General features: G+C 45.1%; 3 protein-coding genes across 6 annotated transcripts; 1 reads left to right on the forward strand and 2 right to left on the reverse strand.

Moving 5' to 3' along the window:
• Positions 1-1,828: 1,828 nt before the first annotated feature.
• Positions 1,829-4,190, forward strand: LOC115315901 (pupal cuticle protein G1A-like). The gene is made up of 3 exons (XM_040218616.3): positions 1,829-1,869; positions 2,928-3,978; positions 4,069-4,190. Coding segments are annotated over exons 1-3 (1,062 nt in total). The 5' UTR covers positions 1,829-1,860; the 3' UTR covers positions 4,071-4,190.
• A 16,030-nt stretch (positions 4,191-20,220) lies between these two features.
• On the reverse strand, positions 20,221-22,605 carry LOC115325433 (pupal cuticle protein G1A-like). Of its 2 annotated transcripts, XM_040218615.3 has the most exons (4): positions 22,561-22,605; positions 21,067-21,504; positions 20,430-20,868; positions 20,249-20,339 (listed from the first exon to the last, which is right to left on the reverse strand). In XM_040218615.3, coding segments are annotated over exons 1-4 (888 nt in total). In that variant the 5' UTR covers positions 22,570-22,605; the 3' UTR covers positions 20,249-20,337. The 2 variants fall into 2 exon arrangements, with proteins under 2 accessions (XP_040359855.1, XP_040074549.1); XM_040503921.1 differs by having other exon boundaries at positions 20,221-20,339; positions 20,430-21,504.
• A 20,219-nt stretch (positions 22,606-42,824) lies between these two features.
• On the reverse strand, positions 42,825-103,149 carry LOC115315903 (RNA-binding protein 14-like). Of its 3 annotated transcripts, none has more exons than XM_040218614.1 (4): positions 86,570-86,604; positions 84,806-85,624; positions 56,680-57,208; positions 42,825-42,835 (listed from the first exon to the last, which is right to left on the reverse strand). In XM_040218614.1, coding segments are annotated over exons 1-4 (1,359 nt in total). In that variant the 5' UTR covers positions 86,579-86,604; the 3' UTR covers positions 42,825-42,833. The 3 variants fall into 3 exon arrangements, with proteins under 3 accessions (XP_040074548.1, XP_040074547.1, XP_040074546.1); XM_040218613.3 differs by lacking the exons at positions 42,825-42,835; positions 84,806-85,624; positions 86,570-86,604 and adding exons at positions 56,461-56,587; positions 101,277-102,060; positions 103,105-103,149 and having other exon boundaries at positions 56,680-57,243; XM_040218612.1 differs by lacking the exon at positions 42,825-42,835 and adding an exon at positions 56,461-56,587.
• Between the last annotated feature and the right edge of the window lie 41,030 nt (positions 103,150-144,179).

The raw sequence follows: 144,179 nt of genomic DNA on the forward strand, positions 1-144,179 counted from the left end.
ACAGACGACTCGAAATTTTACGAGGGGCTTGATAGCCGTGTGGTACAACTTACTAAAATAGCTAATGTACGTTTTACTGAAAACAAAAAAGAATAATCCGGGTTTTCTTTTCCCTACTGTAAAAACTCGGTGTTTTCTTTATGTGGTCTTTGATACGTACTTTAGCTATTTAAAAAGTTGTACCACACGGCTATCAAGCCCCTCGTAAAATTTCTGACCGTCTTTTCGACTGTAGGGCGCTGTACGTCGAAAGGAAGTTTAGGGGTGTATTAGTATATGGGACAAAGGGGTGTAACGATACACCCTTTTACACCATTTGTTTTAATCTGCATAGTATATTCATTTCCTCGCTAACCCTGTATACATTGTTGTAAGCAACAAGTACTAATGACGATTTTAATTAGAAATAAATATGCTTAACCAACGCCTCTATGCACGTTTTACTATGCAACAGCGCTCCTAAAGCTCGTGAAAAACGAAGCGTCTTCGCAAAGCACGGAATGGGGCACGGTAGCGCCACCTAGCTGCAGCTAAACAAAGACAAAATAAAAGCAATGCAGAACACATAAGCGTTTGGTCAACTCTTTCAAAACTATTCTGGCTTCAGTGGTGCCTCGAAGCAATGGTGGCTACCAACGTGAGATGCGATACCCAGGTTCATATGAGCGGACTTCTAAGCAAAATAGTTGAGGTGATCATAAAATACATGAACTGCAGCGACACCAATGCCGCACGGTTTGCAGCATCTTTCACATTCACTCTTGTATTGGCAACAATACAGGGGTTTCAGCAGCTTCTGGAGGTCAGAATCAGTCTAAATGGCTGAGCCAACTCTGTTAATGTGCCCACCAAACAGAAGAAACTGGATCCGAAGAAAAGGGTGAATTGAAACAGAGATGACGCAAACGAAGCTGACTATTCTGCTATTCTTAATGACCGTGGCGTTAATCTTGTCAGAGAAGAATACAGAACGAAAGTCTATTCCATAGCTGCAACAAGCCCCTTGAAAGCTGGTTAGATGCAAATAAAACCAACTGAGCATGAAAGGCTTTCCTGCGCATTTTGAGCTATCAGAGAAACCAGGATCACTACTGGAATTAGTACGCAGTGATACCAGCCATTTACAGAACGATTGCCCTTGCCAATACCTCTATCGCCTGCCTTTCAAAAATATGCGTGGCTGCCGTCGCTGCCGCCTGCGAAGCAGAGGGCGGCGACGGACACCACAACCACCCTTGCTTACCCCGCACCACCATAAAGAAGCCACGTGGTCCTTTTGCCAGTTCCTTTCGTGTATTGTATTTCTGATTGACAAGCCTAGTGAAACTTATATAGGATGCATCGTCTAAATATATAGAACCTGTCTCATTATGCCCTTCTCAAAAACGGATAATCTAGAGCGGCGTTGAATCTGTGGGGGCACCGTACAACCAATTCGATTAAGAAACCTAGTTTAAATACTAGAAGAGGATCCCCAAGGTTGCAGAGAGGCGCATCGCTCGTGGCAAAATCCGGGTAGAGAAATAACAGCGCAGAGCACACTTAACAAAACTCTTTCATTACTAGAGGCGTCGGGTCAAGTATTGAGTGTACGCGGTATTTTTCAAGCCAGTTATTTCTAGTATGCAGATCCGCGTCAAAGGGTGTACGTGATTGACATACCTTAATACCTTTCCTCACGGGTACAATCAGTTTATACGAAATACAAGTTGCATGCTTTCTTTCTTATGGGCTTTTTCTTTTCTTTTTGTGCCTTCTCTTTGGATGTCGATCACGTACTCGTTCAATCCTGTGGTGTATAAAAGCTCCAGATTCCCCATCGAAGTTCGCAGTTGAAATCCCCTTCTGTAAACCTACATTATGACTGGAGTGAGTGCATCATTTTTAAATTACTTGACCTTAAACTCGTTTATTTACTTTAAGACTATTTTAATAGGATAGGGTTTTCCGCATATGATTATACTGTCTATCGCAAATAAGAACCAGCCGGCACTTGAACACGTGTTTAATTTGCTTTGTTCACGTAACTAGGCTCCATCAACTTTTACTGCAGATACAGAATGTTTATTCTTTTTTTTTTTCAAATTGAGGTCGTTTGGCCAGACATTCGTTGGCCTGGGTTTAAATAAGGTTTTTATATTTCTCTTACGACGGTTAAGCGCTCAGTTGATGGTGGTCTCTTTCACTACGGCTTTTTGTGTCGAGCGCAATGAGCTATCACTACAATAGCTTAAATTTTAGCTGAGAGAATATATTTTTTCTTTATTTAAAGGATCTTGAAGCGAACGCAATAAAAAATTTACATCATTGAGGTTCTAATGGCAACCAGTTTTAATTAAGCACGATTTTTTTCTGAAATATCTAACTGAACATTTTTATTAAGACCACATATGTCCTAATATGTTGTTAATCCCGCAACGTATGTCTTATCTTAATCCCGCAACATAAGTCGCAGACAATTTTGCTGCGAAATAGCACTCTGTCGCGCCTGCCTATAAAATAAGTTGATAAAGAGTTTTGCAATAACAACATAGGTCTAACTTGCAAAAGCAGTCTTATGGAGATGACTGCTTGCTCGCAAACACTAGTGGCATACATTTTACACGTTTTAAACTGATACAATAATCGGTTAAAAGATACGGCTCGATGCAAAGTGCAAGCTTGACTAAACGCCTCAGTAAGACGTTTTTTAAAAGAAAAATATACACTAATTTGACCACAAACCAGATTTGAGATTTCGAGCTACATTCTATTTCTGGATCTACTTTGATTACTGTCATTTTGATTGAATCCTAACTGGAAAATTCCCATCGACCAAACTTTAAACGAAACAAAACTGTTTACTTAGCTGGCACCATGTTGCATCATCAGAATAAAGTAGAAAATTTCCAGTTAAATAAAATGTGCACTAATGTTTATTTATGCAGTTCCGTGCTTGTCTTCTCCTGGCTCTGGCCAGCAGCGCCATCGCTGGCTACGTCCAGGGCGGTCTTGGCTACGGCCACGGCCTCGGTTACTCTGGTCTCGGCTACTCTAGCCTCGGCTACTCTGGCCTTGGCTACTCCGGCCTTGGCTACTCCGGCCTTGGCTACGGCCATGGTCTTGGCTACGGCCACGTTGTTGGTCTTGGGAATGGCTACGGCTACTCTGGTCTGACCGGCTACAGTGTTGCAGCCCCAGCTAGCTACGCTGTTGCTGCCCCAGCCGTGAGGCGCACTGTGGCCACTTCCTACCACGCCGCTCCAGCCGTTGCCACCTACGCCGCTGTTCCAGCAGTCGCCTCCTACCGCGCCGCTCCAGTTGCCACCTATGCGGCTGCTCCAGCTGTCACCAAGGTCGCTACCTACCAGACTGCTCCAGCTTTCGCCAGCTATGCTGCTGCCCCAGTTGCCACTTACGCTGCTGCTCCAGCTGTGACTAGGGTGTCCACCGTCCACGCTGCTCCAGCTGTCGCCACTTATGCCGCTGCTCCAGTTGCCACCTATGCCGCTGCTCCAGCTGTCACCAAGGTCGCCACCTACCAGACTGCTCCAGCTTTCGCCAGCTATGCTGCTGCCCCGGTTGCCAGCTACGCTGCTGCTCCAGCCGTGACTAGGGTGTCGACCATCCACGCTGCCCCAGCTGTCGCCACTTATGCCGCTGCTCCAGCTGTCACCAAGGTCGCTACCTACCAGACTGCTCCAGCTTTCGCCAGCTATGCTGCTGCTCCAGTTGCCGCCTACGCCGCTGCTCCAGCCGTGACTAGGGTATCCACCGTCCACGCTGCTCCAGCTGTCGCCAGCTACCAGACCTACCACGCCGCTCCAGCTCTGGCTTCCTACGCCCACGCTGCCCCAGTCTACGGATATGGCGTTGGTTCCCTCGGCTACGGCGCCGGCCACTTCGGTTACGGACACGGGCTCGGCAGCTATGGTCTGAACTACGGGTACGGTCTTGGCACTTATGGTGACTACACCACCCTCCTCCGCAAGAAGAAGTGTAAGTTTATGCAGATATCTTTTCATAACCTGATTGCTTTTATTGAGCATAGATTCCTGATGTTTGAATGTATTATCCCCTATTTTACAGAAACTCCGCAAAGAAGAGCTACCATCCTAGACGTCATCCACTAGGAATCTATGAAGAAGAGGACTGTTCGCTGCCAACTTTTGCTGTCGTAAAGAGAGAAATAAAAATAATGAAACTTGTCACTTTCCCATTTTTCTTTCAAGCGTCATATTGACCCATTTTAGAATAACACCTTAATGACACGACCTGAGATATAAAGGCAGGGGTTTCTAAATCCCTAACCTGCACTTAATGAGAATGTGCTAACCATACTAGATTGTTTGAAACGGGAACAACTAAATGCGGCAGGCAAGCGTTTCTTCCTTGAATTCGCAGTTTAGGCGTTCGATTGCGTTCAAACAAATAGTAAATAATACCTCGATATTTTCCAAAATACCGTTTCGAAACCACCACTACAATTGTGAGGTATTCGGTTTGACTCTGCTGTTGGGTACAGTAGGCAACGCTGGTTACAAAAGTTGCTGTCATTACTATGTCGACCATAGCAGAATTGTTCAAAATTTGATACGGAGACATGGGCGGGATTGGTAGAGACAGTGATATTCATTCCTCGTTCATTTGATGATCCTGGACCCCCAAATTGTGCGGAAAACCTTCTCTTCCAAGTTTGTTTCGTTTGGTAGCTTGTGTTGTCACAGATGGAAAAGGTTCGACGAGCGTAAACTAAGAACAAAGGTATAATCGGTAAACTTGTGCCAGAAACAAAAGCAAGAACAAACGTTGAGAAAGTAGCAGCATTGTCGACGGCGGCAGCAGCGAGAGACACAGCGTCGGCGGGACAGCTGGCTGGCGCAAGAGTGAATGAATCGGCAAAACGACGCTCGACCCCTTATCTTTTACAGTCGGTATCTCGGAGATTCGACCTACAATGTTCGGGAGTGCGCAAGGGCGAGACTGACTAAGCAAGGTCCTTCCGGCCTCCTTAGATTTTACACTCGGAGTAAGAATAAACACGAAACATCTAGATGCACGGAAAAGCGCTTCTGCTCGGTCAAGCACGCGGCAGTATATTGTGTACAAACACTGAGTGCATGTGCTAATGCGAATACCGTAATTGATGAAGCCGGCAGTTCTCGCCAATTATGATATTTGCTTTTTTTTGTACAGGTTGATGAAGCGGCATAATATTTGAGGCCGATTTTAGAATTGCATTACGTGTAAATCGTTTTTTTCATCTAAATAGATGCACTTAAGGTCATCCATTTTATTGGTGTTCGTCTTGTCGTGAGGAAATACGATCACACCTAGCACTTTTAAACATCATCACACTGCACCTAATACAGTCAAACTCAAATTTGATTCCCACCTAAATTACTGTCATTTAGTGTGAATAAATTCCACTTCTATAAATTTTCAAAAATGCTCCCATTACAGTGACGAATGCTAAGAAATATAGAAAACGTTTCGTATAACCCCCTTTTCAAAGATTTTGTATAGTGTACATTTATGGCATCTATGGTTATTGTTTAAGTTAGGGCTATAAGCTCAAACTGTTAAATCACGAGCATTTTATTGTTCAATTGGCATGTTTACGTAAAAAACTGTTTTATATCCCACACGCAGCACCCATATTTGTAACATTTATTCGTGCAAAACAAGTTACGGTGAAGAAATAATAAAACATAAACTTCCATAATTGATGATTAAAAAATTTAATTATACGATCTCAGAAAAACGAAACTTGAGGTTATTTATTTTTGATGCGATTATGTTTATATGAAAATTACAAGGTTTACATTTTTTTAATTTATTGTCAGTATTTTAGTTCTTTAATTGCGACCAATATTTATTCTTTTCAAATGTGTTGCACACTGATGTTTTTAATGGTTGCTTTTGAACCAGAGTGTTTCTGCGCAAGGTACGAAGCGTACTGTATTTTTTTGTTTTTTTACTGCACAATTTCTAGGGAGAAGGGGACTCGTCATGTTGATTTTTCAACTCTTTTTCCCCAACCTTTTCTATCGCTTTGACGAGAAAAAAAGGTAGTATTAGTTTGACAGGGTTTGTCTAAATGAATGCCGTCTCCGCCATTTTCTTACTTTTTTTTTTAAATTTATCCTATTCCGATTGGAAGTTGCGCTTTATTGTATTGTTATTCGCTACATAATGTGTCTCAATAACTAGGTTACCTTTCAATGGTTCCACCATACGCCTCCGAGATATTCATTGTTTTTACTGACCATGCATTAGTGGCATTTTATACCGGCGCAAAGGGTATCCCGCGAGAACGAGAATGTTTTAATATCTAAACCAGGGGTGGCCAAACCGCGGCTCGCGAGCGGCTCTTTGCTGGTCCAAGTGTGGCTCGCGGATCCCTCGTAAGGAACCCCCCCCCCCCCCCCCCCCTCAACCAGCCCCTTTCTGCGTTTCCCCAGGAAAAAAAAAGAAAGGATTTCAGAATAAAGCATGGCTCGCGGTTTAGCGGCCTTGTCCCCCATACGTACAGTCGTACAGCCTGCGTCCCCATTCGTACAGTCAGACTCTGAACAAAGTTTTACCTTATTTCTAACTTGTCGAAACTCATTACGCAAATCATTGTTATTAGGAGACCTCCGGCACCGTTTCCAAAGAAGGTCCTTTTCTTTAATTAGTTTAAGAATATAAGAGCTGAGCCATTGATGGTTAGGTTTACGTCTGCTTAGAATTACAGTTCTTTTTGCTGATTCGGTAAAGTTTTTAAAAGCCTCTACAAACCTTGGATACACGTTGGTAGTGTTAACTGAACCCAGAAATCCTTTCCAATCATACGAGGCAACCAATTTGTCAAATAAAACAATATCAATAATCTGGGCTTGTCGTGAAGCTCCCCATTCAGGTTTGAAAGCTAAATTATCTGTTAGTCGACATGCCACGAAGTAGTGATCGGCTAACTTTTCGAGAATTACAGCAGATTCCACTTGAGCATTCGGTGTTCGTATGGAAATGTGGTCAATGCATGAAGAGACTAATTTGGTTCCTAAGATCTCTTCTCGTGTTGGGGCCGAAATAACACATTCCAAACCAGAATTTGATAAGATGTTTAAGTAGTCACATACAATAGGGTTCGTTGTGTTTAATATGTCGATGTTAAAGTCGCCTACCAAACAAAGGTATTGTATAGAGGAGAAATTGCAAAGTGTTGATTCAAGCTCATCAAGAAACAGTCGAGCACTTTCCGCAGGAGGCCTATAAAAACAAAGAAGAGAAATTGAGAAATTCGAATTATCAAGTTTTAGGGGAAGGACCTCACTGTGAGAAAAAGTTAAATCGAGGTGAGAGACTTGCCATATTTGATGGACATAAGCCGCAATCCCCCCGCCACTGCGTTTCGATCGTGTGGAAAAAAAGGTATTGTGATCTGAAAGGGTGTATTGACACAGCATGAACTCCGGAATATTGATTTCTGTAAAAATAAACGCATCGACATGAAACATTATGTTTCGAACTATTATTCGAAAATTATCCCAGTATTTGCGGAGGCTTCTTATGTTCACGTGCAAACATATAAAAGTGCTCTCCTTTCTTTGGTCGAGCGAAGTGTGAAAGTCCAAGAAGTTACTATACTGCGCAAATGTAGCTGCCAGGGTTTAAACCATTTTTTCAATATTCCCTACGGAGGCAATCCGTAGGACAGTTGTGCTGTCGCTTTTTTTTGCATAGATTTGCCTGTTTTTCGTCCAAATGTTCTTGTACTGCTTCTCCTTTCCTTTCATCCTCGCCTTCCAGAAAAGCTCACGGTTAGACCGAGAGAGGTTTTCGTTGAAAAATATTTTAGGTGCCAGTCCGGCGTGGCTGAGTTCCCTCAGTCGCCCACGGCAACCCATCCATTGTTCCTTTAGGGAAACCGACGCAAAGCTGACCAAAATTAATGTAGCAGTGCCAGGTTTGTCTGTTTTCTTAGGGGGTAGACGCCGAGTGGAGAGAACATCAGATGGTTGAAATTGGGAGAGGCCGATCTTCGAGGCAAGGTCACACAGAACCACACTCAAGTTTTCTTTTGGAGTGGAGGGCAGGCGCTGAATTTCCATATTAGACAAACGCTGTTGTTGGTCGAGCTCATTGATTTCTGTCTGAAGCAGGCGGATGGAATTAGCCTGCTCCTTCACCGTGTTCCGAAGTGTCCCGACTTCGGCCTCCATGTTCTTTGTCAGTTGTTTTTGAGCTGTGAGTTCTGTCACCACGGAGTCATACTTGTCGTTAAGGAATGTAACTGATTTCTCAACAGCGTCAACGGTAGTCCGCAGCCATTCCACTGTGGGTCTCAAGGCCAGGGCCCGTTTGCTCGAACCACTAACCGCGGCTAAAGTTCGCCGCAGTACCTAGGAAAGGGATTTCGAGATCACGTGACTGGCTCGGTAGGGATGCGGGGAAACATGGCGGTGCCCCAGTGAGTGAGCGCCGCTCGCTTTGGAACTAATATGTCGTTGTGGTTGCAATATCGGGCGCGTTAGTCAGCAACGAATGGTGCAGAAGGCTTTCACTTTGCTTTACCTCACTTAAGCCGCAAAGCATGGGCAATGACATCGCCGCATTTTTAAGATAGTGTTTCGAATCTGGGCACTCCTAAGCCTAAATGAACGCGATGATTGCCGGCATAGCAACGTCTTTGAAAAGCGGATTGTTGATAGCAAACAAAAGCAGACGGCGTCCCAACAGACCTTTTTTTCTAAATTATCCAAGCACCGAGGTGCATGCTACGACTGTAGTTGCACGCGTCGGACGTGCTGGCGTCTGCAGTAGTAACCGTTCTAAAGCAAAAAACATAAAACAAATTTTGCCTTGCACGCGCGTTCGTTAAAACCTTATTATGATTTTTTACTTCAAATCTTTTATAAGAGGAAGGCCAGCGCGCATGAACCGTAGAATCACACTTCCAGCGTTCTCCTCGCGATGCTTGGATAATTAAGAAAAAAGTATGTTGGGACGCCGTCTGCTTTTGTGTGCTATCAACAATCCGCTTTCCAAAGACGTTGTCATGCCGACAATTATCGCGTTCATTTAGGCTTAGGAGTGCCAAGAAATGAAACACTATCTAAAAAATGCGGCGATGTCATTGCCCATGCTTTGCGGTTTAAGTGAGGTAAGGCAAAGCGAAAGCCTCCTGCACCATTCGTTGCTGACTAACGCGCCCGATATTGCAGCTACAACGACATATTAGCTCCAAAGCGAGCGGCGCTCACTCACTGGGGCACCGCCATGTTTCCCCGCATCCCTACCGAGCCCCAGTCACGTGATCGCAAAATCCCTCTCCTAGGTACTGCGGCTAACTTTAGCCGCGGTTAGTGGTTCGAGCAAACGGGCCCAGGAGAGCGTCGACTTTTGCTGGCAGCGTAAGAAGAGTGTCAACACTTTCTTTCAAAGAAATTAGCATATCCAGCTTTTGGTTGACAGAGGCTAGCTGCGCCGAGAAAGCGAGGGGGTCGTCTTGAGAGACAGCGTCCGCAGCCCCTGCGCCCGAGCGACTGTCACCACTGCGACATCTCTTACATCTCCACTTCTCTCGTTTTGAGGCACCCATCGCCGTGAAGGTAGCGTCGGCGATACCAGCACACTGGCCCAAATGAAGGACGCTATGACATTCCACACACTTCATATGTCTTCCATCCGTCGGCACGGACACATCACACACACCACAGGCGGGAGGCGGGGACATCTTGTAGTGTCGAGTTCTCAGGCAGCAGCAAAGAGGACGACGACAAAAGTGCCGGAATAATAGAAGTACGGGCTTACCGGAAGCAGCCTGGTAGAGGTGACACCACACTGCACATAAACACAGAAGGGCGTCTCCGGGGACGACTCAGAAGTGTTCGGTGGAAATGAGAAGGATCTTTCAGGCTCAGTCGCTCAGAGGCAGACAGAAGCGCACACTTGGCTGGGACTCAAACGGTGATTGACAGAGGCGATCTAGTAGAACAGCCACAGCTCAGCTATCTCTGCCAGTGGCGTCATAGATCCTGCGATTCCATTTACAGCGCAGATGGTTTGCGCAGATTGAACAGGAACCATTTTCAGCACACCGCGAAGAATGACGTTCTAGTTGAGCTGGCGTACAGCGAGTGTAGCGAGAGCCTGGAACGGTGATATCGCCGAGGCCTGACCTGGATCCGTGGCCAAAAAGACTGTACTGACCTGGTCTTGGGTGGGGACCGTTCTTGCGAAGTTCTCTGGTCCTTAACCTGGGCCTCCGGTCGGTTACCGATTGTAGACGGGCGCTAAATTATTTGATTTTCGTTAAAAATATGGAAAGCATTCGGAGAAACCGACTGCTCTCGGGACTTCTTCTTCTTCTAATTCTCAATAATAATAATAATAATAATAATAATAATAATAATAATAATAATAATAATAATGTTTATTTTTCCGTCAAAACACACACGACGGAGGGAGACCGAGGAAAAAAGCTGTATCATGCAGCTTGACGGGCCCTCGGCCCCCCCCTCGTTATACATGGCAGCAGTGGTACAAGTAATCCAAAAAGAAAACCAAGAGAAAAGATAACAATTTCAGAGATAAGAACAGGACAATATTACAAAAAAGGTGTGACTATATAAAAGGCAAACAAAATCAAAGCACATGCAAGCAAAGCATTATACAATTCAGCAAAAATTTAGGTTATGAAACATGACAACTAAGCAATCACACTTGGAAAAGAAAAAAATGCTCGGAGATTTTTTACAGATGTTGTCGGAAGGTCAGTTGTCGGAAGGTCAATGTTGTGAGTAACAAGAAAATTAAGCAGTCGAGGAAGTGCATATTTTAACATTTGTTCACCGTAGTTAGTTTTGCAAATAGGGAGCGTCCAAATTTCCGTGTTTCGAGTAGGATATGTTGCTACTCTTAGCGAGAAAAACTCCAATTCACTAAGGGCATGAAGATTTGTTTGTACTTCGGATTTATAGGTCATGCATAAACGATATTTATATAATCTATTTACAGGCATCAAATTTAAACGTTTAAAGAGAGGTTCGCTAGGGTGATCGTATGACACGTTACAAATACTTCGCAATATTTTCTTTTGTATCACAAGTATTTTGTTTAAATTTGTATTCGTAGTAGTACCTCAGACTAAGAAGGAGTAATGGATCTGGGAGAGAAATAATGCATTATAAATAATTAATTTTACATTTGTGGGCAGAATATGGCGATGACGATACATTAAGCCTGCGACTCGTGACAATTTTACCGAAATATAATTTACGTCTTCATCCCAACTCATTCGATCCGTGAATATAACGCCAAGTGTCTTAAAACTAGATAGAATCTCTATTTTGGTTCCATTTAAAACAATATCACTAGTTATATAATCATTCTTACTTTTTGGGCGAAATAAAATTGCTTTTGCTTTGTTATAATTTATTTTTAAAGCATTACATTGACTCCAGGTAGCGAGGTCTTTCAACGTTTGATTTGCCTTTATTGCTAGTTCCTGACAGCAGTTACCGGTAAAAAATAAACTTGTATCATCAGCGTAAATTACGAATTTAACGCTTTTATTAATATTGATAATATCGTTAACATATAAATTAAAAAGGAAGGGACCTAATATGCGTCCTTGTGGAACGCCAGATAGAATGGGTTTAATATCAGATGAATAACCATTTATATGAACATACTGTTTACGATGTGCAAGATAAGATGTTATGAGAGTTGATGCATGTCCACGAAATCCATACATTTGTAATTTTTTTTAGTAGCAGACTGTGATTTAAGTGATCGAATGCTTTGCTGAAATCAATAAAAATACCAAGAGTAATTTTTTTTCTTCAAAGCTTTTCAAGATGTATTCTTTTTGCTCCAGAAGTGCCAATTCTGTGGAACGGTGTTTGCGAAACCCAAACTGTGATGGAGTGATTAAACCGTGTTTATCTGCGAAATGTACCATACGCGAAAGTAGAATTTTTTCGAGGCCTTTTGAAAACACTGATAAAATTGAGATTGGCCTGTAGTTACCTATATCATTCTTGTTACCTTTTTTATAGAGAACGCTAACTTTCACAATCTGCATTTTTTGGGGAAATACTCTATTGTACAAGCACAAATTAAAGATATACGTCAAACAGGGCGATATGAGATCTAAAACGTATTTTATTGGACCTATTTGTAAGTCGTCAGCGTCACAGCTGCTAGTGATAAAAATGCTTGTGTCACCTCTTTATCAGTTACTGGCTGAAGAAAGATAGAGCTACTACTTCTGTGTTCGATATACGCGCAAGCATTTGTATGGGGATCATCTCTTGATAGGTTTACAAAATAATCATTGAAAGCATTTGCTAGTGCTTGATCCGTTAGGTCCGTATCATTCAGGCGTATTTTTTGGATATGTTTTATGTTATGTGAACGATTTAGAACATTGGTAAGCTTTTTCCATGTGACGTCTGTCCTCATTGATGATGATATAAAGTAGTTACTAAAGTACCTTGCTCTAGCTGTTTTTAGTTCCTTTGTAAGTCTATTTCGATATGATTTGAAAACTTTAAGGTTTTCAGGCTCCCTTGTTTCCACAAACTTTTTATACAAAACATTTTTTCTATTAATTTTAATAAGAAGCTCTGGTGTTACCCATGGTTTACGATTTCTTTTGGTCAATCTTACAGATTTATAAGGAAAGCACACTTTATATAGTAGCTGAAATTTGTTTAAGAACAAATTATATGCTTCGTCAGCGTTCATTTCATTATAGACTTCGTTCCAACCTAGTTCCGAGATTTTAGTCCTAAATTCACGAAGGTTATACTCAGTAATATTCTGAAAGGATCCTCGAAATCTGTTCCTAGTAGTTTTAGATATTTCCTTTTTGACACACAAAAAGATACCTAGATGATCACTTATATCTGTACTAATTATCCCCGATTTTACGCAGGGTAATTCAGAACTTGTTATAAACAAATCGAGCAAAGTTGATAATTCTGCCGTAATTCTGGTAGGTGAGGCAATGACATTCGTACAACCACTACTGTTAATCAGTACTTCTAATTGCCTTTTATTTGGGGTGTCTTGAAGCATATTTAGATTAAAATCACCCCCCAGAATAATATTATATCTGTTTTCTGTTGCGAACCTAAAATATGTTTCTAGAAAAGCAAAAAAAGACGTCAAACTCCCGTCCGGTGGCCTATAAAACACAGAGATAAGATTTTTGTTCAAAAGCAGGGATAGCACTTCATAGTCTTTATTAATGTTTCAGTAGAGTAGATTGTTGGGCTAGTTGGTTTTGGAATTTGAAATACATTTTAGCGCTCAAAAAACAGGGACAAAGAGGCGAGAAACAGACAGCACAGTGCGCTACTAACAACTGATTTTATTACGTGAAACGACACTTTTATACCATCCGAGTTTCTGATTTTGCTCCACCACTAGCCAACCCTGTTTTTTGAGCGCTAAAATGTATTCCAAATACTTTATTAATGATCGAGTATTCTTCTAAAACCTCACCACACATATCTCTAAGCATTAACGACACGCCTCCTCCGCGCCCAGTTGTTCTGGGCGCGGAGGAGGCGTGTCGTTACATTGGCAGTTCAAAAACATCACTGTCGTCTGAATACCATGTTTCTGAAAACATAATAACACCGAACCAAAAACAAAATTCATTAAAAAATAAAGCAAGCTCTTCAATTTTGTTCTGGGCTGAACGAGTGTTTAAGTGGACACATTTGAATGACTTACTATACTCATTCCCGAGATAGGATTGTAATTCAAAGGCCAAAAAATAATTCAGCTCTGGCATAATTTTTATGGAAGTAGTCATGAAAAAATACAAAACAAAAAAACAGTAACATTATTGAGTTCAAATGCTGCAAGTTCATCTCGCTCTTGATAAGAATGGCCTGATCACCGTCGGTTCGTCTCACGAAAATTTTACCGTTTCGGTGCGACGTGTAGCGGTAATCATTTTGCTTTGCCCATTCTGTTGTTTTCCAGAGCAGAGCACGGCTTTGGGTAGTCAAGTTCTCAAGAATGTATGTGTCTTCTCCTGTGCGATTTAGTTTCTTCCGTTGATTGAACCACTGTTCACGGGTGTCCTGTCTTGCAAAGCGAACGATAATTCCGGGTACTTTGTCTTGTCGCGCCGGTAGCCTGTGCAAGGCAACAACCTCAATCTCGGAAAGTACCGGCACGTCCAGTTTTATAGCGACCTGGTTTAACTTTTCAAGAAGGTTCTCGTGCTCAGACACTGGAATTCCGTGTATCTCAAGGTTCATTTTCCTACTTTGCCATTCGAGTGCGTTCAAGTCCTGGGCAATATGTTGAACGTTTATTTCTTTGTCACGGTTTTCTATGTTTGTCACCCTTTTTTTTAGATCTTTTATGTCGGTGTCATGTTGACGCATATGTTGGAGTACCTCGTCGTATTTCGCCGACATCATGCTCACAGACAGTTCGATGGCAGAAACAGTTGCCTTTAGTGACATGAGCGACTCCAGTTTTTCATGAATTCCAGCGCGTATAGCGGTCACATCGCTGTCATCCGATTTCTGTTTGCCGCTCTGACTGCTCCTTGACTTAGCTGTTCTGCATGTCGGGCAGCGCCATGCAGTTCGCCATGTTTCACCTTTCGATTTGTAAGTTGATGCAGAGACACTTGAACAGGCTCCCAAATGGTATAAATAATTACATTCCACACATGTCACAGAATATTTCCTTTCATCAATTGGTTCGTCGCAACATACGCAAGACGCCATTACAAAATAATTCCAGAGTTCCCCGGAAGAAATTCAATATTCCAGATAATGACAAAAAAAATTAAACAATACAGTTGGAAGCAAGCAAGGCAGCGGCAGCAGCAGCAGCAACAACAGTAAGTACAAATCAAAAGCAGAAGTTCAATTACTAACCTGCAGAAAATTTACAAGTTGTTTAGCTGCTGACCGTATGCCACCGCCGCTGCTGCCAAGTGAAGTCGCCGAAGAAGAGATGCCGTCCTTTTGTGGGCTTTCGCTGGTGGTAACGATGCTGGTGGACCAATCAGCTGGACTGTCCTTGTCTGCAGTGGCGCCGCGGATGATAGCGATGCGCGTGCTGGCTTGAAAACGTGACGGTGCGGTGAAAAGTGCTCCCGCACAGGTGATGCTCACTTGATCTTGCTGACGGGCCAGCCAACGTTCTGCAGAAAATTTACAAGCTGTTTAGCTGCTGACCGTATGCCACCGCCGCTGCTGCCAAGTGATTGCAGATTATGTACTAACATAATCTGCAAAAACGTAATGCAGTATTTATGTGGCTTTAAATTTAAAAAGCGAGAGATATAGCCATATTGACGATAACGCGGTTGCCATAAATGGAGTGTGCACATACGCTTCTTTACAATTTCATTAATATTAAAAGGCGTAAAAATGCTACGGGGTGGTTAGGAGAAGACAAACTGACAGTACATAGGTGGACGGTAGTTTTGATGGGAAAATTCCTAATACATTTTCGTACGACCGACCCGAAAATTCCCATGGGCCGGAGTGATCGAGAGGCGCCACCCTGAAACATGCTTCACAGTGCCTGTTTCAACAGCCGCCGCGCAGCGCCTCCGTCTACGTGACGTAAAGGAAGCAACCGCAGCCACTTTTTAAACAGATCAGCCTACAACCTTGGCGGCAGCATGATATAGGAGGTAGGGCGCGGCAGCACCTGAACCTGCGCCGCCTGTGAGCGCCAATAGATCCGCCGCCGTGGAGGGCCGCACAATGCACAATACATAAATAAATAAATAAAAATGTTGAAAAAAAAAATGCTTACGTGTAGGAATGTTAATGCATGCCTACCGCTGCCGAACTCGATTGTTCCGATGAAGAGACAAGTGGGCTACGCTGATGCAAATCGCTTATTGACACGCATTTTTCATATAATGATTAACTTTGCTCGTGCGTGGAACACGTGTACTTTGCGCCGCGATTGCGAAAACATGTGCTTCGAGACCCGTGACCGTGTGAAGGGGATTCCAGAGGCGGTGAATGACCTGAAGGCATTCGCCGAACCCGGAGGTGTGGTCATGTTCCGCTGGGAATCCGAAAAAGGAGCGACTCCGTTCGGATCGCGTGCTCCATCACGAATCTGGTGTACTTTTTCCGGCGCGCTCCTAAACGACCAGGAGAATTCGCCATAGGCTTCCTAGATAATATTCCTGACAGTTTAAACAACATAGTGAAGTGAACCAACAACCTCATAAGGTTAAACAACATAGCGAATGAAAGTGACTTGGGTTGGTAGAAATCCATGAGAAGGCAGAAAGAATAAAACGTGCTTGAGATAAATCGTCATAGTAACTCCATAGTGTACACAATCTTCAAACAATTTGATGTTAATATTCAAATTCTAGTATATAATGTTCATAAATAAGAGTAAAAACAGTCTGTAACACTATACTTTCGGGGTACACCCGAACGTGATGTTCCAATTGTCTGAAAGAAAGACCCCACACAAACGATTTGCTGTCTCAATAAACATTTTTAGCCTTGCTGTAAATTTTACTAATATTATGATAGCTTCAAGATTTTGTAAGAGCTTATTTCATGAGGTACAGTCATGGCTCGTTAATATGCACCCCGTTAATTTGGATAACCCGGTATATGAACACCATTCTCAGGTGAAAACTGGAAAAATGCATGCGTTTCTGTCTCGTTATTATGGGCAAATCCCATTATGGATGACTTTTCAGGGGAACTGAGGTGTCCATATTAATGAGACATCACTGTAGCACCAGATGTTTTAATAACAACTGAAGATAGGAGATCACGTGGTTTGCTGCCATTAAGGCGAGAGCAAGGGCGCGAAAGATCAATATCAGTTTGGTCTGTAGATGAGTAGCACTTTTGAAACCGAACTTGGTGCAGTTTCACTGTAAGATGTTGGTCCAGGAAACTAGTGATACTTTTCTGAATTAAAGATTCGAGCAGCTTGCAGCAACAATGAGCGCAGTTATGACGCCCTTTCTGCACTGGTTGGTTGAAAAGGAAACGGAGTATAGTCGGCGGGAATTCGCCTTCTCATTGCACCTTGTCACTCAGCAAGCTGCGAGGAGCGAAGGATAATAGAGTTTTAGAAAAGTCACTTAAGACTGCGTACGTGTAGGAATGCTTTCGCGTTTCTACACGCAACGCATTCCTACAAACAGCGCGCCACATCTTCCTTTTTCACACGGCGCTCTGGTGGTCACATCACGCTCCCCCACTGCGCATGCGCGGCGCCCGCCGCCGGCTCCATGGCTTCCGTGACGATGCATTTGTGTTGCTGTGCTTTTCTTTGTGTTTTATTTCTGAGACGCGCCCGCTTTTCAGCCAGTGGGAATTTATGTGCCGTTTCGCGCAGCCAATGGGAATTGAGGTGCCGTTTTTCCTGCTACAGACGGAATTTAGGTGTCGTATTTCGCTGCTACAGACAACACCGGCTTCGCTCCTTGGGGCAGTTAAAGGGATAGTCCACTGGTTTTTTCATTGTCTCCGATTTGCTTGAAATTTTGCTAAACTAACCAACAAATATCGTGAAAATAGTATCCCAAATATTTGGTCAAAATATTGTTTTTTTGCAAAGTTATTGAATTTACAGTTTTGGTCCTCACCGTGTTTTTCAAGCTCGAAGTCTCTACTGGCAACAGTGAAAAAGTGACGTCAGTGGAAGGCAGGGGTTCACTGTTTGGGCTGTAGATTTTGTTTTAAACTGATTCGAAGCAGTTTCATGGTGTCAAATGAATGCTTGGGAAGCTCGCTGCAGTACCCGCGCTCCAGCACGGAGCAAATGATTGACATATTCTATTTTTTGGCTGCTTGCTCGACTGGCAAGTCTGCCTGCCACTGACGTCACGGCACTGAAAAGTGCGCGAATATTTGAATGTTGGTTTTTGGATCATTTTCATTTGCCGATTTCACAATACCTATTATTAATTTCGCGATTCTAAATAGCATACCGGAGAGAGTAGGGGCCGGGGAGTCAGAAAATATAGTTAGTTAAGGTAGCTAAAAAAATCGGTGGAGTACCCCTTTAATGCTCTCATTAGTAGGGGCCCTTAACGCTCTGGGAACATCTGTTCAGCGCACCCAAACCGTTGGAGTTCTTTATTTAAAGCTCTCTCACAATAAAACAAGGATTATAACTTTTCTATTTTGTTATTCTAATTACTTTACCGAAAGAGAGCTTGCTGCTTTGTAGAGAAAGAATGTGTTACGCGAACGGCACATGTGAGTGAAGCGTTTGGAAAAAGCTCTGCATCTCGTAAATAATTCAACACGAGCTCTGCAAAGTGTAGCCGTGCTGCAAGAGTTATCGGTGCAAAACCCTTCAAATCTGGTTTACAAGGTTACAAGGTTTACATTAATTACAAGGTTTACATTAAAAAATGTAAACCTTTTAATTTCCATATAAACATAATCGCATCAAAAAGAAATAACCTCAAATTTTGTTTTTCTGAGACTGTATAATCAAATTTTTTAATCATCAAGTCTGGAAGTTTACGTTTTATTATTTCTTCTCCGTAACTTGTTTTCCACAAATAAATGTTACAAATATCGGTGCTATGTATGATATATATGCAAGTTTTTAAGATAAACAAGCCAATTGAACAATAAAGTACGTATGATTAAACAGTTTCAGCTTATAGCCCTAGCTTAAACGATACGAATACATGTCATCAGTGGCGTACCAACTTGTTCTCGATCAGGGGGGGGGGGGAAACCAGATCGCCCCCCCCCCCCCAGGACCGGGGGGCGGTGCCCTTGGTATCCCGTGGGAGCCGCCGGCCAGTGTTTATCGTGCCCAGTGGTATTGGCTGTTTCAAAGCAGGGCAAAACACGTGTCTTGCCCCCCCCCCCCCCCTTCCCCCCCCCCCGGGTTGGTAGGCCCATGCATGTCATAAATGTGCAGTATACAAAATCTTTGAAAAGGAGGAGCTCAAGGGTGGTTATATGAAACGCTTTCTACATTTCTTAGCATTTCCTACTGTAATGGGTGGATTCTTGAAAATTCCTAAAAAAGTGGAATTTCTTCACATTAAATGACAGTAATTTAGGTGCGAATGAAATATAAGTTTGAGTGTAATAGGTTAAGTGTGATGATGTTTATAGGTTAATCATACGATGCCGGATGTAATCGTATTTCCTCACGACAAGACGAACACCAATAGATTGGATGACCTTAAGTGCATTGATTTAAATTAAAAAAAAACGACTTACGCGCAGTGTAATTATATTCTAAAGTCGACCTAAAATATTATGCCGCTTCATCAACCTGTACCAAAAAAGAGCAAATATCATAATTGGCGAGAACTGCCGGCTTCATCAATTACGGTATTCGCATTCGCAGATGCACTAAGTGTTTGTACACAATATACTGCCGCGTGCTTGACCGAGCAGAAGCGCTTTTCCGTGCATCTAGATGTTTCGTGTTTATTCTTACTCCGAGTGTAAAAGCTAGGGAGACCGGAAAGACCTTGCCTAGTCAGTCTCGCCCTTGCGCACTCCCGAACATTGTAGGTCGAATCTTCAAGATACCGAGTTTAAAAGATAAGGGGTCAGGCGTCGTTTTGCCGATTAATTCACTCTTGCGCCAGGCAGCTGTCCCGCCGTCGACGCTCGCTGCTGCTTTCTCAACGTTTGTTCTTGCTTTTGTTTCTGGCACAAGTTTACCGATTAAACCTTTATTCTTAGTTTACGCTCGTCGAACCTTTTCCATCTGTGACAACACAAGCTACCAAACCAAACAAACTTGGAAGAGAAGGTTTTCCGCACTATTTCGGGGTCCAGGTTAGTCAAATCAGTGAGGAATGAATATCACTGTTTCTACCAATCACGCCCATGTCTCCGTGTTCGATTTTGAACGATTCTGCTATGGCCGACATTGTAATGAAATAAAAGCAAGTTTTGTAACCAGCGTTGTCTACTGTACCCAACAGCAGACTCGAACCCAATACCTCACAATCGTAGTAGTGGTTTCGGAACGGTATTTTGGAAATTATTGAGGTATTATCTGCTATTTGCTTGAACGCAATCGACGCCTAAACTGCAAATTCAACGAGGAAATGGTTGCCTGCCGCATTTGGTTGCTCCGGTTTCATACGATCTAGCATGAGTAGCGCATTCTCATTCAGTGCAGGTTAGGGATTTAGAAATCCCTGCGTTTTTATCCCAGGTCGTGTCATTAAGGTGTTATTCTAAAATGGGGCAATACGACACTCGAAAGAAAAATGAGAAAGGGAGAAGTTTCATTTTTTTTTTATTTCTCTCTTTACGACAGCAAAAGTTGGCAGTGAACAGTCCACTTCTTCATAGATTCCTGGTGGATCACGTCTAGGATGGTAGCTCTTTGCGGAGTTTCTGTAAAAGAGGGGGTAATACATTCAAACATCAGGAATCTATGCTCAATAAAATAAATCAGGTTATGAAAACATATGTGCATAAACTTACACTTCTTCTTGCGGAGGAGGGTGGTGTAGTCACCATAGGTGCCAAGACCGTACCCGTAGTTCAGACCATAGCTGCCGAGCCCGTGTCCGTAACCGAAGTGGCCGGCGCCGTAGCCGAGGGAACCAACGCCATATCCGTAGACTGGGGCAGCGTGGGCGTAGGAAGCCAGAGCTGGAGCGGCGTGGTAGGTCTGGTAGCTGGCGACAGCTGGAGCAGCGTGGACGGTGGACACCCTAGTCACGGCTGGAGCAGCAGCGTAGGTGGCAACTGGGGCAGCAGCATAGCTGGCGAAAGCTGGAGCAGTCTGGTAGGTAGCGACCTTGGTGACAGCTGGAGCAGCGGCATAGGTGGCAACTGGAGCAGTGGCATAAGTGGCGACAGCTGGAGCAGCGTGGACGGTGGACACCCTAGTCACGGCTGGAGCAGCAGCGTAGGTGGCAATTGGGGCAGCAGCATAGCTGGCGAAAGCTGGAGCAGCCTGGTAGGTAGCGACCTTCGTTACAGCTGGAGCAGCGGCATAGGTGGCAACTGGAGCAGCGGCATAAGTGGCGACAGCTGGAGCAGCGTGGACGGTGGACACCCTAGTCACGGCTGGAGCAGCAGCGTGGGCGGCAACTGGTGCAGCAGCATAGCTGGCGAAAGCTGGAGCAGTCTGGTAGGTAGCGACCTTGGTAACAGCTGGAGCAGCCGCATAGGTTGCAACTGGAGCGGCGTGGTAGGAGGCGACAGCTGGAGCGGCGGCGTAGGTGGCAACGGCTGGAGCGGCGTGGTAGGAAGTGGCCACAGTGCGGCTCACGGCTGGGGCAGCAACAGCGTAGCTAGCTGGGGCTGCAACACTGTAGCCGGTCAGACCAGAGTAGCCGTAGCCGTTCCCAAGACCAACAACGTGGCCGTAGCCAAGTCCATGGCCGTAGCCAAGGCCGGAGTAGCCAAGGCCGGAGTAGCCAAGGCCAGAGTAGCCAAGGCCAGAGTAGCCGAGGCCAGAGTAGCCGAGGCCGTGGCCGTAGCCAAGACCGCCCTGGACGTAGCCAGCGATGGCTCTGCTGGCCAGGGCCAGGAGAAGACAAGCACGGAACTGCACAAATAAACATTAGTGCACATTTTATTTAACTGGATATTTTCTACTTTATACTGATGATGCAACATGGTGCCAGCTAAGTAAACAGTTTTGTTTCGTTTAAAATTCGGTCGATGCAAATTTTCCAGTTAGGATTCAATCAAAATGACAGTAATTAACGTAGATCCAGAAATAGAATGTAGCTTGAAATTTCAAATCTGGTTTGTGGTCAAATTAGTATATATTTCTCTTCTATAAAACGCTTTATCGGGGTGTTTGGTCAAGCTTGCACTGAACTTTCTCAGACTCATAAAATAACAAAGTGTCCCACTTTGCATCGAGCCGTATCTTTTAACCGATTAATGTATCAGTTTAAAACGTGTAAAATGTATGCCACTAGTGCTTGCGAGCAAGTGGTCATCTCCATCAGACTGCGTTTGCAAGTTGGACCTATGTTGTGATAGTAAAAAGTTTTATCAACTTATTTTATAGGCAGGCGCGACAGAGTGCTATTCTACAGCAAATATGTCTGCGACATATGTTACGGGAATTTTTGTCTTAATAAAAATATTCAGTTAGATATTTCATAAAAAATCAGGCTTAAATGAAACAGGTTGCCATTAGGACCTCAATGATGTAAATTTTTGATTGCGTTTGCTTCAAGATCGTTTAAATAGAGAAGAAATATATTCTCTCAGCTAAATTTTAAGTTATTGGATTGACAACTCAATGCGCTCCACACAAAAAGCCGTAGTGAAAGAGACCGCCATCAACTGAGAGCTCAACCGTCGTAAGAGAAATATAAAAAAACCTTTTTAAACCCAGGCCAACAAATGCCTAACCAAACGACCGCAATTTGAAAAAAAAAAAATAAAATAAACATTCTATATCTGCAGTAAAAGTTGATGGAGCCTAGTTACGTGAAGCAATCAAATTAAACACGTTTTCAAGTGCCGACTGGTTCTTATTTGCGATAGACAGTATAATCATATGCGGAAAAACCTAACCTATTAAAATAGTTTTAAAGTAGATAAACGAGTTTAAGGTCAAGTATTTTCAAAATGGTGCACTCACTCCGGTCATGGTGTAGGTTTACAGAAGAGGATTTCAACTGCGAACTTGGATTGAAAATCTGGAGCTTTTATACACCACAGGATTGAACGAGAACGTGATCTACATCCAAAGAGAAAACGCAAAAAGAAAAAAAAAAAAAGAAAAAAAAATGCCCGAAAGAAAGAAAACATGCAACTTGTATTTCGTATAAACTGATTGTACCCGTGAGGAAAGGTATTAAGGTATCTCAATCACGTACACCCTTTGACGCGGATCTGCATACTAGGAATAACTGGCTTGAAAAATACCGCGTACACTCAATACTTGACCCGACGCCTCTTGTAACGAAAGAGTTTTGCTAAGTGTGCTTTGCGCTGTTATTTCGCTACCCGGATTTTGCCACGCGCGATGCGCCTTTCTGCAACCTTGAGGGTCCTCTTCTAGTATTTAAACTAGGTTTCTTAATTGAATTGGCTGTACGGTGCCCCCAGAGATTCAACGCCGCTGCAGTGTATACGTTTTTGAGAAGGGACTAATGAGAAAGGTTCTAATTATTTAGACGATGCATCCTATATAAGTTTCACTAGGCTTGTCAATCAGAAATGCAATACACGAAAGGAACTGGCCAAAGGACCACGTGGCTTCTTTACGGTGGTACGGGGTAAGCAAAAGTGGCTGTAGTGTCCGTCACCGCCGTCTGCTTTGCAGGCGGCAGCGACGACAGGCACGCATATTTTTGAAAGGCAGGCGATAGATGTATTGAAAAGGGCAATCGTTCTGTAAATGGCGGGTATCACTGCGCACTAATTCCAGTAGAGACGCTGGTTTCTCTGATAGCTCAAAATGCGCAGGAAAGCCTTTCATGCTCAGTAGGTTTTATTTGCATCTAACCAGCTTTCAAGGGGCTTGTTGCAGCTATGGAGTGGGGCTTTCGTTCTGTATTTGTGTCTGACAAGATTAACGCCACGGTCATTAAGAATAGCAGAATAGTCAGCTTCGTTTGCGTCATCTCTGTTTCAATTCACCCTTTTCTTCGGATCCAGTTTCTTCTGTTTGGTGGGCACATTAACAGAGTTGGCTCAGCCATTTAGGCTGATTCTGACCTCCAGAAGCTGCTCAAGCCCCTGTGTTGTTGCTAATACATGGGTGAGTGTGGAAGATGCTGCAAACAGCGCGGCATTGGTGTCACTGCAATTCACGTATCTTATTATCACCTCAACTATTTTGCTTAGAAGTCCGCTCATTTCAACCTGGGTATCGCATCTCACGTCGGTAGCCACCGTTGCTTCGAGGCACCACTGAAGCAGAATAGATTTGAAAGAGTTGACCAAACGTTTATGCGTTCTGCATTGCTTTTACTATGTCTTTGTTTAGCTGCAGCTAGGTGGCGCAACCGTGCCCCATTCCGTGCCTTGCGGAGATGCTTCGTTTTTCACGAGCTTCAGGAGCGCTGTTGGGTAGTACAACGTGCATAGAGGCGTTGCTTGAGCATATTTATTTCTAATTAAAAGCATCATTAGTATTTGTTGCTTACTACGATGTCTACAGGGTTAGCGGGGAAATAAATATACTATGATTGGTATCTGAGACTCTGAGTGACAACCGTTTTAGTGCCTTAAGACCCCAGTTTCATCTAGAGCTGTTAAGCTGTTATACTCTTTCTTTAACACCATTTTACGGAGAGGTTCGTGGCTGATTTTACTTCTTCTTTTCATCCGGTTTGGCACGATTTGGCCATTTGCATTTTGCGCCATGTAGCTCTTAATAATCATCATCATCACCACCATCAACCGTCTTTGTTTTTAATTCTTTTTTTACTTCGCTGGTGTTGCTTCCCAGTTCATCTTTCACATGCTGAATAATCAGTTGTAATTTTTGCTGGGTGGTTTCATTTGAAATCGAACACGCTTGTTGGGGTAGGTCTTTTGATTTGTTTTAAAAAAGATCGATGTAACTGCCCTATTTCTGTAAAGAACAAAACCGTTTTTCAAATTATTTTAAAAATATATTTCGCTTCAAACAAAATTATTAAGTGGAGCAGGCTGATAATCTGTTTTTTACTCCGTGATTTTGCCTTTCAGTTTTGTACTCTGGTATGAATACGGACATTATACAAGACTCACAGTAATTATTTGTGTGCTTGTATGTTATTTCGACGATTTTGTCGTTTAAAAAATACTTTTGCATTTTTGTTTAGTGAGGTAAAAAAGGCCAAACATCGTCTCTTTGACAATCCGGTGGCATCTTCACAGCCTTGTAAGTTGTAACTCACGAGTTATTATAATTGTCACTTACCAAATACTTATGCGGGTGTATTCCTTCCTATACATGGGCTATCGATGGGCATAGGCGTGTTTATTTTATTTTCACGGAATGTTTTATGCAAAAATTTTAAACATCGTCGAAAAGGAGATTAACCGATATTTTGAACCCACTTTATTGAAAAACATCATTTTTTTTTATTTCATCCAGTTTTTTATTATTGCTTCCGATCACATGAAATTCCCATTGCATTTTTGTGATTTTCCACTTTTTTGTTGTATTTTCCCTAGAAATGATCGAAATCGCTCCCATGTTCTCGGAACTGCAAAACGCAGTTTCCGCAGGTCGGCTTCGTTGCAAAGAATATAGGGCTTATTTTTGTGTTAAAATGCAGCGGGAAAATTTATTGTGATTGAGAACACTTGGGCTTGGCTACATATTGAATTTCCTTAACTTTGTAATGATGGCGTCTGACATTCCTTAGTCCGATCGTTAGCGGTGCAGCGGTTGTTCCTTTATACGGCCAGGGCACAAAGGGCGGAGGAAACGGAACGAGCTCTTCATATAGCCAGACCGGGGTCATATATCTGTTTGTGATGTACACAGCTTGTAAGGCACGTACAGCGCGCCAGGCCCCTCGCGCTATAAGCTAGCTTCGTTACAGCCGGGAAGCACCCGGCACAGGCCGCAAATCCATGATGTGTCTTGTCGCGTGCGATCAAATAACCATGTAAGTGCCTGTTCTTTATTTTCAGTGTGCATATTAAAAGTATGTAATATCACATGCCCCTCTTTAAGGAAGGAAAAGAAGTTTACAGAAAAAAAGAGGGAATACAGACTGCGTTTACATGAAGCGGAGACAATGTTTTACAGAACACAAACACCAATTGACGTTAAATAGTGACTTGTGGTAATTAAGGCTGATATATTTAGGATGCACTTGTAAAACAATATGTTTCTGTGCTTTAAATAGTCCAGTTCATGGGCAACACAATATGCAATGTTTGAACTTTTCGACAACGGCATCGGCCTGCTACTGCGAAGACGAGGGAGCACGGGGGCGAGCTGAAATTTCGGTGCAGCAGCGGTCGGATGCAGCCTTGGATACTGCCGAGAAGATCAAGCGGGTGGAAAGTCGAGACGGACAGTACGAAAGCCGGAACCAAAGGAAGCGAGCGTTAAACCGGAGACGGTGGTCCTTCTTTTTGAGCGAGTGTGTGGAGTTAAAATAAAAGTGTTGGCTTTTGTTCAAAGACTGATCGATATCTCTGAACGCCAAGGAGCGACGATTCCAACATGCACCTAACGATTTTATTTTAGGTGGCTACGGTAGATTCGCTTTGGCCATGCACACATTGCTTTGGTTGGGGAAGAAATAAATATTTGACTATTTTCTCCTTCAAAATGAAGCGCGCCCTGTCACGGTAGACTTTGTACAGCGGCATAAACAGCATCGGCGGATGTCTCTTTTATATTTCCGAAGACTGTACACCTCGTGCTAATGTCACCTTAGGTTCCGCCCGGGCCTTACTCGCGAAGTGTGCACCACATATTTGAGGAGCGTAATCCTTTGCGAGCACTTACTGAGGCCCATTCTCCTTTTTAGTGCTTCCTGAATGTATTGATTTCTTTCTGCGGTGAGTCGAAAAGCACAACGCTTCAGTGTGATTCTACGAGATATCGAACCAGCAGGTCCACTCAACATTTTTAATTTGTCTGGTTTTTATACCTTAAGGCGCTCCTATCTTCATCTGCCGGCACACCTGAAGAAACGAACGAGACATATCTTCACGAAGGAGAGATAATGTCCTCATCTGCAAGCACACTTGAAGAAACCGACAAGACATTTCTTCAGGAAGAAGAAGCAGTGAGTGACCTCACCAGGTACGTCAAACTTTCCAAAGTTTCTCCGTTGAAGCCAACATCTTCCATTCGGAAACGGTTCAAGAAATCTTGTGGAGAGAGAAAACAGGCGGGGATTGAAAAGGAAGTGTTGTCAAAAATACGCTCAAGTTTAAGTATCGCCTATGGAAGCACCAGTACCCCTGGACAGACAGAGGAGGAATTTGGCGTATGCACTGGTTGGCTAAGGAATTTTAAACAAGCTCATGAGGCTTCAACATCCTACCAAGAGCGTCTTCGTCTCTTAACCTTCCTTCCACCTGAACTACCTAAGAAACGACTTCAGGAGGCAGTTCCAGCTGTCACAAAATACATGGTAGGGAAGTCTCTAAATTGTCGCGAGAAGAACGGGGTGTAGTCAGTTTCGGATCTCTACTTGAGGTCAAGATTGAGCTGGTCACATGTGCAGGTTGCACTGGATTACTTCACAAGAGATGAACTGGGATGCTCGCGGCAGAGCAAGAGAGAGTATGTCTCGAAGAGATTTATGACACGTTCAGAACCTCGCAGTTCAATTGGTTTGTCAAAGTTCTACACTTTGCGCACAAAATGGGTACTGCACGCCCCTCAACAAGAAGTATGCGTCTGCACCTATCGCGCCAATACCAACATGTGTGTTTCCGCACTCGAAAACACAATGGGTAGCGAGAAACCAATAGAAAGCCTGAAAGCGCTTTCCTTTGCAGCTCGCCGTTCACAAAATGTTTCTTGGGTCAAAGTGAGCGCTGCCTAATGGGTGACGGCGTTACCGTGGATAGTTTGGGAGTGACATCGAAAATGAGGTCACATTTGCTTTGGGGAAACGTGGCTACCTAATGAAAAAGACAGTGTCCCCAACCACCTTTATGAAAGAGCTCGGCAAATAAGTGACCAAATGGATTTTCCATGATTATGTACGTCGCACTCAAGCCACTGAGTCGAAGGAAACTGAACAGAGAGCAAGCATTGTTCTGCATTTTGATTTTGCAGAGAATTGGACAGTTCTCCTCCCGAATGAAGCACAGTTCTACCATTGGCACAAAAAGCAAGTTTCTATCTTTACCTGTGTCGTCACGACAAGAAAGTCAACTAAGAGTTTTCCGTTACTAGCGATGACTTGCATCATGATTCAGCGCATGCCTTTCATGCCATAGGAAAAGTGCACGAGCTCTTGGAGGAAACATCGCCCGTCTACACGCACGTAACGTACGTTAGCGGTGGTGCAGCGAGCCATTTTAAGAACAGGTTTCAGTTGTATGAGGTGTGCCGTGCCAACTATATATCCGCCAAATGGCTGTTCTCTGCCACAGGGCATGGGAAGAACGCTTGTGACGGAGTGGGTGGGGTCATCAAGCATCACGCTTCTCTGCACAACTTGAGGTCAGGAAACACCGACCTCATCCATTCCGCACCTGAAGTGATTGCTCAGCTGACAGACACGCTGAAGAACGTGTCACTGCCTGTTGCAGCCGTCGAGCAGTTTCGTATACGGACGGGTGGAAAACTTTGACACGTGTACCAGGCATACAATTGTGGCATGTGTGAATCTGCAAAGAACATGAGCGGTGCGGTCATGTCCTCCTTGTGGCGGGAACTGCTGCAACCGAGCTCACTGGAATTAAACCTTTTTAAATCTGATTATAGCGAATGTGCCATCTGGACATTGGTTCGAACTCGCAAGGCAGCCAGGAAGGCCAACAACAATTTAATTTTATGTCTGCCCGTTCTAAGTGACAGAAGCATCGCTGACTGGATTAAATGGAACAACTGCTCCTATTTTATAACGTTATCATACTGTATTAGCATTAGGGCCTAGGGAACAGTCGCACTCACAGTTCAGTTGCATGCACTCATTTGCGACGTCCTGCTTCGGGTTCTTCGTTGGTGTGGGCGTGTTTTACCGACGACTGAGTTTAGAAAGCCGGACTTTATCCTACAAGACTCGGTTGTAAAAGTTTGCGCACTTATATGAAAAATAAATAAAGAATCATCTCCCAAAAACGGGACATGATTCTTTATTGGGACAAAAAGACGGGACGGCAGAAGTAGACCTTAAAATCGGGACTGTTCAAGCCCAAACGGGATGTCTTGCCACCCTAGTTCTTGTGATTTTTTTAATTTTTTTCAACGAAACCCTTTGACGTCCGTATCAAGGAGCCGTCCTACGAACGAAAATTGCGTGCTGTGGCGAGGTGCTTTAAGCCTTACAAGCTGTGAATAGCACCCCGGTCTTGCTACATAAAGAGCTCGCCCCGTTTTCTCCGCCCTTTGTGCCTGACTACACATTGGACAATAGAACAGACGCTGTACCGCTCACGATCGGACTAAGGAATGTCAGATGCCATCATTAGAACATTAAGAAAATACAATATGTAGCCAAGCACGAGTGTTCTCAATCGAAATAAATTTACCCGCGGCATTTTAACACAAAAATAAGCTGTATAGTTTTTGCAGAAGAGCCGACCTGCGGAAACTGTGTTAGGCCGTTCCGAGAACGTGGGAGCAATTTCGATCACTTCTAAAAAAGATTAAAAAAAGGGAAAATTGCATTAAGCCAATTGAAAGTTTATATGATCGGCAGCAATAATAAAAAAATTGAACGAAATAGAAGATGGCGTTTTTCATTAAAGTGGGTTCAAAATATCGGTTAATCACATTTTCGAGGATGTTTCAAATTTTGATATAAAACATTCCGAGAAAATAAAATAAACTAAGCCTATGCCCTTCGATAGCCCATGTATAGGATTACACCCGCACAGTATTTGGTAAGTGACAATTATAATAACTCGTGAGTTACAACTTACAAGGCTCTGAAGATGCCACAGGATTGTTTAAGAGGCAATGTTGGACTTCCTTTCCTCGGTGAACAAAAACAGAAATGTATTTTTCTTTAAACGAAAAATATAGTCGGAATTACATACAAGCACAAAAAAAATACTGCGAGTTTTGTATGGTTCCCACATTCATACCAGAGCACAGAACTGGGTAAAAAAATCACGGAGTTAAAGACAGATTTTGACCCTGCTCCACTTAATATTTTCTTTTCTGAAGCGAAACATAAAAAAAAAAGTTGAAAAGCGGTTTTGTTCTTCGCAGAAATGGGGAAATTACATATATATATCTTTAAAATCGAAAGACCCACCCCGAGAAGCGTGTTCGATTTCAAATAAAACCACCCCGCTTTGTTTGGTGTCAATTAAGTTTGTTTTTCTAAGTAAGCTTTTTTTTTTTTTTTTTTTACAGAGATGTTTAAACTTACATTGATCGTCACACTGGAGCACTGGAGTGGGGTTACTTGACGTAAGGGTCGTGAAAGCAGCGCTTTCTTTGCTGCATCCAAGTAAAATATTCTCGGAAAACGCCTCCAGGTTAAAACAAAAGGTATGGTAACATTTGGATGAGGTATATATATATATTTTAGTAAGCAGTTTACAAAGGTTTGAAGGGGACATTGTTGTTGCCTAATGGCACATTCACATTTGCTGAGAATGCTCTCGCCGCCGACCAGATTTACTCAACAGAAAAAAAACAACGCCAGTCACGTGGCTCCGGTCTGTCGAGGATACGACGAGACGTGGCGCTGCAGCATTCTACTTCCACAATTATGAAGGTACTTCCTGCTCGCACGCATAGTTAATATATTTGTGCTGAGTCGTATGTGCTTCACTAACAAAGAAAATATGTGTGAAGGGTGCGTTAGAACTGTCTATAGTACAGGAGGAAAGGCGACAGGTGTCCAATGACAGCGTATCTTGTAGGATTCTCATTGCAATCTATATTAGCTATATCTATATTTGCTTACAGCCCCCAGTGCCAAGAAAATGGCCAACATACTCTTGGAACTATCGTTTAAGAGTGCAGGAATAAACCAACCGGGGGGAGGGGGGGGGGGGGGGGACAAAACGCAATACAGTGTGTACGTTCTGCTCATGCCTAACTCTGCACTGATTTTATTCTCCATATATGTATTGTATACATACACTGCCTTTCTGGATGAGATGCTTTTCGAAATGGGCTGGATGATTTAGTATCGATGCCTATTTTTGCCGACACAACAAGACACCGCCATTTGCACCAGTCTACGATTCTGGCGACTCGGCAAGGTTGTCATCTCAGCAGATACGATTTTCCCGTGTGTTCTGGTTAGCTGCAGTAGAGTGTAAAGGCTTTCCTCGCGTCAAGACCGGTCCCGAACCGATAAATTTGTCTCGCGGCCAAACATTATGCCCGGGCCCAGTGCCAGTGGCAAGTGGGATCGGTATGCACCACCGCATATTGACACTGTCTTGGCCTCATTCAATGTTCTCCAACCTCTTTATGCTCCGTTTTGCCGTACTATGGACCTGCAACGGATGCTAGAAGTTATCATAGTCAGTAGACGCCCCGTGCGTACCAGGTGACTCCATGCTTCCCACGTCGCTCCGCCCACCCGGTAGATCACGTAACACACTGCGAGCCATGAATTCGCTCTAGTGGCTTGTGGCGTTCGCTTTTGTGCGTCATAAGGTGGGACGAAGTATAGAATTTGTGTAGCCTCTTCAGCCGTCCTATCATTTAAGCCCGAGGGGTACTTTTCGTGTTCATATGGTGCAGACATACACTCGGCATTAAAAAGTTAGCACAGGTGGCCGACAGATGGACTGGGTCAATAGCCATACGCGGTGCTGTGGTGCCGCAAAGAAAATGGGAGTGAGGGTAGTGGAGTCTATAGACCTAAAGCCAAACGGGCCCAACCTTTTTTTTTTGCGTGCTTCTTTTTTGTTGTGTTACCTTTTCTCCAGTTGGGCAATCGCTTGTTTGTGATACTCTTTTTAATGCTGACTCCACGGAGAGCTGTGCTGCTGTAATTGTTTACATCTTGCCAGAAAACACACTATGCAATGAAAAATGATTATGAGTCACCTTTCCGACTGCACTGCACGTTAGACACTTTGTAGTCATTTAAATAGGAAAGCAATAAGCATTAAAAAAGAAGAAGAAAGATGCTGCTGGGGATTTGTGTAATGAAGTAATATATTTGCCCGTATTTCTGGCAAAGGTTGCACTTTCAAAATATTGAAGCATACCAAGGTTGCAATGTTAATTTTGTTAGTTTCTCTTCCAGATGTGGCGGATGAGCCATAACGTCCATTTAACATTGTACCAGATGAACTAGTAAAGATGTACTATGTATAGTAATAAGGTGGTGAACTGGGCCAGTTGGTTGACGTTATACATGATGGGGAAAACAGCTCTGAAAACACGGACTACGAAGAGGAAAACACGACAGGACAATACTTACTCGAAACTGAAGAATTTTAATAAAGGAAACAAAGACAGAAAAAATATGCACAGTATCTTAGAAGAATACGCACAAACAAGGGACCACTCTCACCAACCGTGAAGCGTGTCAATAAACTACCCGTTCACAATATGACTCATTTTTTGCCACAGGAAAGAAATCTCTTGGGCTGAGAGCGCCAATGACGGTTCACTAAAACATGAATGACCATGACACGAAATGTGGAAGGCCTCAATGATCTCTCTCGTCACCCTATCCTTGTGCGCGCCCAGAACGGTGACTCTGCCAAAGTCATTCGGACATTTGCACTGTCTGCAATGAATGGGCAAAAGCCCCCCAACCGTGGTTCCGAGCGAATATGAATGTTCTCGTAATCTATCATTCAGACATCTTCCTGTTAGCCCCACGTAGCACCTGTTACATGACAAAGGTATCTTATATACCACACACAAAACACAAACAAAAAAAGTATTTTTTTTTTTTTTTTTTTTTTGCGCCTTGGTGCACTTCGCGCTTGAACAACCAACTACCCCCGCATCAATCCTGGAACATATATGTCCTATTTTCTGGGGCGCCGAAAACACTACCGGTATTCCATATCTGCCATCTACTTGTTTCAGGTTATGGGAAACGCGGTGGAGGTAGGAGACTACTACCACACGCTTCTTTTCCCTTTCCGGCCTCGTCCTCTCAACCCCTTTAGCTTTCTTAAGAAGTGAACTGGCTACTTCCGCCAAGAGTGTCAACGGGAACCCCGACTCCTTCAATCTACCAATTTGTTTTCTATAACCTTTGGTCACCTTGTGGGAACATGATTTTTTGAGGGCCGACCCAAGGCATGACACCGCTAGGACCTCTTAAGGGACACCACCCCCCCCCCCCCCCCCCCTCCCCCAATTTTTTTTTACTTCTTTGTCTGGCGATTCATTACGGTGTGGGAATGCTACCCAAGTAATATTTTGCTACCTAGTCACGTGTTTTCTTAATAAAGCCAGAAAACGCAACTGCTCGAAACTGAAACCGAAACTCCCGCACCGCACGGAGAAGTAGAGAGGATAGAGTGAATGGCGGAAGTATCGTGGCTACACCCGACCATGCGGTTTTTTTTTTCTCCGCACGTAGCAGACGAAACGCGTTCGTCCGCCGTGCGATTACTTTGCAGTTATGTTTGTTCCGCCCGCTGTTCTGTACTTCAAGATGAGTTGTTTTGTACATTTAAGTGTTAAGAATTAGTAGTGAGTGCCCGAGTGCCGTGGTGAATTCCCTTGATCGGCTCCGAAAACAGTATTCCCATGATGTTGCGCGAAGAGTTGCCTCACATATCCTGTATCTCAAAGTGGCATTGTGCGGCAGAGTTCACAAGTTTTTGAAAGATCAACGGGTCGGGATCAATGGCTGGCTGGAATTTCTGCGGAACAGTTACGCGAAGCTCGGAAAGCGGACGTTACTCGATTTATATGGTCCTTGCATTTTGTGGAAAGTGACTACATTGAGTTCGCTGGTGTCAAAAATGGAATCCCATACCATTTAGTTCAGTAACGTATCGTCCACAAACATTTTTTTTCAGTGATGATTGTAAAGAAAGAAATGTAAACATCTCAAAAGACATGACAAAAAAAAAGTAGTCCCGCACCATGGATTAAGCCCGTACCCCCTGCGTATGAAGCGGACGTCTTTCCACTGACCTACTGAAGGAACTCTATAATCCATAGTAATGCAGCGGTAGACTGTATGTCGGAAGTTTGCTGCCGATTTCCCTTCAATGCACGCACTCCCGGCTTGAAGTCGGGCAGCATCATGCATAGGCCACATTTGCACCTCGTAAAGAAACCGTACGCGTGCGTATTCAACTCGAAGTACGCACTTCGTGCTCGACATTTGAGCGAGCGATTTCTTCAGCCACGAGAAGGAACGACGGCTCGGCCACGTCTTCGTGCAATCGGCTTGCTGGTCGTGCGTGTCATACGGGATGAATATCAGTTCTTTTGATCGGTCCAAAATTTCTTTTCCGAAGGAAGATAGAATTCGCCGGTACCGTGAACGACAGTTCTGAAGTAGAAGTTTAACGCCCGTCGTCCGCTGCCATCCGCTAGTCTCACGATACGCGAAACGACGCCATGTTGAGAATTATGCAGTGAACGCACAGAATGCTTCCGATTGTCTGTGCTACCTTTTTCTTCAATCAACGTATTTTCAGCTTTTTGGAAGCCACAAAAAAATGGGTTTCATATGTTTTTCTATGTTTAATATTAACTGTGTGCCTTCAATGACCCACGACTTTGATTAAATTTGGTGGTCACGTCGAAACCTTAGAAAAGGGCCCGTGACCAGGGAAAAGAGAGTGAGCGCGACTCAAACAAGCCAGTTCTCGATCGGCTGTTCTCGGGCGGAAAGAAACCGAATTTCGAGCCGCAAATTTTGTTCTGAGTAGTTGGGCTTTCATATGTCACGTACAACTAAAACCCTCGGCGAGCATAAATACCCTGTCAGTGTCACTTTAACCACCTTAGAGTGGCAAGGTTTAAAATGTAGTATCGCCTTTTTGGAGCGCGGGCAAAACGACCAACATATCTAGTCTTATCACCCGGGTGCATCGTCAAATCAAGGAACTGCAGAGCCCCTTCCTTTGGCTCTTCTCACGTAAACCTCTTGCCCCCACCACACTTCTCAAATGCGTCTAAAACGAAACGCCGCGTATCGTCTTCTTCTGCTCCCTCATACAATACGATACTAGATTTTATATCTCCCCACTCGAAGGTGGTTAAAAGGTCCATAGCTGTGTCATGCCTTTGGTCGGCCCTCAAAATATCATGTTCGCACAAAATGACCGAAGGTTTTAGAAAACAAATTGGTAGATTAAAGGAGTCGGGGTTAAAGTTGACACTCTTGGCGGAAGTAGCCAGCTCATTTCTTAAGAAAGGTGAGGGGGTGGAGAAGACGAGGCCGGAAAGGTAAAAGATGTGTGTGGTAGTGGTCCCCCACCTCCACCGCGTTTCCCATAACCTGAAACAAGTAGGTGGCAGATAAGGAGTACCGTTAGTGTTTTCGGCGCCCCAAAAATAGGCCAGATATGATCCAGGACTGGTGTGGGGTGGATGGTCGTTCCATCGCGAAGTGCCCCAAGACGCACAGAAAGCCTTTCGTCACTTGTGTTTCGTGTGTGGTATATAAGATACCTTTGTCATGTAACAGGTGCTACGTGGGGCCAACAGGAAGAGGTCTGAATGATAGATTACGAGAACATTAAATATCCGCTCGGAGCCACGGTTGGGGGGCTTTCGCCCATTCATTGCAGAGAGTGCAATTGTCGGCCTGACTTTGGCAGAGTCACCGTTTTGGGCGCGCACAAGGATGGGTTACGAGAGAGATCACTGAGGCCTTCCACATTTCGTGTCATGGTCATTCATGTGTTAGTGAACCGTCATTGGCGCTGTCAGCCAAAGAGATTTCCTTCCTGCGTCAAAAAAATGAGTCAGTGTGAACGGGTAGTTTATTGACACGCTTCGCGGTTGGTGAGAGTGGTCCCTTGTTTGCGTGGAATCTTCTAAGATACTGTGCATATATTTTTCTGTTTGTGTTTCCTGTATTAAAGTTCTTCAGTTGCGAGTACAGCATTGTCCTGTCGTGTTTGTTCCTCTTCGTAGTCCGTGTTTTCTGAGCTGTTTTCCCCATCAGGTATACAATGTCAAGCCTTGCAGTCTGAAAACATCTCTCCACAAGAAACTGAAAACCAATATAATAAGGTGCGTTGTTGGGCTAATTGGTTTATCAGAGTTAAACATATAAAAATGTCACGAACAAGCACAATCACTAAAAAAATTAACATGGCTTGCATTTACCGATACACTGCAGACTGTTTTCAGATAAGATCGAAGAACCAAGTCCGGTCGCCATTTTTAATTTTGACAAAAATATTTTGCTGGCTCCATGCCCAGAAAAACAAAACCAATCCTCGTTCTAAAAAAAAAGTCTTTGTAAAAAAAAAATAAATTGTCTTTGTAAAAAAAAAAAAAAAAGTGTAAGCACCGTCTCGTGCACGTTTTGCATATCGCGCGATGTTGGCAGTTCGGATAACTTCCCCCCAGAAACCGTTCTGGCTGCGGGTTTAGAAATATCTACTGACAAATTATGCATAGGAATTATTGACAAAAAGTAATAATCACCGACTATTAGGGTCGCTGTTTTGAGAAACAAAATCGGAAATACGGCACATTCGCAATAACGCTCTGGATTAAAGATTTGTTTTCTTCATATCTTTAAAAGCTAAGGTCTTCAAACTTTGCCAGTGTGTTTCTCTGTATATAGTTCATCTGTGAATGAAATATTCTCACGGGTGGTCACAAAAAAAAAATAGGAAGGAGAAAAGTTTAATGGGGCGAACTTGTGCCCAAAACAAAGGGTTAAAAGAGCAGGTGAGCCACGATGTCGGCGAAGAGGCAGAATCACGGTGCTAGCGTAACACTGATTGCGGCTTGCCACGCGGAGTCCCTTTTGTACACGCGTGAGCTTTTGGAACAATCGGCGTAGAAGGTTCGGCACGTAGAACTTTCTAACCTCGACCCAGCATCACAATTCTCGAATTGACCAGAACATCGCGTCACAGCGTGAACAAAAATGTGCACCCGCGGCCAGGCATCTAACCTTTGGCTTTTCGCGTGGAAGGCTTTGCAAGCGCGATAACCGCTAGGCCACGAGCGCGCTGCGCGCTTGGTCAGCTGCACACCCGGTAATATCGTTGTCCTGGTTAGCTGGAGAAATTTACAAGAATTGCTCACAATATGGCCATTTAACAAAATATGCATTATTTTGAAAGTCTTTGAAATGATAGGCCATCTTTAATATTCTTTAAACTCTCCGAAATTAATGTTTTAATATGTACTAACATAAACTGCAAAAACATAATGCAGTATTTGTGTGGCTTTGAAGTTATAAAGCTAGAAATATGGCCAAATTGACGCTAACGCGGTTGCCATAAATGGAGCGTGCACATACCCAATCCTCACAATATCCTTAATATTAAAAAGCGTAAAAATGCTACGGGGTGGTCAGGGAAAAAAAAACTGGCAGTACAGAGGTGTACGGAAGTTTTGAAGAGAAAATTCCTAATACATTTTCGTACAACCGACAAGAAAATACCCATAGGGCGGAGCGATCGAGAGGGGCCAATCTGAAACATGCTTTGCAGTGCCTGTTTCAACAGTCGGCGTGCAGCGCCTCTTTCTACGTGACGTAAAGGAAGCAACCGGAGCCACTTTTCAAACAGATCAGCCTACAACCTTGGCGGCAGCATGATATAGGAGGTAAGGCGCGGCAGAACCTGAGCCTGTGTTACCTGTGAGCGCCAATAGGTCCGCCGCCGTGGAGGGTAGCACAACGCAAAATAAATAAATAAATGAAGATACTGCAAAAAATGCTTACGTGTAGGAATGGCAAAGCATTCCTACCGCTGCCGAACTCGAGTGTTCTGATTGTTCTGTCCGAGGAGTTCCCCAGGCAGCCTCAGGCAGTGCCAGGCGACGACAGGGATCGCAAACTGACTCCAGGCAGGAACATCAGGAGACGGGAGGTCTTTCACGATTAACTCTGTTTATTACCGACATACAGAAGTATCTACATCGTCCGAGAGCACCTTTTGGGACCCCTCGTTTTCTCTCTTTATGGGGTCGCTGTAGGTGCTCCCGCGGTTGGCAGCCAATGATGGCCGAACGGATAACCGACGTGAGGTCCAGGCCCCGCCCCCACTCATCACCTCGAGCACGCAGGCGAGAGTTATTCGTGAGAGACCCTCCCGTCTCCTGGTGTTCCTGCCTGGAGTCAGTTTGCGATCCCTGTCCTCGCCTGGCCCTGCCTGAGGCTGCCTGAGGAACTCCTCGGTCACAACGCGATGAAGAGGCAAGGGGGCTACGCCGATGCAAATCGCTTAGCGACACGCATTTTTCATATAATGATTAAGTCCGCTCGTGCGTGAAACATGTGTGGTTTGCGCCACGATTGCGAAAACATGTGCTTCGAGATCCGGGACTGCGTGAAGGGGATTCCAGAGACGGTGAATGACCTGAAGGCATTCGCCGAACCCGGAGGTGTGGTCATGTTCCACTGGGGATCCGAACGCGGAGCGATTCCGTTCGCATCGCGTGCTCCATCACGGATCTGGTGTAATGATCCCGGCGCGATCCCAAACGCCCTGTAGAATTCGCCACAAGCTTCCCAGGTAATATGCCTGACAGTTTAAACAACATAGTGAAGTGAACCAAAAACCTCATAATGTTAAGCAACATAGCGAATGAAAGTGACTTGTGTTGGTAGAAATCCATGCGATGGCAGAAAGAATAAAACGTACTTGAGATAAATCGTCATAGTACTCCATAGTGTACACAATCTTCAAACAATTTGATGTTAATATTCAAATTCTAGTATATAATGTTCATAAAGAAGAGTAAAAGCAGTCGGTAACACCATACTTTCGGGGTATACCGGAATGTGATGTTCCACTTGTTTGAAAGAAAGACCCCACACAAACGACCTGCTGTCTTAATAAACATATTTAGCCATGCTGTGAATTTTACTACTTTTATGATAGCTTCAAGATTTTGTAAGAGCTTATTTCATGAGGTACTGTCATATCTTGTTAATGTGCACCCCGTTAATTTGGATACCCCTCATGAACACCATTCTCAGGTCAAAACTGGGAAAATGCATGCATTTTTGTCTAGTTACTGTGGACAAATCCCATTATGGACGTGGTTTGCTGCCATTAAGGCGAGTTTGGTCTGTAGATGCGTAGCACTTATGAAACCGAACTGGGTACAATTCACTATAAGATACTGATCCAGAAAACTAGGGATACATTTCTGAATTAAAGATTCGAGCAGCTTGCAGCACTTGGCGTTATCAACATTGAACTATAGTTGGAAAGCTGCTGGTTTCTGAAGGTTACACACGTAGATTGTTTTTTAATCGTTCCTTTAAAGTGTCTCGGTAAGTCGGCATCAAACAGTGATGTATTAAAGATAAACGTAAGTATTTTGCTACTTATTTAGCAGAAGGATTCAATAACGATAATCCTAGCGGCTGAAGTTTTATTTTCAGTATGATCGAAAGTTATAAGATCACTGGGTAGTATAATTTTAGCCTTCTTAGACATAATAGGAATGGCCACTGTTTGGTCCTTCCGTATCCGTCGTCGTGTTTCAGCCAAACCAATTTTTAGTCTATGTGTTTGTAATAATAGATTCCTTCACGCAGTCAGCGCCATGCAGTGGTAACGTTTAAAAACTATGAGTTTTCGCTGCGGCTGTCCACCTTCAGCTGCCATTGGCATGTCCACGATGTTCCAGTAGTTTTGTTTCTTCGGCTGCGTCTCTAATGTATTCCGTGTGACTTTCACTCCGACCGCACCGACACTTCAATTTATGGCAGGCAATCGTGCAGCCGCAAAGGTGCACCCTCGCGCACTACTCATCGACTTTGTGCATTTTCTATCAGCGGCTCAACCAATCAGTAAATGCGTCGCAATGCTGCGCCCTTTTCTCTGTGCATGACTGGTCACGCCGATGACAGCAAACGCACAGAGACAACGAGCGCCGTTATGACGCCCGTTTGGCACCGCTTGGTTGGAAGGGAAACGGAGTATAGTCGGCGGGAATTCGCCTTCTCATTGCACCTTGTCACTCAGCAAGCTGCGAGGAGCGAAGGATAATAGAGTTTTAGAAAAGTCACTTAAGACTGCTTACGTGTAGGAATGCTTTCGCATTTCTACACGCAACACATTCCTACAAACAGCGCGCCACCTCTTCCTTTTTCACACGGCGCTCTGGCGGTCACATCACGCTCCCCCACTGCGCAGGCGCGGCGCCCGCCGCCGGCTCCCGGGCTTCCGTGACGATGCATTTGCGTTGCTGTGCTTTTTTTTGTGTTTTATTTCTGAGACGCATCCGCTTTTCAGCCAGTGGGAATTTATGTGCCGTTTCGTGTAGCCAATGGGAATTCAGGTGCCGTATTTCTCCGCTACAGACGGAATTTAGGTGTCGTTTTTCGCTGTTAGAGACTACACCGGCTTCGCCCCATGAGACAGTTAATGCTCGCATTAATAGCGGGCCTTAAAGCTCCGGGAACAGCTGTTCGGCGTACCCAATACGTTGGGGTCCTTTATTTAAGGCTCTCTCACAATAAAACAAGGATTATAACTTTTCTATTTTGTTATTCTAATCACATTACCGAAAGAGAGCTTGCTGCTTTGTAGAGAATGAATGTGTTACGCGAACGGCACATGTGAGTGAAGCGTTTGGAAAAAGTTCTGCATCTCGTAAATAATTCAACACGAGCTCTGCAAACTATAGCGGTGCTGCAGGAGTGATCGGTGCAAAATTCTTCAAATCTGGCGTTCCGAGACCGCTCCTGATTTCTGCCTGTGATGTGCTATAACGACAATGTTGCCTGGGTCCTAGATGTGGAGAATAGTATTCTTGTTTTACGTGTCTCCGCCTTGCTTTTACGGGGTTTGAGCGCATATACTCACGGAAAATTATTATTGCTTCAAAACGCCACGAGGGCAGTAATTTTTTTTTTATCATTTACGCACGAAAAATTTGCAATGGTTTTTTTTTGTATTGTTTAGACGTTAAAACCATTCTCGTTCCGCAGGTTTAAAGCGCCATTAATGCGTGGTCAGTAAAAAGAATGAATATCTCAGAGGCGTATGGTGGAACCATTAAAAGGTGACCGAGTTATTGAGACATATTATGTAGCGAATAACAATACAATACAGCGCAACTTCAAATCAGATATAATAAATTAAAAAAAAGAAGAAAAAGGCGGAGACGGCACTAGACGACGACAAACCCGGCTAAACTAATACTACATTTTCCTCCTCGTCAAAACGATAGAAAAGGTCGGGGAAAGAAAGTAAAAAAATCAATATGACGAGCTTTTTCCTCCCTAGAAATTGTGCAGTAAAAGAACACGAAGGAATACAGTACGCTTCGTACCCTGCGCAGAAACACTCTGGTTAAAAACTACAATTAAAAACATCAGTGTGCAACAGATTTGAAGAGAAAAAATATATTGGGCGCAATTAAACAACTAAAATGGTGACAATAAATTCAAGAAATGTAATCCTCGTAATTTTTGGATAAACATAATGGCATAAAAAAGGAATAACTTAAATTTCTTTTTTCTAAGGTCGTATATCGTTTTTCTGAGATCGTATAATTAAATTTTTTAATCATCAATTCTGGAAGTTTACGTTTTATTATTTCTTCACCGTAACTTGTTTTGCACGAATAAACCTTACAAATATGGGTGCAGCGTGCGGGATATATGACAAGTTTTTGGTAAACATGCCAACTGAACAATAAAATGCGCATGATTTAACAGTTTGAGCTTATAGCCCTAGCTTAAACGATAAGCATACCTGTCATAAATGTACACAATACGAAATATTTCAAAAGATGGAGCTCAAGGGTGGTTATACGAAACGTTTTCAATATTTCTTAGCATTTCTTACTGTAATGGGTGCATTTCTGAAAATTCCTAAAATTATAATTTATTCACGCTAAATGACAGTACTTTAGGTGCGAATCAAATATAAGTTTTACTGTTATTGGTTAAGTGTGATGATGTATATAGGTTAATCATACGATGCCGGATGTGATCGTATTTCCTCACGACAAGACGAACACCAATAGATTGACTGATCTTAAGTGCAGTGATATAGATTTAAAAAAAAAAAAACGATTTACACGCAGTGCAATTATATTCTAAAATCGGCCTAAAATATTGTGCGGCTTCATCAATTTGTACAAAAGAAGCAACTATCGTAATTGGCGAGAACTGCCGGGTTCATCAATTACGGTATTCGCATTAGCAGATTCACTAAGTGTTTGTACACAATATACTGCCGCGTGCTTGGCCGAGCACAAGCGCTTCTCCGTGCATCTAGATGTTTCGTGTTTATTTTTACTCCGAGTGTAAAATCTAAGCAGGCCGGAAGGACCTTGCTTAGTCAGTCTCGCCCTTGCGCACTCCCGAACATTGTAGGTCGAATCTCCCAGATACCGAGTGTAAAAAATAAGAGGTCGAGCGTCATTTTGCCGATTAATTCACTCTTGCACCAGCCAGCTGTCCCGCCGACGCAGCGTCTCTCGCTGCTGCTTTCTCAACGTTTGTTTTTGCTTTTGTTTCTGGCACAGGTTCACAGATTAAACCTTTATTCTTAGTTTACGCTCGTCGAACCTTTCCATCTGTGACAACGCAAGCTACCAAACCAAACAAACTTGGAAGAGAAGGTTTTCCGCACTAATTGGGGGTGCAGGATCGTCAAATGAGCGAGGAATGAATATCACTGTTTCTACCAATCACGCCCATGTCTCCGTGTCAAAGTTTGCACAATTCTGTTACGGTCGACATAAGTAACTTTTGTAACCAGCGTTGCCTGCTGTACCCAACAGCAGAGTCGAACCGAATATCTCAGAGTCGTAGTAGCGGTTTCGGAACGGTATTTTGGAAAATATCGAGGTATTATTTGCTCTTTGCTTGAACGCAATTGAACGCCTAAACTCCAAACTCAAGGAGGAAATGGTTGCCTGCCGCATTTAGTTGTTTCGGTTTCATACGATCTAGCATGAGTAGCGCATTCTCATTCAGTGCAGGTTAGGGATTTAGAAATCCCTGCCTCTATATTCCTGGTCGTGTCATTAAGGTGTTATTCTAAAATGGGGCAATACGACGCTTGAAAGAAAAATAGAAAAGGGACACGTTTCATTCTTTATATTTCTCTCTTTACAACAGCTAAAAGTTGGCAGCGAACAGTCCTCTTCTTTATAGATTCCTAGTTGATGACGCCTGGGATGGTAGCTCTTCATTGCGGAGTTTCTGTAAAATAGGGGGTAATACATTCAAACATCAGAAATCTATGCTCAATAAAAGCAATCAGGTTATGAAAACATATCTGCAGAAACTTACACTTCTTCTTGCGGAGGAGGGTGGTGTAGTCACCATAGGTGCCAAGACCGTACCCGTAGTTCAAACCATAGCTGCCGAGCCCGTGTCCGTAACCGAAGTGGCCGGCGCCGTAGCCGAGGGAACCAACGCCATACCCGTAGGCTGGGGCAGCGTGGGCGTAGGAAGCCAGAGCTGGAGCGGCGTGGTAGGTCTGGTAGCTGGCGACGGCTGGAGCGGCGTGGACGGTGGATACCTTAGTCACGGCTGGAGCAGCGGCATAGGTGGCAAGTGGAGCAGCAGCATAGCTGGCGAAAGCTGGAGCAGTCTGGTAGGTAGCGACCTTGGTGACAACTGGAGCAGCGGCATAGGTGGCAACTGGAGCAGCGGCATAAGTGGCGACAGCTGGGGCAGCGTGGACGGTGGACACCCTAGTCACGGCTGGAGCAGCAGCGTAGGTGGCAACTGGGGCAGCAGCATAGCTGGCGAAAGCTGGAGCAGTCTGGTAGGTAGCGACCTTGGTGACAGCTGGAGCAGCGGCATAAGTGGCGACAGCTGGAGCAGCGTGGACGGTGGACACCCTAGTCACGGCTGGAGCAGCAGCGTAGGTGGCAATTGGGGCTGCAGCATAGCTGGCGAAAGCTGGAGCAGTCTGGTAGGTAGCGACCTTGGTAACAGCTGGAGCAGCCGCATAGGTGGCAACTGGAGCGGCGTGGTAGGAGGCGACAGCTGGAGCAGCGGCGTAGGTGGCAACGGCTGGAGCGGCGTGGTAGGAAGTGGCCACAGTGCGGCTTACGGCTGGGGCAGCAACAGCGTAGCTAGCTGGGGCTGCAACACTGTAGCCGGTCAGACCAGAGTAGCCGTAGCGATTCCCAAGACCAACAACGTGGCCGTAGCCAAGACCATGGCCGTAGCCTAGGCCAGAGTAGCCAAGGCCGGAGTAGCCAAGGCCAGAGTAGCCGAGGCTAGAGTAGCCGAGGCCAGAGTACCCGAGGCCGTGGCCGTAGCCAAGACCGCCCTGGACGTAGCCAGCGATGGCGCTGCTGGCCAGAGCCAGGAGAAGACAAGCACGGAACTGCATAAATAAACATTAGTGCACATTTTATTTAACTGGAGATTTTCTACTTTATACTGATGATGCAACATGGCGCCAGCTAAGTAAAGAGTTTTGTTTCGTTTAAAGTTTGGTCGATGCGAATTTTCCAGTTAGGATTCAATGAAAAGGACAGTAATGAACGTAGATCCAGAAATAGAATGTAGCTCGAAATTTCAAATCTGGTTTGTTGTCTAATTAGTATATATTTCTCTTCTATAAAACATTTATTGGGGCGTTTAGTCATGCTTGCACTAAACTGTCTCAGACTCATAAAAGAACAAAGTGTCCCGCTTTGAATCAAGCCGTATCTTTTAACCGATTAATGTATCAGTGTAAAATGTGTAAAATGTATGCCACTAGTGTTTGCGAGCAAGCGGTCATCTCCATCAGACTGCGTTTGAAAGTTAGACCTATGTTGTGATTGCAAAACTTTTTATCAACTTATTTTATAGGCAGGCGCGACAGAGTGCTATTTTACAGCAAATATGTCTGCGACATAAGTTGCGGGATTTTTTGTTTTATGTTCAGTTAGATATTTCATAAAAAATCAGGCTTAAATGAAACAGGTTGCCATTAGGACCTCAATGATGTAAATTTTTGATTGCGTTCGCTTCAAGATCCTTTAAATAAAGAAAATATATATTCTCTCAGCTAAATTTTAAGTTATTGTATTGATAACTCAATGCGCTTCACACAAAAAGCCGTAGTGAAAGAGACCGCCATGAATTGAGGGCTCAACCGTCGTTACAGAAATAAAAAAACCTTATTTAAACCCAGGCCAACGCATGTCTGGCCAAACGACCGCAATTTGGAAAAAAAAATAAAATAAACATTCCATATCTGCAATAAAAGTTGATGGAGCCTAGTTACGTGAAGCAAGCAAATTAAACACGTTTTCAAGTGCCGACTGGTTCTTATTTGCGATAGACACCATAATCATATGGGGAAAAACTTAACCTATTAAAATAGTTTTAAAGTAGATAAACGAGTTTAAGGTCAAGTATTTTCAAAATGATGCACTCACTCCAGTCATAATGTAGGTTTACAGAAGAGGAGTTCAACTGCGAACTTGGATGGAAAATCTGGAGCTTTTATACACCAGAGGATTGAAAGAGTACGTGATCTACATCCAAAGAGAAATCACAAAAAGAAGAAAAAAGCCCATACAAAAGAAAACATGACTTGTATTTCGTATAAACTGATTGTACCCGTGAGGAAAGGTATTAAGGTATCTCAATCACGTACACCCTTTGAGGCGGATCTGCATACTGGGAATAATTGGCTTGAAAAATACCGCGTACAATCAATACTTTTGTAGGTTTAGAAAGAGTTATTTACGTAAAGACAGAAAGACAGACTCTTACTAAACCTACATCATTACCAACGCGCTCACTAGCAAGTGTAATGAATACTTGACCCGACGTCTCTAGTAATGAAAGAGTTTTGTTAAGTGTGCTTTGCGCTGTGATTTCTCTACCCGGATTTTTCCACGCGCGATGCGCCTTTCTGCAACCTTTGGGATTCTCTTCTATTATTTAAACTTGGTTTTTTTAATTGAATTAGTCGTACATTGCCCCACAGAACCAACGCCGCTATAGATTATCCGTTTTTGAGAAGGGCCTATTGAGACAGGTTGTAATTATTTAGCCAATGCCTCCTATATAAGTTTCACTATGCCTGTCAATCAGAAATGTAATACACGAAAGTAACTAGCAAAAAGACAACGTGGCTTCTTCATGGTAGGGTGGGGTAAGCAAGGGTGGCTGTGGTGAAGGCAACTTACTGGTTTCCAGGCGGCAGCGACGACAGGCACGTATATTGTTTTAAAGGGAAGCGATAGATGTATTGACAAGGGCAATCGTTCTGTAAATGGCTTATATCACTGCGCACAAATTCCAGTAAAGATGCTGGTGTCTCTGATAGCTCAAAATGCGAAGGAAAGCCTTTCGTGCTCAGAAGGTTTTATTTGCATCTAACCAGCTTTCAAGGGGCTTGTTGTAGCTATGTAATAGACTTTCGTTCTGTATTCGTTTCTGACAAGATTAACATCAAGGTCATTAAGAATAGCTCAATAGTCAGCTTCGTTTGCGTCATCTCTGTATCGATTCACTCTTTTCTTCGGATCCAGTTTCTTCTGTTTGGTGGGCACATTAACAGAGTTGGCTCAGCCATTTAGACTGATTCTGACCTCAAGCTGCTGAAGCCCCTGTATTGTTGCTAATACAAAGGTGAATGTAGAAGATGCTGCAACAGCGCGGCATTGGTGTAGCTGGAATGCATGTATTTTATGATCACCTCAACTATTTTTGCTTAGAAGTCCGCTTATTTTAACCTGGGGATATCATCTTACATTTGTAGCCACCATTGCTTTGAGGCACCGCTGAGGCCAAATAGATGTGAAAGAGTTGACCAAACGCTTATGTGTTCTGCATTGCTTTTACTTTGTCTTTGCTTAGCTGCAGCTAGGTGGCACAACCGTGCCCCATTCCGTGCTTTGCGGAGATGCTTCGTTTATCATGAGCTTTAGGAGCGCTGTTGCATTGTAAAACGCGGATACAAGCGTTCGTTAAGCATATTTATTTCTAATTAAAATCATCATTAGTACTTGTTGCTTACAACGATGTATATACGGTTAACGGGGAAAGAACTATACTATGGTTGCTATCTCAGACACTGAGTGACGACCGTCTTAGTGCCTTAAGACTCCAGTTTCAACTAGTGATGTTAAGCTTTTAGACTCTTTTTCTAACACCATTTTGCGGAGAGGTTCGTGCCAGATTTTACCCCTTCTGTTCATCCGGTTTGTCGCGATTTGGCCGTAGTTGCATTTTGCGCCATATAGTCTTTAATAGTCATGATCATCACCACCATTAACCGTCTTTGTTTTTAACTCCTTTTTTACTTCGGTGGTGTAGCTTCCCAGCTCATCTTCCACATGCTGGATAGTCACAGTCGTAATTCTGGCTGGGTGGTTTCATTTGAAAGCGAACACGCTTGTCGGGGTGGGTCTTTTGATTTGTTTAATAAAAAAAGCTATGTAACTGCCCCATTTCCGTAAAGAACAAACTGCTTTTCAAATTTTTTTAAAAATATATTTCGCTTCACACAAAAATATTAAGTGGAGCAGGCTGAAATACTGTTTTTTACTCCGTGATTTTTCTATCCAGTTCTGTACGTTGGTATGAATACGTAAACCATACATGCTTGTATGTTATTCGGACAATTTGTCGTTTAAAGAAAAATACTTTTGTATTTTTGCTTAGTGAGGTAAAAACTGCCAAACATCGTCTCTTTGACAATCCGGTGACATCTTCAGAGCCTTGTAAGCTGTAACTCACGAGTTATTATAATTGTCACTTGCCAAATACTATGCGGGTTTAGTCCTATACATGGGCTATCGATGGGCACAGGTTTAGTTTATTTCATTTTCACGGAGTGTTTTATTTAAAATTTGAAACATCACCGAAAAGGAGATTAACCGATATTTTGAACCCACTTTATTGAAAAACGCCATTTTTTATTTCGTTCAATTTTTTAATATTGCTCCCGATCTCATGAAATTTCCATTGGATTGATGTGATTTTCCCCTTTTTTGTTGTATTTTCCCTAGAAATGATCAAAATCGCTCCCACGTTCTCGGAACGGCAAAACGCAGTTTCCGCAGGTCGGCTTCGTTGCAAAGACTTTACGGCTTAGTTTTGTGTTAAAATGCAGCGGGAAAATTTATTGTGATTGAGAACACTTGTGCTGGGCTACATATTGTATTTTCTTAGCTTTGTAATGATGGCATCTGACATTCCTTTGTCCGATCGTTAGCGGTGCAGCGGTTGTTTTATTATCCGGCCAGGCACAAAGGGCGGAGGAAACGGAATGAGCTCTTCATGGTAGCCAGACCGGGGTCATATATCTGTTTGTGATATACACAGCTTGTAAGGCACGTACAGCGCGCCAGGCCCCTCGCGCTATAAGCTAGCTTCGTTACACCCAGGAAGCACCCGGCACAGGCCGCTAATCCATGATGTGTATTGTCGCGTGCGATCAAATAACCATGTAAGTGCCTGTTCTTTATTTTCAGTGTGTATATTAAAAGTATGTAATATCACATGCCCCTCTTTAAGGAAAGAAAAGAAGTTTACAGAAAAAAAAAGTTAATACAGACTGCGTTTACATGAAGCGGAGACAATTTTTTACAGAACACAAACACCAATGGACGATAAATAGTCACTTTTGATAATTAAAGCTGATATATTTAGGATGCACTTGTAAAAAAATATGTTTCTGTGCTTTAAATAGTCCAGTTCATGGGCAACACAATATGCAATGTTTGAACTTTTTGACAACGGCATCGGCCTGCTACTGCGAAGACGATGGAGCACGGGGGCGAGCTGAAATTTGTACAGCAGCGGTCGGATGCAGCCTTGGATGCAGCCGAGAAGGTCAACAGCGTAGAAAGTCGAGACGGACAGGACGAAAGCGGAACCAAAGCAAGCGGGCGTTGAACCGGATACGGTGGTCCTTCTTTTTGAGCGAGTGTGTGGAGTTAAAAATAAAACTGTTGGCTTTTGTTCAAAGACTGATTGATATCTCTGAACGCGAATGTGTCTTTTATATTTCCGGAGACTGTACACCTCGTGCTAATGTCACCTTACGTTCCGCCTGGGCCTAACTCGCGAACTGTGCACCAGATATGTGAGGAGCGTAATCCTTTGCGAGCACTTACTGAGGCCCATTCTTCTTTTTAGTGCTTCCTAAATGTATCGATTTCTTTCTCCGGTGAGTCGAAAAGCACAACACTTCAGTGTGATTCCACGAGAGATCGAACCAGCAGGTCCACTCAACATTTTTAATTTGTCTGGTTTTTATGCGGAACCAAAGCAAGCGGGCGTTGAACCGGATACGGTGGTCCTTCTTTTTGAGCGAGTGTGTGGAGTTAAAAATAAAACTGTTGGCTTTTGTTCAAAGACTGATTGATATCTCTGAACGCGAATGTGTCTTTTATATTTCCGGAGACTGTACACCTCGTGCTAATGTCACCTTACGTTCCGCCTGGGCCTAACTCGCGAACTGTGCACCAGATATGTGAGGAGCGTAATCCTTTGCGAGCACTTACTGAGGCCCATTCTTCTTTTTAGTGCTTCCTAAATGTATCGATTTCTTTCTCCGGTGAGTCGAAAAGCACAACACTTCAGTGTGATTCCACGAGAGATCGAACCAGCAGGTCCACTCAACATTTTTAATTTGTCTGGTTTTTATACCTTAAGGCGCTCCTATCTTCATCTGCCGGCTCACCTGAAGAAACGAACGAGACATATCTTCTCGAAGGAGAGCTAATATCCTCATCTGCAGGCACACCTGAAGAAGCCGACGAGACACTTCTTCAGGAAGAAGGAGCAGTCAGTGACCTCATCAGGTACTACAAACTTTCCAAAGTTTCTCCGTTGAAGCCAACATCTTCCATTCGGAAACGGCTCTAAAAATCTTATGGAGAGAGAAAACAGGCAGTGATTGAAAAGGAAGTGTTGACAAAAATACGCTCAAGTTTAAGTATCGCCTATGGAAGCACCAGTACCCCTAGACAGGCAGAGGAGGAATTTGGCGTATGCACTGGTTGGCTAAGGAATTTGAAACAAGCTTATGAGGCTTCAACATCCTACCAAGAGCGTCTTCCTCTCTTAACCTTACTTCCACCTGATTTGCCTAGAAAATGACTTCAGGAGGCAGTTCCAGCTGTCACAATATAGATTCTAGGGAAGTCTCAAAAATATCGCGAGAAGAACGGGGTGTGGTCAGTTTCGGATCCCTACTCGAGGTCAAGGTTGAGCCGGTCACATGTGCAGGTTGCGCTGGACTACTTCACAAGAGATGAACTGGGATGCTCGCGGCAGAGCCCGAACAGAAAACGTTGTGTCTGTTGTCATCGACGGCAAGAGAGAGTATGTCTCGAAGAGATTTATGACACGTTCAGAAACATTTCAAGTATTCCACGAAGCTCAACCTCGCAGTTCAATTGGTCTGCCAAAGTTCTACACTTTGCGCCCAAAATGGGTACTGCACGCCCCTCAACAAGAAGTATGCGTCTGTACCTATCGTTCCAATGCCAACATGTGTGTTTCCGCACTCGAAAACACAACGGGTAGCGAGAAACCAATAGAAAGCCTGAAAGCGCTTTGCCTTTGCATCTCGCCGTTCACAAAATGTTTCTTGGGTATATGTGAGCGCTGCCCAATGGGTGACGGCGTTACCGTGGATAGTTTGGGAGTGACCGTCGAAAATGAGGTCACATTTGCTTTGTGGAAACGTGGCTAAGTAATCAAAAAGATGGTGTCCCCAACCACCTTTATGAAAGAGCTCGGCAAATGGGTGACCAAATGGATTTTCCATGACTATGTACGTCGCACTCAAGCCGCGGCTATCCATGAGTCGAAGGAAACTGAACAAAGAGCAAGCATTGTTCTGCAATTTGATTTTGCAGAGAATTGGACAGTTCTCCTCCCGAATGAAGCACAGTTCTACCATTGGCACAAAAAGCAAGTTTCTATCTTTACCTGTGTCGTCACGACAAGAAAGTCAACTAAGAGTTTTCCGTTACTAGCGATGACTAGCATCATGATTCAGCGCACGCCTTTCATGCCATAGGAAAGGTGCACGAGCTCTTGGAGGAAACATCGCCCGTCTACACGCACGTAACCTACGTTAGCGATGGTGCAGGGAGCCATTTTAAGAACAGGTTTCAGTTGTATGAGGTGTGCCGTGCCAACTATATATCCGCCAAATGGCTGTTCTCTGCCACAGGGCATGGGAAGAAAGCTTGTGACGGAGTGGGTGGGGTCATCAGGCATCACGCTTCTCTGCACAACTTGAGGGCAGGAAACACCGACCTCATCCATTCCGCACCTGAAGTGATTGCTCAGCTGACAGACACGCTGAAGAACGTGTCACTGCCTGTTGCAGCCGTCGAGCAGTTTCGTATACGGACGAGTGGAAAACTTTGCCACGTGTGCCAGGCATACAATCGTGGCATGTGTTGATCTGCATACAAGATGAGCAGTGCGGTCATGTCCTCTTGGTGGCGGGAACTGCTGCAACCGAGCTCACTATAATTAAACCTTTTTATATCTGATTATAGCGAATGTGCCATCTTGACATTGGTTCGAACTCGCAAGGCAGCCAGAAAGGCCAACAACAATTTAATTTTATGTGTGCCCGTTCTAAGCGAGAGAAGCATCGCTGACTGGATTAAATGGAACAACTGCTCCTATTTTATAACATTACCATATTGCATTAGCATTAGGGCTAGGGAACAGTCGCATTCACAGTTCAGTTGCATGCACTCATTTGCGACGTCCTGGTTCGGGTTCTTCGTTGGTGTGAGCGTGTTTTACCGACGACCTAGTTTACAAAGCAGGTCTTTATCCTACAAGGCTCGGTTGTAAGAGTTTGCGCACTTGTATGAAAAATAAATAAAGAATCATCTCCCGAAAACGGGACATAATTTTTTATTGGGACAAAAAGAAGCGGAAATAAAAATTGGGACTGTTCCAGCCCAAACGGGACGTATGGTCACCCTATGTTCTAGTGATTGTTTTAATTTTTTTCAACGAAGCCCTTTGATGTCCGTATCAAAGAGCCGTCCTGCGAACGAAAATTGCGTACTGTGGCGAAGTGCTTCAAGCCTTACAAGCGGTGTATAGCACCCCGGTCTGGCTACATAAAAAGCTCCTTCCGTTTTCTCCGCCCTTTGTGCCCTGGCTTTACGCATTGGACAATAGAACAACCGCTATACCGCTCACGATCGGACTAAGGAATGTCAGTTGCCATCATTAGAACATTAAGAAAATACAATTTGCAGCCAAGCACGAGTGTTCTCAATAAAAATAAATTTACCCGGTGCATTTTAACTCAAAATAACCAGTATGGTCTTTGCAGAGAAGCCGACCTCCAGAACCTGCGTTTGGCCGTTCCGAGAACGTGGGAGCAATTTTGATCACGTCTAACAAAGATTAAAAAAAGGGGAAATTGCATTAAGCTAATTGAAAGTTTATATGATTGGCAGAAATAATAACAAAATTGAACGAAATAAAAAGTGCTTTTTCGATAAAGTAGGTTCGAAATATCGGTTAATCTCATTTTCGAAGATAACTCAAATTTTATATAAAACATTCCATGAAAATAAAATAAACTAAGCCTATGCCCGTCGATAGCCCATGTATAGGACTGCACCCGCATAGGATTTGGTAAGTGACAATTATAATAGCTCGTGAGTTACAACTTACAAGGCTCTGAAGATGCCACCGGATTGCTTAAGAGGCGATGTTTGGACTTCTTTACTTCAGTAAACAAAAACACAAATGTATTTTTCTTAAAAAAAAAAAATCGGAATAGCATACAAGTACACAAAAATTACTGTGAGCTTTGTATGGTTTCCGCATTCATACTAGAGCACAGAACTCTGTGGAAAAATCACGGAGTAAAAAAGAGATTTTGACCCTGCTCCATTTAATATTTTCTTTTGTGAAGCGAAATATGAAAAACAAAAAAAAAAAAACGTTAAAAAGCGGATATTTTTTTTTTGCAGAAATGGAGCAATTACATATAATATAGAAATAATTATATCTTAAAACAAAATCGAAAGACCCACCCCGACAAACGTGTTCGGTTTCAAATAAAACCACCCTGCTTTGTTTGGTGTCAATTAAGTTTGTTTTCCAGGGTAAACCTTTTCTTTTTAACACTAACATAGCTCGTCACACTGGAGCACTGGAGTGGGGTTACTTGACGTAAGGGTCGTGAAAGCAGTGCTGTCTTTGCTGCATTTAAGCAAAAATATTCTTGGAAAACGCCTCCAGGTTAAAAAAAAAGGTATGGTAACATTTGGATGAGGTATCTATCTATATTTTAGTAAGCAGTTTACAAAGGTTTGAAGGGGACATTGTTGTTGCCTAATGGCACATTCAGATTCGCTGAGAATGCTCTCGCCGCCGACCACATTTACTCAACGGAAAAAGAAACAACGCCATTCACGTGGCTCCGGTCTCTCGAGAATACGAGGAGACGTGACACTGCAGCATTTTACTTTCACAAATATGAAGGTACTTTCTTCTCGTACGCATAGTTAATATGTTTGTGCTGAGTCGTATGTGCTTCACTAAAAAAAATATGTGTGAAGGGTGCGTTAGAACTGTCTATAGTACAGGAGGGAAGGCGACAGGTGTCCAATGATAGCGTATCTTGTAGCGTTCTCATTGCAATCAGCAGTTCAATGCTTCGAAATTTATATTAGCTAACAGCCCCCAGTGCCAAGAGAATGGCCAACATACTCTTGGAACTATCGTTTGAAAGTGCAGGAATAAACCAAAAACGGGGAGGGGGCGGGGGGACTAAACGCGATACAGTATGTACGTTCTGCTCATGCCTAACTCTACACTGATTTTTATTCCCCATATATGTATTTTATGCATACACTGCCTTTCTGGATCAGATGCTTTTCGAAATGGGCTGAATGATTTAGTATCGATGCCTATTTTTGCTGATACAACAAGACACCGCCATTTGCACCAGTCTCGGATACTGGCGACCCGGCAAGGTTGTGATCTCGTCAGATACAATTTCCCCGTGTGTTCTGGTTAACTGCAGTGGAGTGTAAAGGCTTTCCTCGCGCAAAGACCAGTCCCGAACCAATTTGTCTCGAGGCCAAAAATCATGGCAGAGGCAAGCGGAATCGGTATTCGGCAGCGCATATTGACACAGTCTTGGCCTCATTCAATGTTCTCCAACCTCTTTATGCTCTATTTCACCGTACGATGGACTGCAACGGATGCTATATGCTATCAAAGTCAGTCCGACGCTCCGTGTAGACCAGGCGATTTCACGCTTCCCACGTCGCTTTGCCCAGCCGGTAGGTCACGTAACACACTCCGTGCTGCGAATTGGCTCTGGTGGCTTGTGGCGTTCACTTTTGTGCGTCATAAGGTGAAACGGAGTATAGAATTTCTGTAGCCTCTTCAGTTGTTCTATTATTTAAGCCTGAGGGGTCCTTTTCGTCTTCATATGGTACAGACATACACTCGGCACTAAAAAGTTAGCACAAGTGTCCGACAGATGGTGTGGGTAAATAGCCATTCTTGGTGCTGTGGTGTCGCAAAGAAATTGAGAGTGAGGGTAGTGGAGTGTAGACCTAATGTCGAACGGGTCAAACTTTTTTTTTTGCTTGCGACTTTTTTTGTTGTGCTACCTTTTCTCCAGTTGGGCAATCGCTTGTTTGTGATACTCCTTTTCAATGTATACTGGAGTATACCGACAGACAGTATATTCATACGTAAAAAGATGTAACTTATGAGAGAAACTTTTAAAAGTAGATAAACGAGCTTCAAGGTCCAGTATTTTCAAAATGATTCGTCGGCGAGAACGAGAACATTAAAAACATTTTCGTTCTCGTGGAATACCCTTTCCGCCGGTGTAAAGTGCCACTAATGCATGGTCAGTAAAAATAATGAATATCTCGGAGGCGTATGGTGGAACCTTTTATGGATCTCCCTATGGTTCTCCGCAATCTACGGAGGAACATTGCGGAGGAACATTCCTCAGCAATGTTCCTCCGTAAACAATTCGGAGGAACATTGGAAGTTCCTCCGCAATGTACGGAGGAACTTGCGCATGGTACCTTGCGCAAGTTACCATGCGCAAGGTACGAAGCGCAAGGTACGCTTCGTACCTTGCGCAGAAACACTTTGGTTAAAAACTACGATTAAAAACATCAGTGTGCAACAGATTTGAAGAGAAAAAATATATAGGTCGCAATTAAACAACTAAAATAGTGACAGTAAATTTTAAAAAAATGTAAACCTCGTAATTTTCACATAAATATAATCGCATCAAAAAGGATTAACCTTGAATTTCGTTTTTCTAAGGTCGTATAATTAAATTTTTTTAATCATCAATTCTGGAAGTTTACGTTTTATTATTTCTTCACCGTAACTTGTTTGGCGCGAATAAATGTTACTAATATCGGTGCTGCGTGTGGGATATAAAACCGGTTTTTTAAGTAAACATACCAATTGAACAATAAACTGCGCACGATTTAACAGTTTGAGCTTATAGCCCTAGCTGAAACGATAAGCATACACGTCACAAATGTACACTATACAAAATATTTGAAACGGTTGAGCACAAGGGTGGATATATAAACGCTTTCTAAATTTCTTAGCATTTCTTACTGCAATGGGTGCATTTTTTGAAACTTCCTAAGAGTGGTATTTCTCCAGACTAAATTAGAGTAATTTAGGTGCGTATCAAATAGAAGTTTGACTGTAGTAGGTAACGTGTGTTTTCAATGCCCCCAAGCTCCAGCGCCGCGTGTAATGCCTTACTTTTTCGTACCACCATCACACGCAAGGTCACTGCTCGGAGGCATTGAAAAATAATTTTACTGTATTTAAAGCTCAAACCCCCAAGAAGAGCAACATAATTATAAGGGGTCTAGCGAAAAAAGTATGAGTGGTAAGTTTTTTGCATGCACAGTGCGAAACACGCTCATATTGGCCGAGGAACGCTTTCAGTACGATGTTGCTCCGTTGCGATCTTGGTGCAACTGGTTTTAACGACCCTTTTGAAGCTTCTGTGCTTTGAAAGGGTTCAAAATGATGATCACCATGGCAATTAACAGCGATGAGCCAATCACCTTGAGAGGTTTTGTTGTCTGTATGTTGGTATTTACTTGTGTCCGATTAGCAGGTGGGAATGCAATGATGCTACTTTCCCAGATCCGGTGACTTTAGCCCTAGCTCTAGCTCCCGAAGATTCTAGGTTGAATCTTCGGGATACTGAGTGTAAAAAATAAGGGGTCGAGCGTGGTCTTGCCGATTCATTCACTCTAGTGCCAACCATCTGTCCCGCCAACGCATCGTCGCATGCTGCTGTCGCCGTCGGCGCTCGTTACTGCTTTCTCGACGTTTGTTCTTCCTTTTGCTCCTGGCACAAGTTCACCACTTAAACATTTATTCTAAGTTTACGCTTGTCGAGCCTTTTCCATCTGCGACAATACAAGCTACCAAACATACTTGGAAGAGAAGGTTCTCCGCAGTATTTGGGGGTTCAGGATTGTTAAATGAGCAAGGAATAAATATATCTGTTTCTACCGACCACGGCCACGTTTCCGTGTCAAATTTCGAGCAATTCTGCAATGGTCGACGCAGTAATGAAAGCAACTGTTGTAACCATTCTTGACTGCTGTACCTTACAACAGAGTCGAACACAATATCTCACGATTGTAGTAGCGATTTCAGAATTCAAGAACGAAATGGTTGCCTGCCGCATTCAGATATTCCTGTTTCTTACAATCTTGTATGAGCAGCATATTTTCCTTCAGTACAGGTCAGGAATTTACAAATCACTGCCTTTATATCTCAGGTCATGTCATTAAGGTATTAGTCTAAAATGGGGCACTACGACGGTTGAAGGAAAGATGTGAAAGTGACAAGTTTCATTCGTTTTATTGTCTCTTTACGACCACAAAAGTTGGCAGCGAACAGTCCTCTTCTTCATAGATTCCTAGTGGCTGACGTCTACGATGGTAACTCTTCTTTGCGAAGTTTCTGTAAAACAGAGCGTAATACATTCAATCATCATCAGGACTCTGTGCTCAATGAAAGCAATCGGGTTATTAAATATATCTGCATGAACTTACACTTCTTCTTGCGGAGGAGGGTGGTGTAGTCACCATAGGTGCCAAGACCGTACCCGTAGTTCAGACCGTAGCTGCCGAGCCCATGTCCGTAACCAAAGTGGCCGGCACCGTAGCCGAGGGATCCAACGCCATATCCGTAGACTGGAGCAGCGTGGGCGTAGGAAGCCAGAGCTGGAGCGGCGTGGTAGGTCTGGTAGCTGGCGACGGCTGGAGCAGCGTGGTAAGTCTGGTAGCTGGCGACAGCTGGAGCAGCGTGGACGGTGGACACCCTAGTCACGGCTGGAGCAGCGGCATAGGTGGCAACTGGAGCAGCAGCATAAGTTGCGACAGCTGGGGCAGCGTGGACGGTGGACACCCTAGTCACGGCTGGAGCAGCAGCGTAGGTGGCAACTGGGGCAGCAGCATAGCTGGCGAAAGCTGGAGCAGTCTGGTAGGTGGCGACCTTGGTGACAGCTGGAGCAGCGGCATAGGTGGCAACTGGAGCAGCGGCATAAGTGGCGACCGCTGGAGCAGCGTGGACGGTGGACACCCTAGTCACGGCTGGAGCAGCAGCGTAGGTGGCGACTGGGGCAGCAGCATAGCTGGCGAAAGCTGGAGCAGTCTGGTAGGTAGCGACCTTGGTGACAGCAGGAGCAGCAGCATAGGTGGCAACTGGAGCAGCGTGGTAGGAAGCGACAGCTGGAGCAGCGGCGTAGGTGGCAACGGCTGGAGCGGCGTGGTAGGAAGTGGCCACAGTGCGGCTCACGGCTGGGGCAGCAACAGCGTAGCTAGCTGGGGCAGCAACACTGTAGCCGGTCAGACCAGAGTAGCCGTAGCCGTTCCTAAGACCAACAGCGTGGCCGTAGCCAAGACCATGGCCGTAGCCGAGGCCGGAGTAGCCAAGGCCGGAGTAGCCAAGGCCGGAGTAGCCAAGGCCGGAGTAGCCAAGGGCAGAATAGCCGAGGCCAGAGTAGCCGAGGCCAGAGTAGCCGAGGCCGTGGCCGTAGCCAAGACCGCCGTGGACGTAGCCAGCGATGGCGCTGCTGGCCAGAGCCAGGAGAAGACAAGCACGGAACTGCGTAAACAAACATTAGGGCACATTTGATATAACTGGATATTTTCTACTTCTGATGACGCAAGATGATGCCAGCTAAGTAAACAGTTTGGTTTGCTTAAATATTGGTCAATGCGAATGTTGCAGTTAGCATTCAATAAAAATAACAGTAATCAGTGTAGATCCTGAAAGAGAACGCAGCTCGAAATTTAAAATCTGATTTGTTGTCAAATGAATATATATATTTTCTAGTTTGTAATATATTTTATTGAGGAATTTTGTGAAGCTTGCACAAAATTGTCTCAGAGTCATAAAACAACAAAATATCCCACTTTGCATCAAGCCGTATCTTTTACCTGATTAATGTATCAGTGTGTAATGTGTAAAATGAATGCCACAAGAGTTTGTGAGCAAGCGGTCAACTCTATCAAACTGTCTTTGGAAGTTAAATTTTGTCGTGATTGCAAAAATCCGCATCAACTTATTTTATAGGCAAGCGCGACACACATGCTACTTTGGAGCAGATAATTCTGCGGCTTAGGTTGCGTGAACATTGGTCTTAATAAAAATGTTCGGTTAGATATATTATAGAGTACCAGACGTAAACGAAACATGTTACCATTGGAACCTTAGTGATATAAATTTTCGATTGCATTCGCTCCAAAGTCTTTCAAATGAAAAAAAAAAAAGATATTTTCTCCACTTAAGCTTAAATTCCTTAATTGAAAACTCAACGCGCACGCAAAAAGCCGTCGTGAACTAGACAGCCATCAATTGAGCGCTCAAGCGTCAACCGTCGGAAGAAAGATATAAAAGCTTTTCTTTTTAACCCAGGCCAACACTTGTGTATCCAAAAGGCAAGAATTAAAAAAAAAATATATATTTATATTATATAAATTATATAATAACGCCGGTTCAAGTGCCTACTGGTCCTTAGTTGCGATAGACAATATTTATACGCGGAAAGGCCTAACTTATGAAATATATATATATATATATATATATATATATATATATATATATATATATATATATATATATATATATATTATATATATAAAACACGGGCTCAAGGGCGTACTAGTCCTTAGCTGCGACAGACAGTATATTCATACGTAGAAGGCCTAACTTATGAGAAAAACTTTTAAAAGTAGATAGACGAGCTTCAAGGTCCAGTATTTTCAAAATGGTGCACTCACTCCAGTCATGGTGTAGATTTTCAGAAGAGGATTTCGACTGCGAACTTCGATGGGAAATCTGGAGCTTTTATACACCACAGGATTGAACGAGAACGTGATCTACATCCAATGAGAAAGCACAAAGGAAAAGACTTAAAAAAAGAAAAGCAACCGGTATTTCGTATAAACTTATTGTAACCTTGGGGAAAGGTATTAAGGTACGTTAATCACGTACACACTTTGACACAAATCAGCATACTAGGAATAACTGGCTTGAAAAATACCGCATACAATCAATACTTTACTCGACCCTTCTGAGTAATGAATGAGTTTTGTTAAATGTGCTTTGCGCTGTTATTTCTTTTTGTACCCGGATTTTGCCACGCGCGATGCGCCTTTCTGCGACCTTGAGAATCCTCTTCTAGTGTTTAAACTAGGTTTCTTAATTGAATTGGTTGTACAGTGCCCCCGAAATTCAACGCCGCTACAGATTATTCACATTTTTGAGAAGGGTCTATTAAAAAAGGTTGTAATTGTTTAGCGAATGCCTCCTATATAAATGTCACTGTGCCTGTCATTCAGGAATGTAATACATTAAAGTACCTGGCATGAATATCACGTGTCTTTTTCACGCGGGTACGGGGTAAGCAAGGGTGGCTGTGGTGAAGACGGCTCTCTGATTCGCAGGCTCCACCGACGGCAGGCAAGCATATTTTTGAAAGGCAGGCGATAGATGTATTTGGAGGAGCAGTCGTTCTGGAAGTGGCTGCTATCACTGAACACAAATGCCAGTTGTAATGCTGGTGTCTCTGACAACTCAAAATGTGCAGGAAAGCCTTTCATGATCAGTAGGTTTTATATACACCTAACCAGCTTTCATGGGGCTTGTTGAAGTTATGTTATAGGCTTTTATTCTGTACTGGTCTCCAGCAAGATAAACACTACGGTCATTAAAAATTGCGCAATATTCAGCTTCGTTTGCCTAATCTTTGTTTCGATTCACTCTTTTCTATGGATCTAGTTTCTTCTGCTTAATGGGCACATTGGCCGAGTTGGCACAGCCATTTTGACTGATTCTGACTTTTGCAAAAGCTGCTGAAGCCCCAGTATTTTGCTAATACAAGTGTGAATGTGGAGGTGTCGCTGGATGCACGGATTCATGATCACCTTAAATATATTGCTTCGAGTCCGCTCATTTGAACTTGGGTATCGCGTCTCACGTCGGTAGCCACCATTGTTTTGAGGCACCGCTGAAGCGGGATAGAGCTGAAAGAGCTGACCAGACGCTCGCATGCTGTGCAGTGATTTTACTCTGCCTTTGTTTAGCTGCATCTGGGTGGTGCAACCGTGCCCCATTCCGTGCTTTGCAGAGATTCTTTGTTTATCACGAGCTTGAGGAGCGCTGTTGCATAGTAAAACGTTCATAGAAGCGTTCGTTAAGTATATTTATTGTTAATTAAAATTAGCATGAGTACTTGTTGCTTTCATCAATAAATACAGGGTTAACGGGGTAATTATTCTACCATGGTTGGTATCTCAGACATTGAGTGATGACCGTTTTAGTTCCTTAGGACTCGAGTTTCAACTAGAGATGTTAAGCTGTTAGATACTCTTTGTCTAACACCATTTTGCGGAGAGGTTCGTGGCAGATTTTACTCTTCTGTTCTTCCGGTTCGGCGGAATTTGTCCGAATTTGCATTTTGCGTTATGAAGTTCTTAATATTCATCATCATCACCACCATCAAGCGTCTTTGTGTTTATCTCTTTTTTACTTCTTTTGTGTAGCTTTCCAACCCATCTTCCACGTGCTGGATAGCCACAGTTGTAATTCTTGCATTGTTTGGTATCAATTATGTCTCTTTTCATATGTGAAGCTTGTTTTTATAACAGAGGACTTCACACTTACATATCTCGTCACACTGGAGTAGAGTTACTTGATGTAAGGATCGCGAAAGCAGTGCTGCCGTTGCTGCATCTGAGCAAAACATTCTCGGAAAGCACCTCCAGGTTCTAAAAAAAAGGAATGGTAACGTTTGGATGAGATATATATCTATATTTCGGTAAGCAGCTTACAGAGGTCGAAGGGGACCTTATTGCTCCCTAAAGGATTATTCTTGTTCGCGGAAAATGCTCTGGCCGCCGACCAAAATCTCTCAACGGAAAAAAAGACAACGCCGTTTACGTGGCTCCGGTCTCTTGCGGATACGACGAGACTTGGCACTGCAGAATTTTAATTTAAAAAATATTAGGTTATTTTCTGCTCGCACACATAGTAAATCTTGTTGTGCTGAGTCGTATATGCTTCAATAACAACGAAATATGCGTGAAGTGTACGTTAGAATTCTCTATGGTACAGTAGAAAAAGTGACATGTGTCTAATGAAATCGTATATTGTAGCCATCCTCTTGGAATCAATAGTTCACTGCTACGCAATATGTTTTAGGTAACAGCCCACAGAGCCAAGAAAATGGCCCTAATCCTCTCGGAAGTATAATTTGAGAATGCAGGAATAAACCAACGAACAAACACTAGACAGCTTGTACTTTCTGCTCGTGCCTAATGCTGCACTAGCTCTGTTGCGCATCTCTTCACTGTCTTTCTGGATCAGATGCTTTTAGAAAATCACTGGAGGATTTAGTGTCGATGCTTATTTTTGCTGATACAACAATAGAGTGCCATTTGCACTAGTTTAGAGCTCTGGCAACTCGGCAAGGTTGTGATGTCCACAAATACAATTTCCCCGTGGGTTCTGATTACCTGCAGCAGAGTGCAAAGTATTTCCTCGCGCAAAGACCAGTCCCTCGCCGATTTGGCTCGCGGCCAAAAATCATGCACTGGCAAGCGGAATTTGCATGCACCAGCGCATATTGACACAGGCTCATCCTCGTTCAACCTTCTCAAACCTTTTTATACTCCGCTTCACCGTACGATGAACTGCAGCGGGTGCTACAAGTTATTATAGTCAATCCGACGCCCCGTGCATACCAGGCGACTTCACGCTTCCCACGTCGCTCCGCCCACCCGGTAGGTCACGTAACACACTCCATGCAGTGAATTCGTTCTGGTGGCTTGTGGCGTTCACTATCGTGCGTCATAAGGTGAAACGGAGTAGAGAATTCGTGTAGCCTCTTCAGTTGTTCTATCATTTAAGTCCGGGGGGTACTTCTCGTCTTCATATGCTGCAGACATACACTCGGCACTGAACAAATTTGCAAGAGTGACCGACAGATGGAATGGGTAAATAGCCATACGCGGTGCTGTGGTATCGCAAAGAAATTGAGAGTGAGGGTAGTAGGAGTCTAGGAGTATAAACCTAATGTAAAACCAGTCGTGTCATTTTTAATTGTTTTTTTGCGTGGAATTCACAGTTGTGTCACCTTTTCTCCAGCCGGGTAGCCGCTTGTTTGTGATACTTTTTTTTAGTGCTGACTGCACGGACAGATATGCTGCTGTAAGCGTTTCCATTCTGCCAGAAAACACACTATGCATGCGGTAGAAAACTAGTATGAGTCACTTTTCCGACGGCACCACACGTTATAGACGGTGTAGTCATTTCAATAGGAATGCAAGAGGCATTAGAAAAACGAGAAGAAATATACTGATGGGCTTTTCTGTAATAAAATAACATATTTGCCCGTATTTCTAGCAAAGTTTGCACTTTCGAAATAATGAAACATCTCGACGTTGCAATGTTAATGTGTTTTTTTTTGTGCTTTTTTTTAGATGTGGCGGATGAGCCACAAAGGCAATAAACATTGTACCAGAAGAGCCTCTGAAGAAATTCAACATAAAGCCTTGCGGTCTGAAGACATCTCTTCACTAGAAACTGGAAGAGTTTACTAAGGTACGTTGCGGGCTAGTTGGGTTATCTTAGTTAAACATATAAAATAGTCATGTAAGAAGCACTATCATTAAAAAATTAGCATGGCTCGCATTTACCGACACATTGCAACACTTGTGGCTGTGTACTGCGACTTTAGCAGATATGGATTCTGGGGAGATGCCGTGAAACTGTTGCTTCGACACTTTCGAGGGCATTTTTATTAAAAAAAAAGCTGGGACGTCATTTGTCAGTGACGCGTCAATCATGCTTCATGTAAATAAATTTCCCTTTTTGGATGACCAAACACCGAATTGATCGCAGTATATCTTGCCTCTTTGCGTATGTATATATGGCTTGGTTTTTCCGAAGTAAAAATTGTTGAAAGTTAGCGCCGGTCCTGTTTATTCGTTTCCCTGTACTTTTTTTCTCACTTTTTTATATGTTTACCTAAACTGTAAGAAAAACTGCAAACGTGTATTTATGATAAGGAAAGAGGGACATGGAAGACAAACAGACAAGGCAGGCTGTCCTTCTTTCGTTATCATAAATTAGAAACCAACACGCTCAACCATCTACGTGTATTTATGGTTTCGGCATTTGGTCTTTAAAAAATATTTCTACTGCAGTTCTTTTTATGTCATTCTCTTAACACACAATTTAGATCTGAAGCTTTTAGGGTAAAACGTTAGGTTTTTAGGTATTGTAGTGGTGAGTCAGCGATCGAATTATTGTGATTACAGAAGTGATATCTCGTAAAGAAACTGATCTGCAGGATGAGCCAAGGGGCAATCCTGCCAAACATTAAAATATCTCATATATGCTTCTGAGTATATCAGAGTATACTAATATTATATACTTTTAAGAAGCATATATTTAGGCTTCCAGATCTCCCGCAAAAATACTAGAATTAACGAACAAAGGGCGCAAACTAGCTGCTGATGATTGAATTAAGTTTAAGACGAAACCCCGATAGTGGACAAAAACGAAGGACGAACACAGCACACAGTCCCAAACAAAGCTGCATTTTATAATACATGTCCTGTGTTCGGCCTTCGGTTTTTCCCCAGTTTCGGGGTTTTTCCATAAATATTGTTCAATACTAGTATGACGCTTTAAGTTATATCTCTCAGAAGCTGAATAAGGATGCTTCATGCTGCACGAAAAAACATTGCTTTAGGAAGCATAAAAGAAATCTCCAAAGCATACTTACAGAAATCTTGTTTAAGACACCTAAAAAGACATTTTGGAGCATACCTCGAAAGTATATATTTCATGCGTCTTAAATGTATGGCGAAATCTTACTTCGAAGACTGCTAGAAGCACTCTAGAAATCGGTCCATTCAGGGCAGCAAGCTTACTTCTCGAAGTGAGGAAAAAGCATGCTTCGAGAAGTGCAGTGTCCCTAAAAGGGTGTCCAAAGAGGACAGTACAAAACGCGCGAATCCGACAAATCGTGAAAATTGAAGCGCACGCTTCTATTTTTTCGATTTGTCGGAGTCGTAAAAATTTTTGCAGGAGTCGTGAAAACTTTCACGATCACGACTTCTCTCCTCGCCTCCTCCACTTTTCTCTGACGTAGGTGCTCGTCAGATTTGACGTCACACGCCATCTGCGTCTGGCTCACCTCGCCACCGCCCTCGTGTACCGCCGTCGGCTCGGCTCGAAGGCCAAGGAGGTCCGGCTTCGGATGGATTTCGGACATTCCTGCGTCGAAGGGTGCGTTTCGGCCGCCCTGGCTCAGCTTTCTTTGTCAAACTCCACGTTCGTAGCTCGAAAAAAAAATAAATAATAAAGTGCAGTGCGCAACAGTGAGACTTTTAGTTGTATGAAAAAAAACTGAGAACTTAAGAATATATTATTTATTTGATTAAACTCCAAACCAACCAGGTTTGTTTGTCTATACGAGGCATAGAGATCATATACGAGGTACGTTAGGAACAAGAGCCGCGGGAATTCAATCCAATCCACAGAACTGCTGGAAGACGACACAACCTTGGATACCACGCGCGCTCTCCCGATCGCCTGGCTTGCCCCCTCACACTCTAATCTTCCCTTTCCCGTTTTCGGGACTTGAAAAACGGCGGAGGCCTTGAGCGATTGACCGCCAGCCAACAGAGTGTGTGAGTGGCTCTCCGGACCCACGTGATGAGCAGAGCAAGGCCGCCGTGGAGGAAGCGAGGGGGAGATTTGTCGGGAGGAAGTTTTCCCCCGGCAGGCTTTGACGGAGGGAAATTTCCCCCCGACGACCGGAAGCGGAGCGCGCCACGATTTGCCGGAGTCGTGAGTTTTGTAGTATCCTGTTTGGACAGGCCTTAAGCTGTACGCTTGGCAAACACGACGGCGAGAAATCTGGCGGCCGCGATTGGCCAACGCCACACTTGACCTTGGGGCCGGCCAATCACAGCCGCCGAATTTCTCGCCGACTTTTCCGCCAAGTGTCCAGATAAGGGCCCCAGTACAGTATACCCGAAGAGACTCGGTCTTTCGCTAAGCTAAGGAACCGACGCTATACCATTCGAAGGCACCGATCAAGCAGCACCAAAAGTGCGTCGTCACGTACGACACTCGTCGCTTTCGTGAATTTTCTAGCACCGGCTAAACCCGTCGCGGAGCATAGTGAGTGCGGGGCAATCCTTCTTTTTTTTTTGTGCATGATTGGCATGATTGGATAGCAACCACACAAAGAGAAAGAGCACCGTGACGACGCGCTTTTGAAGCTGCTTCATTGGCTTCATAGCGATGTCCGCAGTTGGACTAAGTATAACGCCTTATAGTCGGCGGGAAAGTGCCCTTTCCTTGCAGCTTTTCACCCTGCATGTTGCGAGGCGTGAAATATCCTAGAGTTTTAGAATATGGAGCCTCAATGGGCTCTGGAATCCCTCGAGCTGCTGGGGGTACCCAAATGGTCTCCTATTCTCAGACTTCCAAAGGGTCACCTATTCTAAAACTTATTAAAATCAAGTTTATAACTTGCCCCTCCCCCCCCCCCCCCCCCCCTTTTTTTTGAGGGGGTGGGGTACAATCCTTCTACCGAAAGGGGTCTTGTTGTTTTGAAATAAAATAAAATGTCACGCGAACTTTACATAGAAGTAAAGCGTCTGAAAAAAAAAAGCGCAGCGTTTTGTAGATTATTGGAGACGAGCTCTGCAAAGTGTGTATAGCTAATCTACCGTAGTGATCGGCACAAAACCTTTCCCCGCAGGGGCACCTGTGAAAGCAGGTGTTTGGAGAGTGGCGTCCCCACGGACCCCGAGCACCGCAGGGAGCGCCTGCACCTTAGGTGCTAGATGCTTGGTGAGTAGCGCCACCACGGACCCCAGCAACGTGGGCCACCATACCCGCACGCAGGGGGCGCCTACTTCTGTAGGTGCTTGGTGAGTGGCGTCACTACGAACCTCGAGCCATGTGGGTTCCCCCACCCACGTCTGGCTGTGCGTGGCGTACCCGTGTCCGGGGAAAAGGGAACCCTGGTAGTTGAGCTAAGCCCGGGGTATGGTTTGACCCTTCGGGGCCCCCCGGGCGAGGAAATACACCGCTTCGGCCCCTGCTTCTCGTAGACGGGTGTCCTAGCTTGGCCCGACCCGGATAATTCAGTCCAGTCGCCTTTCTCCACCTCTCTTTTCTATACCTTTCTGCTTCTTTTCCTCTTCCTTCTTATTTCACCTTCTTTGGCGGCAAGGGCTAACCTTGGGTGGTGACAGATGCCCTCGTCCAGATCCACACTTGGTTATAGTTTCCCGGCAGCACTGTTAGCGTAACGTCTCCAGCCAAGCCCTTCTTGTTATGGTGCGTTACCTAACCCTTTGTTGGGCTCGGTGGTGGGTGGTGCACCGCGGATTCTGAACACTCTTTGCCCTCCTATGGCGCCCCACCCCTCCAAACCCCGTTCAGGGCAAGCCTTTAAAAGGCGTTGTCTTGAACCCAAGACAATTGAAAAAGAATCTAAAGAAGAAGCCTTTACAAAGTGTTTTTGTCATTCATTCGCTGGATGAACAGAAACCAGTTGCAAAGCTCTCGCCCTTTGTCGTAGCTAAAGTTCTCGAGCACCTTGTAGGGTTCTCCTATAAGGCTAAGAAGCTCCACTGTGAAGACCTCCTTGTGGAGGTAGAAACAACTCTCTAAGAGGACCAAAATTGTGGACTTGAAAGTGTCGGTGAGCTCTCACCGTACACTTAACATCATTCGTGGTGTCCTCTCTGAGGATGACTTCCTTCATACCAGCGAGGAGGAACTTCTTGAGGGCCTTGAAGGCTCTGGTGTCGTCGCCGTCAAACGAATAATGTTTAAAAAGAATGGTGAAGAAATTCCCTCGAAGCCTGTTATTTTGACTTTCGAGAGACACACTCTACCAGAGACAATTAAAGCAGGGTACCTTAATTGCCGCATCCGCCCTTATGTCCCCAACCCACAGCGGTGCTTCCGTTGTCAGCGTTTTGGCCACGGATCACGCAGCTGTCGCGGAAGGGAGACATGTGCAAAGTGTGGAAGTCAAGGCCACGTCTCCGACATTTGCGAGGCCGTGGCCCATTGCGCTAACTGCGGTGGACCACACCCCGCTTACTACCGCAGCTGTCCTTTCTTTCAGCAAAAAAAAAAAAGTATTCTTGCCCTTAAAATCAAAGAAAATATCCCATACATAGAAGCAAAAAAAGCGTTTTTCCTTTTTGTCAAAGGGTAGTTATGCTGAGGCGGTGCGCAGGAGCCCTGCACCGCGCTCGGAGTCGAGGGCCACCCTGGTATCTCCCGAGATCTTGGCGGCCGACCTTAGGGCCCCGGCTCCCCGACCAGGGCAGGAGCAGCTTCCTCCAGCCCCTGGTGGTAGCATACAGGCTGCCCCTCCATCCAAGAACAGGCCGGCAGCAGCCGCGCCTACCCCCTCTCTTAAGTCCCCTCCTAGGGAGGAGCGAGCTTCTCGCTCCTGCTCGGTGGAGAGGGTCCCCCTACCGAAGGAGCAGCATGGTACCCATGCAGCTCCTGTGAAAGGTGTCAAGACAAGCTTGGGTGACCCCTCACCCAGTTCGTCCGTCACTCCTCCATCCGGTCGTGGCCGGGGTTTTCCCCCGCGCGTGCCAGGCCGGACCAGCTCTGTCATGCTCCATCCATCGGACACTTCCCAGGACATGGAGATACCAACTGATGCTGACAGTCAGTCTACTCCTGGGTCCGACCAGGATGGTATGGAATGGGAGACAGCTTCTCGTAAATCTAAAAAGAACCAACCTGTAGTACCACCTAAATGGTAGCCCCGATAGCTGTTGTATTGTGATCACATCTTCCACTTAGCTCGAGTTGGCTCTCCATAGTTTTATTTATTTTGCTAGCTTTTATCTCCTTATATTTACATATTTACACACTTTTTAATAGATGACAAAGTTACATTTTATGCAATGGAACTCTCGCGGTATTTTAAGAAATATTGATGATGTCAATCATTTCATGGATGAGCTTCGACCCATCGCTCTTGCCTTGCAAGAAACCCATCTTCACTCTAATTCTTTTAACATTTTAAGGCGCCATTAGGTTTTCAGGAAAGACCGTCCCGCTTCCACTCCTTCTGGTAGTGTTGCAGTATTGTGCAGAGTGGAGTCGCGTGCTCTCAAGTTCCACTCCGCACACCTCTGGAGGCTGTTGCAGTGCGTCTCCTCGTGGACCGCCTTGTAGCGCTTGTTTCTTTATACTTGCCACCAAATATTCCTTTGAATCTTCAAGAGCTGCAGGGACTTGTATGACAGCTTCCTCAACCGTTTTTAATTTTGGGTGATTTTAACGCTCATCATCCCATGTGGGGTAGTACCCGTCAGGACTCCTGGGGTGGTGTTATTGAACGTCTTTTATTGTCTTCTGGGCTGTTTCTTTTTAACGGGAAAGAACCAACTTTTTTTAGTGCGGCACACAACTCATTCACATCTATTGATCTTTCTATCGCTTCACCTTCATTACTTCCTTGCTTTTCATGGAAGGTTCTCCTTAACCCTTTTGGAAGTGATCATTATCCTATTGTTTTAGAAAGTGATGTTCCATTGCCTAATCTTTTAAAGCGTCCCCCTAGGTAGAAATTAGGCAAGGCTGACTGGACACTTTTTAATCTTCACTCCACTTTAGATTCTTTGATTCTTTTTTCTATGTCACCCGAGAACGCTACACTTCATGTTACTGAGCAGATACTAAGGGCTGCTCAGCGCTCTATTCCACAAACTTCTGGTAATGTGCCAAAAAAATGTAAACCTTGGTGGAACAAGGAGTGTGCCGCAACCCTGGCAGATCAAGACAGGGCCTGGGAAAGATTTCGTAGATATCCCACTTCGTACAACCTTGTGGAGTTCAAGCGCCGAAGAGCCAAGGCTCGTTGGACTAGGAAGCGAGCAAAACGGAAGTCTTGGATGAAGTACCTGTCTTCTCTAACTAGTTTTGTCTCTGCCAAAGAGGCCTGGGACAGATATAGGAAAGTAAATGGGGATTATAGGTGCTTTGCCATCCGAACGTTTAATGCTCCTTGTTCGTCATTAAAAGACATAGCTAACATCCTCGGAGAACATTTTTATAATTCATCCTGCTCCGCCAACTGCAGTGCTAACTTCGCACAGTTTAAAGCCCGTGCGAAGCAACAAAAGCTAGTCGTAACTGGAGGAAAGGCAGCCTCTTATAGTCGGCCATTTACGCGATATGAACTTGAGATGTCCCTTAATGTAAAAAAGCTATCTGCTCCTGGGCCCGATGGGCTTCACTATGAAATGCTTCGTAACCTGTCCACGGAATCCCTTGAAAACCTTCTTCTTTTTTTTTAATTTTTTATGGGAAAAGGCTTGTTTTCCTCAGACTTGGAGGCATGCACATATTATTCCCCTTCTAAAACCTAATAAAGATCCTTCACAGCCATCAAGTTACCGCCCAATCGCACTGGCGAGCTGCCTCGGAAAAACGTTTGAAAGGCTGATAAACAGGCGACTGGTTTATGTATTGGAACAACAGAGGGCCTTTGATAACAACCAGTGTGGATTCTGCCGAGGTCGTTCTACTCTCGATCACTTGGTACGCTTGGAAACTGTGATACGTAAGGCATTTGTAAACCGGCAGCACTGTGTCGCAGTTTTTTTCGATTTGGAGAAGGCATATGATACAGCGTGGAGACATGGGATTCTTCAAGATCTGTATGCATATAATATTCGTGGCCGTGTGCTGCAATGCATAAGAGAATATCTAACAAACAGGACTTTTCAAGTTCGTCTTGGCTCCAACCTATCCGATTCCTACGTGCAAGAAAATGGAGTCCCTCAAGGAGGAGTCTTGAGCGTGACTTTATTTGTCACGCTCCTTGTTGTTGTGATGAAGTTTTGGCGTCTTGCTCGAATGCCTGCGGTCATGTTCTGACGGAGTTTGAGCTCTCCGCGATGTCTAGTTTATTTTTGCGATCTAAAAAACTACGTTCGGTTTTCTTGCGGACGCCCGGTGTTATAACGATCATGTTGCCTGGGACATAGATGTGAAGAACAGTATTCTTGTTTACATGTCTCCCTCTTGCTTTTCAGGGAGCTGCGCGCATATGCCCCCAGAAATTTATTATTGCCTCAAAACGCTTTAATCGAATTGAATCATTTAATTTTTTTATTCTTTATGCAACAAATACCCACAGTGCTTTTTAGTTACTGGTTAGGCACTGAAAAAGGCTGCAATCAGCTCGACGAGCCGCCTCCTCCCCAGATATTAAACAATTAAAGACCACGAAGGCATACACTACGCTATGTAACACTGCGGAAATACACTCTGCTTGAACAAAATTAGAAAATATTTTAATATACAACTCATTCATACGAAAGAAAATATATACACCATAATGAAACAACTCAAGTAATGACTATAAATGCTAAACAAAATTCAACCACTGCCATTTTATTATAGTCCTATTTGCATCAGGAAATAATAACCTAAAATTTTGTTTTCTCTGTCAATTGAAGTCGTAAACTTCAATTTATAAAAGAAATGCAAAATAATGGATTTTTAATCGTTTGTTTTTCGTAACTTATACTGCACTAATACCGGCGCTACGTGTGGGATATACGACCAGTTTTCCAGATAAACATGACAATTCCACAATAAAAGGCGTATAATTTAATATTTACACGATTATATAGCCCAAACTTAAACGATATGCATACATGTTGTGAATATGCAGTATTTAATATATTTGAAACAGTAAGCAGAAGGTGGTCATATGAAACATTTTTATATTTCTTAGCATTTTGTTCTGTAATATTTGCATTTGGTAAATATTAAAGTCATATTCCCCACACGAAGTGGAAGTAATTTAGGTGCGAATAAAATAGAATGTTTTATAAAAGAATTTTGAATATGTAATGTCTGACGATCCATATATGTTAAGCCAATGCAGGACGTGATCATATTTCGGCCAAACATATTATGTGGATTCATCAACCTGTACAATAAAAATCATAGAACATAATTGGCGAGAACTGCTGGTCTCGCCAATTAAGCTATTCACATTACAAGTTGCTTATAGTTTTGTACACAATATAAGCCACCTAAGAAACTTGGAAGAACAGGTTATGGGCATTAATTGGAGGTCCAGCACCGTCAAATGAGCCACAAATAAATGTCACCATTTCTACCGATCACGACTGTACCTCCTCGTAGAATTTTGAACAATACTTCTATGGTCGACATACTAATGGCGGCACTTCTCGTAAACAGTGTTGCCTGCTGTGCCCTCCAGCAGGGACAAACACAATATTTCACGGTTGTAACAGCGATATCGGAACGGGTCTTTTGGGATAATATTGAGATGACAAATGTTTTTTTTTTTTTTATTTAGATGGAACCTAACATCTAAGCTGCAAATTCAAGGAGGAACTGGGTGCCTGCTGCATTGAGAAGCTGCTCTTGCACACAATCTAGCATGAACAGCCTATTCTCGTTTACTACATACAGGTCAGTGATTTAGAAATAACCACCTTTCTATTTCAGGACAGATCATTAAGGTTTCCATCTAAAACGGGTTCACACGATACTTGAAAAAAAGATGTGAAATTATCAAGGTTGATTATTTTTATTGCTCTTTTTGCGACAGCAAAAGTAGGCAGCGGATATGTCTCTTCTTGGTACACTCCTAGTGGCAGATGTCTACGATGGTAACTCTTCTTTGCGGCGTTTCTTTAAAATAGGGGGAAACGGGTAGGGGGAGTAATAGTTTAATCTTTGGGAATCGATTCTCAATTTAAGAATTCACGTTATGAAAATATATATTCCTAACCTTACACTTCTTCTTGCGAAGGAAGGTGGTGTAGCCCATGTAGGAGCCAAGACCGTACACTCTTAGAAAAAAAAGGTGTCGATAGTCCTCCCTAAGGGGAGGAACGGTCTTGTAACCTGTGTTCCTTAAGTAAGCGAGAAACCTTCGTCCCTGAAGCAGGGGAGCAAAGTTCCTCCGTCGCCTGCATCTCATTATGGCGGCCCTGAACCGAGCTAATCGAGCTCAATAAGGCTTAACGAGGACGCTACGTCTCTTGTACGGGACGAGAGGTGCAGCAAATAAAAACGTAACACGAGCTTTCCGCGAGCTGTGCTTATTTCCGAAGCCAGATTCCCCCCGCAGGTACAGAAACTTGCGTTTCGAAAGCAGTTACTCAGTCTTCTCGCCGTCAGCACTGCGATATTAAACAGAGACAACCGATACCCAGTTACTTCGCACACTTTACGTCTTACCTTTGCTGTTCCTCGAGTCACGATTCCTTCGTCAACCGCACATTACGGAGGAATGTCAAACCAATCCGTGAAACCAAAAGTCGCCCTCAAAAGAACAAACTCGAAGCCGCTGCGGCCGCTGTTAATCGCGTAGCGCGAAACAAAGTTAAATCGCTTGCCACCAGATGGCAGGGTCAAGAAGAGTAATCGCAAGTACATAGGCTAGGTGACGCTAGGTACCGCCCAATTCATGTTCTACAAAAAATATTTTTATTTTCTCACGGTACCATTGCGCTTCTTGATCATCAGGAACCTCTTCCATAGACAGATACATTACGCATACTACAAGCATCAAGTGAAGATACATTGAGCGGGACGGCTTTTTCGGAGGCCGATACGGGGCAGAGCAAGGCGGAAGAGTTTTACGTCTCTGACGTCATGTCCGGTTTTCGTCAAAATAGTGGTTGCCTTGGCATCTTCACTGTCTTCACGTCTTCACCTTTTCACTTCGCGTACTCCTCCGGAGTATGCTCCCAGCTCGTTCCTCCGAAGTCAACACCACTGTGGTCAACACAACTGTCATAGTTGGTAAAAGACGGCCCGTACCAGTCGTCTGCAAAGCGACGTAGATGGAAACAAATCGCCGTGGCGTTTTTGGCGGCCTTCGGAGATGCAGGAGCGAGCCGATGTTAAAAGAAGATACGTTTCAACTACGAGATCAACGAGTGTGTCAGCAAGAGACACGTAAATACCTGTGCGCACTTGAAGCGGACGCGCGCGTTTGACCGAAGTTCTTCGGGACCGATCCTTTACGATTAACACTCGACGCTGACGTGACTCGCGGCCAGGGTTGGGCAGTATCACGATACAAATGTATCGCGATAGTATTTTAGAAATACATTTCGTATCTGTATTTCTGTATCGCGATACATTTTTTTCACCAGTATCTGTATTCCTGTAACGAAATACATTTTAGATGCTTCTTTGTATCGCGATACAATCAAGATGAAATGTATTTCGTTACATTTCTTGGAAAATACTCCCCCTCCACCCCCCCCCCCCCTCAAAAAAAAAAAAAAAAAAACTCCGAACATTTTTTTTTTTTTTTCTTCTGAGGGCGCGAGGGTCAAGGAGATACTGGGGCATTGTGACTATGCTGACCAAGGTTCCTTCCGATTCTCCAAACTATTTTTCTATGCGTGCTCTTCTCTCTTCTGAGAAGTGTTGCGCAGTCGGGGACTCGAACCAGGTGGCGTGCCAGGAGTGGAGTCAGATCATCTTCTGCCACAGGTTTTTATGCAGGGATTTCTTAAGTCATTGCTTGCTGGCATCCAACGCCCGCTGCTATCCGTCTCTCTTGCTTCAGCGTACACAGTAAACCCAGCCGGCAAAGCTGAGTCACAGTCCGTTGCAGCACGAGCCTGGCGGTTGTCAACTTAGAATAGTAGGATGACTCACGTTCAACACTTATACGAATGCATCCGCGGCTGCGCCCGTAATATTGCACGGCTCAAGGGTCATGTTCACGTCATCAGTCGACGTGAACATGACCCGCTGCTCTGGTGATCCGAAACCCAGGAAGGAGACCAGACATGGCCTCGCTGTGCCAACCCAGACTTCATACACCTGCGACTCCTCTCAAGCGCGCTGTTTCTCGGAGGGCTCGCACCTGTACCGGCAATATCAGGTCGCAATCCACGAGGTCTCTGTTTGGATAATGCTAGGCGAAACTTGAGAACTGCAATTCATGCGTCGGTGACGGAGGGTCGGCAAGAAGGACCTTTACAATGGGGATGCCACCGTATGTTTTTTTCAACCGTGACAGAACACAGGACGCGTGTTCCAGAATGCTTCAAGTGGTCCACTATTCTCAAAAATTACAAATGGCACTGCCTGCACGGTCTTCAACGAGGTAACTTGCAACGAAAGTATGTTTTGTCCTTTCATATACAGCAGCGTGGTAAAGTTTAATGTTCAAGGGCACACCTACAGATAAAGAATTCCAGTTCATTAAACCATGACGTCGTGTGATCAATGTTGGCAGGGGCGTGGTGACGTTTTGATGTTGTTTAGGGTGACATAGAAATTATTTAGAGGTCGAAGCCTTTTCGCATCCCTCGTCAGACAGACAGGATGTCAGGAAAGAGACCGCGGTCAGTCCTTGGTGGAACTTTTTTTTTTTGAGCCCATTGAAGACTCCTCGTCGTCCAAAACCACTACCTTCAAGGCAAAGTGCCAAGCCTACGGGAAAGTAATTTCGGGATCAAAAACTCCCACTTCAAACTTCAAGCTTCATCTCAGTTGGCATCTCAAAGTTGAAAAATGTATTGCAGTATCAGTATTTCTGTATTTCTATTTTTGCCTCGCTAAAATGTATTCCTGTATTTGTATTTCCAAATACCTTTTGCCTCTATTTAAAATGTATTTCCGATACGTATCGCGATACATTTTTACAGATATATTTTAGTATCAGTATTTTGGCTAATATTTTAATGTATCCCAGTATTTGTATTTCGAAATACATTTTTGAGTATTCCTGCCCAACCCTGCTCGCGGCAAAGAAAGGTGGAACCGACATTGCGTAGCTCCCACGAACTCTTATAGCTTGACAGTGACGTACAGTCGTCAGAATAAAAATGCATACTAATAACAAAGTGTATAGTCGCCGAATCTTTTAATAATATCACGCGACCGTCGACCACCGGGACGGCCACCGGGACGGCGGAGAAATGCGGCGTCACGGGAGAGATTAGGCGCGTGCGCACAAAGCTCTCTCCGGTGCGAGTGTCGTCTGCTAGGCTATTCTGTTGACAGCACACAGCCCCTGTTCCTTATCTCCTGACATAGCTGACCGCCTTTAAGCAAAGATCTGAACAGCGCTTTCTGATGTGGTACCGTGATTCTGCCCAGCCGTGAAGGAAACCGCGCGTCATCTCGTTTAATTTAGTTTATTTTTATTCTTTTATTTCTTGTTTGCGTTTACTTTGTCAGCACCAAAAAAAAAAAATAATACGATCACGCGACAAGTTAAATGCAACGACGCATTAAACTATATACCGCAGCCAATGCTACGAGGCTTCAAAATCAATCCAGCGTTGTCACCCTGCCACTTGACATCGTGCTTCCCCGTGCAGTCGTGCACAACAGGAAGGCCACGTGACACACGTTTAGTGATGGACTGGCCAAGATGGCTCGTAGCGTCGGCTGCGGTGCAACACAAAGTGAAACGGAGTACAAACAATGGGCGCAAAGCGCTCCTTGGCTACGGAGCAGAGGCTGTGTGCGATCAGCGGAATAGCCTAGCAGACGACTCTCCTCGCAGAGGGCTTTCGCGCACGCGCTCAATCTCTCCCGTGACGCCGCATTTCTCCGCGGCACGGCACTGCCCGTCCCGGCGGTCGACACTCGCGTGATATTATTATAAAATTGGGCGACTGTACTTACGCGTATACATACCGCGTTGCGAAGGTAATCCATAAGGCGTCTATTTGAGCTCCATATCACAGAAAACAAGGAGATAGAATAGATGAGAGTTTCTTTTCGACGACAGCCTTCGTCACCGCTGCCTCGGAAAACAATTAGGAGATGACAAGGGGAAGAGAATTGACCTCTTAATCTAAAATGGAGGTCAGCGACCAAACTATAATACGGGAAGGGTCCACAAGGGTCACGCAGGCGCGTATTTTGTTCAGCAAGCCAGCCGGTCGTGGGCAGACGGTCTTGGCCAAGGACTGTCGGAGCAGCGCAGGCTGTGGTCGGAGGAACGCTGCGCAGAGTCTGAGTGCCTGCTGTGCCTAAATTCTGCCGAGCTCGCTCGGTCGGTGTCATCGTTGCCGTTGTAGCTCTTCCCGGGTGTTTGTGGATCCAGCGTTCGTGTTCGTCGTGACCGGTTTCGAGTATTTCCTTATTTTTTCTTGCTGCTTGAAATCGGGACCCGCGAGAAGAGCATATAGAAAAATAAATGTCCGTTGGTCGTCGCGACCAAGTAACAGAGCGACGTTGTCGGTCATGTTGATTTGATCGTAGAAAGACGGCTCCGGAGCTGTTGTCTAACAAGGCTTGTAAACAAGCCTTGTCAGAAAACCAGAGAGCCCAGATGGTCACGTCATTGCGACCCCAACAAAGCTTGTTTTAGAACTAAATGTATTTGAATTTAATAATGAATATTTTAGACAGGTTAGCGGTACCGCAATGGGCACCAAGCTGGCACCCAGTTATGCTGACATTTTTATGGGGAAGTTGGAGTTAAAATTTTTGTGCGATTACCCAGTAAAACCACTACTGTACAAAAGATTCATAGATGATATATTTTTTATCTGGACACACGGCGAGGTGGACCTGCAGGACTTTATAGTTAATTACGACGCTGTCCACCCCCTCATCCGTTTCACTCGCACTTACTCTCAAACCAACATTAACTTCTCAGACGTGAACCTTACAATGAGGAATGGGAAATTAACAACAAAGCTTTATCACAAGCCAACAGATCGGCAACATTACCTTCATTACAAGAGCGACCACCCACGTCACTGCAAGAACAGCATACCCCATAGCCAGGCACACCGTTTCAAACGCATCTGTTCAAACAAAAATGATTTTGACGCGAGCGCTCAAAACTTTAAGAACGTGTTGACACATCAGAAATATCCACCACGTGCGATTGATAATGCAATCCATCAAGCCAGAATGTTGAGCCGCAGCGATCTCCTGGAGGACCGTCCCCCGCAGAGCAACACGCAACGCAAAAATCTATGTCTCACCTATTGCACTCACTACCCTAACGTAACTAATATTTTAAGACGGCATTGCAACATGCTCGAGCAAAGTCACCGCCTAAAACGCACATTTCCCTCCCCACCGGGGGTGATCTATAGACGATCACGCAACATTCGAGACACGCTAGTAAATTCTCGGTTAAACTCTACACTGCGACACAACGAATGCAGGCCCTGTAATACACAGCGGTGTTCAATCTGCCTACAAATTCAACAGACGCAGCCAAAAGCACGTATTCGCAGTACTCAATGAAAATTAAAGGGGAACTGACATGGAACTCTTCAAACGTAGTGAGCTTGTTAGAGTGTAGAGTATGCAAAATGCAATACCGAGACAGCGTTTAGACTGCGCTTTAACAACCACATATCTCCCTCTAAAACTAACCCAGGCGTCCCTCTTTCAAAACACCTCCGTCTCCCAGAGCGTTGTTTCGATGAATTATCTCTGACATTACTGGAAACTGGATTTAGGTCAAACCGGGAGCGCGAACAGCGAGAGTCATACCTTATCTACAAATTCAATACTATAGAAAAAGGATTAAATGAGAGTCCAGGAACACTTGCATCAATAAGAGCATTAATCTAGACTACCTGTCATAGTGGTACTGTATTTTCGACTGGAATTGCACTACGTGATTATTCTATTACGACTCCTATATTGTGCATGTTATATTCTATAGAACCGTGCTGTTCCCGTGCTTTTCCCTTACACGCGTGTTTCATTAACCACATCTCGCAAACGTACCCTCTCCGCCCCCCCCCCCCCAACTCCGTACCCTCTCCTCTTTCCTTTTTTTGGCAATTGTTCGTTGGGGGCCATCAGCCAAGAAGACGTCGCCTGTTCACGGCCTATTGTAGACACTGTTGTAAGCGTTCAAGCGCACTTTTTAGTTCGCCACCCCGTAGGAGGAGCGGGCTCAGGTCAAGTTGTTTGCTAGGTAGGAACGCGTACTTTGCCTACACCTTTCTTTCTTTTTTGCCGCAGCGATATGCCCTCACTTGTAAGTCATCTCCAGATGAAGCCGAGTCTCTCGGCGAAACTGTCGATTGAACTTCTGCTGTTCGTTGTTTCTCGCCGTGAGTTTTTCACTTCGTTATATATATATAAAAACGAACATGTATTTTTGCTGGTTTTTACGTTTCCGGCAGTCACGTCACGGACGTTACTGCCCCGTATCGACCTCCGAAAAAGGTGTCCCACATTGAGCGCATACACATACATGGCACATACAAACGAAAATACAACGGCACACTAACCCGACCACTACTCCCATACTCTGCGTTTTCGTCTTTTATACTGGTCGTTTTGAACGTACGGAATTTCTCGGTGACTGCGTAAGCAATGAAAAATACTACCAGCATGTTGATCTTTTTTCTAGCAATGTCATACCTTTGAGAGTATTTTGAATGGCCCAGGGGATGAATCTCTTATTAAGATGTAAACGCTTGTTCATGCCGTAATTATTTGAAAGCCAATAAATCAAGCCGCACCGAGGCGGTTCGAAGCCATGAGTTTGTTTCCCCGCGCGGCACGTCGTAGTCGTAGCCTGTATTTCTATTGTAGTGTTTGTTTTTCTATTTGTGCTGTCGCGCACGGCGGCAATTGTCGTCTCGAATTAATCTCTGTAGAGCGGGTATTCACTCAGCTGTAAGTGATGCTTCACGGGCAGAAAAATCACTTTTCGATCAACTTGAATGCAGTCAAAGCGTGTTAAGTGTATGACGCCGTGGCGAGCTCGAAAACGTCTAGTGCTCATCCATGCGCGCCACTTGGAGGCCAGGTTCTCCAGGAACCCCCAGAGTGCAATCGGTCTCGGGGAGGAGACAACCGACAGTCACATTGGCCACTGTACGGTAGGAGTTTACTGTTCAGACCAGCGTTCAATATGACTCTCCGCACGTCGATCGATTCCACCTAATCCTCCCTCAAGTTTTCCTAACCTCTTTATGTAAAGCGGAATGTCAACCTGCGACACCCCGCCCCCTCCGATCACGGCCCGACCAGCGGCATCAATGCCCGACAGTTAAGGTCATCTCATCATGGTGTTACACCACTGATACGCGAACATACGGTAACATCGGCGATAATTCCAGTCTTCTGTTCACAACGCACAACACTGCCATCACGATGTTGCTGCTATGTTGCTGACACGCAGAAATACAGAACCACGTTGATTGCCAATTGGCACTCGGCATCGAAAAACAGAACCGAACTCAGCAGGGAAGGCACTCAGGCAGAAGGCAGCAAAACCTGCCTGTCTTGGACGCAGTTCCTGCGATTTCCATAACGTTGAAAACGTCTACACAGTTCCGCGTGGTTCCGGTACTGTAGTTCCGCGTGGGCAAGGAGGATAGTAGGGTAGTAGAGGGCATGACGCCTGCCGCGTAGTCTCCACAAACCATGCTCCCTTGACGCCTCGCCTCTTTCCATTTTTCTCCTTTCTCTCCTCGCTTATCAGGTCAACGTGACCACATCACGTTACCGTAGCTAGCCTTCGTCTAGCCTTCGATATAATAGAACCTACCGGACGGAGCGCGCGCAAGCCTGCAAGGAATTCTTCTACAATCAACCATCCATCTCACACGTGACATCTACGGTCACGTTGGCCACAACATCGTTTAAACTTTTTTTGACTAGGCTTCACCAATAATGCAACGTGCCCCCTCCTAGTACTTCTAAGTTCTAACCTCCTTGCGCGTGGGTCCCGCAATCCGGAGACGGCCATTTTACCCAGTGTACGAGCGCTGCTGGCACTGCTCCGGAACTTCGCTGTTACTAACGGCTTCGTTTGCTTATATGATAAAATCACTGATAAAAGCATTAATGCAACCAAAATGTTTTGCACGTTTGGACTGGGAGACGGAATTACAGGCGGCCTTCGCTGCCGGTGAAGCTCAACCAACTCAACAACATTCATTATTCAACGTGCGCGACGTACTCGAAAAACGAAACCGAAAGATGAGTCGGGGAGGGTGAAAGCTTTCTCCCGTTTGCCTGGAGAAGAAAGAAACGTTTCGTTACCCCCGTTTTCACGTGTCCGCTTGGGGGCGCGTCAGTAGAAGGAAGGAAGACGCGCCGTTGCTAACTCTTTCCTCCATTTTTTCTTACAGTGTATAGCTGCCGAGCCCGTGTCCATGACCGAAGTGACCGGCACCGTAGCCGAGGGAGCCAACGCCATATCCGTAGACTGGGGCAGCGTGGGCGTAGGAAGCCAGAGCTGGAGCAGCGTGGTAGGTCTAGAAGGCTACCAGACCTACCACGTCGCTCCAGCCGTCGCCAGCTACCAGTGGTAGCTGGCGACGGCTGCAGCGGCGAGGACGGTGGATACTCTAGTGACAGCTGTAGTAGCGTGGTAGGAAGTGGCCACAGTGCGGCTCACGGCTGGGGCAGTAACAGCGTAGCTTGCTGGGGCAGCAACACTGTAGCCGGTTAGACCAGAGTAGCCATATGATTAGACCACTGATCTCATAAAAGGTTAAAACACCGCAAAAAACGACGGACAGGGTAAAGAACGACACAGACCAACCCGCCCAGGCTTCAACTTTAGCAACACTGATCTCAATGAAAATTGCTGGATCGCGCTTCCCGGCTTGTTCGCTGCAGCGGGAGTGAAGCCACCGGACGGCCATCTTGCTCGGGTAGGATTTGCGGTTTTGCTAGCCTTTCGCTGCGTTCGCCGTCATTCCCCGAAGAAGTTTTTTAAGACTCTGTGTACCGTGGAGACTTGCCGTTGTGAAAACGTAGAAAATTTTGTGAAAGTGCAGTGTCACAGGAAAAAGGTACAACTCGTCGAAAGCAAGCCGGCTTGTTCGCCGGTCTGGCGGCATGTTCAAAGCTTCCTTGGCACGCCGTAGTGCCGTGTCTCTGTGTCTTCGCACGCTTGGATACCGACCAAGAATCGACGCGGTGTGAATGTGTTTTGCAAGTGCAATGTGCGTGAAGCCGTATGTGCCTCTGGATCAGCGTCTTACTTTACTCTGACGACGGTATACTTGCGGCCATCGCGGTTTCGAAACGAGCTCAATCCATCGTCTACGGAAGAGGGGGGGGGGGTAAGTTTTTTTTCGTCCTTGGACGATTTACACAATACCGTGCACAACAGCTCCTCATCACTGATCAGCGCTGGCTCATTATCAGCCTACTTAATTGCACTTGACGTTTGAGCGCGGCTTGCCTAATTGTAATTGGTCAACAGATTGCACACGACCATATCGGCCGCGCTTCAAAGATTTTCATTCTCGCCGTCTCGTACTTTTGCTTTAGAAAACCCTTCTTGTTCCACAGCGTTGCTCTATTCGTGCGCCCACGTCGTCCATTAGAGTAGATTTAGAACATAGCCATGGTTACTAGTACATAAGAGCACGTACAGATCAACCCCCCCCCCCACCCTTTATTGATAGCAACTCATCGAAACAGCAGGACGATCCGGAACTCCCTGGCGATATATATATGATGTAAAGACATCTACGCTCAACACACCTTCAGAACTTTGGTGCGGCGTCGATTCTTGATCGGTATCCAAGCGTGCGAGCCCACAAAGATGCAGCACTCGGCGTGTCAAGGAAGCCTTGATCGCGCCGCGAGACCGGCGAAACTTGCTTTCGACGAGTGGTGGCTTTTTCCTGCTGCACTACGCTTTTGTAAAATTATTTATGTGTTCACCACGGCAAGTCTCAACGGTACTCAGAGGCTTAAAAAATTCGTCAGCGAATGACGACGAACGAGTAGAAAACGTGTCTACAGCACGTTGAAAAACCGCAGCGAAACTCTAGCAAAGCCGTAAATCTCACCCGAGCAAGATGGCCGTCCGGTGGCTTGACTTGCGGGAGCGGGAAGCGCGATCCAGCAATTATCATTGAGATCAGTGGCTTAGACTTGCTATGAGGCCCAATCTTGTCCCTATAGCTAGTCTAAGCAAGTGCGCTGCCTGGGGTGTACTATGTTGTAAAGCCCTTCGTCCAGAATTTATTAAAAATACAACTTTTCAATCGACACCTTTGCCCTCAAATAAGTATTTAATAAAGTTTGCCAATTAGTTTTAATAATGAATAACTTATTTATTTACAGCGCTTTCCCAGCCACCTTTTTATCGAGACGCCTTCTTACAACAGTGATTTTTATTGCCTAGAACACTTCATTCGTTTTTGAAGCTCGGTTCCAGAAGACGAGGCACCCTGATACCTTGCGCTAGCACATTTTGAATGTTGGTAACCCATTGGCTAAGACAGGCCAACGTTGGTCAGCCTAAGCCAATCGATTACCAATGATGGTAAGCCATTGGCTAAGACAGGAGACTGTTGGCCAGACTAAGTAATCAATTACCAACATTGGTAGGCCATTGGCTAAGACAGACCAATGTTGACCAGCCTAAGTCAACCGATTACCAATGTTGGTAACCCAGTGGCTAAGACAGGCCAATGTTGGCAAGCTTAAGCCAATCGATGACTAATGTTAATAACCCATTGGCTAAGACAGGCAAATGTTGTCCAGCCTAAGCCAATCGATTGCAAATGTTGGAAACTCATTGGCTAACACAGACTAATATTGGCCAGCCTAAGCCAAATGATCACCAATTTTGGTAACCAATTGGCCAAGACAGGCCAATTTTAGCCAGCCTAAGCCAACCGATTGCCAACGTTGGTAAGCCATTGGTTGAGATTGACCACGGCTGGTTATCCTGTGCCAATCGATTGCCAACGTTGGTAAGCCATTGGCTGAGATAGGGCAATGTTGGCCAGCCTAAGCCAATCGATTGCCAACGTTGGTAAGCCATTGGCCAAGACAGGCCAATGTTGTGCAGTATGTGCCAGTGTACAACCAACAGTGGCAGTACGGTTGCCACATTGGCCCAACATTAGACCATTGTTTGGCAATTAAATACCAATGTTGGCCCAACGTCGTGTGCTGTTTGTGTGACTTTCTCGCTTTTCCCACCAAAAAAGAAGACCAGGCGCCCTCTGTGCTTCCAGAAACAAAGCTCACATCAACAAAGAAGCCCGTACAAGTGCATCTTTGGGAGGGTCATTCCATCCGGATATATATTAGCGTGACAGTGAAAGGAGGCGCGCGAGTGTTTCCAAAAATCTAAGCGTGTGTTTTGCGGTCGACACGCTAACGTTCTTGATCCCGTCTGAAAAAAAGGTCGAGTAGGATTCCTTGGACTGCTCTAACGCTTGGGCAAAGAAAACATACGGTTATTCTTGATAACGTGGCGCTTAAAACGTCATTCCCGTTGTATTGACGGCGGTTCCACGCTTGAAATTCGCGATTAGCGTGAGGTTCAGTGTAATAGTTTTTAGAGTGTATGTTGGTATTTATTTGTGTCCGGCTAGCAGGTGGGAAGGCAATGACGCTACTTTCCTAGATCCAGTGACTTTAGACCTAGCTCTAGCTCCCGAAGATTCTAGGCTGACTTTTCGAGATACTTAGTGTAAACATTAAGGGGTCGAGCGTGGTCTTGCCGATTCATTTACTCTTGCACCAGCCAGCTGTCCCGCCGACGCACCGTCGCTCGCTGCTGCCACCGTCGGCGCTCGCTGCTGCTTTCTAGACGTTTGTTATTCCTTTTGTTTCTGGCACAAGTTCACCGATTAAACATTTATACTAAGTTTATGCTCGTCAAGCCTTTTCCGTCCCCGACAATACAAGCTCCTAAACAAACATGGAACAGAACGTTCTCCGCAGTATTTGGGGGTCCAGGATTGTCGAATGAGCTAGGAATTAATATCTCAGTTTCTACCGATCACGCCTATGTCTGCGTGTCAATTTTTGAGCGATTCTGCAATGGTCGACACAGTAATGAAAGCAACTTTTGTAAGCAGTGTTGCCTGCTGTACCCTACAAGAAAGTCGAACACAATATCTCACAATTGTAGCAGCGATTTCGGAACGATATTTAAAAAAAATCACGAGGTATTATTTCCTTTTTGTTTTACCGCCATCGAACACCTAACTGCAAATTCAAAAATGAAATGGTTGCCTGACGTAGTCAGATGTTCCTGTTTGATACAATCTAGCATGGGCAGAATATTATCTTTCAGTACAGGACAGGAATTTAAACATCACTGCCTTTATATCTCACGTCATGCCATTAAGGTATTAATTTAAAATGGGGTAATACGACGATTGAAATAAAGATGTGAAACTGACGAGTTTTTCTTTTTATTGCTGTCTTTACGGCAACAAAAGTTGGCAGCGAACAGTCCTCTTCTTCATAGATTCCTAGTGGCTGACGTCTACGATGGTAACTCTTCATTGCGGAGTTTCTGTAAAACAGAGGGTAAAACATTCAATCATCAGGACTCTATGCTCAATGAAAGCAATCAGGTTATAAATATATCTGCATAAACTTACACTTCTTCTTGCGGAGGAGGGTGGTGTAGTCACCATAGGTGCCAAGACCATACCCGTAGTTCAGACCGTAGCTACCGAGCCCATGTCCGTAACCAAAGTGGCCGGCGCCGTAGCCGAGGGAACCAACGCCATACCCGTAGACTGGGGCAGCGTGGGCGTAGGAAGCCAGAGCTGGAGCGGCGTGGTAGGTCTGGTAGCTGGCGACGGCTGGAGCGGCGTGGTAAGTCTGGTAGCTGGCGACAGCTGGAGCAGCGTGGACGGTGGATACCCTAGTCACGGCTGGAGCAGCAGCGTAGGTGGCAACTGGGGCAGCAGCATAGCTGGCGAAAGCTGGAGCAGTCTGGTAGGTGGCGACCTTGGTGACAGCTGGAGCAGCGGCATAGGTGGCAACTGGAGCAGCGGCATATGTGGCGACAGCGGGGGCATCGTGGACGGTGGACACCCTAGTCACGGCTGGAGCAGCAGCGTAGGTGGCAACTGGGGCAGCAGCATAGCTGGCGAAAGCTGGAGCAGTCTGGTAAGTGGCGACCTTGGTGACAGCTGGAGCAGCGGCATAGGTGGCAACTGGAGCAGCGGCATAAGTGGCGACAGCTGGAGCAGCGTGGACGGTGGACACCCTAGTCACGGCTGGAGCAGCAGCGTAGGTGGCAACTGGGGCAGCAGCATAGCTGGCGAAAGCTGGAGCAGTCTGGTAGGTGGCGACCTTGGTGACAGCTGGAGCAGCAGCATAGGTGGCAACTGGAGCGGCGTGGTAGGAAGTGGCCACAGTGCGGCTCACGGCTGGGGCAGCGACAGCGTAGCTAGCTGGGGCAGCAACGCTGTAGCCGGTCAGACCAGAGTAGCCGTAGCCGTTCCTAAGACCAACAGCGTGGCCGTAGCCAAGACCATGGCCGTAGCCGAGGCCGGAGTACCCCAGGCCGGAGTAGCCAAGGCCGGAGTAGCCAAGGGCAGAGTAGCCGAGGCCAGAGTAGCCGAGGCCAGAGTAGCCGAGGCCAGAGTAGCCGAGGCCGTGGCCGTAGCCAAGACCGCCGTGGACGTAGCCAGCGATGGCGCTGCTGGCCAGAGCCAGGAGAAGACAAGCACGGAACTGCATAAACAAACATTAGTTCACATTTTATTTAACTGGATATTTTCTACTTAATACTGATGACACAAGATGGTGCCAGCTAAGTAAACAGTTTGTTTTGCTGAAATAGAACGTAGCTCGAAATTTCAAATCTGCTTTGTGGTCAAATGAATATAGATATTTTCTCTTCCCTAATGTATTTTATTGAGGCATTTAGACAAGCTTACCCTAAATTGTCTTAGAGCCATAAAACAACAAAGCGTCTCACTTCGCATCAAGTCGTATCTTTCACCTGATTAATGCATCAGTGTGTAATGTGTAAAATGAATGCCACAAGAGTTTGTGAGCAAGCAGTTATCAAACTGCGTTTGCAAGTTAAACGATGTTGTGATTTAAAAAATCCGTATCACCTTATTTTACAGGCAGGCGTGACACACTTCTACTTTGCAGCAAATATGTTTGCGACTTAGGTTGCGTGAATATTAGTCTTAAAAAAATGTTCAGTTAGATATATCATAAAATACGAGACTTAAACAAAATATGTTACCATTATGACCTCAGTGATATAAATTTTTGATTGCGTTCGCTTCAAAGTCCTTCAAATAAAAAAATATATATATTCTCTTAACTTAAACTTAAATTCCTGAATTGACAAGTCATTGGCACACAAAAAGCCGTAGGGAACAAGACAGCCATGAATTGCGCGTTTAACCGTCAACCATTGAAAGAGATATATAAAAGCTTTTTTTTTTTAACCCAGGGCCAAAATGTTTTGTAACCAAACGGCCTAAAAAATATATATATTTTATAGAAAAATATATATATAAAACGGGTTCAAGTGCCTGCCAGTCATTAGTTGCGACAGACAGTATATTCATACGTAAAAAAGCCTAACTTATGAGAAAAACTTTTAAAAGTAGATAAACGAGCTTCAAGGTCCAGTATTTTTGAAAATGGTGCACTCACTCCAGTCATGGTGTAGATTTTCAGAAGAGGATTTCGACTGCGAACTTTGATGGGAAGTCTGGAGCTTTTATACACCACAGGATTGAACGAGAACGTGATCTACATCCAATGAGAAAGGACAGAAGAAACGACTTAAAAAAAGAAAAACAACCGGTATTTCGTATAAACTTATTGTAACCTTGGGGAAAGGTATTAAGGTATGTTCATCACGTACCTACTTTGACACAAATCAGCATACTAGGAATAACTGGCTTGAAAAATACCGCATACGATCAATACTTTACTCGACCCTTCTGAGTAATGAATGAGTTTTGTTAAATGTGCTTTGCGCTGTTATTTCTTTTTGTACCCGGATTTTGCCACGCGCGATGCGCCTTTCTGCGACCTTGGGAATCCTCTTCTAGTGTTTAAACTAGGTTTCTTACTTGAATTGGTTGTACAGTGCCCCCGAAATTCAACGCCGCTACAGATTATTCACATTTTTGAGAAGGGTTTATTAAAACAGGTTGTACTTGTTTAGCGAATGCCTCCTATATAAATGTCACTGTGCCTGTCATTCAGGAATGTTATACACGAAAGTACCTGGCAAGAATATCCCGTGGCTTCTTCATGGTGGTGCGGGGTAAGCAAGGGTGGCTGCGGTGACCGTCACTGCCCACTGCTTTGCAGGCGGCAGTGGCGGCAGGCACGCATATTTTTGAAAGGCAGGCGTAGATGTATTTGCAAGGGCAATCGTTCTGGAACTCGCTGCTATCACTGCACACAAATGCCGGCAGTGATGCTGGTGTCTCTGATAGCTCAAAATGTGCAGGAAAGCCTTTCATGCTCAGCAGGTTTTATTTACATCTAACCAGCGTTCAAGGGGCTTGTTGAAGCTATCTAATAGATTTTCGTTCTCCATTGGTCTCGGATCGGACAAGACTAACGCCATGGTCATTAAGAAAAGCACAATAGTCAGCTTCGTTTGCGTTATCTCCATTTTAATTCACTCTTTTCTTCGGATCCAGTTTCTTCTGCTTGGTGGGCGCATTGGCAGTGTTGACACAGTCATTTTGACTGATTTTGACTTCTCCAAAAGCTGCTGAAGCCCCGGAATTGTTTACAATACAAGGGTGAATGTGGAAGCTGCTGCAAGAGTGGGGCATTTGTGTCGCTTTAGTGCATGCATTTTATGATCACCTCAACTACTTTGCTTAAGTCTGCTCATTTGAACTTGGGTATCGCGTCTCACGTTGGTAGCCGCCATTGTTTCGATGCACCGCTGAAGCGGGATAGAGCTGAAAGAGCTGACCAGACGCTTATAAGCTATGAACTGGTTTAACTCTGTCTTTGTTTAGCTGCAGCTAGGTGGCTTAACCGTGCCCCATTCCGTGCTTTGCGGAGATTCTTTGTTTATCACGAGCTTTAGGAGCGCTGTTGCATAGTAAAACGTGCATAGACGCGTTGGTTAAGCATATTTATTGTTAATTAAAATTATCAAAAGTACTTGCTGCTTACATCAATAAATGCAGGGTTAATGGGGAAATTATTCTACTATGGTTTGTATCTTAGGCACTGATTGACAACTTTTTTAGTTCCTTAGGACTCCAGTTTCAACTAGAAATGTTAAGTGTTAGATTCTCTTTGTCTAACACCATTTTGCGGAGAGGTTCGTGGCAGATTTTACTCTTCTGTTCTTCCGGCTTTGAGCGATTTGGCCGAAGTTGCATTTTGCGTTATGAAGTTCTTAATCATCATCATCACCACCATCATCAACCGTCTGTGTTCGCCTCTTCTACTTCTCTTGTGTAGCTTCCTAGCTCATCTTATGCATGCCGGATAGTCAGAGTTTTAATTCTGGCATTGTTTGGTATCAATTAAGGCTTTTTTTCCATATGTGAACCTTTTCTGTATTACTGAGACGTTCACACTAAAATATCTTGTCACACTGGAGTAAGGTTACTTGACGTAAGGGTCGCAAAAGAACGACCTGTAGGTGCTCAAAGCACCTCCGGGTTACAAAAAAAAAGTGAAAGCCGTTTACAGTGTAGAGGCTTGCAGCGACAGCATCGTCTTCCCCGCAACACGCTCCCTCGAGCCGCGGAGGAGGCTGGCACGCACCGGGGATACCCGACACCAGCTCGGGGGCCCGGTTGCGGGCCAGTCGGCCAGACCTCCGTGGTGGTAGACTAAACAACTCAAGTCGCCCCCACGGCAAGAGAGGAGAGAGGAGAGGAGTGCAGACGCCTTGCGAGCAGCGCCCGGTTAGGACGCAGGAACATTCCTCGTAGTTTTAATGTCATTATTCTTGTGTAATCTCTCAGAAAAATAAAACGAGTTCAGTAGAACATTATTTGAATCTACAACAGCTTCCTGTAACGCCGAATTAGAGCGCAGCTCTTGAGGAGGAGGAGGGAAGAATACTGAGGGGGGGTCACGTGACCTCGGAGAGGGGGAGGGGGATCACGCGACCTCAGGGGGCACGTTACCTCGGAGGGAGGGGTCACGTGACCTGGGGGGTCACGTGACCTCAGGAACAGGGGCCACGTGACCTTTGGGGTGGGGTCACGTGACCTGGGGGGGTCACGTGACCTCGGGGATTGGGCGGTCACGCGACCCCCTCCCCGAGGTCGCCGAAGGTACCTGAGGTCCTCCGGAAGGAACCCGAGGTCCTCCCGAGGTCCTCCCGAAGGAACCCGAGGTCCTCCCGATAGAACCCGAGGTCCTCCCGAGGTTCTTGGGGGGGGGGGGGGGAGGCTCGCGATTACGCCGACGCTGACGCCGACGGCGACGGCGACGCCGCTCAAGCCGGATACGGGCGCCTAAGAGCTGCTCTCTAAAAGGAATGGTAACATTTGGATGATGTATGTATCTCCTTGGAGCCATTGGTTTCCCTCCCCCGAGAAGGCGTAAGCCGCGGACGTTCCGGGCGAAGCCGAGACGGCTTCGAGCCCGGTCCCTCCGTATCGTGTCGGGGAGAGTACGTCACCACGCTGGCTTACTCTCTCGTACTCCTCCGCGCGTCTCCCCGATTTCGGGGGAACAGCGAGATCGCGGAGGAGAGACGGGCCTGCCCTCCGAGTGGACGGCCGTCTGGTTGAGGAGCCCTGGATCGGACTCCGGGAGACAGGTCGAGTCCCGGAGTACGAGCTCGTGGATGATTCGACGCTAGCGTTCCCCCTGGCTCTGACAATTGGCGTCCCCTCTATCTAGTGGACGTCCATCTGCCGAAAGCCCTGGCCCCGAACTGCTGCGACGACGGGTAGCGGCGTGAGCTCGGTCCACCGGCGATGACTCGGCTCGCATTTACCCCTTTGGCTCTCAGGTCGGCGGGCGCTGCGGGCACACTGTATACGCGGCTCGCTTGACCGCAGTGTCTTGTTGGGTACCCCTGGTACTCAATAAACGCTGTTGGATACCGGGATCATCGTTGTTGGCATGGCGTTGGCGAACCCAGCGCGGCGACCGCCCTCGCTGGTAGCCATCGGCCGCGCCGTGGGACGGGCGTAAGATTACCCTTCGAGCACCGGTCCCCAGACGTAAAGGTGCGTAATCCTCCCTCCTGGATTCCCACAACCTATATTTTAGTAAGCAGTTTACATAGGTCGAAGGGGACCTTGTTGCTGCCTAATGGCTTATTCATATTTGCGGAAAATGCTCTTTCCGCCGACCAAAATCTCTCAACGGAAAAAAAGACAACGCCGTTCACGTGGCTCCGGTCTCTTGAAATACGACGAGACATGACACTGCAGCATTTTAATTTCACTGATATAATGGTACTTTCTGCTCGCACACATAGTAAATCTGTTTTTGCTGAGTCGTATCTTCTTCAATAACAACGAAATATGTAGAAAGTGTACGTTAGAACTGTCGATGCTACAGGAGAGAAAGCGACAGGTATCCGATAAAAGCGTATTTTGTAGCCTTCCTCTTCCATTCAACAGTTCACCGCTACGCAATATATTATAGCTAACAGCCCACAGAGCCAAGAAAATGGCTATCATCCTCTCGGAAGTGTAATTTGAGAATGCAGGAATAGACCAACAAGCAAACGCGAGACAGTTTGTACTTTCTGCTGGTGCCTAATGCTGCACTAGTTTTGTTGCGCATCTCTTTATTGTCTTTCTGGATCAGATGCTTTTCGAAAATCCCTGGAGGATTTAGTGTCGATGCTTATTTTTGCTCATACAACAATACAGTGCCATCTGCACTAATTTAGAACCCTGGCGACTCGGCAAGGTTGTGATGTCAACAAATACAATTTCCCCATGTGATCTGATTGGCTGCAGCGGAGTGTTAAGGCTTTCCTCGCGCAAAGACCGGTCCCGGACCTATTTGACTTTCCATTTTCCCGGGGGGGGGGGGGGGGAGGCAGGCTGAGAATTTTTCCGGTCTCTCTCTCTCTCTCCCCCCCCCCCCCCCTGAAGCACGCTGGGATTCTATTTTTCATGTATTTTGTCAATAAAGGCAACGTGGACATTATTTTCTTTACATGCCACTACTAGAAACTCGTTACATGGGACGTAAACAGCGTCTCGGTAAGTATCGTAACCCGGGCCCGTGGGGGGGGGGGGGGGGGGGGTTGGTGCCAGCCGCCCCCAGATCTCACCAGGGGGGGGCACGAGGCCGGATGCCCCCGCGTAGTCTACACCTATGCCAGTGGCTTGTGGAATTGGTATGCACCAGCACATATTGACACAGGCTCATCCTCGTTCAGCCTTCTCAATCCTTTTTATACTCCACTTCACCGTAGGATGAACTGCAACGGATGCTACAAGTTATCATAGTCAATCCGACGCTCCGTGCATACCAGGCGACTTCACGTTTCCCACGTCGCTCCGCCTACCCGGTTGGTCACGTAACACACTCCGAGCCATGAATTCGCTCTGGTGGCTTGTGGCGTTCACTATCGTGCCCCATAAGGGGAAACGGAGTAGAGAATTTGTGTAGCCTCTTCAGTTGTTCTATCATTTAAGTCCGGGGGGTACTTCTCGTCTTTATATGCTGCAGACATACACTCGGCACTAAACAAATTTGTAAGAGTGACCGACAGATGGAGTGGGTAAATAGCCATACGCGGTGCTGTGGTGTCGCAAAGAAATTGAGAATGAGGGTAGTATAGGGGAGTCTAGACGTAATGTCAAACCAGTCGTACCGTTTTCAATTTTTTTTTGCGCGCGCGATTTCACGGTTGTGTCACCGGGTAGTCGCTTGTTTGTGATACTTTTTTTTTAGTGCTGACTTCATGGAGAGATACGCTGCTTTAAGCGTTTCCATCCTGCCAGAAAACGCACTAGGCGGTATAAAATGAGTATGAGTCACTTTTCTGACGGCACCGCACGTTATAGACGGCGTAGTCATTTAAATAAAAATAAAATAGGCATTAAAAAAAAACAAAAAAAAAAGAACAAGCAGAACGATGTTGATGGGCTTTTGTGTAATAAAATAATACATTTGCCCGTATTTCTGGAAAAGTTTGCACTTTCGAAATATTGAAACATCTGAAGATTGCAATGTTAATGTTTCTTTTTAAATGTGGCGGATGAGCCACAAAGGCAATTAACATTGTATTGGAAGAACCTATAAAGAAGTGCAATATAAAGCTTGGCAGTCTGAAGACATCTCTTCACTAGAAACTGAAAAAAATCTAATAAGGTGCGTTGCTGGGTTAGTTGGGTTATGTTAGTTAAACATATAAAACAGTCACGTAACAAGCACTATGACTAAAAAAATTAGCATGGCTCGCATTTACCGACACATTGCAAGACTTGTGGCTGTGCTCTACGATAAGGATTCTTGGCAGAAGCCGCGAAACTGTTGCTCAAAAACTTTTGGAGGCATTTTTATAAAGAAAACTGGGACGGCATGGGTCAGCGACACGTGAATTCTGCTTGATGTAAATAAATTTCAGTTTTTGAATGACCAGTCACGGATTTGATAGCAGTATATTTTGCCTCTTTGCGTATGTATAAATTATCGTATGTATGGTTTGCTTTTTCCGAGGGGGAAATAGTTGAAAGTTAGCGCCTGTGCGGTTTAATTTGTGTCCCTGTCTTTTTTTTTCCTTACTATTTTTATGTTTATCTAAACTAAAAATAAAAAAAAAATAAACTGCAAAGGTTTAGTTATGGTTTCGGTATTTGGTTTTAATATAATATTTTTACAACAGTTCTTTTTATGTAATTCTCTTGGAACAATCTGAAGCTGTTGGAGTAAAACGTTGAGTTTGTAGGTATAGAGTGGTGATTTAGCGATCAAATTATTGTAATTACAAAAGTGATATCTCGTAAAGCCACTGATCTGCAGGATGAACCAGTGAAAACTTCTGCCGAGCATTAATAGTGCTAATATATACCTTTGAGTATATCAGAGTATACTAATATTTTCTACTTTTAAGAAGCCTATAATCAGGCTTCCAGATCTCCCGCAAAAAATACCAGAATTAACGAACAAAGGGCGCAAACTAGCTGCTGATGATTGAATTAAGTTTAAGACGAAACCCCGATAATGGACAAAAATGAAGGACGAACACAGCACACAGTCCCAAACAAAGCTGCGTTTGATACTACATGCGCAGTGCTCGGCCTTCGGTTTTTCCCCAGTCTCGGGGTTTTTCCATAAATATTGTTCAATACTAGTATGACGCTTTAAGTTATATCTTTCAGAAGCTGAATAATGATGCTTCGAGCTGTACCAACACCATTGCTTTATGAAGCATAAAAAATTCTTCGAAGCATTCTTACAAAAATCTTATTTAAGACTCCTAAAAAGACGATTAGGAGCATACCTCGAAACTATATACTTCATGCGTCTTAAATGCGTGGCGAAATCTTACTTCGAAGTGTACTAGAAGCACTCTAGAAATCGGCCCCATTCAGGGCAACAAGCTAACTTCTCGAGGCGAGGAAAAAGCATGCTTTTTAGAAGTGCAGTACAGTATACCCGAAGAGACTAAGTGTTTCGCTAAGCTAAGGGAACCGAAGCTATACTATTCGACGGCGCCAATCGTGGAGCACCAACAGTGCGTCGTCACGTACGGCACTCGTCGCTTTCGTGAATTTTCTAACACCGGCTAAACCCGTCGCGGAGCGTAGTGAGTGCGAGGCAATCCTTCGTTGTTTTTTTTTTTTTTTGTGCATGATTGCCATGATTGGATAGCAACCACACAAATAGAAAGAGCACCGTGACGACGCGCTTTTGAAGCTGCTTCATTAGCTTCATAGCGATGTCCGCAGTTGGACTAAGTGCAACGCCTTATAGTCGGCGGGAAAGTGCCCTTTCCTTGCAGCTTGTCACCCCGCATGTTGCGAGGCGTGAAGTATCCTAGAGTTTTATAGAATATGAAGCCTCAATGGCTCTGGGATTCCTCGAGCTCCCCTAAGTCCCGGAGGTGGATACGGTTGGATCATTAAGAGCTGACCTATATGTGGAGTCACAAAATGTGGCGATTGAAAATGTAATAAAACAAAACTTCCAACCTGGTATTATAAATCGACGAAAAGCTTAAGGCGGAGACGTTGACGGCGCTCATTCAGGCAAAACCAGTCCGACAAATAATAAGAGCTTTATTTCCCATCAAATCGATGGTGAAAGTTGGAGTAAAAAATCTGAAAATCAGCTCGAAGAGCTTCCTCCTCCGCAGATATTATACAGTTAAAGACCACGAAGGCATACACTACGCTATGTAACACTGCGCAAATACACTCTGCTTGAACAAAATTAGAAAATATTTTAATGTAGAACTCATTCATACGGAAGAAAATATATACACCATAATGAAACAACTCAAGTAATGACTATAAATGCTAAACAAAATTCAACCACTGCAATTTTATATAGTCCTATTTCCATCAGAAAACAATAACCTCAAATTTTGCTTTTTATGTCGATTAAAGTCGTATACTTCACTTCATAACATAAATTCAAAATATTAAATTTTTTAATGCTTTGTTTCCCGTAACATTTATTGCACAAATAAAAGTTGATTATACTGATGCTCGTGTGGAATATATTGCCATTTTTACAGATATAAACATGCCATTTCAGCCATAAAATAAGTATAATTAAATAGTTTCATGCTTATATAGCCTAAGCTTAAACGATATGCATACATGTTGCGAATATGCATTATTAAATATATGTGAAACAGTGAGGAAAGTGTGGTCACATGAAACATTTTTATATTTCTTAGCCTTATTTTTTAATATTTGCATTTAGTAAATCTTAGAGTCATATTTCCCTACACTTAGTGGCGTAACAGCGATGATGATGATTATGTCATTATCACTATCATCATGCGAGGCGCGAAATTTCATTTGCCTTGGGCGCCGTCATATCTAGTTACACCACTGCCCACACGAAATGGAAATAATTAAAGTGCGAATAAAATGGAATGTTTTATAGAAGAAATTTGAATATGCAAAGTTTGACGACGTATATGCCCTTACAAAAATATCCGATCTGGACTTATATAAAAATATATGGTTATATAAAAAATTGGGCATATCTGGCCATATCAAGCACATCAGTTTATATAAGCTTTATCTAGCCAGATCTGCCCAATTTTTTATATATGCATATATTTTTTATATGGTCTGCCAAATTGGGGTGTAGACCTTTTCCGCAAGGGCGCCGCCGTCTTGAATTGTCGTCACTTCCAGTATGGGCGAAAACATTGTTTTGCCGTCGCCACGCCAATAGAAGACATTTAAGATAACCGTCACCCATTCTCGTTTTGCCTCCCCTCTATTTTTTTTACTATTTCGAGGTTGAAACGTTTCAATATTTTTTCGTCGCCCATACCGGATATGCCTACTTGGCGGTCGGGGCGAGAGTAAGCGAAAAGGTCTATATCTGCCTCCCATATCAGGGCAGATATGCCCCAATCAAATAAGGCAACCTTTATATACAGGGTGTTTTTTTTATTATTGCAGATTTGTTTTAAAAAAAAGTCATGAAAGCTACACTTATGCGGTTTGTGCGAGTGAGTTATACGCCCAGGGGGACATTATGTGGGTGGCTAATCTTCGCGATAAGTCGGCTAGTTAATAGAAATTCACTACTTAACTTTCCAATTAGTGAAAATAGACATATGGTTCCTATAAGAAACTTGTTGAGCGTCGTCCAAAATCCCTAAATCAGTCATTTTCAGGAAAAACTTTCAGCGCGTGAGAAGCGTAGTAGTGCACTAAAGTTACCACTCGTGGAGCAGGTACAAGGCTAGCGGTTTCGGTAGGGCGCTCGTGCAATTTTCCCGTCTCTCATCTAGCCCCAGCCTTGTACCTGATCCACGAGTGGTAACTTCAGCGCACTAGTGCGCTTCACACGCGCTCAAAGTCTTTCTAAAAATTACTGGTTTAGGAGTTTTGGACGACGCTCAGCAAGTTTCTAATTGAAAACATATGTCTATTTTCACTAATTAAAATTTAATTAATGAATTTTAATTAAATAGCCGACTTATCGCAAAGATTAGCAAACTACATAATGTCCCCCAGGGCGTATAACTCACTGCACAAACCGCATAAGTGTAGCTTTCACGGCTTCTCTTAAAACAAATCTGCACAAATAAAAAAATGAACATAAAAAAAAACGGTATTCATGCTTTGCAGTTGCACGTACGTCCCATCATGACGTCGAACACCGGTGTCCACCATGCTGGTGGTTGACTCTTCGACCCTTTACAGCGAGAGCAATGGTCAACTGTGCCGCGCTCGGCTGTAACAATTACCCGGTATCCCGGCGATCATTTCGTCGGCATGAACCGCGAAACGGAGTGTCCTGAGCGGCAGGAGAGGGATACGTCCGCGGATGACCGAGTTAGCGGCACGCATCTCATAGCGGCGAGCAACTGCACTTTTTTACCGTTGTTTACATTCGCGCACGCCTTTGCATCGGCTTTTGCCCATTCGTGGTGTAGACGCCCTTTACCTTTAGCTACATAACGCCGTTTCCCCGCTTCGAGCGCACCTTCGGGCTCCCGGCAGAGCACTGGCGATTGGCGCGCCGCGAGCCCGCGCCAGACAGCGATCGGTCGGCGGCGGGCCCCGTGTGCATGCAAGCTCGCCGAGTCGCCGCCGTCAGGGGATCGGTTGGTGCCGCCCGCGAGACGGTAACCTTTCCAAGGAGCGAAAGTATGTAGGCCCAAGCCGGTTAGAAAACATCATAATATAAAGCCTGAGTCAATGAGAGTTGTCCGTTATTTGATTTATCCTTATCTCAGGGTTTAGATTATGACGGTAACCTGGCGTTATTTACCAGTATTTCGCAAAATCGTAACAATCTTTCTACACGCGACTCGTTAAGCCGCTAGTAAAATTTTGAAACGCGTAATCAAGAGTCTTTGTTGTTGTTTTTTGGCGACAGGTCAAAACTTTGTCGGCGGCATATCGAAACTTCCTGCTTGTAGCGCAATCGCACCAATGCCGAAACATTCTGCACAGTTATTCTCCCGGCTCCCAGGAGATAGACACGGTCTAATTCAAAAGGTAATCTAGAGGAATACCTTTAGGAAAACGATCAATTGTCGCGAAGTAAGTTGCAGCGCACTTACGTTGACGAGACGGGACTTGGAAGGTGTAATCCGACTTAGATGTCGACACGGCCACGCAAAACCGCCACTCAAACACAAAAACGGGAAAGAACGTGTCTGTGGAGATTCAACACGATGTAGCACAAGCTACAGCATGTAGTACAAGTAGAACCGAACACTAAACGCATCACAAAATATTGTTAGGGTTCTTTGAAGAAATCGCTTGCAGAAGCAGACATCCGGAGCAGCCACGCAGGGCAATTCACACTCCAAACTAGGTCCGGGGCTAAACGCATTCCGAGATGGCCAACGGCTAATGCGTCACCCGTCAAACCACGTGACCACGTGCCTTCTACCACGCTTTCAGCTTAAAGAGAGAAGGAAAGGCCAAAACGGGAGTGCACGAACAAAAGGCTTATCCTATGGGACAACAAAAGGCTTATCTTATGGGTCACTTGAACCCAAGTTTGACAGTGCAGTGAATGCTATGTGGGGCCTTGGGCTCCAGGCAGGTGCCATGTCCTGCTTTATCACCAGCTTCTAGACTGTAGTCACGTGACCCTAACCGGAGACACGATTGGCCTAAAAGACGCATAGCGTCTACCCTGCTGTCAATACCGAGTGAACATACAGCTCTATGAAGACCAGCTTTTGAACTTCCAAAAATTTTGTCCAGCTTGAAAGTGACCCAAAACGATGTGAGTTTGAAGATACTATGTTTTACGCTGTATAACCCACATTATAATTTAAAATTAAACAATAAACGCGACTATTTTTTTGTGCACGATGTCCACAAATAAATGGATAAATAAATATGTACATATATTTTTTACCAATAAATTTAAAATTGTGTGTACACTGTGAGCTTCGCGTTTTTCAATTTCAAATTTTTTTACGAAAGAGCTACACGTAAAAGATACTACGGACAGCACATCTTCCGACTTTCAACAGACGATGAATCGCCGACGCTCGCAAACGAACGGATGCGATGCTGCGCGAACGGTTTTTGAAACATGCTAGCCTCGTTTACATGAAAGCGACTTTATCGCGTCGACTCCACTCGTTCTTCGAACGAAGCCGTCGCGGCAACGTTTACATGAATGCGCACCAAGCCCTACACGAATGTGGCGCCACGACGTGTCAAAGCTCGAAGTTATGCACTTCCGGAACCAGCCGCACCACGTTTTCCGGTGCATCGCACATGGAGGCTTTTCGACGCATTCAGTGGGCGTAAAGATCGTGCCCTCTGTCTTGGGTACTGTGGAAGAAAGTTACGAGACGGAAGAAACATCAAAACCCAAACGTTTATGGCTCCAGGCCGGTCCGCCGGGTCACTTTGGACCAGAGGCGACGTGTGTGCGCACGCTTTGAGGAAGCCTCCGCGTTTCGCCGCGCCAGACCTCGCCGATCGCGACCGGACCAACCGGACCCCGAGTCCGAAAGGCTCATGCGCAGCCAGGAACTGCACCGAGGTAGGAGCTGCTCGTTCTGCGCTACCATGCAGTGCTCTACAGTGCTCGGAGCTCTCGGTGTCGTTCGTGCTTGCGCCGAAGCCTTTGGGATCCCTTCGGACGCGCAAGTCGTAGTTCGCAAGGCTTGGACGGGGGCCGCCCTCACCGAGCAGCTATATTCCGCTTACTTATGATCGCAATAAAAGCTCGCGTTTGTTCTCGGGAAAAAATTGCGGGCGACCATACGGGACCGCTCTCCGCGTCGCCGACGAGGTTGGCCGCCGCCATGTTCTCAGCTGTTCACTCGCTCCCGCCTGCTCCCGCTGCGAGCGCCTTCCCATAATCCTCCCCGTTCCAAAATGCGATGCGACCTCCGTTTACACGGGCTGAATGAATGCGCACTCGCCTTCTCAATCCACCTCTGTCTGGCGGCTTGAATGCGATGCGCTTTCTTTGCGCATTATGCCGTTTACATGATCGCATTGAATGCGACAACTGGATTCGATGCGACTAAGTCGCATTCATGTAAACGCGGCTGCTGTGTATTGTACTTCGGTCGCAACGGCTTTGCAGCCGTTCGAAGGGAAAAGGATTCGGGACGACGAAGTCGCGTCTTGCATCTTCAGTAAGCTAACGGTTCGTGTTTACCCGCTCAATTTAGCGGGGAAACATGAGCAAAATTAGTTTTACTGCTAGATTTAGCGGGAAAATTGACGTCACGTGACATACGCACCAATTCAATTTCTCGCTAAATTTAGCGGGGCGGTTACACCGATGGCGACGCCGACACCGGTTAGCTCGGAAACGGGTGCCTAAGAGCTGCGATCTAAAATCCATGATTTGATTAACTCGCTTTCCGATCGCACTTCGTCATATTGTCACACGTCAAACATACAACCAAATTGCATTTGTCTTTCAGTCTTCAAAATGCGCAATTGATTAATTGGTCCAAATACCTGGAATAACTTCACTTTACGGATGTTAACAATAGTTAACCAATTACATGAGGCTCATGCAATATAGATCAATCAACTAGTATCTTAGCGAGTACATATGACTTGTTGCTTGCACCACCGAAACGGGCCCATATATCATCATCAGGAGCTATACACTTTTTCTACGTGGGCGCCGCCATATTTAATTCTGGAACTTCCGGTTTGCGTGAAAGCATCGCTTTCTTCTCACTTCGACAGTAGAACGTGTTAACATTTTAATTGCAACCGTCAGTCGTTCTTGTCATGACCCTTCTATACTTTTTTACTTGTTCGGGGTTGTAATCTCCTGTTGTTTTTTCGGAACGCATACTGGATAAGGGGACAACGTGGCTGGGTGCGAGGCTAAACGAAAAGGGTGTATATTGTCACGTGTATATTGCGATATATGGCCCTATTCAAGCTCTTATATGGTCACATATTGTAGTATGTGCCGACTTATATGGCGAAATATGGCCGTATTCGCTCCCATATATGGCGGAATATGGCCATTTTTGACTGCTTATATTATTATACATGGCCGTATATAAAATACATCAGGGCCATATATGACATTTTTGTACGGGTATGATCATATTTCGGCCAAACATATTATGCGGCTTCATCAACCTGTACAATAAATATCATATAACATGATTGGCGAGAACTGCTGGCCTTGCCTATTAAGCCATTCACATTACGTGTTGCTTAGAGTTTTTATACACAATATAAGCCACCTAATAAACTTGAAAGAACAGGTTATGGGCAGTAATTGGAGGTCAAGCACCGTCAAATGAGCCACAAATAAATGTAACCGTTTCTACCGATCACGTAGAATTTTGAACCATACTTCTATGATCGACATACTAAGGGCGGCACTTCTCGTAAACAGTGTTTCCTGCTGTGCCCTCCATCAGGGACGAACACAATATTTCACGGTTGTAACAGCGATATCGGAACGGGTCTTTTGGGATACTATTGTGATGACAAATGCTAGTTATTTAAATGGAACCGAACATCTAAACTTCAAATTCAAGGAGGAAATGGGTGCCTGCCGCATTGGGATGCTGCTGTTGCACACAATCTAGCATGAACAGCCTATCCCCCTTTACTACATACAGGTCACTAACTTGGAAATCACCATCTTTCTATTTCAGGAGGGATCATTAAGGTCTCCATCTAAAACAACCGTTTTAGATGGAGATCTTAATGATCCCTCCTGAAATAGAACAGAACACGACACTTAAAAAACAGATGTGAAAGTATCAAGGTTCATTCTTTTTATTGCTCTCTTGGCGACAGCAAAAGTAGGCAGCGGACATGCCTCCTCTTGGTAGACTTCTAGTGGCAGACGTCGACGATGGTAACTCTTCTTTGCGGCGTTTCTGTAAAATAGGGGGAAGGGGGGGGAGTAATGCATTTAATATTTAGGATTCCATTCTGATTTTAAGAAATCAGGTTATGAAAATATATATTCTTAAACTTACACTTCTTCTTGCGGAGGAGGGTGGTGTAGTCACCATAGGAGCCAAGACCGTACCCGTAGTTCAGACCGTAGCTGGCGAGCCCATGTCCATAGCCGAAGTGACCGGCACCGTAGCCGAGGGAGCCAACGCCATATCCGTAGACTGGGGCAGCGTGGGCGTAGGAAGCCAAAGCTGGAGCGGCGTGGTAAGTCTGGTAGCTGGCGACAGCTGGAGCAGCGTGGACGGTGGATACCCTAGTCACGGCTGGAGCAGCGGCATAGGTGGCAACTGGAGCAGCAGCATAGCTGGCGAAAGCTGGAGCAGTCTGGTAGGTAGCGACCTTGGTGACAGCTGGAGCAGCGGCATAAGTGGCAACTGGAGCAGCGGCATAAGTGGCGACAGCTGGGGCAGCGTGGACGGTGGACACCCTAGTCACGGCTGGAGCAGCAGCGTAGGTGGCAACTGGGGCAGCAGCATAGCTGGCGAAAGCTGGAGCAGTCTGGTAGGTAGCGACCTTGGTGACAGCTGGAGCAGCGGCATAGGTGGCAACTGGAGCAGCGGCATAAGTGGCGACAGCTGGAGCAGCGTGGACGGTGGACACCCTAGTCACGGCTGGAGCAGCAGCATAGGTGGCAACTGGGGCAGCAGCATAGCTGGCGAAAGCCGGAGCGGTCTGGTAGGTGGCAACCTTGGTGACAGCTGGAGCAGCCGCATAGGTGGCAACTGGAGCGGCGTGGTAGGAGGCGACAGCTGGAGCAGCGGCGTAGGTAGCAACGGCTGGAGCGGCGTGGTAGGAAGTGGCCACAGTGCGGCTCACGGCTGGGGCAGCAACAGCGTAGCTAGCTGGGGCTGCAACACTGTAGCCGGTCAAACCAGAGTAGCCGTAGCCGTTCCCAAGACCAACAACGTGGCCGTAGCCAAGACCATGGCCGTAGCCAAGGCCGGAGTAGCCAAGGCCGGAGTAGCCAAGGCCAGAGTAGCCAAGGCCAGAGTAGCCGAGGCCAGAGTAGCCGAGGCCGTGGCCGTAGCCAAGACCGCCCTGGACGAAGCCAGCGATGGCGCTGCTGGCCAGAGCCAGGAGAAGACAAGCACGGAACTGCATAAAGAAACATTAGTGCATATTTTATTTTACTGGGTATTTTATACCTTATACTGATGACGCAAAATAGTGCCGGCTAAGTAAACGGTCTGTTTTGCTTAAATATTGGCCAATGCGAATGTTCCAGTTCAAAATAACAAAAATCAGTGTGGATCCTGAAAGAGAACGTAGCTCGAAATTTCAAATCTGCTTTGTGGTCAAATGAATATATATATTTTTTTCTCTTTTCTTATATATTTTATTGCGGCAATTAGTCAAGCTTGCACTAAACTGTCTCTGTGGAGTCATAAAAAAAAAGCGTTCCACTTCGCATCAAGCCGCATCATTTAACTGATTAATGTATCAGTGCGTCATGTGTAAAATGGATGCCACAAGTGTTTGTGATCAAGTGGTCATCTCCACCAAAGTGAGTTGGCAAGTTAAACTTGTGGTGTGGTGCCAAATATAAGTATCACGTTATTTTATAGGCAGGCGCGAAACACTGCTATTTGACAGCTATTTCTGCGACATATGTTGTGGGAAGTTTGGTTTTATTAAAAAGGTTTAATTAGATATTTAATAAAATATCATATATAAACGAAACATTTTAGCATTAGAACCTCTATGATATCCATATTTGATGGCTTCGCTTTAAAGTCCTTCAAGTAAAAAAATGTATTTTCTCAACTTAGATTTAAATTCTTGAATTGGCAACTCAACACGTTCCACACAAAAAGGCGTAGTCAACAAGACCGCCATCAATTGTGCGCTCAACAGTCGAATAAGAGGTTATCAAACTTTTTTTTTTTAACCCAGGCCAAGAATGTTCTAGCCGAACGACCACAACTAAAAAAAAAAATTAAAACTTCTACTTCTGCAGTAAAAGGTAAAGTAGCCTATAGTTACTTGAAGCAAGCAAATTAAACACGTGTTCAAATGCCATCTGGTCCTTAGTTGCGATAGACACTATGAGCATAGGCGGAAAGGCAAAACCTATTACAATTACTTATAAAAGTAGGTGAACGAGTTCAATGTCAAGTATTTTCAAAATGGTGCACTTACTCCAGTCATGGTGTAAGTTTACAGAAGAGGACTTCAACTGCGAACTTGCATGCAAAATCTGGAGCTTATATACACCAAAGGATTGAACGAGTGCGTGATCTTCATCCAATGAGAAAGCGCGAAAAACAAAAGAAGCCTGAAAGAAAGAAAGCAGGCAACTCGTATTTCGCATCAGCTGATTGTAACCTTGGCCAAAGATATTCAGGTATATCAATCACGTACACATTGATGCGAATCAGCATATAAATAGCTGGTCTGCAAAATAGCGCATACAATCAAAACTTGTCTCGATGCCTCTGTTGTAATGAACGGGTTTTGTCAAGGATGCTTTAGGCTATTATTTTTCTACCCTGATTATGCCACGCACGATACGCCTTGCTGCAACCTTGAGGATCATCTTCTTGTGTCACGCAATAAGAGGAACCTCAAGAAACCTCGAGGCACCAAGTTTAAGCTAATCTGGGTTGTTTTAATTAAATGGTTGTACCGTGCCCCCCCCCAACTTGGATTTAACGCTGCTACAGATTCCTCTTTTTGTCAAGTTTGGGAATATTCCGAAGTTCATTGATAGAACTACGTGGTGAAGTTCTGACTTCTTGATCCAAGCTAGAAATAGAACAATATTTGGGTAACCAAGTGCCGGCGTTAAGTTTCTGGAGCACCGTACACTATGCGGCATTGAAAATGCGAATATGTTTGTTCTTAAAATCGAAAGTTCGTCATCAAACGTACTTGTGTTGTATGAAATACTTTCTCAGGATACTGATACCAAAGGGGTAAAATTTGCTACCTACATATATTTTTTTTCTGAATAAAATGCACTAAAGTGCCGATGTTTCGCTCGCGCGAATACTGTCGTGCAATACTCAAGCTCACAAAACTCGCTTCAAAACATTGAACCGTGAGGTTGTGTGCATTTGACCGGTGCCCATCGCAATAGGCATTTCATGTACTAGACACATATCTATTGGTTGAGCGTATAACGTGCTTTATTGGAGAAAAATATAAATCGCAAGACTTGTGCTTCTCATGTTTTATAAATGTTATTCCTCATATTTTCAAAGTGCTTTAATAATTTTTATCATCCTTCACATTATAACTCCTAAACCACTAATGAATGAATTAACGATAACTGACTAACTGTTTAAAAGTACTTAATGAGCGGTCAGCCCTACTCACAACTATAATAGTTGTTGTTGGTTGGCAATTACGCGTGCAAGAAAATATGAAAACATACCTCTGCGTGTGTATGTCTGTGTGTGACCAATGTGGATATGCGTTCAAAAACGAGCACTCGGGCCAAATTCAGATCTCGGCGTCGTTCTAACTTAAATATTGGGCAGTTTATAATTTTAAACCTATTTAAAAAAAAACAGAAAACACAAGTACCGATGGTTAAGAAAATATATGCGTTTCGTGCCGGTGCGGCTTATAGGTTCTGCACCTGGAACGCGTCTTCGACTGGTGCATATTCAGCGTTCTATCCCGCCAATAAATCGAAAGTAGTCCTAATGTGGCGCCAAATGGCGTCAGAGAGGCCGGCGTGTCAAGTTATCAGATGACGCGATCCTGGCGGTTGGGGGCTGCACGTCCCGTTTAAACGTATACGAGCGAACGCGAATGTCGCTGCCGTCACGGAGTACCACCTGCTGGCTGCTGGAGCCTCCGTGGAGAGTCAAGCTGTAGCTTGACTGTCCACAGCTCTCCGCTGCAGGCTGCCTCTCATCCACCACCGCTGCTGGGACACCGCCAGGATCGCAGCCGGCGACAACATGACACTTCTATGACGTCAAACGAAAACCTAACTTTTACGACGAGGTAAACACACCATGCAGTCGGCGACGCTTTCCAAGCAAGCCACCAAAGTGGTAACACCGAGTCCTGCAGTGGCAGAGAAGAAGAAGAAGAAGAAGAAGAAGAAGAAGAAGAAGAAGAAGAAGAAGAAGAAGAAGAAGAAGAAGAAGAAGAAGAAGAGGTTTATTTAGAAAGACATAGAGGTCGCTCCATGCAGTTTGCATTAACTAGTTTCTCTGTGCTGGGGAGGGGGAATAGGGGATGCCAAAGAAGGGCGAGAAGAGGAAATTAATAAAAACACATCAAAATAACGTAGAGCTCTATATCTGCTCCTTAAAGACGGCAAATAAGTTGGGTATCACGTAAGAAACGTAATAGGTATTTTGTCGCATCAGCCAGCTTTTCTGGGCTCTCCCACGCTTCTAAGATCTTCTGGAGTGAGAACGGTCGGGAGTCCAGCTGGGAAAGTTCTTCAGTAAGCACCTCCCTTTCCACGTCATAAATTGAGCAAGTGCATAACAGGTGTTCCAGTGACTCCACTTCTTCACATATCAAGCAGTTTGCAGAAGGTTTTTTCCCAATACAGTGGAGATATTTATATGTAAATGCAACGCCCAGCCTTATTCGGTGAAGTACTGATTCAGTCTTTCTTATAAGGTTTCTGGGCGGTCTGAACTTAAGTTCAGGATCTATATTATAAAGTCGTGGATAGTGGTGAGAAGGGCTTGCCCAGAGGGCCGCACCTATCTTTTTTCCGACCGAGAAAACCGTTGCACCAGCGTCAGTTCTTGAATATGGAACAGAAATGCTAGATATGTTGTCGTGACCGCTCTTTGCTGCTTGGTCAGCGGCCTCATTACCAGGGACGCCACAATGGCTCGGGATCCATTGGAAGTGAATCTGGTGGCCAGCCTGTTGGGCCTGTTGGCAGAGGCTGACTGCGGTGAATCTCAGCTGTTCATTTGCTCCACGTCGTAGATAGTGCTGCATGCTCTGGAGTGCAGCTTTTGAGTCAGTGAAAACGGACCATGCTCGTGGTTCGGTGCGTATTATATATTTCAAGCTTTCCCTAATGGCCACCAGCTCCGAGACAATTGATGAGGTGCGGTGGTCTAGTCTGAATTTAAGCACGACTTGTTCCATGGGTATAACTACTCCGGCAGCTGAGCTTTGATGAGTTGTTGACCCGTCAGTGTAAATGTGAGTTCTGAACCGATGGTTGATATTGATTAATGAGAGGGTCAGTTGCTTTAATAAAGTTTGTGCAGTTGACGCTTTTTTCTGTATGCCATCTATATTGAGTGATATTGTAGGGCATGTTAGTGTCCAAGGTGGAACATCCGCCAACTTTGGTGTTTCAAACTGCTTTGGTATATTTGGCTCCTGCTGTATCAAGAATTTAGCATAGCTTGAATCTTTCCTGGATGATTGTATCCGGGCAAGGTGGTGGGATTCATGCCTTGTTAGGTGGCGTAAGTGTACACGTAGTGTTTCTTTTGCACGAAGTGCTTCAATGGACAGGCACCCAGCTTCTGCTATAACACCTAAAGTCGACGTTGAGTGCGGACCACCTAAGCAAGCACGAAGAGCAGAGCCCTGTACACTTTGTAGTCGCTTCAAATTCGTGGCGCACATCCCATGAAGGACTGGCAGGCTGTACCTCAATAGACCCTCAAATAAAGCTTTGTAAAGACGCAGTGCTGATGTTACTTTCGCACCCCAAGTTGTGCCACATATAAAGCGTATGAGGTGTATAAAGCTGGTAAATTTTTTTCTAAGGTGCATAATGTGAGGCGTCCATGTCAGTCCTCGATCGATCGATATGCCTGTGGTGTTTTACATACGGAATGTCCTGGCCGGATACCTTGAGGGGGTATTTATCCATGCAACGTCTAGTAAAAGCTATGGCGGCTGATTTCGATGGAGAGATGGTCAATCCGCGATGAAGAAGATATCCATCAATCGTGCCCAATGCTTTTTGAAGACGAGCTCTAACCTGTACTCTGGTAACTCCGGAGGCCCATATGCAGATATCATCTGCATATACCGATGATCGAACTGTTTCTGGAAGTTCCACTCTGAGAGCATTAAGGTATATCATGAATAATGTCGGACTTAGTACGCCACCCTGTGTTACACCCACTGTGACATTATAAAGGGTAGTTTTTCTTGTGCCGTAGCAACAAAAAATGCCCTGTTAGTTAAGTAACTGGAGATCCACTTGTAGAGTCGCCCTCCTATTTCTAGTTCTTCTAGTGCGTCAAGTATAGCATCATGCATCACAGAGTCAAAGGCACTCTTGATGTCCAAGAATACGGCTGTGATCATTCGTCGTTGAGATTTTTCGTGTTCAACCGATGTAATTAAATCAATCACCCGTCTATTGAAGACCGGCCGCGTCGAAAGCCTGACGATTCATTTGAATATAGACCATGATGTTCGAAATGCCATTCCAATCGCGCCAAGATCATACGTTCCATGAGTTTGCCTATGCAACTTGAAAGCGCAATGGGTCGATAGGAAGGGATGGTAAGGGGTGATTTACCTGGCTTTAGTAACGGTATAACTTGAGAGACTTTCCATGATGTAGGTACCTCGTCTTCGTTCCAGGATTGGTTGAAGAGTCGAAGAAGGCATTTGATTGTACTTGGTCCGAGTCGTGCAATTGCCGAGTAGGTAACACCATCTGGTCCAGGTGAGCTTGACTGCCTACATGATGCAAGAGCAGATTCGAGTTCGTTCAGAGAGAAATCAACGTCCATGCATGACAGAGTTGACGGTGGTGTCGGCCGTGGCGTGTTCGGTGTGCTTGTGTGTGTAGACTGCGCCTGCGTAATTCGTATACAGAACTGATTCGCGGCCTCTATATCTGAACACTGCATCGATAGAGCTAGTGCCCGAAACGGATAACGTTCTTGCGGTGTTGCTCGAAGACCTCTTGATATTTGCCATATTCTCGTAGTACGTTTCCTTGGATCAAGTTCTGAGCACATTTTCCGCCAACGACGTTTTGCAAGTTTGTTCAAATGACGTTTGATTTTTTTAGTTACTCGTCGGAACTCACGTAAATCCTCGGGCCTTTTATGCTTTCTAACTCGCCTCTCAGCACGCCGGCGAATAGCCCGAAGTCGCTCATATTCGGCATTGAATGTAGTTTGGTTAATCGGTAAGGTTGTTTGCTCTCTTGATTGGTTTAATGAACGAGTGATGGCTTCTGTGAATGATGGTAAGTCCATCTCTTGGTTGCATTCCTCGGTCATTTTTTCTTGAAAGTTTGCCCAATTGATATGGCTAATCTCATGATGAGTTTTCATATTTTTAAAATTCCCAAGCCTCGTATAGGTGGGCACGTGATCACTACCTCTTGATTCAATGTCGGCAAACCATGTTGCTTGAGATGCTAGCGATGGCGAAACGAATGTGAGGTCTAGGCAGCTGCTACTTTTAAGATTCTGTATATACGTAGGGCTACCGTCATTCATTAGGCAGAGATGGTGACAGGCAGCAATATCGGCCAATCTCCTACCTCGAGGGTTGGTGTGCGTGCTGCCCCATATAGAATTATGGGCGTTAAAATCACCTGTTAAGACAAATGGCAACGGGTACTTGCTGAGAATGTCAGTGATGTAACCTTCGTCAAATTTAGCTTTCGGTGGGATGTACCCAGCAATGATGGTGAAGTTGCCCTTGCCGTCAGTGACTGTAGCCACTATGTACTCATTATCTTGATGTGGTGGAATAGCGTGATGCACGTAACTGAGGTCTGTGCGCAGGAGAAGGATGACTCTACTTGGTCCTGTAGTCCGGGTTGAAGAAAGATATTCATACCCAGAAAAACGAAAATTGTTTGGAAGCCTTGACTCGCATATGGCCATGACAGGAAATTGATGCTTCTGTGAAAATTGCCTGAGATCAGATAGACGACCCCTTAGGCCTCTCGCGTTCCACCGGAATATAGTCGCATTATTGTATCTGTCATCCATAGTGAGTGCTGTCATAATTATAATAAATGGTAATTAAGTAGTAACAGTTGAGTTAACTCAACCATTGTTGCAGGAGCGGAGTAAATGTGTCAATGAGTTGGACAATGTAGATGGCAATGGGTGAAGACACGTGTTGAAGCAGTTTACGTAAGGCCTTGATCGCAGCACAAAAGATGCTTCCGATGCCCAGCCCAGGTGGTGGTGATTCAGCTGCAGCATTCGGTTGTGGAGTGCAGGCACTCTTGACAAGGTTGGTGGCAATGTTACTTACAACCTTCCATGTAGAAGGTTGATTGTGAGCGAGGTCTTCTTGTGTCGTAGGTACTGTGTTTGGGAGATGCGGAAAGGACTCGAGGTCGTCTGTATTAAGTTGTGTACTTCTTCCTGGTTTATCGTGTGGCTTTTTGTTTGTTTTTCTTTGGGAAGGTTGCGATGCTGGGGGCGGCTCTTGAACTGGTTGTTTATGTGGCTTGTTACTCACTGGCATGCTTCCTGCTGACTTTTGACCGTGTCCGGGACCAGATGTGTTATCGGTATTGTGTTCAGAGGCATCAGCTTTTACTGCTGCCTTCGCTGTTGGATAGTCGCTTCCGTGAAGAACCCGGTAACGAACGACATCCCTTTCTTCTTGCCATCTTGGACAGCTTCTAGAAGTAGAGGGATGGTGACGTCCGCAATTGACACATGTGGGTGGTCTATCTGGACAGGATGTCGAGTCGTGCGTTTTTCCGCATTTTGTGCAAATAGACGAAGATGCACATGATGCAGCTACGTGTCCAAGGCGACCGCAAGTACGGCATTGTGTTGGCTTTTCCACGTATAAATATACTTTGTGGCGCACATAGCCTACACATACCGCATCGGGTAGAGTTGGGCATGCAAATGTTAATGCAACAGATTGTGACTTTCCCAGTCTTCGGATGCGAACGATTGATGTCTTTGAGAGTAGTGCCTCAGTTAGTTGGCTGTCGTTGATATCTACCGGTACTCCATGGATGACACCCATTGCCATGTTCTTAGAGCGGGGCTCGTATGCACTCACCGGAACCCCACAAAGGGACTTGATACGCAGTAAAGTGCTTGTTGTATCTAAATTGCGAGTGTCTACAGCAATCACATTGAGCCTTGAGTTAGGTCGAATGCTGTAAATTCCATCAGGATAGTTGGCTTTCAAGCAGTCCGAAAGCTTGATAGGGTTGAAGCTTTTGATGTTGGTGTTTTGGTCGTCTGGTGTAAATATGACGGTGAGCCCAAGAGCCTGGCAGTTGATTGCTGGTTTGGGAGAACTTGATTCTGAGTCCGTACTCTCCCTGCGTCGTTTGCGTGATTCAACCGTCTTGTACTGGTTGTCGGGATCTTGCGACTCTTCATTGGTAGAAGCATACAGTTCTTCCATATCTTCGACATCTTTTTGGTCGTCAGTTTTTTCTTTTTCAGAGAAGGTCTCAATTTCTGTGTCAGTGTCGTATTCCTCAGGTGGTAAGTACTTCATAGTAGTCGTCAAAATGTTGGGCTGCAAGTTTTGTGTGGTGTGCGTTACAGAAGTCATGTCGAATCGAGCAGGGGCGAGTATTGGTTTCGAGGTGGCATCATCGGATTCCATCAGGCCTACCGGATCGGTGCCGTCCAGAGCACCATCGGGTGGAAACCATTCGGTTTATCGAGGATACTTCCTGCAGTCGAGGTGTTGGTGATATTGCAGGAGACAGTGAGAGTGTTCTTTTGCCGCGGGGTAAGTTGCAAAACAGCAAAAACTGCCAGAAATACGAACGCAATGTCCAGGCGCCGACTAAGAGAAAGCTTCGTCCTGCAGTGGCAGAGAGGTCGCGCACCACCCGGGGAGGCCCCGCGCTGCCACTAGAAAGCCTTATTTGATGATTCGTAGTTTTCGGGTCCACACTGGTTGCTTTGATAAAAGTTTAGAAATAGGGAAGTCGACGCGTGCGGAGCACGGGCAGGGCCCAACCAGGTAGAATGAAGAGGGGAAAAAGTTCCCATGTCTGCGTTGTATAGGGCTAGAAAAAAAAAAAACTCGAGTTCTGAACACAGACGCAACGATATCATTTATTGGTACGAAGATGTGCTTTATCCTGAGCTATAAGCCGGTTATTTTTTCTTGTGAAGGCCCGCCTGCTATTTCGTTTCCAAAAATAACCCAGCACGTGTTACGTTTCTTTTCCCAATGCAAGAGGCTACGGCATGTTCCGTGAGTGAGTATACACTTACCTTCATCTTGTGGGCTTGGCGGCCCATCATCGGGCGAAAGAACTCGCGCTCCGCGCCCGGCGCGCAAAGTGCACGCGAGCCACGCTCGAGGCTTGGCAGTCCGTTCGCTGCCACGAAAAAGTAAAGGTGTGTTTTCTTAGATCTGCCTCGTTGGTCCTTCTTTCGGGTGAGCACTAGCACCGAACCCTACAATCTTTAACGATAATCCCATAATATCCACCACGAAAACAAATGCTCAGATAGGGTAAAGGCGTGTTTCTTAAATAATAATATTAACCTTTATTTTTTTAGGGGTGTCGAAAAACAACACAGGGCCTAAATAGTGGCACACCGCTCGTCATCAAGAATACATGCAGGCAACAAAAGAAGGTCGTAACTATGTACAAATAATTGAGTGGAGCCTATGTCGAAAAACAATCAGATCGCTAAAAATGTCTTCAAAAGATTGATCAAGCTTCTTAAATTCAAGTGGTATTCTTGTTAGTGGGGACGTGTCCTTCGAAGCAGAAATACAAAAAGGGTTGTGAAATCGATTTGACCGCAAGGGGGCATGAAAACAGACTATGCTTAACGAAAGTGGTGAGCCAAGGGCACCGCTTACAACGTCACGTAAAAACATAAAACCAGAGAATTGTCTTCTATCAAGCAAAGTCCAAGCTTTTTAAGTAAATGCTCATAGTTGTAGTAACAAATGTGGTCAAAATACCTGTTGTAAATTATTCCTATGAAGCGTTTTATGAACACATTCAATAGAGCATGATGCAGTGAGATTAATGCAAATCCATACAGAAGAAGCATACCCCAGCTTCGTACGCACTAGGCAACAAAATGAACGCGCAAGACAAATTGTCGGCGAAAATTTTCTCGGGAAACGAGATATCACCCTAAGGTTTCTACAAGAGGCGTTACAGATAGTTAAAACATTATCATTAAAAATTAAAGGAGCTGTGCAACGATTTTAACGTTGAAAGAATTGGCATTTTCTGCTTTTGATATTGTTCACTGTGTCACAAATGGCAGAAAACACACCTCCTTTCATCGCAATGTTGCGATTCCGCTGCATAATAGCGGGGCAAAACTTGGAATATTTCCCGACCTGCAGCCACGAGCGGCGGCCATGAGAAACAAGCGGCGTGACGTCACTTGGGTCGTTGTAAGAAAGATAGCAAGTTGTGCGAATACCTGCTCGATAAAAGGTAACTCTTTTTACAAATCTTGTCGTTCCAACATATATATAAATGCGTCAACACCCTGGTATCATCGACAACTTTTATTATACGGAGTTTTAGTGGCGCCATCTATCCTAGGTCCACAAAACCGCGAACAGCCGCCAGAAGCCGGAGGGGGAGGGGGACAGCGCCGGACGGGCAAGGACGGGTGGTCACGCGGTCGGCAGCGGATGAGTTCTCGCTGCTCGCTGATGGCTCTAAAGAGAGAACTTTTCCGGAACTCCGCGCCTACTCTAGTGACGTCACTGTGCACGTGACCCGGAAGACGATGCACGAGTTGAGAGGCGGCAAAAACCTGGATCTTTTTCATTTTTTTATGTAAAAACTAGGGTATCCAGGCAAAATCTGTTTTCTGTAGTTCACTGCAGAAGTGTCAGGCATCAACTTCCACAATTATTTAAGCAAAGCCCTGAAATTGTTGCACAGCTCCTTTAAGGACGAATAAAAAATATTCCATGATCCCGAATGACGGACAATCAGGTGATGACACTGCCTCCTAATGTGTATAGGAAAACTAAAATGCCCTTTTTAGTGAGAAACATTGTTTTTTTAGAAAAAACAGTTTTTTTTAAATCCTTTCTGGAATTTCCATTGTGTCCTCCTGAAGAAGCACGCAATCGGAGTGAGATTGTAGACGTCGAAACAGTTTGATGCCAACCGCAAACAAGAGGACTTGTTTCAAGCCCGTGTATACGTCGAAATGCCGGATGCACTCTGATATGCTTACAATTAAAATTTTAATGGGCTCAGGTTGATGGCTTGGTTGATGGCTTGACTGTGTTCGCAAAGTTAATTTCAATATCTTACAATGCGAAAATCAGATGAGCTCCTGATACCTCGACGCGATATTTCACGCAATACGGTCGCATTGAAAATGTTCCTGCACTCGGCCGTTGTATTGAATATTCGCTTGAGGAGAACTAAGTAGATCGTGAGGTGAATACTGGAGTATGCAATATGCACCTCATGATGTTCTCGTGGCAGTGTCAATGTTCTCACAAGCATGTCAATTTTATCAGATCGCTAATTATTTTGAATGATTTGCTGAGTGGCACTACAACGTCAATCGGCAATGTAGTCTTTTCAATTTCCGCAAGGAAGTGGACATCTTCTGGCGGCGTCCCCAACTCTTTCTAAATATCTTCTACTAGGCGGGTTTGTATTTGGAGCACACCGCTTCTTGAAAAATACTGCAGGAAAGCTGAAGATGCTGGGTATTACAATAAAAAAATCCCGAATGTAAATGTCTTCAAAGCGTGTTTTTCTATAGACGCTTTGCAGCAGCTGTGCATGGACGCCGCCATAACTGACCTTCAGTTTTTGTTTCCTCTTATTCTGTTTATTTCACTTCATCATTACCATAGCAGACCAGGTTATTGCCATATCAGATTCAACTGTGTCCTTTTCTAAAGCATCGGTCTTTGTAGAGGATCGTCAACTACCGTTTCAGTTGCTCGGCATCTCGGTGATACAAGAGAAGGTCAGCAATGGCGGCTGTAATTTGGCGCGTGTGTAAAGCGTCTATTGGTCGAAAACTAGAGAAGTAAATGAATAACGTTTTTATTTTCGCAATTACGGGCATCCTAATGTGCGATGTCTTACTTCTGTGCCACATAATTATCATAGAGTTATTATACTGTATGCTAGATGTCCAGGTGGCGCTAGTATGCTGACGCAAATCGGAGAAGACAGCGACCAGTCAAAAATTGACTTCAGGTGAAGCATTTCTATGGGAAAAAGTGAGTTTCATTTTCTCCCTGGGCTCAATCATAAGAGCCAATATCCCGAATAATTCGTACGTACTAGATAACTTGGAACATTTCGCAGTCAGGCCGACGAAATAATTGGTCAGTTACGGCGTTTTCCTTTAAAAATTTTATCGCATTAAAAACGGTGCTGAGACGGCTTCGTACGTGTATTTATGTGCACTGTCTGAAACTCTTCGCGCGAATACGACGTCGGCGCTTTTCAGCATGGGGGAAAAGGGGGCCAAACGAACGAAGGACATCTGGAAACCAAGAGAGACGGCAAGAACTAAGCAGTAATACTGAATCAGTAACTACCCGTGCATGTACAATCACGATCAGAAGTAATTAGAACACGGGAGCGGTGGCCCAACTGCATTGCAGTGCGATCTAGCCGCGCTCGTAGGAACTGATAGGAGGCTAAGCGCATGCGGTCATGATGGCGCCGACAGTCCCTCTCCACCGCTCCATCTATTTCTTTTACCGGCGGTGCAGATAATCCTTCGCTGCTTCTTAGATATAGCACTGCAACCGTGATGGCGCTGATAGTGTCCGACAACGTTACGAGCACGCTCCCCGCGACCGGGAACTGAGGAAACGGGTGCACTATCAGGGTCATCTGAAGCGGTTAGGTGCTGGTTCAATGACGCGGCAAACGACGCTAATGGCGTGACGCATCGCTACGTAAAAAGGTCTTTAAATCGTTCTCGAGTAGATAGCAACGCCAGCGGCAGAAAGTAACACGCAAAGTTGACGAAGACCATAAGTTCCAACCGATGAACCGTGTTTTTATTTCTATTTTTGTCAAGATAAGATACTGAAGAGCATAATAAAGAGATATTAGAGACATCTGAGAGGCGCGCGGAGCGTGCCCGCTGTCTGCTACCAGCGCCATCGGGGACGTAGCGTTGCGTCCCAGAAGCGGTAAAGAACGATTCGAACCGCCGGTAAAAGGAATAGATCAAGAGGAGCGGAGAGGCCATCGGCGCCGGCATGCACGCATGCGCGTAGTCTCCTATCAGTTCCTCGGAGCGCGGCCAGATCGCGCTGCAATGTAGTTGGGCCTAAAGTCCCTCGATAATTCTTCTACAAGTAACGGCAACCAACAGAAATGACAAAGCACATTCCACTGGAAAAACAATAGTGGCATCTAGTTCAAACCTCTGTTGGGCGCCGCCATTCGCTTCCTAAAACCTGCACCGTCACACAGTCGGCGCTTCAAAGAATGTCGCTACTTGTAGTAAGCTCTTATCTAGGGACTTTAGTTCCAACTACTTCCTTATCGTGACTGTACGATCAAAATAAATTGAAGGCCACGTAATTCTATTTCGATTTTAAATAAGTACCGCTTTATTCTTTCTGCTCTGAGAGAAGATGTTTGTTCTACATACAAAATATCACCCGCACGCTGGAAATCTTTGAGAAAAAGCGCCCGATAAAAGCTGACCGGCAGAGAAAACAATACGAAGAGACACCTTTCATAGCCCACGGACTTTATTCTTTACGTTTTGAATGTTTTTATTCGCTCATGCACGACGGGTTTATTTCCATATGGTGGCAGGATTGGCATATTACAAAATATATAAGCGTCACGGGAATGCTGGCGAGCCTTGACCACACTCTATATTCCTTTCGATTGTCATTTTGCTTTAAATCGTCGCTTGTTTTTACATACCTGCTGCGGAACACACGTTTAAATCTGAAATGTAGAGAAGTTAAACATCGTTCAGTGACGAAGAAAATGCGCTAACTAAAGCAATTACACGTTTAGAATGTTAATCACGGTACATACTATTCGTTACGACCGAAATAACCAAAGTGTTCCGTGTTATTTTCCGGCGAGGAGACAAAATGAACGCGCGTTTTTCCATAGGAATGTACAGGAGTACAGGAAAAGTAGACTGGTTGCTGTCTGCTTCAATTTGCGTCACGGAAATCGCATAGACACTAGCGGCAGTTAAACATCTAGCGTACATTATAATAGCTCTGATAATTATATGCCCCGGAAACGTAACAGTCCGCAACTGACTTTACAACTGAGTTCATTGACAGGTTTTGCCACCTTTCTAAAATTTTATGCTTTGCTGTGCTTATAGTAGTGTATCTTATATTTTCAATAAAATCTTGTGCACCGTGTTGCCCAGCGCCGACCCTGGTTTCGTCTAAGCGTCTTCAAACTATTAGGTCATAGAAAAAAAAAATCAGCCCTTTGCCTTAAGACCTCATTCTAAAGCACGACAAAAGAGTTTATGCACAGACCTGACCTCGCCACGCTTCCGTTTCCCTCCGCACAATAAGGTCCGGCTGCTGTGGTCACTATTACCCCGAAAACTGCGGGGCTGCTGAATGAACACACACACGAACTCAGACTCCCAAGACAACAGAATCTAAGCAAAAGCTAGGCTCTCCAGCAGCGCGCTACGCCTGGTTTGTCTGGAAGCCTAGATTGTGTTGGCTCAAGCTTTCGGCGAAGCATCGTCACAACCGCCCAGGATTGGCAAGGCCACCGCTTTCCGCTATCGACGGTGTGCCGGGCCATTATTCTAAACATACCGAAAAGCCCCGAACAAAACTGCTGAACACTCGCCACCTTGTTAAGTAGTCCCAAATAATGCAACTGGTTCTGCTAAAAACGGCATGAAAGACAGAAATTCTATATACTTTCATTCTCTCTTTTAAAAAAAACAAACAAGAAAAAAAAAAAAACGATATTTTTGAGGAGGCATAAATAACAGGCGTTGTCCATAGGGAGCGCGCGAGTTTAGAACGTTCCCCATGAGTTCAGATTAAAACGAAAAGGAGTCATACATTCCAGAAATGCTATTTTGCTTTATTTTCTGGTTTACGAGGAAAATGGGACGATCAGTGTCATCCGTGGTTAATTTTGTTTTATAAATTCACGAGTAAGTAGACGTGGCAAGAATACTTGGGGGAACCCCTGAAAGCTCGACGTGTTCTTTTTCCCGCTTTGTTCAGAAACCTGCGGCGACGCGACAGGAGCGCATACCTTAATCAAGGTATTACCCTGAAATTCCTGCGTCGGCATAAAAAAAACTTCCTTGAGAAAGCGTATGTTTTTCTGTCGAACACGAAATACATCGAAGCGTCCAGTTTCAAATCAGAACTATTAGCCTAACTATTTATCTTCAACATATGAAAAAGGCACTTTGTAATATTGGGTGTACAGTTCTCCTGCGGGTTTAACGACTACAATTGCAGTTCGGACTCACCGGTTAATTAATTAATTTGACGAAATATATAAATAAGGATAAGTAAAATAATATGTATCTATTTTTATTTTCTTTAGACATTATAGAGAATTTATTTGCACGAAGCCATACATGCAATCTAGGTGATAGCATCCAGAGGTTAAACAGCAGAGTGAAGTGAACCGAAAACCTGATGACCGTTCCATTACAATTCCGGTTGGCCGATGTTGCTTTATATGGGTCAAGTTCGGGATGCTCGGCTGGCGGCGCGCCAGCTTCATATTTGCCTGGAATCGTGACCGGCCTGCAATAACAATATTGCAGCGACTTGAGAGCAGTAAAAGTGAGCGCCAAAGAGTAAACGCTGTCGCCTTCTTAAAGGTTCTCAACTATCGGAAGTAAGTAAAAAGCCAAAGCATGAACCAACCAAGAGAGTCAGTTCGTGAGTCGCCCTTTCACTATTGCAGAAAGTTTTTTTTTTTGGGTCTTTGAAGGCTCCGGCACAAGCTTTACTGATAAAATAATTGGTTCCAGTTTTCTCATGCGGGCAACATTCTTTCTTTCTTTCTTTTTTGAGGGGGGGGGGGGGCAACTTTGCATTATATGTGTTATCTTTTTCTACCTCTGTAAGCCGTCTTATCGTATCCGTAATCAGGTAATGGTTTCGCACTTATTTGTTCCCACGATATACTAGATTCAAACTCCCTAGCTACTCTTAGATATTTATTACTTACGTGGACCATCATACATGTTGAAGGACATTCCTAGTCACTGAAGAGTAATGATTGGCAAAACCTATGAGCCAAACTGCCGAATTTTAAATGTGCAAATTTATGGCTTCTATGTTAGTTGACCCGTTTTGCCAGTTGGCTTATATTTAGGCGACATGTTTTCACATTCTATAAGCTAGATAATACTAAGCTTAAGATTTTCATCCTGAAAAAAATTTGGAATTCCACCCTTACATTTCCATAATATATTTAGTTGTAAGTTGTCACACACCGGATTCCTTTTTTTTTAATTTTTGGATTTCACTACACTCTAAACCTGGTCCCTCCGACTTACAGGGTCTTTCTTTAAAAACTGTACTTTCCTACAAGTCAGAGGAACGGCAGCCCTCGCGCAACCAGCCTCGGCAGCGTTGCGCGAGGACAGCGCAGCAGAGGGGTGTTGAATTATTTCTTCGCGGGATGCGTTACCGTCGGTGCCGAGACGCGCTCCGATTGCAAACCAAAATTTAAAAAAAAAAACCGTAGAAATAGTTTTTTTTTTTGAAAGCCGTAAAATACCACGCGTGCCTCCTGTCATTCTGCAATTCGATGATTTAATGTTTTTCGATGATGCCCAGCAAGATTCTCATTGAAACCATGCTCTTAAACTCAATATAAAATAATTACGTGAAAACAATTAACAACCTAATTATCCAGAACTTTAATAATTTTCCTAAATGGGCCCCTGGCCTAGGATTAAAACGAAACAAGCCTTTTTTGGTGCGATGCGTAGTTTTTGCAATATCGAATTTGTCCACCTTTCGTGAAACACCCTGCCTGTATATTTCTCATATTGTTCAGCACGATATATCGCAAAATCAAAATACCTCTAGAGAGAAGGAGGAGGAGGTGGAAAGGAGGGCACGAGGAGGAACTGGGGAGGGTATGAATGAGGAGGAGGGCATACCCTCCCCTCCATACCCTCCCCTACTCCTTCTCAAGAGCTGCACTCTAATTCGGCATTCTAGGGCGTTGTAAACGTCTTACATTTTTTTTTATTTTATTTAATAATTCAAAACATTGTTTATATAGAAGTTCTTACTGAAAAACGAGACTCTTAAATTTTTGAGTTTCGAATGTCTTCTGATAAAAGTAACCTCTCATCTCCGTTATCATTTTTCGTTTTTTTTTTTGTCTTTTTTTTTTTGTCGGAAGTCATTTTGATGTATTACTTCTCCACTCTCCCCTCCTCGAACATGACAAAAAAAAAAAAAAAAAACATACAAAACAGACAGGCAGAAATGTCGTGTTCGACCGCTCGAGCAGGCTTGAACTAAAATGGTCCGTAAAAATCGACGCCTGAACGTAGCAATCTAAACTTTTCGTCAAAGATGTATTTCACAGGTCGGGGTTTTCTTGCAAGATTACAAAACGTAGCACTTTTTTTTTGTAAAAAATAGGGCCAAGATACTTGCCAGGGTTTACGGCGGGCGGCGACGCAGGCGACACGGTGCAGTAGCGGGCTGTCTTTGTCAAGTTTCTTGGCCCGATATTTTACAGAAAGAGAGCTACGCTTTGTACTTCTACAAGCAAAAACTTACATATAAAATACACCTTAACAAAAAGTTTAGATTGCTACGTGCAGGCGTCGATTTTTGTGGACCATTTTAGATTGAGCCTGGTGACTTTGGTCACACTATATGTAATTGATAAGAATTTCAGTTCTTGAAATCCATTGAGAGGACAGCGAGAACTGTCGCCAGGTGCGGGGATTGCCTAAGCAATTTTGCGGTCCGCGTAAAGCTATCAGACGCTAGCTCTTTCGAAGAGACGGACAACTAGAGGTTTGCACGGGCCGATATTTATAAGCCCGACCCAGCCTGCGACGCCAATTTTCACTGGTCCATTGAGGCCCGCTTTATTTTCGCCGTAGCAGCTCGCTTAAGCCACACCTACACATGTTGACTACGGTGCTCAATGGTCAATGCAGTAAGCATTATATTTTTCTTCCATTATAAGTCAGACAAATCTGGGGGCCTATAGTCGGTGACAGGTTAAGAGTGAAGTGGACGCTCCTCCCACCACTGTCCCCTTTGGCAGAGGGAACACTGTAGAGTAGGCGATCTCTTCTCCATCATTCGTTCTGCCGAAGTGGAAAGAGGTGGGAGGAGCTTCCTTTTCACTCTTAACTCTTAACTGACATCAACTAAAAATATCACCCGATCGTCCTTTTTTGCGACAAAACCCGCGTATCGAAAAGTACGGGAAGATGAAGATGGCAAGCAACACTGAACAAAACCACGTGGCAAAGTTGAAAAGGAAGGGAAACGTCGCGACAGGTTCAAACTTCTAGCAAAAGACGGGAAAGTTCTAAATTACCCTCATCCGCTTTGTACAGGCGGAAAAACATGTGAAATGAAATACTGCCGGCATTTGCGGTGGTCTGCGAGAAATTGTTGAGGGAAAGCACCCCTAAGGGGAACCTCGTATTGGAGATGCACGCACTCGTTCGTGCAGATGCTGTCCTCCTGCGAGGGTGCGCAATTCGTCGGCGCGTATGTGTTCGTGTTGATAGGGAAAAGCGACAGAACGCCGGCGCCGGCGACGAAAATGGATGCCGTGCCGCTGGTGCTCCTCTGGAAGAGCATTTAGTACACACGTTCCGAACCGTGCAAACACGCATACAAACACATGATTATGCTTTCAGCATGTGGGTCTCCTTAACCGTGGTCTCTTCTTCAACCCCCCCCCCCCCCCCCCCCGTGCAAACTTCTGAAAACATTGCTGCTGCTGCTAAAAAAGAAAATATAATAATATTAACGGCCGGCTTGGGCCGCCTTGGGCCGCCCTGACCCGCCTTGTACATTTGAGTGCAAGGCCCATGCCTGGTGCGAGCCTTTCAGGAATGTAGCCGTGAAGCCCGGGCCCGGCCCGTGGGCCGGGCTGACCCTTGCCAGGGTCAGCCCGTGGGCCGGGCTGACCTGACCCCGTGGGCCGGGCTGACCCGTATTCGTGCAGACCGACAACAAAGAAAAAAAGTCCGAGAAATTGCATTCTAAGAAAGGGCCGGGGGGGGGGGGGGGGGGGGGGGCGGGCACCTTCACTCTGCTAGCTCCCGTAAAGAGATAGTGAGAAAAAAAGAGTTTTGTTTAAAAGGCTCAATATTTTTTGCACATTGAAAAAAAAGTTTGAGGAATATTGAGACGCAATTTAGTTGGAGGTAGCTGTGCCCTAGGATTCGCCCAGGGACGTAGTTAACTACGTTTTATACCTCGGCTCTCATTGGTTGGAGAGGTGACTGACGTGTGAAATGTTGGTCATAAAATTGTATCTCCGTGCCGTAATAGTATTTTAATCGACAATACTTTTTTGTTTGAGAAACAAATAGTCTAGAGAGAGAGAGAGTCATTAGTGTTTCCAAAAAATATCCCGATATTGCTTACCGCTTCGGTTTCAAACGATAACAAACATGGCTGCTCGCGTCTGCGAAGTGATCAACTAGAGCGCAGCTCGTCGAGCTCGTCTACTTTTATGAGTGCGAGTCGTTCAGCGTTCACCGAGGTGTTCAGACGAAGACCTCAACCGACCTAGTTTGCAGCAAACGACTGTCGCAAGCACGCGCCTTCGGAAACCCTGTGCGAGTGCTTGTTCTTGTAGCAGGACGGGACAAACCTTAGCGTCCCATGCCTTCGGGAGCGCCGTGCGGGTAAGTGATTGGGTTCGTGGCGGGACTGGCCAAACCCTTGCGTCCCACGTCAACTATGCCGCTTGATCTGGCTTGATTTGTTCCCTAGCGCGTGTTGGTGCTGAATAAAGAGGTTTGTTCCCGTAAAAGCGGCCCCGCTGCTTTGTGATTTGTGCAAACGTTATGATTGCAACCATCGTTTATTACCGAGAAGTTGCCTACCTACACAGGTAAGAACTTGCGAGCCATTTGGCTGGAGGCAATCGGGCGTTAGGTTGTCTACATTCCCGTCATTACGCTCGAGTTGAGCTGAGAAAACATCTTTATTTAATGCCATACGTGGCTGCTCTTGCTTTAAAACACCCGCAACGGCAAAAAAAAAAAAAAAAAAAAATACAGGAAAATATACGTACAGTTGCGCCTGGGAGCATCTGACGGCCGTTTCACATTGCAACATTGCAAAACGTCGTCAAACGCTCCAAATGGCGACCGTGCGATGGGATTATTAAAGGGTGTTCGCAACCAGCGATGGCCGTCGGGGCAAAATCCCCGGTGGTTCGCGGTCCGCGTAGTGGAAGCTGTAGAGATGATTACACAGAAACCGCACTGTACGCGGTGGCTTGTCTTGTGAAATCACCCAGTCCCCAAAGGTGTCAGGCTGGTCTGCTAGCAGGATGTCAGCGAAGTGCCTCGAAGCGAACTGCAGCGTGCTCGGGGCACTCACTGAGAACGTTCTGCGTCGTCGCAAAGGTGTTGCATGCTGTAGAGTAGCCCTGGTGCGGGCCAACTTGAAATATGCGGTAGCGCAGGGCCGGCATCTTAAGGGTGTTACACTCTAAGAAAAATAGGTAGTCATATGTGACTACCTTTGGGGTGGTAAAAGATTGTCCCAAATACAACGACCCCCAGGGTAAAAATGACGAACCCACATGTAGTCAAAAAACAGGTAGTCAAATTTGACTACCCATAGACCAAGATGACGGCCGGTTAGCGAGGCTCAAATTCCCCGGTAAGGCCTAGTGAAGAGCACGGCTTTTCGTCAGAGTGAGAGAATAGAGCGCACACGCCTATTCGACGTCTTCCAAGCGCGTTCAGACACACTAAGCATCCGTCCCCAGACACCGGTACCGTATTTATATTTTGCAAGGACGGCAGTGTGTGTGCCGGAATCGCTGCGATTGCTCCCGACTTGATCTCGCTAGAATGACTATATTTTTACCGCCGGCGGGGAGCACTAAAAAAAGCAATCGTTACGCGAGGAATGGGCATGCTAACTTTATTGAACACAACGTATGCTTGTCGTATGCGGCGATGAATCACTGGGCACCTTCGTCGACTCGACACCGACGAGAGGCGTTCAACTCGCACCAACGCTAGCGCTTTATTTTTTGCCTATCTCTTCTAGTTTTGGCCTACCTCTACTGGCGTGGTTATCCATTCGTGCGCGTGTGTGCCTGCACTTTGCAGCTCTTCGACAGAAAGTGAGAATTTAGGTGGCTGAGTGGCACAACTATTACGATTGTTATCGAACTGAGAGGCAGGGAGTTCAGTGGACTGCAGTTCAGCTGTTTGTAAATCAATAGCAACAAGACTGCTCAACACTTAGCTTGTTGAATCAAGCGGCAGCTTGCGCCACCTACGAAGTGTAGTAGTAACCAGTAAGTGACACAAAAAAACGAACATGCACCACCTCATCCCATTCCCCATACGACTACTCATATACCAATACACATACAAACCAAGATACCGAACACTGACACAGGCACGTACATGTCAGCAGCCCAACAAGGCACAAACAACTCCAACACAACACCTCCGCGACTCTCTACTCCAACCACACTACCGCCCGATTCGTATATATGCCTTGCCATATTCTGACAAAGATTAGGCAAGTCAGTACCACTGTTTACTAGATGAATTCGAAGAGTATTTGCAAGTATTATTAGTATACAAGTGCTCTGTGCATTTAAGTTGGCAGGCTAGACACCTCTCTTAATCTTGCGCTGCGAAGGGCGCGCAACATGATATAAAAGTAATCGGCTAAAGCAAAACCGCACGGCACGCTCCCGATCAGTTTCGGTTTCAGATTGCCCCAAGCTCGATCCGCGCTTGTAATAGCAGCAAAAGTTACAACAATATCTGCATTCCTAGGCAGTAATCGGCTAAAGGCGATATAATTCTTAGTCTTGTGTTCTTCAATTCATTCTTTTTTCCCTTAAATTCAGTGCTTGAGAATAGGTGACTTTATTGTAGCAACCGAGTATCCAACACAATCAACGGGTTACCGGGCAGAACGTGATGATAACCCCTACTATGGTAGCCACGTACATCAGGAGACGAGATGCCGACCTTCCCTCTATACAGTATGATACAACGGCAATCAACACACCCACAATGGAGCATGTGGCAACCAGCACAGTTCTGGGAGACCAAAGGCTACATATAATCAACAGTTACTGGTTACCTAACCAACCTACTGCACGCCTCCCGCCCCTGGACATGAAACTAGGACCCAACAGAGATAGGGACACGGTGGTAACGCTGGGAGATTTCAATTGTCAACACCCATCTTGGGGATATGCAGTCACGTCGCCACTAGGAAGAAAGTTACAGAACTTCTCAGCCAATCAAGGTATGACTCTCTTAAATGACACGACGCAGCCAACGCGCACTGGTGGACCGCACCAAACGGACACCTCTCCGGACTTAACGTTGATTCAGGGCCCACTCAGGGCGACGTGGGAGAACACAGGAGACGCGCTCGGCAGCGATCACCAAATTATAGAAATAAAAATCACTTCAAGGAAAAGAGGACGGAAAGAACGTCTCAGAACGACGAAGCTGACGGCATGGCACAAGGTCAGAGAGGAACTCCAAGGGGTGGATTGGAAGCACCTCGGATGTAAAGATTGGACAGAAGCGATCCAAGAGACGGTCAACCGTCACACCAAACACATTGCGAACACAGAAGACCACCCAACGGTCGATCAACACCTAATGACTCTAGGGACCAAGCGACGAAACCTCACAAAACGCCTCAAAAAGAGAAAGAACAACAGAACCCTTAAGGCAAGAATACTGGCCTTAACTCAGGAGAGCCAGGAATACGCGGAAAAATTGGCCAGCCAAAACTGGATGCAACTCTGCGATGACATGAACGGTCAATTACACACGGTCAGAGCCTGGCACATATTACGCGCGATCATGGGGCACCGTAAACCCAGGAACACGCTCAAGAAACTCATGCTGAGCACAGGAGCCACCGTGAAGGACCTCATAGGAGAAATCAGGGACACATTCTACCCAGACGAAACACAGACAATGGCACAGCAAATACCAACGGCAGAAACCCGCTTAGATCGAGAAGTCCAAACCGCGCAACAAAGCGAAGAGATCAAAGGGATAGACTCGGACTTCACCGATGCAGAACTACAAACTGCCTTATTCCAGCTGAAGCGCAACACGGCGCCGGGGCCGGAAAAAATAACATACGGAATGCTCAGAAACATCCCTGACAACAAGCTCGACGAGCTCCAACGACACATCAACGAGGTGTGGGCGACGGGAGAGTTACCAGAAGAATGGAAAGAAGCGCACGTAATCATGCTTCCCAAACCAGGCAAACTTCCCAACACGCCAGCAAACCTCCGACCCATATCCAAGACGTCATGCATGGGGAAACTAATGGAAAAGATGGCATTAAACAGGCTAGAATGGCACTTGGAAGCCACAAATGAGCTGGCGCACAGCCTAGTGGGGTTCAGAAAGCACGTCAGTACGCAAGACGTAGCAAAAATGATCAAAGAACAGGTGTACGACAACCCCAGCACGGTTCAACAGCGCACCATAGTTGCGGTGGACCTAAAAAGAGCCTTCGATAACGTCATGCTCGAGGCTATCCTCAGAAACCTTCGCGAAACGAACCCTGGAAATAGAATGTACAGATACGTAAAGAACTTCCTTAAGGACAGAACGGTGAGAATACTGGATCCTGAGGGTCAACCCTCTGAACCGTATCCCCTATGTAGAGGAACACCACAGGGCTCCATACTATCGCCGACGCTCTTTAATATAACAATGAAGAACCTTCCGACTAAACTCAATGCCATCCCAAATCTCCACCACGCTACATACGCGGATGGCATTTCCATCTGGTGTACGACAGGCAACCCGGGACAACAAGAAGAAACTATACAAATCGGGCTAAACATCATCCACGAACACGCAAACGCCACAGGGCTCCAGTGCTCACCAGACAAATCGGAATATGTCGTAGTCATAAACCACCCACGACAGAAAATGGCAGAGGAACAGCGTAAACTTATGAACCTCCACATAGGAGGCACGTTAATACCCCGTCGGCCAGCTATAAAAATACTAGGATTTATTTGGCAACAGGACGGCAAAAGCACGGAATGGACCGCAAAGACGGTAAAACAACTCAATCAGATCTACAACATGATAGCACGTATCACGCGCTACAATCGCGGAATGAAAGAGCACGAACTCAGGAAAATAGTTGAAGCGACGGCGTACTCCAGAGTCATGTACACTTATCCATACACACAATTAACCCAAACGCAAAAGAGGAAGGTTAAAGCAGTGCTGCGGAAATGTCACCGTCTAGAACTAGGAACGCCCAAGTACGCAGCAACTGCGCTAGTGAACGCCACAGCTATCCACAACACCCTTGAGGAAAAATCCGAAATCCAACAAGAGGCGCAGAGACACAGACAAGGGCGGAAAATCTTGAGCAGTCTTGGATACTCAACTGAGCGACTCCCAGAGATCCCCACCCCGCCACCACCGTGGGAGTCCATCCCACATCTTACAGTACGCCCCATCCCCAAACATATGCACCCAGAAGTAGACTCAGAAGGAAGAAAGAGCGGAGCGACGCATCTAAAACACCCTTGCCATGACATCTACTACACGGACGCGAGCTTCACAAACAGTAATGCCACCACCGCATCGGTGGGTCCCAAAGGCCACGTCGTCAGGCGTCATGCCAACGTCCCATCGGTGACAGCAGCCGAAATACAGGCGATCGCCGAAGCCGCAACCCTCCACTCACACACAACGAATGAGCTCACGATTAGAACGGACAGCCAGGACGCGCTCAGGGCTTACGCTAAAAACGACTTACCTGAACACATATTAGGACTCCTCACCCAATACATGACCAATCACCCCCACTTGCGCATCTACCTCGAGTGCGTACCAGGCCACCAGGTAATCGAAGGGAACGAAAGGGCGCACGCTCTGTCTCGAGATAACACAGAACCGAGCGTACCAATCGGTTGGCCGCAGGCCTACGATCCAAGAGAAGACAGAGCGGAGCAGAGAAAAAAACGAAGGACTTTCCTCAAGGAGAGGAGAGAGGAGCAACGCAACTTTCCCACTCCACTACACAGTACACCGCGCAGACAAGCCACGTTCATACGGCAAGCACAAACAAACTCACTTCCGTGTGACATGACGCTACACTACATACACAACCTCGGAGGACTGCCCAGATGTCAAGTGTGCGGAGCACAACCTCCCGATAACAGGCATACATACTGGGAGTGCCCGAGGGCACAGAACTCGCCATACATTCTTGATGAAACTCAGCTACCACTCCACATCTCCCACACGTGGGAGAGCTGGGCAGCACCGCCACAGGACCTGCAAGCTACCTTATGGAAACAACTGCAGAACCATGTCGAACATGTCCTCGGATTAACATCATGCAACAGCAACGAACATGCAAGCTAGGACGGACACTTCTCGTAACCTGACTACAAACACCATATAGAAGCGGTAAAACCAAAAAAACGCGGCTCGGACAATGAGCTGCTGTAAATAAAGTATGTTCCTTCCTTCCTTCCCTCTTTCTGCGGCTGGTGCACGCCCTGGCTCTTCCCGTGCCTCCCATTAAGCAAACTCTTTCTATACACGGCTCTGCAGAACGATGCACGCGCCAAGGACGCTCTTCTTGCGTAATGGACGTTTGCACGCGCCACCTGTGTCGACCGCGGAGTGTAATTCTTCCCTACCCTTTTTTATACCTACCTTAGGTCATCAAGCTATCCTTCAAATAAAGATATTCAATCATCAATATAAAATAAAAGACAGGCGACGTGGGTTCACGTGACGTCAATGTTCCCACTAAATTTAGCGGGGAAACTGGATTCGTGTATAGGTTACATGACATCAAATTTCCCGCTAAATTTAGCGAGGAATGCACGGACGGACGGACGGTCAAAATTACGGGATTGGGAGGGGGGGGGGGGGGGGGGGAGGTACCGTCAAAAAGTATATAATTATATATATTTGTTTCTTAAATAATAATAAAAAACACCATTTTATTATTTGGTATTTTCCATGATGTTGGACGTTCAGCATTTCAAAATCGTGGCCTTCTTGAAGAATCCGATTTATACAGCTTGAAGTTTCACACGCAATCCCCTTCCAGCGGCTGCTAATCTTCAATAAATTGTCCAGTCCTTCATTTCACACAGATACAATGTTGACAGACAAACGTAAGTGTCGGCCTAAGTGACCGTATTCGATCGTTTTTGAGGAGCCGTGTTGTGCGAGACGCCGGTCGTGCTTGGACTGGGCGGAGTTTCGCGTTCCTTCGGTAGCGGTCGATCGATAGCAGACTTGATGGAGCTTGTAAGACGAATCCCATGAGGGCTGCTTAGATCCAGACGTCCAGATAACAATTCGATTGTAGGTGATCGGTCACGCGATTTCCTTTTTCTGCAGGCCCTAGGCCGGCAGGGCGGAAGAGGAAAAAGTAAAGCCCCTTTATACGGAAAAGTAGCGACATCCTTTCAAGAATGCCGCTTTCTATCTTGGAGCAATCCCGGCGGCGCTACCGTCGACTCGCAAAAAAAAAAAAAGAAAAAGCAAAAATAAAATTAAAAAATAGATAAAGGAGCGTGCACGGGGAAGGAGGAGTTGCCCTCGAATCAAGTAACACCGAAAGTGTGACGTCACGGCTCCCATCGTCTTTCTTCGAGAATATTCTTTGCGGTTCATCCACTTGAACGCAGAGGGTGTACCCTGACAGTACTCTTTAGTCCGCGTATATGTCGCTTTCTTGGAGCTATCCAGGTGGCGCTACCGTTCATGCGCGAATGCGAAAGTAAAAAAAAAAAGAAGATAAAGATCGAGTGTGCGCGTCAGATGAGGGCGATGATGTCGCCACCTTCCTTATTGAGGGGCTTTAGGAAAAAGGTGTTTCTGCCTCACAAGTCCTCTCCGCCCAGCCACGATAAGTGTCTAAGAACAAACAACGCGGGTGTCGAATCGCTTTCTCCGTCACGCTCGTTACCACGTCCGCGTGTTGGGGAGGAGATCGAAGAGTCACGCCTCTAGTGGTACGCTTCAGCTGTGGGGACAACAAGCCGTATTTTCTTGTTTGTTTTTGATCTGGGAAATCGAAGGTGACGATTCGGAGGGCGCTCTTCGTGCGACTAAAGCACTGCTCAGAGCGAAGCGCTCGTGCCCAGACCGTGCTCGGCGAGGTCCAATTTCTTTGTTATGTTGTGTTAGTAAACACCGGGCTGTGGGGACAACATGCTCGATTAAGCGCCCCCTATAGTTCGATCTCGTGCCCAATAGATATTTGCAGGCATAAAGTTATATAACAAGCAGAAGTTTCCGCCTATATAGTTATATAGGTAGAAGTTACATAACTTCTCACTAGTGCCACATGCGTACAAGCATGTGCAGCGTGCGCGTCAACATATATCATTGGCAAACTTGTAAAGGCTCGCACTTGACACTACGAGCAGAGGCATGGCAACGGCCAGATGCCCTGCTTGCAATCGTATATATGGAGCATTCAGGTGGCGGCCATAGCTGAGTTCGCGGCTGAGCTCGTGCTGAAGGCGAGCCTCCACGGTTTTTTTTTTTGCAATGTGCATTTCACACCTTGAAGACCGTCGGTCTTAGCAGCCTATACATGTGTGTGAACTCGTTCTGAGCGTGTCCAGTGAACAACGCACACAAATATGGCGTCCAGTGAATATAAATCCTTTATCGCCAGTGGTGTCCGGGCACACAGCGTTATCAGATGTTTTACTGCAGTCTCTGACATCTCAAGAAACGCAAGGCGCGTCCAGTTCCAAGCATCTTGTTATCGCTCACCAGTCAATGGGATTGCGGTATCAGTGAATAAGAACGCCCAAGAACTAATCACGAAGAAAGAAGCGGGAACCTTTGCCGCTGCTTAAGTTGTCGATGACTATGGGAGAACACATTCGACTCTTAGCAAAACGGACAATTTGGCGAGTTGGTAAGAGTTCGACATAACTTGCAGCACGACTGGGGCAAGGAGAGAGAGCAGAAAAACGCTTACTTTTTACACTACACTATTCAGCGCTGGTCCCGTTTTTTCATCTCTGTCTGTCCTTGTCCCAGTCGCGCTGCAAGTTATGATGAACATTCTACTCCGGCTCATTGGTAATAGACAGCACTCCGACAGCGCGAAATACTCCCCTAGCGGTTTGTAAACCCCACGTTCCATAGAACGCATCCGCATCGCGCTCTAATGCTGTAACGTTCTCGCGCTGCGCCGAGGGAAAGGACTGCCGCCGGCGCACCGAGATACCGGATTCGCTGAGGCAGCAGAGACAGCCGTTGACGCCCTGTCTCGACGGGTTTCCATGACAATAGATGGCGGCAGCCGCCCCATCCTATATTAAGGGGGAATCCCTGAGGCTATGCCCGTCTGGACGTTCCAACTACACAGAAGCTGTTGGCGCTAGGGCCATTGGATTTTTCCGGAGTATTGATGCAATCCCTAGCAAAGTATTGGGTGTATTACGTTCGCTGTTGTAAAAGGGAAGCATTGCAAAGACATTTCAAGGTCTTTAAGCATGCAGCCGCCCAGCCTTTGGAACGCTTCACCCGCAAGATTTACACAAAGTAAAGTTGAGGAGAACGTGCTGTCGAAAGTTTGACCCAATAAAACGGGCATCTATACAACGGACGTAACGCTGTCATGGAGGCACTCCATACGCCGATCACCCGAGTATCCAGAACATAAAAAACTTTCCCTCCTTTCCTCCTTTCCACTCGAGCAAGCGGGAGACCCTCCTCCTTTCTGCGAGCAGTATCTCAGAGTCCCGCTCCTGGTGGGAGAGGAGGGGAGAAGAGTGCGAGAGCGAATGGAGAGAAGGAAACTAGGAGCCTGATTTCTGCCCGGCAGAAGACAATCCTATTCTACAGTTTTTTTTTATACTACGCTGTTTATGCAGGTGGGTTATACGTAGGATGCTGCGTTTTCGGATAAATCTGATAAAATCTGAAAAAGAACACTCCCCGGTACAAATATTTCGAATTCGGATTTATCCGAAAAACCCGAAATACAAAAATTAATTGCAAAAAAAAAAAAAAAAAAAAAAAATATATATATATATATATATCAGGGATGGGCAGTATTTCAAATACAAGTATTTGAAATACGTATTTGAAATACTTTGTGTATTTTGCAATTGTATTTAATTACAAATTGGGTAATGTATTTGGCGTGTATATTTAAATACTAAAACGTGGGTATTTCAAATACAATTGTAATTAAATACAATTTTGTGGGCGAAAATACATCTTGTTTTTATGCATGTGGTTGTAAGATATAGTCTCCATCCTTTATTCGGCCATGGGGCTTTTTTCTTTTTCTCCTCCGGCCTTATTTTAAAGGCACTGTCCAGAGCAGGAAGAAAACTACATTCTGTACCAAATGCAGTGTCTCTCAATCAAGCAGAAGCGTTTAGTGACTTTGAGATTACAGTGCTAGTCCAGGTCAAGAATAGTGACGAAATCGACGTTCACAGGCAGACTGGCTAAACAAGTGCCTGTGACAACTTGTGATGCTTTCCAGCCTGATTTCCATCTATATTTTTGCCTGGAACATTTTAAATGCGCGGGTCGTCCAGATCTTCGTAACTGGTGCGAGTTGCAACAATAAAAAATTCTCTAGCTAGTGCTGCGCGTCTTGGTCGTCTCAGTGCTTTGTTGGTCTATACCAAAATGTAATCGACAAAAAAAAAAAAAAAAAGCTGCTTGAAGCTCTGCACTTTTTTCACCTATTAGGTCCAAGCTGATTACATTTTTTTTTGTGATTATATTTCTATTACGTTACTAGAGCCTCGCACACTAACTCCCGAGTGTGCGATGCAAAATTAAAATGAGATACCCAGAAACCCGTTGCAGGTGCCTTGAAGCAAGTCGCTGACGCAAATTTTCAGGAATGTATTCGGAAAAGTATTCGGAGGAGACCAAATACATTTGGTTGTATTTGTATCTTGCAATTAAATGTTTTTTTGGAAATGTAATTAGATTTGTAATTAGATACATTTTCGACAAAGTATTTTGTATTTGTATGTCGATACATATTTGGACGTATTTTGCTTATCCCTGGTATATATATATATATATATATATATGTTGTTGTTTTCTTTTTTTTTGGGGGGGGGGGGGATATAAAGACACACTTTTCGACCCCTTTTTATTGTTTTCAAGTTAGTTCGTTCCACTTTGCCCTTTCCAAAGGCTTAAAAAAGTACTTTCTCTAAAAGGGGTTCTGATATGCCAAAAATAAAATATGAGATAACAATACTGCTAGGACCCATTGTATGCTCCTATAATCCTGCTAAATTTGTTTTGAAAATGGCGCGATAGTTTCGTGGATAAATCGATTTATATGCGCGTCCCTCGGAGGGGCCGATCCGGGAGGAGCGGGAGGCTGGCTACGTAGCCAGCCTCCCGCGCGGTGTCCCTTTGCACGGACTCACCGACATGGCACTCTTGGCGTCACGAGCTTCAGCTTCTTCGTTCGCCTTCCGCGTTTCGAGCTTGCGGTCTGTGACAATTACGTCTACGGCATCGCTCGCCTTGTCAAAGTGTTCGACATTGATCGCAGCAGCGATGAGAGTGATTGCTATCAAGAGATGTTGGAAGCGGTTCATTTGGACTGGGACCCGCTGGCGACCAGCTCCGGTGACGGCGAGTTACGGACGAACTCGCCGTGGTCACCGTCGTCCGGGAACATCTCGCAGGCGCATGCAGGGTGGAAGGTCAACAGGCCGGGGGCAAGAGGGAGAATAGCGCTCGGGTTGCCGAGTTGCGTGAGCGGTTTTGATCGTACCGCAGCGAGAAGAGCTTGGGCGATCATGGGCTGGGTTCTAAATCTTACCCAAATAGATCCGAGCTACTCCGGCGGGTCGTGTCACGTGACAACAATGATTCAAAAGCGCTGAACGCGGGTAAGGTTTGAAACGCCAAGGTACCCAACCCTTACCCTGGAGTAAGGTCGAGTAAATTTTGGAACACGGCCATGGGGGCGCCTAGATTGAGATAGCGTTCATGATCCCGTGGTTTATGGACACCATGTTGCCTGGTCGGCAGGTGAAAATTATAAAAAATCGTAAACTGATTATTGCAATTAGCAGAGCTCTAAAAATGGCGTAACTTGGTGTATATACTAAGTAGCTTATGAGCACTCCATTTCAAGAATAATGTATCCGTTTAGTTTTCGTGTCATAACCCCTTTACAGGGGAACTCCGCCGACATTTCGAGCTACCTAATCCAAAGGCATAATCTGAATGCGGATGGCTTCCTGATTCCGAAATGCTATGTCGTTCTCATAGATTCGCTCTAGTTAATTAAAAGAGTGATATTTTTGTTTACTGTCGAAACCGAAACATCGTTCTCCCTAGGTTTTCTCCAGTTTTTACCGCCGCCAAGCGTGACGTCACTTGTGTGCAGCGAGGCGCGCGGCCGGCAATCGGGTACGCTCGCGCCCGCCTTTCTCGCGTCTAACAGCAAAAGAACCTGGCCGTTCGTACTGTTTGAAGCTGATAATTATCTATATTTGCACAAAGTATGGCCTTGGCCTACGTGCCTAACTATAAGAAAGTAACAAAAAAAGAAAAGGAAAAACGGAAGCAATTAGAATTTTCATAAAACCGTTTTTGCAACTCGCTACGTTCAAGCCGCGGCTCGCTAGTTTCGTAATATCGCCAGTAAACCCGTTCTCCTTTTATTAAAAGATGGCTAGCGAAGAAAGGTCGAAGAGTCACGCAATACATTTTTTGACGAATTGCCAAAGCACCGCGGAAAATGCTCGGAATGTGGGCACAAATGCCCCACACGCTCGTATGACCTGAAGGAATTTGCCATTTGTTTTAGATCTTCTTTTGAAAAGTTGCTGTTACAGGCGTCAGCACGTGTAACTACTCATGTGGCATGAATATGCTCCAGGGTTGCTTAAGTAATTTAGCAAAAGATCTGTAGACCATTTCTGTAAAGCGCTTCTGGTCGATGCCATTTTCAGCGTTCGTGCGTGTGGCGCGTACTTTGCTCGCCTTCCAAAGCGATGAACATATGCGTGCTGGGCTGGCACCTAAGACATGTAGACAGTGATTCTCATAAACAATGAAATGTATAGAATAGAATGAACTGCATTCATGTAGATCAGATGGCAGGTTACTGGTCATGAAGATCGTGTTAAAATGACGATTAAAAGAACTTCGCAACCACCAAGCAAAATATCAAGGTGCAATGGAATTCATTCATTCATTCATTTGTTTATTTTCTGTGCTCATGAACAGCTTGACGCCTTGGTAATGATGCGCAACAAAATGGTCACAGGTTAGTTACAACGGTCTTGAAAGCGACGAAATTTGGGTTAAAAACATCAATATCTGCTCACCTGAGGGTATTGTAGAAGTGTTGAATACGGGTCATGAGACTGGTTTGGAATTCGTATAAAATACGCAAACACACTGTTCATCTCAAAATAAAGAATATTTGCTTGAAGATACAGTAGTGCGTGAGGTACAGAAAGACATCCTAAATCTTTTAATTAAAAATAAGTTAACAAAAGTTGCTAAAAAAATATGTACCCGTATTTTTTCTTTTTACTTTTTGAGTGGAATGCAACGCGTTCAAACACCCATCCACGAGAGCACTTGGGAAAAGGGTAATTCTATATAAGATTTTTTTTTCTACTTAAGTTGGTTTAGCACAGTTTCCATCAGCTCTAAATCTGAATGCCTCCCCTCAACAATATTAATATTTTCATGGTTAAAAAAAAAGCTTTTCAGCCCTATATAAAATTTCTCTGCAATAGAATAAATTAAAGACGTTTTCACCACTTTTTCTGCAAAGAATATTGCACGCCAACCATTTGACAAACCAGGCAAGGCTCCATCGTATTTTAATGGAGCGCAACACCTGCTTCATAAACCTCTGTAATAGCAAACAGGAATAGCAATATGTCGAAAGTCATGCCTAAATTCAGACTTCAACTTTGTTTAGACGTTTCACTTCTCGTCTTCAACATATCGGCCGCGTGACTGGAACTCCGAGACTTGCCCGAGCTAGATTCGACGTCCGAAACAAATATAGCGTTTATAAAAAAACAAATTCAAAAATAAAAAATCACTGATCTAATTGTGAATAACAAATGTGACTGTGCAAAATGTCGACTATAGTGCTAGATCGTGTACTATATTTCTCGATATTATTAGCGCCCTTCTTTAGACGGATGTAGTAATGGTCACAGCCGGCTTGAGTTTGCGTTTGCCGATCTTGAAGCTGTTCCAGCTGCTGAGGGATACTCAACTCGCAGCACGCGGCTATAAAGTATTGCGAGCAAAAGTCAAAATGTTTCACGTGACACTACACTGTTAGCGAAAATGTAATATTTCGCCTGTTTACACCCCATTTTCACTCGTTAGCATATTTTTACACGCTCTGCTAGTGATAAATCGTCAAAAAATTACTTGGGGTAGTAAAAATTGGTGTTTCGGTTTCGGTTTACACGACTAGGCGTGTAAGCAACACTGAAAACACCCCAGCCCAACACCCCAAAACGTCGAGCGCCATGTTGCTTCTGCCTTGAAGCGGTACGGCGGACGTAGCAGCCGAAGGTGAGTGTTTGATTTTTTTTATCAAGTTTGTATAGAATGTAGCACGTCTCAGATTTTTATTACATGACATACAAGAACGTTAGATTTGCTTTGAGCAAGCCGGCTCAGGCGTTAAGCCCGATTCACACAACCGGCGTTTAGCCACCCCGTCGATTGGAAACGACTCGACTGCTCGCCGGTTCTTTTGCGCGAGCTTTCGCTCGGGCGCTGTGAACCCTATGAACTGTGGTGCTCAAAGCTAGCACAATTAGGCACGGCTAGCGTCCCGGTGGAAGCTGCAGAGAGCGGAAACCGAAGACACCGTCGCATAAGAGTGGCGAAGCCGCGATCCTGCGCTGATCGTTGTCCCGCCGCTCTCTCCGGCAATATCGACACTTCGCTGCTGGGTGTCTCGTATTTCGACGTTTTAGAGAAACTTGGCATTGGCAAGCGCGAGGAGTCTCTATATCGTTTTCTCCGTCGCCTGCGTGGAGGAAACACGTTGGCGATAGAAACATATGCTCATGCAGTCAGTCAACATGGACAATCCCCCTGTTCCCTCAATCCTATCGCATTCTTTGACTGCGTTTGTGACAACAACGTTTCCCCAGTGTGAAAGCTTTCAGTCACAACGGACTACAAACTGGGTTGTGCATCGCATGTAGATTTGAGGGAATTCTTCGCCGGAGACACCAGCACATTAGTTTCATTGGTAAGGTGACCGGCCACTAACATGTTTGGCAAATGAAGCGATCACGGGTAAGTAGAAATGCAAACAATGTTGAATGAATATTAAGGTGGTTGTAGCCAGAGCCTGCCAGTTGAAATCAACCTTTAACAATATAGTCTGCGGTAACTTCTTTTTGCACTTAGGATTGCAATTTTAAACACAAAGCCACTCCACATAGCTGTCGAAAATCGTGTAAACAACAGCAGTCATCGTCCCCGGTTCGGATGAGCGAAGCCTTAGCTTGATGAAAAGAATGGCGGTCTATACTTCTTGGTTGTTTCAATCACAACCTCGCACAGCTGAACAGACAAACAAATCAAGGAAATATATCCCGCGCTGGCTTGCAAATCACAGCACACAAGCAGGGTACATAGCAGAGCAGAAAACACTGGCAATGAGCACACGGAGGCATGCAGCTTCCTTTCTTTTTCCCTCGGCGAATGATTGGTTTGCTGCAGCATTCCGTAAGCACGTCGACATTCAAAAGTTGAGCCTGATCTGTCTTGCAGTGCCTTGCGGAACGGCAAGTATCGCCCACCATTCCACAAGGCACTGCAGGACTCGCAAATGTGTGAACAGTGCTTTGCAATAAAGGCCATGATCGGGCAGCAGGTGCCCATCTAAAGACATTTAATATTGATTGGCATTGAACTAACCTTTGGGCTTCATCACATAGCAAGCATGGGTGAGGTATAATTCAAGAACATTTAATGTTCGACGAGTTTAATACGTTGTGGTGCTTTCCCATCTGTTTCGGTGTCACGGAGGGGGGTTCAAATTAATAAAAATAATTCAATGATCCACTCTGAGAATAAACGAGAAATTACGGGAAAAGAACAAGAGAGCTAAGTTCGACCATTGACTAGCGCTAGGTCCACGCCTGGTGTATAATCAGTAGAGAAAGATGATGACACAGGGAGGATAAGCAAACAAAAGATTAGATTTAATAAAGTGAAAAACTAAGCTGTACATGGCAATAGAGCACTCAACACAAACCACACTCCAGCTCAAAGCTATGGAGCCCTGCGAGCCAGAAACTAATACTAAAAAGACTTGACGCTCATAAAACCGGAATAAGCCAACAAAACAGTGACGAAAACCCGACACTAACAACGAGAGCAAACCGAGATGGAGCTCGAACGTTACCGCTACACACATGGGATAATCCCCCAAAACAGTCGCGACAGAAAGTAGCACTGTGTAAAAATCTTCCCAACATTCAACAATTCGTACTTTAGAGCCAGATAATGCAGTAGACAAGTCCTAGAAAACCAGGCTTAGCTTTCCGGTAGGTGCCGAGTCCAGAGCAGTCCGTAGTCTGGAGTTGTCGGCCGAAGAACGGCGTCTCGAAGTCCAGCGGTCCAATTAGAGGCTTGATGAGGTCGACACCGCGCACCACACAGCCACACACGCTTCAGCACAACAAACTCAAACACTTGTCCGACAGGCATGGCAGAAGCCAAAAATTACACGTTCCAAGACTCATCTGCAGGGAGTAACCGCGTTGAGTAGCGACCCGGCCAGCTCTGGGGTTGGACTACCTTCTTTGTTCCCGAACCCCCTTTTATAGGCTCGTCTACCAACCAACCTCCCGTTTCCCCGCCTTTCGGGTCAGTCAACTTTCAAGAAAAACAAAGCTACACAGCAATGACCCAAATGGCAAAACCTATTACATTTTTCAGACAACCAAACATATGTGCCCATCCATTCCCCCGTACGAGTCCAAAAACATCAATTATCGCCGATACATAGAACACGACAGGCGGCAGACTGAGCAAAGCCGCCGCCTTCAAAAAGCGCGCTAGCCAGCGTAAACATCTTTGTATCCCGGCGGCGCCCCTGCATGTCAAATCGGCACCATACGCGAGCCAGCATACGCACCCCTCCGTCCGCGAGGTCAAAGCCACAAACTGTGACCTGGGATGATCTACGTCGCCCGTTAACAAAAACCCATTCCGCAAACGAGCAAATTCGTTGGGGACTTAGAAAGGAACTACGACGGGACGAACTGAGATTAAAAGTGGCACCACACTCCCCCTTTTTGACCGTACCAACACTTAAAGTGGTACAAAAAAAAGATCATAAAAGTATTTAAAAAAATGAAGAGAAGCCTGAATTTGTGACACCCGGTTTCTCCATCCTGTGTTTTTTTTGGTGCTTTTCCTATTACGAAGCGAGACATTATTCCACCCGTAGGCACCAGATGTAATTCCCGTCTGCGATCATAAGATTATAGGATCCTAACTGCCGGCAGCTAAGTGTCAATTACATCCGGCTTGTGCATACAGTGCAACATCTTTTGCTATTCAGCCGATCATCACTTTACAGCCTGGGTATCTGTTCTTGTAAACGACAGTAGTGCTACATGTTAAACGGCTCTAAAGCGATAGAGCAAACTCACATCTCATTATCTTTTAGCTGAATAAACTGTTTGTTTGGTTATGCTTGTTATCCAATTTTTGTTTTAAATTTAATTTTCTCATATAAACACCTTACATTATAGAAAAAAAATATTTTTATAGTACGGAGGTGTCCATATTAAGAAGACATGACTGTATCATCTTTGAAACTAGTTTGCCACAGCCAGTGTTATAATATGTATTGATTTTTTATGCAGTGCCTGCCTTTCCTTGCCCCTTCTGAGGACGACTGAGAAAGCGACTTTGCGCCACAACGACGGATGGCAAGTGTCCCAAGTGTCGTCACCTATAGTGGTCATGTGCTATGTGTTCGCAGCATTGTAAGCCGACCGTGGAGCACTTTCAAAAGGGAACTTTCGCCATGTGAACAGTATGGCCGTGTACAATACGGGCACGTACAGTCAGAAGAATTATGAGAGGGAACATGCGGGCGCGTGTCACTTGGTACAGGCAGAGCAGCCTAGCAAGTGTCATGCTTGTGCACTGAGGGGCCCTGGTTTGAAGAGCCGAGGCAGAAGTTTCAGCGGCGGTGTCACCGCCCTGGCGGCTTGTCGCCGAAGCAGAAACGGGGTTAGCTAGCTTTGCTCGTGGCTGGCTTTGTGTAGTGTGTGTAGACCGGGAACGTAGGCTTATGAACTTCGGCAACAAGAATACTACACGGCTTTGGTGTTTTGGTACGAGCAACAAACGTGACACTATCTGCTACGACTAGCTACGACCACCCACCGCAGCGGTGAAGGCATCCAAGAAGCAGAACCTGTGTATTACGCCGTTGCCGTAACCCAACAGTGCTCGTTTGTCATGGAGGGCTTTCCGCCCAGAGACTTTGCTCGTCACTGAGTGTTATTTCCCGTGTTTCTCTGTGTGCGCAGTGGCTGGACGGGCCTCATACAGCAGTTCTTCAGTCTCAAAGGTGACTAAAAGTTGAGGGTGGATGGACTTGCAGCAATCCCCTCAGTTGTGCGTGTGACAGAACCTTTGTACGGCATCATCGGGAGGATGCTGTTGTGAATTAGCAAGTTGTCCAATTGTATGTTCATTATGCTAATATTTGAAAAAGCTTGTTTAAAAGGATGCTGGACCAAAATTTGGATTTCATAAAATAAGGCCGCGGAAGCTTTCAATGGGAGCTCTACAAACTCCGAAACATCACTCATACATTAATATCTCCAACGGATGGCCGTATTCTTGGAAAGGAAAGGGCACAATCAAACAAGAAATGTGACATCATACTTCTCCTGGTACACTTTAGAATGAGGGGAAGAGGCCTCGCTTCTCTCATTCCCGCTTCGGTTCACCTGCTTAAGGGGATGAAGCCTAGAGGAGAGGGAATGAGAATCGCGACATCACATGTCTCGTCGGCCTTGTTGAATCCCACATGTCTCCAAAAATACGGCCATCCGTTAGAAATAATGCTGTATGTGTGATGTCTTGGGGGTTTTGCAGCGTCCCGCCTACCGCCCCAGTGTTGTTTTGCAAGCGTCGAATTTCGGCTAGGCATACCTTTTAATATGAATAATTATGTCATCAGAATGTTAGAACATGTCAGTTCTACACAGCTACTCTCAAACATTTTCGAGTGGTCTCGCCTGCCAGATTCAAAGGGGGGGGGGGGGGGGGCAACATGTACATGTTTTTATGTCTACAGCACAAATAGTTCCTATCATGCACTCTAAATAGCTGTCAATCGACAGACTGGGTAAAAGAGTGAGCACAAACAAGTCCAACTACCAACAATGCTGTCCATGGCGAATCTTGGACACCATGTCTTACGTTATGTGGCCTCAGCGGTCTTTCTATAGTTCTTTTCATTGTTGCCGGTAGAGCAGCTACCGATAGGGGGGGTTGCGAGGACGTCAACTTTGAAATGCAGTTTCTTCACATAATGTTTGCACTTTGGGAAGTTTATACACATATACCTTGAAGTCGCTATTGTACGGATGAAACAACTTTGTAAGAGTGTCTATGAAAACTTGGGCAGGGTTCTCTTTAACGTGCCTGACTTACAACAAGGCTGTCCAACTTGACAAATTTCACTGATGGGAAGCTTATTTTCATATAAGAATGGTATACTTCTTCACAGCGCTGTATGTATCCAACAGAAACTCCAGATGTGTTCAATAAAAGTAGCATTTGCTAATATTGTGTTTTCTGTGTATCTGATGCACTAGGTTGTATTTGTTTTGAACGCTTGCTACGTTTAGGCTATAAAAAATAGTCTAAATTTTATGCCGACAAGCTTCTTGAAAAAGAAGTGTTCGGTCTGAATAAAAGATTCCAGAAATTACACTAAAATAAATTGCTACTTGGGGTAGCAAAAATGGTGTTTTACAGTCGACTCTCATTATTTTAAACTCCAGGGCCCGTTTGCTCGAAGCGCTAACCGCGGCTGAAGTTAGCCGCAGTACCTAGGAGAGGAATTTTCAAATCACGTGACTGGCTCGGTAGGGATGCGGGGAAGCGTGGCGGTGCCCCAGTGAGTGAGCGCCGCACGCTTTGGAACTAATATGTCGTTGTAGCTGCAATACCGGGCGCGTTAGTCAGCAACGAATGGTGCAGGAGGCTTTCGCTTTGCCTTACCTCACTTCATCACAAAGCATGAGCAAGGCTCTTGCCGCATTTTTTAGATAGTCTTTCGACTCTGGCCATTCCTAAGCCTAAATGAATGTGGTAATTGTCGGCTTAGCAACATCTTTGGAAAGCGGATTGTCTTGACTCTATCGGTCGGGTATTGATTGCACACAAAAGCAAACAGCATCCCTATAGACCTTTTTCTAAATTACCCAAGCATCGAGAAGAACGCTGGAAGTATAATTCTGCGGTCCGCGCGCACTGGCCTTCCTCTTATAAAAGATTCGAAGTAAATAATCATAATAAATATTTGACCAACGCACGTGCAAGACAAAATTTGTTTTAGACTTTTTGCTTTAGAACAGTTACTACTTCAGACGCCAGCACGTGCAACGCGTGTAACTACACTTGTAGCCTGCACCTCGGCGCTTGGGAAATTTAGAGAAAGGTCTAATATGGTCTATTGGGACGCTGTCTGCTTTTGTGTGCTATTAATACCCGGCTGATTGAGTCAAGGAAATCCACTTTCCAAAGACATTGCCATGCTAACATTTATCGCATTCATTTAGGCTTAGGAATGGCCAGAATCGAAAGACTATCTAAAAAATTCGGCGAGGTCATATGCTCATGCTTTGCGATTTAAATGAGGTAAGACAAAGCGAAAGCCTCTGGCACCATTCATTGCTGACTAACGCGCCCAATATTGCAGCTACAACGACATATTAGTTTCAAAGCGAGCGGCGCTCACTCACCGGGGCACCGCCATGTTTCCCTGCATTCCTGCCGAGCCAGTCACGTGATTTCAAAATCCCTCTCCTAGGTACTGCGGTTAACTTTAGCCGCGGTTAGCGCTTGAGCAAACGGGCCCTGGAAGCCACACACTTTAGTTTGAAATATCAGAAGATTGAATTATCAAAATTCATCTAAATATTGTCACGAATAAAAACATACTACTTCTTTATTAAACTTAAAATCAGTGTGTAATGCGCCGAACTTGTGCTGAGAAACATAAATTAACAAAGACTTTTGATGGTGTCGAAAGGACAACTGCCTCAAGCAGCCAAGCGAAGGTACTTTTGTAAGCGCGTGGGTATCTAGAAGTTTCTGAGCTCGAACAAAAAAAATTTAGAGTCGTCTCATCATTCCAGTCACGCAAACAAAAGAAAGAAGGACATGCGCTGGCGGGGTCAGCGGCATGTGAGTCGATCACGCTGCTGACTCGGCTATTTGCACGTGGCATTACTCCCCTCTTGTGAAAGACTCATCGTCTTTATGCAACACAAAATTAAATTAACAGCTTAAACAAAACTAGGTCAAAATACAGAGTCTCGTAAATAGCAGATTTTCACAGTCCTACCGAGCATACCTAGTTCAGTTGAGTCGGAAGACGTGAATCGCCTACGGGTCGCAGAGGGCAGCGTGACAATGTTGATGTGCCATTGGCCAACGACTTACAACTTAGGTCTCATGTAGCGAATAACCTTGAGGTCGAAGCACCACTTTAACAGTTCCTTGCTGCGACGATGAATTGGTGTTTAGACTCACAGTGGGTAGCCAGGCTGAAACTGGGCGTCGTGGTGACAAAGATTGTAGCAGTCATCGTCAGGAAGTTGCGGCTTGCATCAAAATGCGACCAAGCTGGCAAACTTCCTCCGTTCGGTGAGTGACATACCAGGCGTCGTCGTCCTGTTCGTCTTCGTGACAGATACCACACTTGCCGTAGGTATTGTCATCGGGTTCATCATCAAGGTCGCCGTCAAGTTTGTAGTCGTGGTTGTCGTTAAAGGGCAACTCCGGACCATACTTTCAATTTTGGGATTATAACTGTTTTTAGTGCAGTCAGCGTCCCTGAATTGCAAGGTGTAATTTTTTCCTCGTTATTGTGCGTAGTTTTAAAGATATGGACGCCTCAAAGTTTTGTTTGGGGCACGGCCAACAAAACCGAAACTAGCCGCTCGAGGCCCTGGCAGCACTACAAATCAGCCGCTATAAGAACGTGACGTCAGGATCGTTCTCCTTCAACGAGTACGCAGGTTGATCAGCAGCTACTTCTGTTGCGCTAGCCGTCTAAAGGTAGGAGGTAAGCTGATTTTATTTTAATTCTGTATATGTGGTAGTTATCCAGCACATGTAGGAAGAGTTAGTGCGTATACCCAAAAGCTAGTGACTGGAAAACCCGTAAACTCGTACAGTGCCGTACTCGGCGGCCGCTGCCGCCGTGCGTGTGCCATGCCGTACTTGTCGCTAGTATACCCAAAAGGTAGCGACTGGAAAACGAGTGAACTCGTTCAGTACCGTACTCAGCGGCTGTCGCCGTGTGTGCAGTCTTCCGTACTCTGTCGCTAGGCCTAAATTGTCATCGGGGCTCCGTGGATGGAGCGGCGTTGCTCTACGACGCGCTGCCAGTGAAGTACAGTACTGGGGGCCCTCTCGCTTTCGCGCTGCGGGTCAGTAACAGACACGAAGCTTTGAGGCTTTCCGGCACGGGCTGCTGCGTTAGGGCTGTACATGTCTGTTTTTGCATTCTTTTTTCCTTGGGCGCGTAAAAGCCAAAGTCCACTCGTCGAACAGCGTTTACCCACACCTTCTTCAATTTCTGGTATGTTGGAAACTTGTGAAAAAGCACCTCCGGGTTGTGCAGCGGGTTGTTTGAGCAGCCCACAGCACTACAAGTTCTACTCGGCATCCTTCGAGGAACAGCTGGGCAGTCTTGGGCGCTACGAGTTGCTCGCTAAAACCAGTCTTTGAGTCCTCACAAGCAAATAAACAAAAGGCTATACCGAAGCTACACGGGCTACAGATAAAAGCAATGGCTAAACATGACAATCACAAGTCCAAGAAGCGGTGGTAGCGGCTCAAAGA

The sequence above is a fragment of the Ixodes scapularis genome, unplaced genomic scaffold (genome assembly GCF_016920785.2).
Source record: "Ixodes scapularis isolate PalLabHiFi unplaced genomic scaffold, ASM1692078v2 PGA_scaffold1__304_contigs__length_218370807, whole genome shotgun sequence".
Taxonomy (NCBI): domain Eukaryota; kingdom Metazoa; phylum Arthropoda; class Arachnida; order Ixodida; family Ixodidae; genus Ixodes; species Ixodes scapularis.

Bases quoted from the DNA above. Each gene is read 5' to 3' on its own strand.
- LOC115315903 (XM_040218614.1), bottom strand. The intron at 57,209-84,805 runs GTATCCACCGTC...GCCGTGACTAGG, and splicing joins CTGCTCCAGCCGTGACTAGG to GTGTCCACCGTCCACGCTGC.